The sequence below is a fragment of the Sceloporus occidentalis genome, unplaced genomic scaffold (assembly GCF_023333645.1).
Source record: "Sceloporus occidentalis isolate IW3139 unplaced genomic scaffold, rSceOcc1.0.p SCAF_4, whole genome shotgun sequence".
NCBI classification, from domain to species: domain Eukaryota; kingdom Metazoa; phylum Chordata; class Lepidosauria; order Squamata; family Phrynosomatidae; genus Sceloporus; species Sceloporus occidentalis.
In genome coordinates, this window is record NW_028316984.1 from 117,466,982 (window position 1) to 117,611,160 (window position 144,179).

At 40.1% G+C, this 144,179-nt stretch overlaps 2 protein-coding genes across 7 annotated transcripts; both read right to left on the reverse strand.

Annotated features, from left to right (window-relative positions):
- Window positions 1-13,239: 13,239 nt before the first annotated feature.
- On the reverse strand, window positions 13,240-15,055 carry LOC149314539 (P2Y purinoceptor 3-like). The gene is made up of 2 exons (XM_089523110.1): window positions 15,035-15,055; window positions 13,240-14,220 (listed from the first exon to the last, which is right to left on the reverse strand). The coding sequence occupies exons 1-2, from the start codon at window positions 15,053-15,055 to the stop codon at window positions 13,240-13,242; spliced, it is 1,002 nt and encodes a 333-aa protein (XP_089379236.1).
- Window positions 15,056-30,917: 15,862 nt separating this feature from the next.
- Window positions 30,918-119,321, reverse strand: ANO5 (anoctamin 5). Of its 6 annotated transcripts, XM_089521349.1 has the most exons (23): window positions 119,181-119,321; window positions 91,705-91,775; window positions 85,477-85,524; window positions 78,423-78,467; window positions 75,796-75,909; window positions 68,615-68,683; window positions 64,763-65,047; window positions 64,128-64,241; window positions 60,910-61,025; window positions 58,469-58,603; window positions 58,018-58,123; window positions 57,866-57,926; window positions 55,609-55,760; window positions 53,102-53,179; window positions 52,480-52,554; window positions 51,291-51,513; window positions 49,374-49,543; window positions 46,776-46,873; window positions 46,052-46,182; window positions 41,770-41,975; window positions 39,845-40,026; window positions 37,230-37,335; window positions 30,918-35,000 (listed from the first exon to the last, which is right to left on the reverse strand). In XM_089521349.1, the coding sequence occupies exons 1-23, from the start codon at window positions 119,242-119,244 to the stop codon at window positions 34,776-34,778; spliced, it is 2,874 nt and encodes a 957-aa protein (XP_089377475.1). In that variant the 5' UTR covers window positions 119,245-119,321; the 3' UTR covers window positions 30,918-34,775. The 6 variants fall into 6 exon arrangements, with proteins under 6 accessions (XP_089377475.1, XP_089377476.1, XP_089377478.1 ...); XM_089521350.1 differs by lacking the exon at window positions 85,477-85,524; XM_089521352.1 differs by lacking the exon at window positions 53,102-53,179.
- Window positions 119,322-144,179: the final 24,858 nt, after the last annotated feature.

Here is a 144,179-nt window from a genome sequence, read left to right on the forward strand (position 1 = left end):
ATGAAGCAGGAGACCAACTGACTGATTTTTGCAAGGTCAATAGTTTGTTCATCGTAAATCCATTCTTCAAGCCACCCAAGAAACAACTGTATGCGTGGACATCATCTGATAGCCAATAAAGAAATTGAATAGGCTACATCACTAGAAGCAGAAGATAGAGAAGCTCCATTCTCTCAGCAAAAACAAAAACAAAAATAAATAAAATAAAACTTTTATTTATATCCTGCTTTTCTGTGACAAGACAATCAAAGTGACTTTCAATACGTTAAAATCCACATTTACAAATTTATGTCCCAAATCCCCCCCCTTAAAACAGGATTAAACAAGTTACAATTAAAACATCTATTAAAAACATAATAAAAATACAGCGAGGACAGAGCGATGGGCTGATACATGATGTGAGGGGCAGTCATTCTGTGGCCAGGCACTTTTATTCAGGAAAGGCCTGCCGGAAGAGATCCGTCTTGACAGCTTTTTAAAAGCTGTCTAAGCTGGTAATTTGACGGATCTCGTCTGGCAGGCCGTTCCATAGTTTGGGAGTAATTGCAGAGAAGGCCCTCTGGGAGGTAGCAGTTAGTCTGGTTTTTAAAGGCTGCAATAGATTCCAGGAGGAGGATTCCAGGAGAAAACCAGGAGGAGATTCTGATAAAGAGCATGAACTACTTATATAAAAATTAGAATAAAGGAAAAGAAGAACTTTAAACCTGCCATTGTGCCAAAATACACAATATCCCAATAGAAGGATATCCCCATAAAATTTAAAGGTGATGTGAATAATAGATTTGCACTATTAAACCTAATTGACCAAGAGCAAACTCTGAACTGAAGCCATAGACATTGTCAGGAAGGAATTAAAAAAGACACTATCTGGTCCTTCAAAAAGAACCCACTTTTTGTGGGTTCTTTTTGATGTGTGAGGAAGCCGTGCAGTTTGTCCGCTGCAGCTTCCTTGCGCAGCAAAACAAGGCATGGGCAGACTGCCCTTTTGGGGTGGTTTGTACTGAGCTAGAGACTGCAGTTAAAAAAAAAATCAGAAGAAGAAGACTAGGTGTTGGAAGGGCAGCTATGAAGGAACTAGGCAAGATTCTGAAGTATCATAATATAAAACTGAATACTAAAGTTAGGATTGTCAGTACCATCATATTTCCCATTTTTTTAATAGCTGTGAAAGCTGGACAATGAAAAAAGTTGAAAGGAAGAAAATAAATTGATTTGAAATGTGATACTGGAGAAGTGTGTTATGGATATTCTGAACTGTTAAAAAGACAAATTAATGGATCCTATAGAAAATCAAGCCTGAACTCTCTCTAGAAACCAAGATGACTATACTGAGACTGGCATACTTTGGCCATATCATGAGAAGACATGACTCCATAGAAAAGATAATAAGCCAGTAAGAAAAGGGTATGATCACAATCCAGATGTATAGATTCACCCAAGGACGTCATGGCCCTGAGTTTGCAAGATCTGAACAAGGCTGTGAATGATAGGGTGACCTGGAAATCTTTCATTCAACAGATATATATATCACTTCATAACTTTTTTATTTTCATTGCACATGGAAATTATTAAGGGATATCCAAATTATTAGGTGATGTTCAAACTTCAAATATTTCTGGATTCTGGAGTTTAATGCAAAAGCATTATTGATTATGAGGAATCACCACTGATCTTTTTAATAAATAAAAAATTAAAAGCACTTCTTGATTCTGTTCTTCCTCTTTCATCTTAGTTTGCAACCCCACACACTGACATATGAGGAATCCTGTACGCATTTATATATGTGGAAGAAACTCTCATGGAAATCAGTGAGAGTTACTTCTGAGTATGTTGGATCAGATTGTTTTGTTAATGTGAGGCCAAGCTGATTTTAAAAATTCTTCATCTCCAATAGTAGTCAGGCTTGGGGAGTGAGGGGTTAGTTGTCCAGATGTTTTGGTCTTTAGCTACTAAAAGCCCCAGCCATCATGACCAATATTCAATAAGATTATGGAAATTGTAGTCAAGAACATTAGAGAACCTAGGGTTCCACATGCCTGCCCTGTATTGTGGAAAGTGTTCTTTTGCCAGTTTTATTTCTTGGGGGAGACTTAAATGCTAGCACACTTTCTCCTCTAAAGAGTGGCATTCATATATTTGTAGAAACACTCATGAACCAACATTATTTCTTTTTCAGAAGATATAAATTAACAAGTTGTAATGGTCTTAAAAGGCTTGGACAGAGGGTGTGCCACACAACTTTGTTATAGCTGCCAAGAGCATTTCGTTTCTCTCCCTGAGGAAAACATTTGAACAGCCCATTGTTAAATGTGGATTCAGGAAACCCATTCCTTTGTGTTAGGCCACCACTAATGAGCTCAACAGTGCCATGTATAAAAGTAGAAGACATCAGGGTGTCAGGCTTTTGCTCACCCTAGACTGAGGAACAGAAAGCATCTGTCTTTGAAATAGCTATGATTCAAGGCTGTGATTCCCCTTGCAGTTGGAATACTTCAGCCCCACCCCCACCCCGAGGCTATTGTTTTTCTTGCCACAGTGGGTGGAATCATCTATCTCATAGTGGAAATAAAATTGTATCAGATTTCATTTACAACTGAAGTATAATTCTACACTTCCTATATTTTGTTTCACAGTAGTATACTACTGTCACGAAATGGAAGAAAATAGCTTTGTGTCTATTAGCTTATTTAAATGGAGTTGCAGCGGTAGGATTGTTCACTGAGATGGTGAGTTGCTGGCCATTCTTTGTATGACCATCTTATATCTTGTTGTTGAAAACATTGTGTTGTGGCTTTACTTTTTCTTTTCTTTTTCAAGGAGGGAAATTAACACTGAGCAGAAAGTGAATATGTCATCTGAAATTTGTCCTATAAGATAAGCATTATCATGAGTTTGTAGTGGAAAAAATAATGTAGCATGGAAGTAAGTGATTAGCTTGGATCCAGTACTGGCTTGGCATAATTTGGATCCTCCCCATTGACTTGGATCCAGTGCTATCATTCTGATGATGATGATCTCTTTCACACTTCACAGTATTTTCTTAACTGTATAACTGTCAGTGTTCCTTCCTATGGAACTGTGGTATTTGTATTTGCTACAGAGCTCAAGTATCTCACCAAATAACAAATCCAAGGATTCTATAGAATGCAGTCATGCCAGTTAACGTAATATCAAAGTGCTACAGTCATGTTATGCGAAAGAGACCAACACGTTTTCAATCAAGAGAATACAAAGGAGGTAATTTTGAGCCAGTACAGATGGCTCCAAAGGGGTGGCTTGACATCACCCCTTTGAACACCGGATGAGGGCCATGGTAACCACACACCTCAGCCCTGATGTGGCATTTTTGTGACCCAAAAAGAAGTGGCAAAATATCACTCCTTTTTGTAGTGAAAAAATGCAGTCCTTTCTGCTGCAGTAGCAGCTCATCTGCACCTGCTGCATGAGGCATCTGAACACCATGCTGCCAAAGCACTGTAATGCTCCCTGGGCATGCAGGTGGGTGGCATGATTTCAGCTTGGGGGCAGCCTCAGGGCATGCGACATCTAAACATCACACCCACACACCACCCTTAAACTGGTGCTTACTGCTGGTCGGTTAAGGCCCTTAGACTCTCCATACAGCTCAGGAAGGCTGCGGAATCCTCTGCTGCAGATTTTTTTGGGGGGAGGGGGGAAGGAACAGAGATAGTTGCAAGTTGCTTGCATCAATAGTAGTTGCTTGTCCAAAGGAAGATAATCAAATGTAGCCAAATATATTACATTTGAAAGTGGTTTGGGAGTGGAAGTATTCTATAAAACATTCAAAAATTCAGATAAAATTAAAATAATGCAACAGGCATAAAATAACTTTAATACTGCAATATTTAAACTCCAATCCATGAGTACAGAGCAAAATTAAGATTAAAATAAACAAGCTAATTAATTAATTAAACATCATTAGTCCTCACCTGTCTTTCTCAGGGATTGGAAAAGTTTCCCTTGGAACTAAATTTCATGTCACAAAATTCTTCTGATGGGAAGGACCCCCTCACCAGAGCAGACTATGCCTGGTGTTTGTAAGAAGCTCCATCCTGAAATTCTATGGGGGAGTATAAGTCTTTGGATTTAGCCCCATGGTTCCTGAATGTTGGTCTTTCAGGTGATTTGGACTTCAGATCCCAGCAGCTCCAGCATGAAATTCCATGGGGCAATACATTTGATCAATAGGCAGGAATTCTGGGAGCTAAGATCTGGGATGGATATTGTCATGCCACCTTTCCAGACCCCCAAATTGGAGTACAATACAGACAGTGAGGCAGATAAAGAGAGTGGCAGATTTAACTCTCAGGGCCCAGTGGCAGAGCAGGAGAAAAACAGGGGTACCCCACCCTAGCAGCCTCAAAACACAGATACAAACCAGACAATACCTACTGCAAGTGAACACAGACAAGAAAGTGAGGGTTTACATAGATAGGAGCATATTTATAGAAAACATGCTGAAATCAGCTGTCTAGACAACAGCTGTGGGAATCTACTAGAATATAAATATCCCAGCCTTGCCTCTGCATCTGGAAGGTCTTTGTTGATAACCATTTTTTTCTGGAAGTTTCAACTATTTTACTCTTGACTCCTAGCTGGTGTGATTTCAAGACCTTTAAAGCCTGCTTCATGGACTGACATGATGTCACATGTTCTTCTACCTCAGCTCCATCACAGCATTTTGGCATTTCGCACTTGGTCTTTTTCTCCCTATGATACCCAGATGTCTGTATGAGTCCAAATTTCTGTGACATGTGCTCTTCCATTCTTTAACTGAAATGAATAAATTTGGTATGATTGAGAGGTGATAAACATTTGCCTTATATGTCCTGATTTATTTTGGAATTCTGGCTTCAGCCTAGTTAGGTTTACTCTTGGATTTTAGGTTTTAGTGATCAGGAAGCCCATGCCCAGCTAGAGGCATTTTCTAAGTGATATTTTGGTATGGTTTGACTTGGCAAAAAATGCCATGGGTGACATTCATCCTTGCAATTTACATTTGAGAAACATGCGGCTAGGTTAGTATCTCATTGCCTCAAGGCTTCTGTCTCTGCACCTAAGACAAACCTGCCTCTGGTATGTCTCAGGTTCAAGTTAAATTATTCACTAAGCTTGTAGGGTTTTTAAAATAAATAAATAAATAAATAGACATGGGATTTTGGAGTCAATTTTTGGGCATAAATTTTTAGATATTTAAATGAGTATATAAGGTAATGGTTCAGTAGAAAGTAAACACAAGCTTAATTGTCAAGTTCAAGACATCAAAGACAACAACAGGATTTAATCAGATATAATGTTTTGCAACAATTTTTGTTGTTGTTAACTTCACTCAAGTTGATCTCAACTCATGGCGACCTTGTGGATGAGACATCTCCAAGACTCCCTGTCCTCCACTACTCTGCTTAGTTCCTGTACATTCATATCCATGACCTCCTTAATAGAGTCCATCCATCTAGCATGGTGCCTTCCTCTCTTTCTACTTCACTCCACCTTTCCTAGCATTGTTGTTTTTTCTAATGAGTCATGCCTTCTCATGATGTGTCTGAAGTATGACAGCCTACATTTTGTCATCTTGGCTTTCAGGGAAATTTCTGGCTTGATATGTTCTAGGACTCATTTATTTGTCTTTTTGGCTGTCCATGACATCCTCAGCATTTGTCTCCAGCACCCATTATTATTATTATTATTATTATTATTATTATTATTATTATAGTTTATTTCTAAAGCACTGTAAATGTACACAGCACTGTACATACAAATGATCAAATCAATACAAATCAAAACTTGCCAATGGTGTACAATTTAAAAAATATATGTATAAAACAATAGGTAATAATATAAAATAGAATTGGTTAAAAAAAGCAAGCAACAGTTAAAAACATCAACTATCCAATCAAAAATCAGATAGATAATCACACAGTGCCTGGGAATGCTTTCCTGAACAGGTTAGTCTTCAACTCAGATTTAAAAGTGGTCAAAGAGGCGATGACCCATGTTCATGGGGGAAGAAGCTTCCAGGAGTGAGGGGCAGCAAGTGAGAAAGGACAAATTCGGGATGGGGCAGTGGAGATCCTAGGCTGGGACAGCAGACCTTGACTACTAGAGGATACAAGTGGGAGTGTAAAGAGAAAGAAGTTCAGATAAATAAAGAGGGGCCAGGCCATGCAGGGCTTTAAAGGTCAACAACAGAAGCTTATACTGAATATGGAAAGGGAAGGGGAAGGGGAGCCAGTGAAGAGATGATAATAAAGGAGAAACATGGTGAAAGAACCGAGCAGATGTAATGATGTGGTCCGCTGAATGCTGAACAGAAATTAAAGGACGAAGATGAGAGAGAGGAAGCCCTGCCAGAAGGAGGTTGCAGTAGTCTAGTCGGGAAACCATCAGAGTGTGGCCCAGAGTCTTGGTAGTAGAGGCCGAGAGAAATGGATGGATTCTGGCAATGTTGTAAATAAAGAATCTACAGGCTTTGGCTGTGGCTTGGATGTGGGGATGAAAGACAGAGAGGAATTAAAAGTGAAACCAAGACTGCGGGCTTCCTGGACTGGTCGAATAGAGGTGTTGCCAACAAAAACAGAAAAGGAGTATTGAAGGGAGGACTTAGGTGGAAAGACAAGAAGCTCTGTTTAGGACATGTTGAGCTTCAAACACTGATGACGCATCCACTGAGAGACAGTGGTAAGACAAGATGAAACTTGCTGTTCAAGTTCTGGAGAAAGGTCAGGGGTGGAAAGATACAGCTGAGTGTCATCGGCATACAGATGATAGGAAAAACCAAAGTTGCTGATAAGTTTTCCTAGGGACAACGTGTAGAGAGAGAACAGTAGGGGACCCAAAACAGAGCCCTGAATTGATTTTCTTCTGGTGTTCTTTCTTAACTGTCTAGCTCTCATATCCATACATGGTAATAGGGAATACAATGGTTTGTATGATTCTAACTTTTGTGCTCAGTTGTATATCTTTGCATTTTAGGATGTTTTCTAGTTCTTTCATAGCCACTCTCCCCATTCTTAATCTTTTTCTGATTTCCTGGCTGCAGTATCGATTTCTATCAATGTTTGATCCCAGTATGAGAACTCTTTTACTATTTCTATTTCTTCATTGTCTAGGCTGAATATGTGTAGATTCTCCATTGTCATTATTTGTAATTAGTCTTGCAAATTGAGCAAGATTTTTCAATTACCAGTCACAGAATAAAGCATATCAATTACTAAATACAAGATAAATATATGAGAAACATCACATACAATGATAGCTAGACATCTTTCATGATTTTTGGGAACATGTCTGGATCATAGCACAATAAAAATTGTCTAATATGGCTGATGATGTTTGATTTCATGCTGCCCTTGCCAGTTTGCCTGTATGTGTCAGTATTTCTTGAGACTTATTTTATTTTTAAAGGTATAATTTACCTTTCAATACACTAGTTCTTGCAAGATAGCTTACTGTATAATTGTATTAAAATGGAAAGAAGTTGGCATTTGTACATTTGTAGCATTTGTTAAGGCAGTAAGAATAGGATTTCTTTTATGTTTGCAAAGACATTTAAATTTGTTGAAAATTTCAAGAGCATCTAAATATAGACACAGCTTAAAAAACAATTTAACCATGCACCACCATACTAGCATTTCTCCAGAAAAAGAATGGAAAAGGACAAACCCTAGTAGGTGAGAAAAGGTCATAGAATCTGTTATGGAGGATGTTATTCTGGTTGGCCTAAAAGAAATACCACAAAATATTATGTCTAGACAAGGGAGGAGTTAGTGTTTGTCAAAATTTCTTCAAACCCCTCCATTCCCCAAACATGGTAGTTAGATTTTTGAACAGAATGCAGCTGAATTAGAATTTTTTAGGTAGTAACTGGGGTTTGGAAAAATTATTTTTTGGACTATAACTTTCAGATGCCACATTCCAGTATGACACTGCTGAAGAAGAGCTCTCCCTTCAGTCCATCTGCCTTGGTCCAGGCCTCAGAGGGAGAGAATAACTGCTGGACCTGATCCCCTCCCCCCCACCATTCCCTTCTCCTTTTGTGTCGTCTCTTTTAGATTGTAAGCCTGAGGGCAGGGAACCGTCTATTATCCCCTCTGTTGTAAGCTGCCTGGATTCCCACTGATTGGGCGGCATATAAATAAATCCTATTATTATTATTATTATTATTATTATTATTATTGCCTGGTCTCACTGGGAGATTCTGGGGGTTACAGTCCAAAAAAGTAACTTTCCTAGGTTTTGCTAATAACCATTTCCAGCAAAGCCATCCATTTTGTTTTAAGTGATACTGTGGAAGTATAAAAAGGTACTCAAACAAATCCACTTGTAATAGACTTTGATGTTTTTGCAATTAAATTTTGAATATTTTAAACTCAAGCCTGAGCACAAAAATACTGGATGGCAAAACTCCCTCTGATTACTGCTTCACAATGTGCATTTTCCTTCTTCTTTTTTTGCCTTTTAATTTTCTGTTTTCATCAATCTCAGGAGAGAGACCTTTGACTCATGGCAATGCACAGCTGATTCAAATCCATGTCATATGCTGAAATGTGAGACTGGACAAGTTCTGATTAAATTCACCTACTGGTGCTTAGTTGCTCCTTCTGCTTAACATAAGAAGGTGGCACAAGATGGATTGCATGACTCTTAATGCAACATTATGCCAGAATAGATTTGTTCACATCATAATGTATTCCTCACCTTACTACACCTCTGACTTTTCTAGGGGCATAAAATTTAAAGGAAATTTGATAAAAGCTAGTAGTTAATAAGTCTGAAAATGCAGACAAATCCCTGCCCCACCACCTCTGATTAGTCTCACTCCCAATCAAGGCAAAGAGTACAGGTTGAGTATCATTTATTCAGAATTCCGAAGCACTCCAAAATCCAAAACTTTTAAAACTGCAACAAATAATAATAATAATAATAATAATAATAATAATAATAATAATAATAATATTTTGATGTCATCCCATCAAAAACAGGCCGACCATACAGATCCTGTATTTGAGAACCCTTTACCCACAGGGCTTCCCATCTTATCAGGATTCAGTTTCATCTTAATGGTGTTGATCTGATCCACCATTTTGCATCTGAACAAATATAACAGATGTTGATACAAGAGAGAATTAAACCTTGTTCAGGTACTACGGACACACGAGGGCAAAAGCGGCAGCTGACAATCCCTGGGACTGGTGGACAATGAGAAAGTTGTATACCCTGCAGGTTGGGAGTAGTGTTGATTGTTAGGTGGGCAGCAAGGAAACCCATGAAGGGCTATCATTTCTACTCTGTAATACGTGGAGAAGGCTAGAGCTGAGCACCCTCACCTGGATGTGGTATGTGTAACACAGCATCTAGTTTAATCCATATTAAACATATCATAACAACCTTATTGCATATCACATTTACGCTGTTAGTAATATATAAAATAATCTCACTCCTCCTCTTCTATTTTTCCATCCCCATTTGGGTAATTTACCAAATTGGGGGTGAAAAGAAATTTTATAGATAGGATTAAAACAATATACTCTAAGCAAGAGGCCTGTATTATGATAAATGGGATGAAAACTTCCTTGATAAAAACACAGAAAGTTACTCACCAAGAGTGTCCCCTTTCTCCTCTCCTCTTTTTATTGACAGTGGAAACATTAATTAGGAAAATTCAACTGGAAGAAAATATTAAAGGGATTAAATATAAAGGATTTGAATGCAATTTGGGGGTATTTGCTGATGACATCATTATTTTCATTGAAGATCTGCTAAATAGTATAGATATATTACATGATATTTTAGAAGAATTTGAGAAAATATCCCGATTGAAAGTCAGTACAGATCAGGCGAAGGTTCTAACAAAGAACATGTCAAAAGAGGAGGAGAGGAGACTGAATGAACAATCATGTTAGACTATAAGTAAGAAAGTAAAATACCTTATGATAGAACTAACAAAGAGAAATTCAGACCTTTTTAAAAACAGTTATGTAAAAATCTGGTCAAAAATTTAAAAAAGGACTTAAAAATAGAAAAAATCTAAAATTTTCTTTATTGGGAAGAACTGTGACTATACAAATAACAGTCTTACCAAAGATACTATTCCTTTTTCAAACAATTCCCACAATTGTAAATGAGTTACTATTTTAAAAATGGAATAAATATATTTCTAATTTTATTTGGGCCAGAAAAAACCTAGAGTGAGATTTAAAACTCTCCAAGATTTGAAAGAAGGGGGGGGGGGGGAATAGCACTCCCCAAAGTAAAATTGTACCATGACACTAGTTGTATAAGGTGGACAAAAGATTCAAATAAAAGACTTTTACATTTAGAAGGCTCTAACACAATTTATGGGTGGCATGCCTACCTTTACTATAATAAATATAAAGTGAATCATATATTTCAAAGATCTTTACTAAAAATATGGTTAAAATACAACTATAGATTGAGAGGAAAAAATTCATTGGAAGCATCTCCACATGAGGCTTTCTTTGAAAAACAAATCGGCAATATAAAGAAATCGATAAGGTACAAAGACATGTTGGAGATCCAAGAGAATAAATTTAGATGTAAAACTCAAGAGGAGTTAAATAAGGAAGAAATTATAATTCATTGGTACCTGTACAGACAGCTAAAGGAGAGATTTCTGATAGATAACAAACTGAATAATATAGAAACCAAACAAATAGAATTAGAAAAGATATTACAATTTAAAAACAAAGATTAGTTATCCAAAATCTATAAATTTTTGTTAACAATGGATCAAGAAAAAGAAATTGTAAGGCCCAACATGATAGCTTGGGAAAAAAAAAATGTAGGCCATACAATTGATTTATCTCATTGGGAATTCACTTGGGCAAGGAGACTAAAATATACTAACAGCCAAGATATAAAAGAAAACACCAGAAAAATTATCAAAATTATACAAAGACAGTGGGAACAAATGTTGTTGAAAGTGCCTTCCAGAAAAAGGTACCCTTTTCCACATGTGGTGGAGCTATGAAAAAGCCAAAAAGTTCTGGATAAATATCCACAAAGAAATAGAGAAAATACTCCAGATAAAACTAAAACTAAAACCATATTTTTTTTAAAAAAAATTAAATATAGTTGAGGATAACAATGAGAAAAAGTGTGGAAGGGGCCTTGTCTATCTAATTTCACCTGCAAGAGTGATTTATGCCAAGATTTATGAATTGGATAAATTAATGAGATGGTTATACACGGGAAATGTGAGAAATTTTGAAAAAGACTGGGAAATGATAGAATCATATTTAAAACAAAAATGGGGTACTATCTCACCAGTAGGATTTGAAAATTGACAGATTTATAATTGATGAGAAACAACAATCATCTAAACTGAAAGACAAAGGGTACGATGGCTAACAAAATGATACTTTGCTGCAACAACAAGTAAAAAAAAAGTCTATTTATATATAGATGAATAAGAAAGTTTGAGAAACAACCTATGATAGCAGGAGAAGAAGCTAAGGAATGTATGTGGTAAAACAATATTTACGTAGGAAGGTTAAGAAGGAATGACTGTTATGTGTTTTTGGTTACTAATGAGATGGAAGGACTGGAAGATTGAAGTGAATAGATACCAGAAAGTTTAATATGTTCAGAAGGCAAGAAAAAGTAGTTGAAGGCATATTGTAGGTAGATAAAGAAAAGGAATATAGATAGCAGGAAGCTGCAAGATAGGGGCAAGTGAGAAATGAGAAAGGAATTAGGTGGGTAGGGTATCAGATCTTTTGACAGAAAGGACTAGAATAGAATTATGTTAACAGATATATGTATCGTAATTTAGTAACCACTAATATAGCAAATATATGTTTCAGATATATATTAACTAAAGATTGTTTATATTAATTATTTTTTATTTTTCTTTTCATATTTTCCATCTGCATCTTAACTATATATGAGCATACATAGATGTTGATCTGTATTGTACTTGTATGTCCTTTTTATGTTTAATAAAAAATTAAAAAATTAAAAAAGAAGGATAATAAAGGTGAAACAGACATTTATTATTGGATTGCAGTAGTGTGTCTGCAGTAAACAACCCAATTAACAATTCTTGAGCTGGGAAAGAACAGGAGTATGTTCTAGCCATTCCTACTTCAGCCATATGTGTCTGCTCACCACAGGCAAGGAAAACATTGGTTGCTACCAAAGCTCTTTACAGAGTATGTGTGAAGAAGCAACACAGAGAGACAAGGGGGAAACAGAGAAACCTGTCTCCAAAGTGTTGAAAAGGCATAGATTTACATGTTTGATCATGAAAAATGGAAATCATAAGAAAAATAAAGGTTGCTGAAAGTAAAACTTCATCCCTGAATGCATTTTGGATGAAGCTTTGAAGTAGCTTTTAGAAGGTTCAACATCTTTTTGTTTATTTAGGTAATGTTCACATGGCCTGGCCATTTCATTTCAGATGTGTACATGTGAATAATTCTGAACAAAAACATTTCGTTAAACATGATGAATTGCTCTTCTTTTTTGTGATGCATGGACATATCCCCATTCTTTCCATGTTTATTTCTTCCTCTGGTACCAAATTTTCTTTTAAAGAAGTCTCTCAAGAATACATACACTTTGTTAATATAGGCATATTGGTATTTAAATGTATGTATGTATGCATGTATTGAAAGATGGAATAGCTGTGACGTATTTAGTTCTAGTATTGTTTGTCTTCTCCAAAGCTGTATGTGAAAACATAATGCTACAAAAGGTATTTAAAATCATTTCAAAAGCCAACTTTTAAAACCTAATGAATCAAATGTTCAGGAGCAAAAACAGGCGGCTCCAGCCCACCCTTTTGGGGCAGTCTGTCCAGCCCCAAAACAATTTTGGAAATGGTTGGATTTTCAAATTTCTTTGAGGCTTCAAATTTGGGATGGAGGCTCAAAAAAGAAATTGAAAAAGTCTGTCTGCATGAGCCTCCAGCCCAAATTTGAAGCCTCATGAAGACAGACTTTTTCAGTTTCTTTTTTTAAAATGATTGTCATTTTATCATTATCTGCTAAACATGCACACTGAGTGAAATTCATGTTCTTCCTACATTGTCATTTCATTGTGAGTGAAGAGCCTGGCAAAGTTACTCTTCTGGACTGTGAATCTTAGCACTTTCCTATCTTCACACAGGGATGGCTGAAAAACTCTGGAAGTTGTAGTCAAAAAAGAACTTTCCCTGTTACTGCATTCTTGGAAGATCTTGGTTTGAAGAAGGGTTCAGATGGGGTAAATGCATGCCAGTTGTCGTCGGTCTTTCCATCGCTTGATGAGAGAAAAAGAAGATGCCAGTTTACAAACCTCCTCTCGAAAGTCTCCTCCAGACAAGAAACAGAAGAGTGGATTGATGCAAGTATTAAGGCTGCAGATGGCCATCATCACCAGGAACAAGGTGTCTGCCTGCTGAATGGCCCGAGTGGCAGCAGGCCAAATGGCTCGTAGGAAGATGCAGGTGTTCCTGGAGAGATGATAAGGGAAGTAGAGCAGAGCAAAGGTGATCAAAGCTGAGTACATGAGCTTGGTGACTTTCTCCCTTTTCTGACAGTGCTGGAGACCAGTGTCCTGGAGTTTCCGCACACTGCTGCAGTAACAGTAACAGATGGCTCCAAAAGGCAGCAAACACCCTCCAATAGAGCAGCTCACAGAGAGAGGGAGGGTGATGTAGGTAGAGCTGGAAAATATATAGAGGGAGCAAATGGTTTTGTTGTTTGGACACATCTGGGTGCTGGCAACATAGGTAACAGGCAGGCTGACCAATCCAGTCACTGCCCAAATGCAAGAAGAAATCAACCAGGAGTGTTGTTTGTTTAAGACCCAAAGAGATTTCAGGGGATGGACTATGGCCAAGTAGCGGTCCATGCTCAGACAAGTGACAAAATAGATGCTGGAGTAGTAGAACAGGTGATAGGCTGTCCGTGTTATCTTGCAAAATGAATCCCCAAAGGGCCAGTGCAGGTGGTTGAGGTGATAGTAGATCAGGAAGGGAAGGGTTAAGATCCATGTGATGTCAGCAAACACTAGGTTGCAGAGGAAAACAGTGCTTCTGTTCCAGTGCTTCACACGGAAGGTGAGGATCCAGATGATGGGGATGTTTAGCAACAGTCCCACAAGCAAGATGAAGAGAAAGGTTCCAGGGATGAGAGTCTTTTGGATGACATCCAAGAGAGCATCAGGACTTCCACAAAAATCTGCTTCTGCTTTCTGTACAAGATAGAAATAAAAAAAAGAAGGCACCTGTTTTGCTTTTTTAAAAATCTCCTAGAATTGTATGGAAACAATGGTAACAGCCTTAAAACATAGATACAGGATTTAGGCCTGTCAGTAAACACTGATTTACACATCCATATTCATCTACTGTTGACTGTAGTATGTGTGAATGAGTGCTCAAACTTTGCTGTTATGCAACAACTCAAATGTATTTTTTTTCATGGATCTGGTTTTATACATTCACCTGATAATAATCAAGAATAGAGTAATCAATGATAGGAAAATAAAATTATATACAGTACATGCAACATGAACTATCTGATCCTAAGCAGAATACAATGGGCTAGGCAGTCATAGATGGATTTTTAAAGAAAGATATTTATGATGGTTAGGTGTAGAAGTTAAAGCATGTAGCATATTTTGGGTGAATTAATGGTTCATCTGGAAGATACAGATAATCTAAGATTTAAAATAACTAATACAGGCTCATAGCACAGAAAAGAATACTCAAAATGACAAGAAAATCCTAGACAAGATTACTCAGAAGTAAGACCACTGAATTCAGTGGAGCATTCTCCTAGTAATATGGCTATAATAGGATTGCAGTCAAAGTATTTCAATTTCCTTTCACTAGCATGATTCCATGGGTTAGAATTTACAATCAATCCTAGTTGTAATAAGTAACATTAGTATCAATGATATGTATAGTAGCTAATTTTAGTTTCAAAAACCTCTATGATTATACAAACTGCAAACAGTAAAGCTAGTTTGAATCTATTTTTCAAAAGCAGCCTCCAGATATTCTTACCTGACCTGGTTCATGATCCATATTCCTTACATGTAGTGTGCTGACACAATAGTGCTGTTTGTACCTTTAATTATTCATTTGCCCAAATGATTGGCCAACTTCCTGAAATGACAGATGTGTGAGTAATGTTGCTGCTATTATGGCACTATGCCTGGTTAGGAGCATGTGGGGGAGAAGGGAGGGGGAGTGTTTGATTAGGCTGTGTGCAAATCTGAAGCTGTTTTGGTTTCTCAGAGGTAATAAGCTATTGGAAAATCTGGTTTCTTCTCTAGATTGCTTCAGCCGCTGCTACTTGACTGAGACAACAGAAAATAAGGGAATTAAAAAAAAAAATAGAATGAGAGATGAATAAATTTTAAGTAACATTGGATATGCTTGTTTCACTTTTAAAAACTTGTACTTTACATCCTTTTTTTTTTTTTTAGTCCCAAGATGTTTTGGAAGGCTTCTAGGATGATTTTAGCTCTTCCAATTAAACTGCATTTTTTTCAGTATGAAAATTGATTTTTGGAGATGAGGATGATAAGGAAAAAAAAAGGTGGAAGAAGCTGTGGGAAAACAAGGGAGTTACAATCTGTAATCTGTTCTGAGAGTCTTCATAACTGAAGAGTGGGGTATATATACTCTAGACAAACAAACAAATAAACATGAGGCATTTGTCTGATCCTACTAGTTAGTCCAAACTAGAGTTCAACCCATTGAAATGAAAGCTGAGTCAACATGAAGGTAAATTTTATTGATCCAACTGATCTGGTCTGGTTGGGACGAGGAATAGAATTCAGGTTGTTGACTCAACTACCTTTAAATTCCATTTGTTGTTGTTGCTGCTGCTGTGTTTGTTGTTGTTGTTGCTGCTGTGTGCCTTCAAGTTGACTCCAACTTATGGTAACACTATTCTAGGGTGTTTTTTGGGTGGAAGGGTAAAGTTTATTCAGATGAGTTTTGCTAGTGTCTTCCTCTTAGAGTGAAAGAGTATCACTTGCCAAAGGTCACATAGTGGGTTCCCATAGCTGCCCCTAGTCTCCTGGTACCCTAGGTCGATAAGGAAGGCCAGCTGCATAATAGAAGTCTCATTTAGAAACAGAATTTGATCACTGACTTCAAAAATATGCCTAGGATATGATCTGCCAACCATCTTACAGAAAATACAATGTAGAAACAATTTTAATCATTGATCTATTGCTATTGGAACAATGCCCATTTCATTTGTTACTAGCAGCAGACATGAGGTGAGTGGTGGAATCACCCATCCCCTGATTAGGTTCATTCTGTGACTCTTCAATCTGTCACTTGACATTGGACACCACTGATATGAAAGTCATAGGATATAGATTACTTTTAGTGTGTTGTTCCAAGCTAGAGGTGGAAAGAGTATTTGAAACTATTTGAATTCCCCCCCTCCCCCCCCAAAAAAAAACAGGTTTCTCAAATGCTGGGATACATTCTGAGATACAAGAGAATCATGTCCAACTCTATATTCTCCCATATGAACCTGTCTCTGCTTTGAGATCTTCTGGGGAGGCCCTTCTCTCTATCCTCACAGATACATCTGATGGGAACACAAGATACAGTTTTCATGGTGGGCACTCCCCATGCATTGGAATTTCCTTCACAGAGAGGTTAACTGGTACCCTCCATGGGCAGTTAAATACTTTTAAAAATTGTTTTGGCAGGAGTTGAAAGACTGACTACTCATGCATGCACAATGTGCTGTATTTTCTATAGACTATTTTCTCTTTAATGGTATATGTTCTTAACAGGTTGGATTTTTGATAGCTTAATTACTTTTTAAATGCTTGAATGGCATTAATTTTTAGCAATGTCTGCAGTGAACAACCTTGAGTATAAAACTAGGAAAAAGCCAGGAAACAAACAAATTAATAAATTGCAGTACAGGTCTTATTCTAAACAGAAAACACCATTTTCTGCACAAGGAATATTTCTGCCCAGAAACCCCATGCATGTATCCATGCATGCATACATGCATGCATGCATAAATAAATAAATATTTTATGCCTAGCCTAAGTCCTGGACCACAGATAGTCATTGAAAACTGTGTGTCTATTTGCAACTGTTATGCAGCAAGAAGAAAAATGGTTCAATAATTTGCTTTTGCCTGCAAGAACAAGATTCACATCTCCATTTTTGTTTAGGAATATGCCTCACTGTAGTGCATCAAAGTAGCAATATATATAAAGTAGCAGTGCATACATATATAAATTATTCCATTAATCCTCCTTCTTCTTCTTTTAATTCAAATGGGAAACTTCCATAAAATGGAACACTAAGAGTGACTGTTCTGTTTGGTACGAGTGACAGCCCTTAATTAAGATGTGATGTTGGTAGGCCAGATTGTCCACAAGGGATAACAATCTGCTGTTTTTACCCATGAATGGACAATGACAAAATGTGCTGCTAACAAGAACTATGGAGTAGCAATGAAAAGTACACAGTGTCAGACTGTTTCCATGTTTCATGGAAATATATTACAAGCTGGTATGTGTGTTTTTAAATTCACCAGTAACATATACCCTTTGCTGATAATTACATGGAACATAGTACATTGCATGAACATTGTGTGTGTGTGTGTGGGGGGGGGCGGATTTGCAGGAAGAAGGTGAGCCTTGAAGGTTTGTGAGTAGTTGAATTCTTTCTTCCACAACAACCATATGCTGCTGTTATACCAGCTTATGTCTGCCATTAACAGGATGCTGGCCATATTGAGGGTTTAATTGTCAGGCACTACAAGAGGAGCTGACTGGTTCCAGTCAAAGCCAGAGTTGGCTAGTAGCCTTGAAGTAGAATCTGGTCTTATAGACCCTCAAAACCAGGAGTCAGAGATCCTTCACCTTTCTGAACATTGGAAATTAGAGCATCAGGAATAAAGGACCTGCTTTAAAAGGAAACATCAGCCTAATAAGCCCAGCTATCCTGATTAACAGCTAGGTATAAATTAGCACAGTGAAGACCACTTATTGTTTGAAGACAAAACACACACTATCTCGACTTTGTACTACATTCCCTGCTCTCTTGTAGCCTGACTTCAGCTTGTTCCTTAGACTGTGAAGGCTTGTTCTTCAATGACTCCCTGCTTGTCTTGGGACCTTTCTTAGATTATCTCTTGTGCCAAGACCCTAGATTTCATTGATCATGCTTCTGTTTATACAGACTGCTGTGTTTGACCCTCAACTGGCTTGCATTCACCATTGCTTGCTCTCTTGCATGCTATGTGCACCTCCCTGAATCAGGATATTAATTTTCCTATCCTCATATGTTGTTTGGACTCCTATTAGTGACATAGGTGCATATATTGTTTTGGATGGTGTGCAAAGGATCCTTATGTTGCATCCACCACCATCCAGCAATCAAATGTTAAAAAGTGATTATGGACAGAGAGGGAGGTAAAAAGGGAACTGGCTAATGTGGACTATCTTCTCTCCCTGCTTCAGTATGTTAGCAAGGTTGCCAGGAAAATTAACGGACTAGGCACCTTTTCCTTCCTGTAGAAGAGGAAATTTCAATAGATGTAGCTTGTCACACAAGAACCACCTGCCAAAATCCCTTCTATGCAAACATTGAAGGGACAGAAGCTCTGCTCATTATTTCACCTGGCAACCTTTTTTCTTTTTTTGCTAGAGAAAGAGGTAGAAGAATGATAACTCCATTCTTATTTCTCCCTCCCTGGGTAACCGCAGTGTGGACAGAATGCAATTTGCTGCTCAGGTACTTCTGGAACTCTCCCTCCATGACCATTTAACAGTGAGTATGTGCCAGGATAGGGGAAGAGACATGTGGGACTGTGTGCATGGAGTGTTAAGCCCTACACATATGACAGAGGATCTAAACAATGGTTTCCTCCTCATGTATTAGAAATAGCTGCCAGTTCTTTTCTGAGTGTTATGCTTGGGCCTGGTCATCATCTTTAAAAGTGTAAATGGCTTGAAATGATACTACATGGCGGAAATCTTCTCCTAACTATTAGCACACCCTACATATCCATGCTTTATTTGGAGGCCTCCATATTTTCGTATTTTATATCTGGAGCCAGCATGTTCTCAAGAGATCATGATGGCCTTTAGGAACACTATGCAAGGTTCCCAGGAGACAAGGAGCAAGGACCCAACAGCATGTGGATGATCCAGGTGATAATACAATCAAGGCTAGAGGAGTGTACTAATCACTCCTTACTTCCACCAAGTTCTCTGCATTTCTCCTTGTACCAAGAGTCAAAGGAGGTCTCATTGCAGTAAACTAGTAACCTTGTTCTCTCTGCCTATTCCCTGCTGTGCTACCAGCCAACCTTACTGTCCTCTTGCCCTGGGGTTGTCCTAATCCAATCACTGTTTTTGTTAACCTAAAGTTAAAGCCATTCTAGAATCCAATTAACAATTCCTGAGAAAGAACATCAAGTCTTTGTTACCTTACAAGATAGCACATCCCCAAAGGCTAGTTTTCAGGTATAAATATGGGTACTAACAGACACAGTACTCATACAGTTGTCCCAGACTGCATTCCATGTATGAGCTGCCTCACCCTCTAACTGAGCCACTCCTACTTTTCATGGACAGGTGAATATGATCCTCTTTAAACCCCTCACACTCCACTATGCCATTTCCATATTTCAGTTTCACTTAGCTCTGAATACTGTGTCTGTTTGAATTGCTACCATGTGTGTCTGGTTGCACTCTGCATTTCTCTAAATAAAACCCTCTTAATTCACCCAAACCTGGAATCTTCTTCGGTCATTACTGGTATACACAGGTGCCATTGGTCCTAAAGGTCACCCAGCCTCTTGCAAAGTTAATTCCTCCAACATTTAAAGTAACACTAACATACTTGATGGAAACTCCCCACACTCCCCCATCTTTCTTTGGGTAAAAAACTTTCCTGTTTTTTGAGATCAGCTGTTGCTCCACCTCCTGCATTTCACTGCCTTCAGGGGCATAGTTGGTAGCAACATAAAAGAAAGGCTTTCTTGATGGTGTCAACCCACCTCAGAGCCCTAAGATGTTACTTCCTCTTATTCTTTGTGTTCCATTGTCAATAGAGAATATCTGTTGTTGTTTGAAAACAACAACAACAACAAAAAACAAGCATTTGATTATGTGGTTGCTCTTTTTGATTTATTGTAAATTTGGGCGCTTTATATTTTACTGTTTGCTTGCCATTGGTTCTGCTGCTGTTGCTGCTTTGACATCACTGTAAATGGGGGTTTAAATGACTGATTGATGCTGCTTTTCTGTGTTTTCTTTTCTTTTAAAAATGGAGCTACAATGAGCAACCTTGGTTTGCAAACTAAAATCAGGGAATATTTGTAAGAGAAACAATTTCCTGAGTCTTTCAGAAACTAGCACTGAAGCAAGAACCTTTTTCCAGTTGCTGTGTGGACCAGAAACTCAGAATATAATGGATCTTTCTCTCAGACAGGGATTGCCAAAATATGTTCCTCAGTCCCTCCCACTTTCCCAGACCACTCTAAAGAAAGGATAAGTTTCCACTCTTGTGAATTTTCAGGTGCAATATTCTGCCTTTTAAACAAGAGCATACCTCTCAGAGAGTTCTCTAGAATCAAAAAGATTGATTTTTAGTAAATGGAAGTGGACTGTCTGCTTCTTCTAGTTTGGAATTGTTTTTGGCCATTTTTGGCTATCTTTTCAGTCCCCTCTTGTGAGTCCTGAAGCAGAAGATTGGCCCTTGGACCACAATACTTTCCCACATCTTCTAGGAAGAATAGATGAACTGAATGTACTTTGTCTCCCTGGTTTATTAAGTAGAATTATTTTTTTAAAAAGCAAATCTATAGCTGTCTATTTTTTTCCCCTGTTGTAAACAAAACAGCTTCCTATTTTTATAATCCTGGAAAATTTACACAATACAGGAATATTGTGTTCTTCCTGACATAGTCCCAGAATACATTTTCTATGCTATACTTAGAGAGCCTGCAATGTTGGATAGCAACACTTGAAACCAACACTGGCCTGGCAGGCAAAGCACGATAGTGTTTATTGATCTTTTTCTTAATGGAGCAATATCAAATAAAATGTTTATTCAAGAGACACTGATAAAAGCATAAAACCGTGGAAACACATGACAGGGCTATCATGTACAAGTAAACCTTTTTTGTGTTCTGCTAATGGGAAATAAGTTTAATTCATTTCCAGCAGTCAGTCTGCATTTAAGGGCCTCTTCCCAGTACATTCTCTCATCACAGTGCAGCTCTGAGCAGTGCTGCTGCATCAACACAGGCTAAAGCAATGACAGCCTAGTGGGTAATCAACCAATGGAAAATTGCCCCAAATTTCTGTAGCCCTAAAACCGCATTTGGTTCAACAATGGTTGATTTTTTGGGTACATCAGACACCCTTGTGTCTCTTTAGAAATTGTCTCTTTAAGACAAATGTTGGTGATGTCATACAGATAATGCTTCTTTATGGCATAGGAGTGTTCACTGGGTCCCCCTTTCTGGTTGGATGTATTACAGCATATTAAATTTTTGTTCTAAAAACATTAGATATTTATAGACATTTTTATTCTTTTAAACCATATCCTGTGATATGGAGTTAGAGAGTCATCATGGCTGGATTCTGCATGTTCTTACTGGTGCTGAAAGATTTAACTCCAAGGTTGAAAACATAATCCTTCACCATCTGTCATTCAACAGTCAGAACATCCTACTACTGCTTTAGCTATGCACGAACGTACCATTTTATGAAACTCTACTTAAAAAGATTAAAAAGAAAAAGATCAGCCTGTGTTAAAATATATCACTATTTCACATTCATTAACTATGAAACCCCCATTTTTTCTTTTCTTTGTACTTGTAAAAGCCTTTCAATCAATAATTGTATTATTAATAGCAAAGTATATACATATCAAGTAAATCTTTTCAAGATGGAATGCAGTGGCTCAAGTGGTGAAGACACTGACTCTGTTGATTGCAAGATTGGCAGGTTGGCAGTTCAAGGCCTGGGTGTTGCATGATGGGGTGAGCTCCCATCACTAGTCCCAGCTTCTGCCAACCTAGCAGTTCAAAAGCATGCCACTGCAAGTAGACAGATAGGTACCACTTCTCAGGTAGAGTCATGCTGGCCACATGACCACCTGAGCAGTCCTCGCAGGCTCTTCAGCTTAGCAATGTAGATGAGCACTGCCCCCTACAGTCAGTTACGGCTAGACATTCATGTCAAGGGACTACCTTTATCTTTTTATATAACGCATCTGGACTACATTTCATTTCAAAGGAAGCCATTATGGTAGATATTTGGTAGGCTTGCCTAATATTCAGATATTAAGGCCTGATTGGCTTGATTCTCTGACTTTGGCATAGTCCCAAGATGAGATATAAAGCCACAGCAAACTGAAGCCAAGTTGGAGGTGCTGCTTTTTAAAACTCTCACTGTGGACATGCTGCTCATGAATATCTCATAAATATATCCTGAATCCTTTGTATACTATTGTACTAGGAGGGATCCCATAACTTCCTATGCAACTATCTCAGCCTGGCTGTGAAGGAGAAGTTGGATAGCCGCAGCATGTAGCTGTATGGATGCTGGTTGGCTGGAGAGCAGTGGAAAAGCTCTATCCATGCCAGTTTCCCGCTGGGTCATCTTGTCTTCCCAGGGCTTCACTGTCCTACACCTCCTGCATATGTATGCTGATGGACCTCTATGAGCATTCCAGGATCCTAGCTTGTATGTTGACATGAAGTCTACATGCTATGGTTCCAAACAAATGGAGCTGCCATTTAGCAGGTTGCATTCTGCTAACTACCTACCTAACCAATGCACAGATGAACATTCCATTTTGAAGTATTTACTGATTTATTACTGATGTATGGATGGAGCTCACAGTAGCATGTGTGGTCTGATTTTGTCTTTACAATTCTGTGAATTATGGTAGGCTGTAAATGAGTAATTAGTCCAAATAAATTCCAGAGCTTCCCATGAATTGTATCGGCATGCCAATTAGCTTGTACAGAAATTTTAGAAATGTATTTATGAGCCCGTACACATAGGCCAAAATAAAGCTGTTTCAGGTCACTTTGGAAATATGCTGTTTCAATGATGCATGCGTCCTAAGAGGCCTGAAGCTGCGCCAAAGCCATGCTCCAGTCCTAAGGACTGGAGTGCAGTTTTGGCGCTGCTTCTGGCCTCTTAAGATGCATGTGTCATTTAAACAGCATAACTCCAAAGTGACCCGAAGCAGTTTTATTTTGGCCTGTCTGTACGGGCCCTATGATTAAATTCTATTTTAACCTGGGGCTCCAGGATCAAAGTCCTATGCTTTGCACTGGCTGCTGCATTACAATAAACCCCAAGCCTTTTTGTCTGTTATGCTCTGTCTCTGCACCTGCAGGTCAGATGAACGTATGAGGTGGCACAGCCAGTTGATTGGGGAAAACTCCATTCACCAAATATGTTCTGCTAATGTCTGGATGTACTTTGGCACTGATAAGAAAAACCCTTTTCTGTTGATGACAAATTGGAACTTTGTACATGTTCAGACCTTAACTCAAGCTCTTATAATGAAACACCTCAGAGCAATAAGAACACAGATTGTTTGTAAGTACATTCTCTGATAAAAATGCATTGAATAGAAACATCCACTGATTTTTAACACAGGAAGCTTACTATGCCTGGAATCATGCTGGTGTGCTATGCCAGATGTTGTACTTGTCCCAGGGTCACACAAGCATTCTTGGTAACCCAGGAAAGGCAGATGAAACCTGACAGGTTCAAGTAGTCTATTTTTCCAGTGTCTTACTTCCTTCACAGTTGCTGTGTCCATGGGCTTTTTTCTCCTGCCATCACTGCCTATGCTGTCATAGTTAAGCTCACATAGCACACCAAACAGGATACCAACCTAAATCATCAATATCTAATTCTGCTAGAGACAGTTGCAGTACTACTTCCTGTAATTTTACTCACTGCACCAAGACTGACCAGAAACAAAAACAACCTTCAGGCATGTATGGTTTTTTCTTTTTCTTTTCCAGAATTCTTCCTGTCTCTCTGTTTCTTCCACAAAATGACATATATGTGGAAGGAATAAGGACACTTTAACATCAAGCACATTGAGGGCATAATTCTGGGACGCTGAGGCCAATCAGAGCTGCCTGATGTTAAGATATCTTTGGCATTCAAAACAATAAATGCTAGAAAAACACTTGGTATCTGCTAGGCCCTTGCTGTCTACTGGGGTTTGGTTCCAGGACTCCTGGTGGACACCAAAATTTGTAGGTACTCAAATCCCATTATAGATAATGACATAGTAAAAGGGTGTCTGAAGGGACATAGTAAAAGGGTGTCTGAATATTTGAAGGGATGTCATATTGAGGAGGGAGCAAGCTTGTTTTCTGCTGCTCCAGAGACTAGGATCCGAAGCAATGGATGCAAGCTACAGGAAAACAGATTCCACCTCAACATTAGGAGGAACTTCCTGACAGTAAGGGCTGTTCGACAGTGGAACAAACTCCCTCGGAGTGTAGTGGAGTCTCCTTCCTTGGAGGTCTTCAAGCAGAGGCTGGATGGCCATCTGTCGGGGATGCTTTGACTGGGATTTCCTGCATGGCAGGGGGTTGGACTGGATGGCCCTTGCAGTCTCTTCCAACTCTATGATTCTATGTCAGGAGATGAGAATCAAGAGGCGTGATCTGTCTTCCTGTTACATGGAGCTAGGTTTGTGGGATGGTGCATCTGCCATTCTAAAATGTGAACATTTAGGAAAGAAATGAAAACACAGAATTACTCTATGAAAAATCTTGACTATGAGCAATCTATCTGAAACTTTGCTTGTACGTAGCATAAGATAAAAGGAAATCTAATTACACAGAATATGGTCCCAAAATGGCTTATTAAAATATATGAACAGAATCAACCTTTGTATTGTGATTTTTTGCTGTTGTGTTGTAAATTGGATTTGCCATTCTCATTAAACACAGTGTCCTTAATCTCTTTCTTTAATTAGGGAGGAAAAGATTACTTTAATTTGTAAACTATTACTTTAATTTTCCAAATATTGATTAACCATCTTCTAAAGTGCATCCACTTCACCTAAAGGTCCTGTACGAGTATTTGAATGACAGTAGTATACATTTTTAAAAGTACATACATATTACACAGTTTATCAAGATAATTTCTTCTGTTCCTGGAATCATGGGGAAAATGGATTTTTATTAAGGTTTTTAAGGCAGCTGTATTAAAAATGTATTAAAATCTTCATGACTCAACTAGCATTTCCCCTGTAGATTGTAAATTCAATGCATTATTGATGCCTATTCTTTGTGTTATACATGTACAGAGGAGAAAGCCAGCAGTAACATCCAGGGAGTGATTTTTTTATGGTGACATAAGTAAGAGTGAGGCACTATACTGTTATGAAAATGAGGGACCAAAAACAGTTTATCCTACCTGTGTGACAAGTAGCCCAGAAGTGGAATTCCTGGGTATAATACCTCGTAGAGGGGTATTACACCCAGGAGAGGGAAAGGTGCCACAGGGGTTGTGTACACGCAGCCCTGAAGGGGCAGCCTGGAGCCACACCTGTTACAACCAGATCAGGGCCGTGGCAACTGCACATGGTGGCCTCAATCTGGCCTTGCAAGGCACAAAAAGAAGCCGCAAAAAGCAGCCCTTTTTGTGCCCTGCAAAGGGTGCAATAGCTGTGTTGCCATGGTGCTGTGTCATCTGTACACAGTGCCAGAGGAGCACCACGACACTGTGTGGTGTGGTGTGCGGCGTCATGCTGCCCTGGGGGCAGAGCCAGGGCTTATGTTGTGTAAACGCTATGCTTCAACTCCGCCTCCCAAGCTGGGCCAAACTACTAGTCTGCACAGCCCCTCAGTGCCTATGTGATGCCATCCAAGACTTGGAAAAGTCACCTTTGGAGATTCCAACACTCCAAAGACCATGAAGCTTCTGGGAATTATAATCCAAAACAGTACTTTTTTCAAGGCTTGTTGCCATCAACTATTTTCTAAACTGGGAGATTCCTGCAAATTAAACACTCTCTTCTTTAATTCTTTGATGGCTGGGTCTTTCCCCCAGGGCTGAATGGAAATGCATTCCACACTATGGATGAAGGCTTTGCAGCATCACATGTCATTTCTACCAACTGGCTGTTACTAGAAGGGATCTGTGGGAAAGGTAGTTTAGGTGCACCTTGCCTTTATGTTTAGAAAAGCCAAGATGACAAAGCTATATACAGTTGGCCCTCCATATCCACCGATTCTTTTTGGATTCTATGGATCCATAGATTTTATGGATTCAACCATATGCTTGCAAACTTGTATTCTAAAACACAAACCTTAATTTTGCTATTTTACATGAGGGACACAATTTCACTATGCCACTGCATTTAATGGGATGTGAGCATCCATGGATTTAGGTATCCATGGTGGGTCCTGAACCAAATTGCAGCAGATATCAAGGGCACACTGTATGTAGGCTATAAATGCTGAGTATAAATCAAGCAAATATGCAGCTAAGCTTTTAACCAAATAGCACTAAAGAGCCCCTGTATAATAGTAGGTGGCTGAATTACAAGGGAACTGGGAATGTAAACAAAACTTTAATTTAAAGACAGTCAATATTTCACAGATTCAATTGAATACACTTGCCATAAACAAAGTATTACAAAATAAACACCAATTTATTGTCTGGCACATTCTGAATCCCATTATTAGTTAGTTGACTTCACAATTTTTTTAAAAAGTCTAAATATTGAAGTATTAGTGGGTTGCACACATAAGCATGACAACCAATAGTCTATCTTGCCAGTATCTTTATGAGAGAAGTTGAACAGGCTAAGATATAAAGAAGTTCCATTAGAAGAACAATTTAAAAACCAGGTACAAAAATGTTACATTTACTCCATGTTCATTTAGTTGACACTAAGATACTTCTCTGCAGTAAAAGGGACAATATCCTAATCAAAGTCACACTTAAAACCAAATGTTGGTTCACCTTGTACATGTTTGTATTGGAAAGGAATATTTTCTAATAACAGTGAAATAATTTTGTACTTTTAATTCTATTCAATTCCAATTTGTGCTAGGATAGATAGGCTGATCCGTAGCATTTTTAAATAGTAATATCTGTATCACACAAGCAATAGATTGATGGGCCAGAAAATGAAGCTAAACCTCTGTTGTGCTATAGGATGACAAAAGGTTGACATGTATTGTAATACAGTCGGCCCTTCTTATACACAGATTTTTTATACACGGATTTAAGCATACATGGTTTGAAAATGTTCCAAAAAAGTATAAATTTACCTTGATTTTCCATTTTTTATAAGGGACACCATTTTGCTATGTCATTATATGTAATGGGACTTGAGCATACACGGATTTTGTTATACACGGGGAATCTTGGAACCAAACTATTCAGATCAAGCACATACTGTTAGGCTAGAACTTACTGAGTGTATGTGTTTCTCTTGCTTGAGCTCCAACTCTATACCAATAGCAACAGCAACAGCATTTACATTTCTATATCACTTAATAGTGAACTCAGCAAACTCTAGGCAGTTTACAATCTGCAAGTCAATTGCCCCCAACAAGCTGGGTACTCATTTTACCGACCTACAAAAGGATGGAAGACTGAGTCAATGTTGGAGCCCTGGGATCGAATTCACAATCTTGTGGCTGCAGTACTGGCATTTAACCACAGCGTCACCAGGGCTCCAGTGCTAGCTGCCAAAATGGTACTGAATATCACATACAACCCTAAATATTTTTGTTAGTCCTGACTATAGGAAAGCTACTGAATCAACCAAACTTACCCATGTGTTAACTCACTATTCAACAATTTATTAAATGGGGCTACTCTAATTGGGACTAACAAAATTCCAGACACAGTGTCAGACAGGCATTAGGGACTGTAAATTCCAACCACCAGTTTAGGAATGTAGGAAGAATGAACCCTGCTTCTTTCCTCTTTCCAACCTCCTACTGCTTTCATTTTAAAAACAAATCCTAAAGCTTATAGTCCTCAAGATATTCCAGATGTCAACTTCAACATGACTGTAACATGCAATAGTGAATATCTCAGAGGGGATCTGACCCCAAGACACAAAATTTACCGTACTTGCAAAATAAGGTGTGTTCACTTTACATTCAAAAGCACGAGGGTAGGAATTGGTTCTGAAAACCAAAATCCACCAAACACTGTTCAAGCTATGGGAATGAGAATGATTTACAAGTATTCACATAAAGAGTGTCAGGCAGACAGAAAAAGATACAGAAAGATCCAAGAATGACTAAATGGGGATACAAATATAGGGGAGACTATAAACACAAAAACAGAAGGAGTGATAGGTATGTACTGGGCCTGTGAAATTATACAGCTCAGTAACAAACTAGCATATATAGGCGCGTTACAGACCGCCCCTTTGGGGCGGCCTGTAGGCGCTGCTTTCCCCGGTGTATCAGGGCCTCAGCTGCCACAACGGCAGCCTCTGAGGCCCCGATCCGCCGCTTTCCAGACCGTGAGAAAGTTGCAAAAGGCCGCTTCCCCGCGGCCTGTAAAGGGGTGTCCTCGGGGCTTCAAGCCCCGAGGACACCCGATGGCGGTGGGGAGGAGGAGAAAGGGGCCGCTCGGCCCCTTTCTCCTCTGCGTCGCTTGGTGCAGCCATCTAAAGGCTGCACCCAGCTACGCAAAGCTAGAAGGAGCTCTGAAACAGAGCTCCTTCCGGGGCCACGGTAAGGGCGAACTAGGTGCCCTCGTGCAGCCCCACTATGTCACAACCGTGCCGCCCCGTTTAGAGGCGGCGTGGTTGTGACATAGTCATGGCGGCAGCTGTGTGGAACGGCCGCCGCCATTTTGTGCACGCTCCGCGCGTGCTAGGGTTGGGGTGTGGAGAAGCGCCACCGCTTCCTAACCCTAGCATGCGCGGAGCACACACTTTTAGGCCTGTCTATAACAGGCCATAGGCAAGGCCATATAATGCAACTCATGGCAAGAGTTGTTACTTTTCAAAATGAGCTTCTGGGTGTTACAAGCCAACAAAGTGCTGGATATACTCCAGCAAAACTAACTGAAAGTAAAACAACACAGCTGTACTGAGTGACTTTAGAGGGCTAGTAGAGGGTTGCTTACTAGGTTACTAGTAATCAAAAAACCTGCCATCTGGACTGGTCTTCTGATCACGGCTGCAGTAGGCAGCTTTAATAATAATAATAATAATAATAATAATAATAATAATAGTTTTATTTATATCTTCCCACCTCTCCCAATGGAATGAGGTGGGATCACAACAGAGTTAAAAAAGTTACAGTATTCCAACATTAGACTGTGATTTCAGTGAAACATGAGTTTTATAAGCTATGATTTAAAAATTTAAATGGGCATTTACAGTTGCAATCCTATGCAAACATAGTCCAGTGTAAAGTGGGCCAAGACAATCTATTTATCCATTTTAATTTGATCTGCAGGTTATAAAGCAGAAGTCTAAAATGCAACAGGTCTTCTCTCACAATACTACAAAATTAAATAATGACTCAAAAGGAAATTGCATAGAAATATAGAACAAGGGACAATCCCAGTGTTGTGTGGTTGTACAAACTCAGGTATCACTGAAAATCAAAATCTAATGTAAAGCTCTGTCGAACTGCTGCTCAGTGGCCCAAGAGTGCTTCCTGTTACTTCCTGTTACTTCCCATCTAGCAGTGCAAAACAGGACTGATTAAAGGCCAAACTATATGGCTGATGGTCTATGCTGGCTTTCTGCCTTAGAAGGTGAGGTTCCCGCATACACTCAGAATTTGTCGCAGTTCTCTACAAAGAACAGGGTGTGAACTGAGGAAGTAAACATGTCATATCTTTAATACTCCACCCTCTTCATTACTTTGGCTTCAAAGAATATTGACAGAGATCATAACAACAGCAGCTCTAGGAAAGGTTACTTTTGGGGGCTACAACTGTGGATAGGGATTCTGGGAATTGTAGTCTAAAAAGTAACTGTACCAAATTCTGAATAACAGTGAATACTTTCTGTGCAAATTTCATTTTGCTTAGATTTATGGAAACAGCAACATAATTACAATTCCTTCCATCGGTATCTTTCTGTTTTTGAAATGAATCTCTGCAACTGAAAATGTGTGGCAGACTAAAAGCCAACCAACCAACCAACCATCCAGTGTTTATATGGCTTTAAACATGTTATTAGTCCCAACTAGAGTGTAGCCACTGTTTCACTTATCTATGTGCCAGTATGGGGTAGTGATTTGAGCACTAGACTCTGGAGGCCATGATTCAAATCCCTACTCAGCCATGGAAACTCAGTGGGTGACCTTGAGCAAATGTCACTCTATCAGCATAAAGATGATGACAAAGGTAACAAGGTGATGAACAAATCATGCCAAGAAAACCCACAATAGGTTCATCATAAATCAGAAATGACTTGAAGACATACACAATAACAACATGTGTTGACTCCAATCAACAACAGAATAAATTAGTCTGTTCTAGTTGGAATTATGCAACAATTTTTTGCTTGTTAGTGAACAATCTTACTTAACTTTGGCACGTTATAGAGCGCCGAAAAGCGGCGCTCTGCCTGCGCCGTCATTAGCTGCGCTGAGAAGCCCCAGCGGCCAAACCGTGAGGCTTCCTGGCACAGCTAAAAAGAAGCACCAAAATGGCACTTATTGTGTCGCGGAAATGATGCGACGAGGCACCAATGGCGCACTTGATGCATCATTTTCGCGATGCTAAGCATCCGGCACGTAAAAATGGCCGTGCCCATGTGTATAGGGTGTGGCCATTTTTACACCCCCGTCACGTGCTAGGGGTGAGGCCGGTATGGACGCTAGGTCCTTGGCCAACCCCTAGCACGTGACGGGGGTGCCGCAAAGGCCCGTGCGGAACGGGCCTTTGTCGCACTAGGTATTTTTGCGTCAAGTACTATTAAAGATATTAATATGTAAGTGTTAAGTTGTTGCCTCATGCTATTCAGTTTTGCAAACATTACAGTTGGTTACAAAGTCTTTTAACAATAATTCAAATAAAACTAGAGTAAAAATACTTCACATTCTGTATTTAGAACTGTAAGAGCATTGTAAAACAGCAGTGGTGTGTTTAATATTCAGTTCTAAGGAGGCTTTTTTGGTTATACATGTACATTTTTGGTGATTGCAAAGTGTCTTTGGCATAATAAATATACAGTATATGATATTTCTACATTATCTGTACATGCACTTCAGCAATAAAATAATGGTGTTCTAGTACACTAAATGACAATGTCATCACAAAGAGTAAGCAAAAGTCAGGCTGACTTAAAATGCAAAAACGGTGTTGACTCAGAATGTGAGAATCTGAAAAAGAAAATAATACTTCATCCTCAGTGTGTTCCAGAACAGAAAACTAACACTGCTTTCCTGATTTTATGCCTAAACCCATGGAGTTATTTTTTTCATGAATCTTCATAATTACATACATCCAAAATGGACCATGGATGCTAAAGGTAAAGAGAACAAAAACATAATTGCAGATATCGGGCAACTGGTTATCCTATTCAACAGTGCAAAGCAGAGTTTACACACGCATTCAAATAAGCCTCTAACTTGATATGTTGAACTGAAATTCAACATATCAAGCCCACCTCATACATAACTGGCACCTGTTTTTCTCAAATGGTACGTTCTCTCTGATACTAAGCTAATATGCCTACCCCAAAACACAACATAAGTTTCACTTCATGTAGAGCTTGGCAAAACAAACCAGGCTATTTGGACAGCATCCTTGGTGTCTGGATATACAGTCGCCCCTCTGTTCTTGCAGATTTGGAGTCTACTTCCCTTGTGGCAAATGAAGGGGGACAAATAGTTACAGGAAAAGAGATTCCACCTCAACATTAGGAGGAACTTCCTGACAGTAAGGGCTGTTCGACAATGGAACAAACTCCCTCGGAGTGTAGTGAAAGTCTCCTTCCTTGGAGGTCTTTAAGCAGAGGCTGGATGGCCATCTGTCAGGTATGCCTTGATTGAGAGTTCCTGCATGGCAGGGGGATTGAATGGATGGCCCTTGTGGTCCCTTCCAACTCTATGATTCTATGTTTCTATGAAAATGGGGTGGGCACGCATTGCCATTCAAGCCAATGGGGCTTGAATATTGGTGATTTTCCATTTTCACGGGGTGCAGAACAGATCCCCCACAAAAATGGAGGGGTGACTGTACTTTGCAGACCCCTCTCTGTTGGAACAATGTATGATCTACATAATTTTTGGTTCCTATGATAAGCATTTTCATTTCTAGATGAAATTGTGTCATTTTACCCACGGGTTTAGGACTTGCATGTTCACCAGTGACCCCTGTTCCTCTGAAAAAACTGAGTCTTGAAAATATTTTCCAAAGTGGGCAATTTGCTGTTATGGTATCAGAAATGGAACACAAAGGAGTATATACTGTTGCTCACATGCAAAACACAGGCAAGGATATTTGTTTCAATGCTTAACAGTTGAGCACAACTTTCAAAGTGCAAATATACTGAAAACATGTTATTATGATAATGTCTAAACTGTTTGCTTTTTGATAGACAGAATCCAGCAAACACTTGGTGTCTGTCAGTTAACATCCTTCTGGTGTGCACAGAACTAATCCAGCTAGAAAGTTTGCAAAACTTGTCCTTGTTGTGACCAGCTACTGCTGCACATGATTGTGTGAGGAAGTTTGATACTTCTATGAAAGTTGTGAATTCACTTGTAAGATACAACAGCCTACGTATATAAGACAGTGAGTATTTTCACATACCTTTTCTTCCTCAAGTGCAAACAAGCAGTGTTAGGTAGACATGGCTATTAGAAATGTAGCAAAATCTCAAAAATAATTGTAGATTCTTGAAATTCTATAACAAACCAAATGTACGGCTTGCAAAAGGTTTCTGGCTAGGTTTGCATGCCCATCCTATGCTGAGACTGTATATGACTGCAAAATTGTCTCAAGATTGTTCCTCCCCCAATTGTTTCTTTTCTTGGCATTTTTTTTTTAAAAAATCACAACAATAATAATAACAATATTTCTTGGAATTGGACATCTGACTATATCAAGGTATACAACATTTCATTAATAAAATATCAAGAATACATGTTCTGTACAAACATAAACAGGTTTACTACTAAGGTGGGTTAGTAACACAGCTTTGTTTACATTTTATAGCTCTGTGGATGCCTTCTTGAGGGGTTCTGAAACTGTTACAATAAAATCAGAGGTAAGGAATTAAGACAAATAATATAGAAGTCAATAACCAAATTAAAGGACCCTTCAGTGGTTCTTGCCTTTACGAAATATGTTATCAATTAAATGTCATATTGATTTAAAAATAATCTTTCTTTCTGTAGGGTAAATTAAGTCATTTATCCCACAGTACACATATAAGAGTTTAATTCTTTTAAAAAATGGTGAATGCTAAATTAAAACAGCAAAGCATCTCTATGGCAATGAAATAAGATGTTTGCATAAATTTTACTCATATATTTACTGTGGAGAAAAGTTACCTGAGGAAATTACTTGGCATAAAACTAAATTATGAAAAAGCATTTCAACATTTTTATTTTTGTTGGGTATAGATTAGGAGTGGACAAAGTATGCTCATCCAGATGTTGTTGGACTACAACTCCCAGCATTCTTCACCATTGCCAACTGTACACTGGCAACATCTGGAGGGCAGCAACTTGTCCACCACATTTTAGACTATGAAGCAATCATATACAGCATTTCTGCTACTTAGGTGTATCTGAGCCTTAAAAACAGCCCACAAAATCAGTCTGTCAGAAGGCATTTGAAGGTGCAGATTTGTGCAGCAGAAGTGCACACTTGTGATATGTGTAAGACTTTCCAAGTAAAGTTCCAAATATCATTATGCTCAAATTTATCACAGCTAGAAAACTGCAAGCTATTGAACAGTCACTATGAACAGAGAATTGCAGACTAGTTGTTCTTTAACACTGAGCAATGCCTCTGTTTTTCTAAAAATAGGCACAATTTGTGTGTTGATAGTACCATTTGGCAAAAATGTCTCAAACATTCCTGTACTTGCTTACTAAGCCCTTTTTGCCTTATCCAGGTTAACTAAAAGTAGTAGATGGGGACTTCAGTTCCCAGTGTCCCTGAATTTGGTAACAGGCACACATGAATGGGACAGAGCCATCAGAGTCTGTGGCACAATTTAAAGTCCAAATAAGAGAATGATAAAAGGATACAAATTCTCTTTATCAACAAATGAAGGACTACATTTCAGACTCTTGGCCTTATCAACTCATATATACTAATTCATACATATAAACATGAGGCCATAGTTTATTTCCTTCTTTGCAACACCCTGACCTCACTGGGGAGCATCTTCTCACATTTGCACAGCATGGCATGGCCACCACTGAAAATACAGTACTCTGAGGGCTACACATCAGAAACACAATTAAGACATTCATAGTTCCAAAAAAAGCCTAAACAATCTTAGAAAGGCAAGGCAATGAAAGAGATGCTGCAACTCCACAAACGGAAGCTTGTTTTTCAAGGTTACACAGCAGCAAAAGTACAGAACTGAAAAGGCTTGGTAGACTATCTTCAATCCATGCCATCAATCCATGCTGTCTCTTTCCAATTGTTTTAGGAATAGTTTCAAGTCCAGAAAGAAACTGATGAAAAAGACTGGACAGCTTTCACGACATGCTGAGCTGCAAGCTCATCACAGATCCTGAATCATCAAAATTTCACAGGTTGGAATTCCAGGCAGACAGCTAGGGCTACATGAGCTCTGATAATTCTACCTTCCCTTCAGTCGCCAAGACTGCTTTTTCCATGCTGGCATCTGTCCTTCCTTCACACAGCTTTTGCTTAAGCTTATATAGTTCATACTCATGTAGTATTTTTTGTGTCAAGTACTTTTCACGCTTTATTTTGGCTTTCACTTCAGCTGGGACATCAGGAATCATCCAGGCCACAAAGAATTTGACAATGAAGACAACGTGCTGAAAGGCAGGAGAACAGCACAAACAAAAGATGCAAGTAAATAACACTGAAGAATGAACAACAGGCCTTAAGTCTGACTTTTAATGCTCACTGTTGAAGGCCAAATAGATGTGAGATTAATTGTGTGAATGCAGTTAACAAGCATTTTTGTTTATATAAACAAAAGAAACCAAGATGGGTGGGAAGGGAAAGTTAACTCTTTTTCTACCATCATCCAGGTAAAAATTCCCTTAATAGGAGTAATGAATACTCCTATTTGGAGTATTTGGAGATTTGGAGGAGGGGATTTTTCTTGAGAAAGAAAAGATAGACATAAACATCCTATACTCAGTTCAAAAGCTTGCCATTTATGTAACCAAAAATGTTAACATTAACTGCATTCACATAATTAACCTAATATCTATTTTGGGTGTAAAACAATAGTGAAATTGGGATGTATTGCACCATCATAGAAATGCCTATACATTGCCATTCCTAGAAGAAAAAGCCCTGATATCAAATAAACAAACCCTTTCAGCACTTTTCTTGATTCAAAAAGAGGAAGATCATAGATACTGGTTAAACAGATGACATAGATAATTCTTAAATGGAAGACAGATCATAAAATCATCATCATCATCATAATCAAACTGGAAGAACATAGAATAGTTGTGGCTATTTGTAAAATGTATCCAGGCTGCATTCACAATGTTAGCTTCTATGGTTGCAGTAGCTGTTCCTAATCCAGGCAACATTTGGGAGCTGAAAAGTATAAAGATAACCAGAGGCCTGTAACCTCACTGGGATGGAAATGTACTGGATTGCAAAAGTGGGGTCCCTGTTGAGATGCCACCTTGAGTCCCTGTGTGGGCGGGGCCTGTGCTCCCACCTGCATTCTGGCTGGGTGTCCTCTAACCCACGCCAGGTGAGAAACAAACTCATGAACTCCGGATGTGTATGCAGTCAAACTTTTCTTAGTTATTAATGTGAACAGAACAAACTTCTCCCCCCCCCCCCCCCCGCAACATCCCAACACCAACAAAGCTCTAACCGCTGTGCCCTTCTTCAGGGTGTGTCCTCAGCTTGGCTGACCCTAGGAGCAAAGCACTTTTCCTGGGGTTCTCTTTTGGACTTATCCCACTCAGTGGGGACCGGGGCTTGCTCCCATCACTCTCCTTTCGGGTACCACCATTCTTTCTTCAAGGTGCTGCCTTCCTTCTCCCTCCACTCGCCCTCTTGAAGATGCCTGAAATCTCCCTCCTCCTTGGGGTCTCGTAGCTACACCTCTACGTGAAGACCTATCCGCAACAACCCATGTTGGCTCTGCAATGAGACGGGCCGCCCTTCTCTCCTGGGACTTATGGTCACCTGTCCTCTCCCTCTTCCGACTGCCTCGCCACTTCCAATTATTCCGTGTCTCCCCTTCCACCATGTGCTCAACGTTCCCTCACCTTTTATATCCGCCCCTTGGGCCCTTAACTCCGCCTCTCTCTCCTCCCCTGGGTCTTCCTCCTCCTCATCTCGCTGCGACCAACCCTTTCCTCATCCTCCCCCACCTCACTACACCCTGTACTGTAAGGAAGGCATGATATAAATAAACATAATAATAATAAACATAATAATAAACATAACAATGGAGTTTACATTTCCTGGACTTTGAAAATTTCATTATTGCCAGAAGGCCAGAAGGAAGAGGAGCCTGCCTGCAAAATATATCCTCCCCAGTATACATCCTTACTAAGGACAGAAACAACATGCAGGCTTCTGAGCAACATCTCCAATTGTTGTTTTTTACCCTCCTGTTTGGTTTGTGACATCTTTCCTGATGAAGAAGCCCATGGAGCTTCGAAAGCTTGCAACAAGTATATTGTGCATTTCGGTTGGCCAATAAAGGTATCACTGATGGATTTTTGTTTGCATTTGTTAAATAGCCAACACAGCTACCCCTCCATGTTTTCTGTATTCAGAGGATGTGCAGTTAGGTTTGTGAAATCCTATTGCATCTTTATAACATTTGTGGGAACAAACAATATCTGATTATGGACTCATGTGCAACTTGAGTTCGTTGAGTGTTTCCCTTCAATTCTAGTAACTTAACTGCACTTTCTTTCTTTCTTTTTTAAAAAAACTTTCTTCTATTATGTGCTAAAAAGCATTTTTTAACATCAGTAGTGTCACTTGTATTCATTAAAGCCATACTAACTCTTTGCTCTAGCTTACTGATTTCAGGAGTTGAGGAGAAGATTTACCTCCATAATAATGATAAAAGCCATTTTGGCGGCCAGGATGTGCCAGAACTGCATTGTGTGCGTGTACTGCTTCTCATGGTCTGGTGGATATCGATAGTCCCTATACCTGTTGAATACAAACATGTCAAGGTGAAGGGTCATATTCAAACACAGACAGTTGACAAGTTCTGTGGCACTTACATTCAAGTACAGCTGTCATTTAAGAAGACTTTTTATCCTGATCTTAATGTTTTTATTTATTTATTTATTTTAAAAGCAAGGCTCTTGTAACTGGCTCATGTCTCTCATTTGCTCATTCGTTGCAAAAACAGATTGTGAAGAATTGCTAGTGGAGCTATGTACACAGGGCATGCAGCTGTCATAAGGTGATGCTTGGATAGTATTTGTATATCAGAGTGGATCAAGGGGCAGAATAAATCAGGCAGGAGAATCATATCACAGCATGGAAAGTATGATATTTATTCAGAACAAACCACCAATGCTTAAATGGTGCAAAGGGAAACCTTGAAATTCATTTCAATAAACTATATACTTTTAGAGTGGATTTTCAAGGCAAGATTTTTCCATCAGCACACAATGCTGGAATAATGTATACAGAATTATGGGAAAACGCTGGAGTGAAAACCCATGTGAAATCTTGCAAGCTGGTAGCCCCACACTACTACATGTATCCAACAGGGCAAAGGACTCACAGGCTCGTTCGAGAGAGAAGAATGGAGAGAACAAGAAGATGAATCTAATCCTAAGGCCCTATATCCATGGTCCCAATAAAATGGCCTCTACCTGTCTTCTCAGTGGGGACACTGGATGATGCATGGTCCAAACGCTGGTTCTGGTGTGATCAGACTGGACAACGTCTGGCCCATTCAACACCAGACCCAGGGTATACCCCTCTTAACTTAGAGTCCAAACAGACAGGCCAAAATAAAGCTGCTTCTGGTCACTTTGGAGGTATGATGTCTAAATAACACACACATCTTAGAAAGCCAGAGGCTGTGCCAAAGCTGTGCTCCAGTCCTTAGGACTGGAGTGTGGCTTTGAAATGGCTTCCAGCTTCTTAGGACACATACATCATTTAAACAGCATCCCTCCAAAGTGACCCAAAGCAGCTTTATTTTGGTCTGTCTGTTTTGGCTCTAAATTACCTGCTTGCTCTGGATCTTCCCAGAAGATCTGGATCCCTCCCTCCTGACACCAGGTGGCTGTTTAAAACATGTTCTCCTGAGCTTTCCTGTACCATCACTAGCCACTGTCAGAAAAAGGAGTCTAACCATGTGATCATTGATGTACTCCTCATACTGTCCTCAGAGTGAAGTTATCCAGGGTGGCAGCAGTTGCACTGGGTGACTCAGTGGCATGCGTGTGTGAACAGCTGCCCAGTATCAGAATGGAGGACCCTCATAACTGGGGGAGGGTTGGTGCAACTCCAGGGCCAAGATACTCTGGGCTGCCCCTGGAGTAGCCTGGCCAGTGCAGGCAGAGCTAAGAATAGGTTACGTAAGTAACCTCTTTATAAGGGCACTGAAAAAATTAATCATGTGATACAAAATAGTAGTTGTGTACTATTACAAAATAATATTTGTAACAGTATACAAATAGCATTTGCTTTTAGGCTAGATATAGGTGAGGAAATAATAGGGTTCCACTGAAAAATGTAAATCCATGTCAGTGCCTTCTTTTTTCATGTGCCCTTCCTGACTACAGTTATAGCACTATGATTCCTCATTATCTGTCACATCAATGTCCTATGGAATTCTGGGGTTAGAACTTTAGCAAGGGGTATTTAGACTTATCAGAGAGCCCCAGCAACTCATCAAGTGACAAGTCTCAGCATTCCATATGAAGCAACCATACCAGTTAATGGAATCATAGCATCATACTTGTGTAGAGTGAAAGGCCACCAACTGATATGTAGTAAAAGAGTAATACCATCTTGCACTCCTCCCCAGACATTGGCCATTCATTACTACTATAAGAGCTGTTCAACAGTGGTGGGCTCCTCACCTTGGATGTCTTTAAGCAAATATTGGATGGATATCTTTCAGGAGTAGTTTAGTTGTGCATTACTGAATGTCATTTGTTGGAGTAGATGGCCCTTGTGGTTTCTTCCAGCTCTAACATTATATGATTCTATGTAATGATCTTATGTCACATGTTTATTTTACCCTACATGAAAGTGTGTGTGTGTGTGTGGGGGGGGGGGATAAACATGAGGTTGCAGTTTTCAGTGGCAACCACAAGATTAGCACTACATTAGCACTACATACACCACTTCTAGGCTGACTTATTGTAAATGTATGTGAGAAGGCAAAATTGAAAGGCTAAAATCACTAGACTTTCATAATTTTGCCTCCTCTTGTATTTTTCTTCTATCATATGAGTTGATCAATATATTTATACATTGTCTGCAAGAAGACAAATATGTCCCTTGCAGTTCATGTAATAAAACAAAACCCATATTCTGATGGTTAAAGAGGCCCATCTTTTATCTTACAAAATGAAGCATAATGTGGGTTAAGGTGTGAATTTTATGCTTAAGACTAATACAGTTGTGAAATCATTTATTATAGAAACATACATACATACATACAAACGCAAACATGATTAGCACTTACCTGCAATTTGTAAAGTTTCCTGGGTTTGCATCAGGTCTGTTTTTCTCTCGAAAATCTGATATTCTAAATATGGAGAGGCTGTCATTAATATATCCACTCATAGGTGAATCAGGATCAGTAGAATAGGCATAATAATACACCAGCCGAGGGATCATATCAGATGTAAAGGCTACAATGAATGCCTACAGAAAAGAAATTGTGCTCTGTTACATAAATTCATTCTCCTTACACTAAATGAAGTATCCATTATGCTAAGGATGAGAAAAAACTGATTTGATTTAGAACTGGACATGCTGCATTTTACCTGCAAGTAAGTGCACAAAGCATACTAGCCTGCTAACAGTTGAACTGACTTGATTTCCCAAATACACTCGTGATAGCCACAAGTGATCATAAAAAAAAAGAAAGAAAAGAAATCCCTAAACTTTTGTAACACATACCTATTTTGTTACTAGGAATAAATTCTTATTTTTTTCCAAATATTGTATTGTTCTTTTAAACTGTGAGCTGCTTTGGGTCCCAATTTTGTAGTAAAGAAGGATATAAAATATGACTATATATAATAGGCTGACTGAAAGTCAAAATGATACAACAGAGATTAATGGTATGATTATGAAACCATGGGTACAGAACCACACTCAGACAAGAAGGTTATGGGTGACCATTCCTCTTTCTATCCCATCACACCCAAAGCAATGAGAGGCGCTGCTGCTGCTGCTACTACTACAGTTATCATCAAACTCCCAGAAGCAGTGCTTGAAAAAGTTACTGACTTTTGAACTTTACCTCATAGTATCCCTCAGCTAGCATGGCCACTGGCATTTAATTATCTTAGGCTGCATTCACATTACAGAAATAATCCAGTTTGACACCACTTTAATTGTCATGGTTCAACAGTATGGAATTCTGGGGATTGTAATTTTGTGAGATATTTGGCCTTCTCCGTCAGAGAGCACTGATGCCACAACAAATTACAATTCCCAGAATTCCATAACATTGAGCCCTGGCAGTTAAAGTGGTGTCAAACTGAATTATTTCTTCAATGCATATACAGCATTAAATATTTAGCAGAAGAAATTAGTGATAAAAGGAACATGGAGAAGGTATTTGTTTGGACTACAATATCTACAGCTACATCATCCAGAACCCCCCCAGACATTTTGTAAAATAAAGCTTTGCTCATAATTCAGCAATTAAACACAACCAATATAAACAATCAACTATTGTAGTTTAAATCCCAACATAGAAATACAAGGTTGGGCTGCTATTAATTAGCAATAAATGTTTTCCAGAAGAGTCACATCTTCAATCAGAATGAAAGGCTCTAGGAGTATATCCAGTTTTGATCCACAATTCAGGAAGCACCAGAGAGGGCATGGCACTAATTTTTCACCATCTGCAAATGGCAGTACAAGAAGCACAACTATATATGGAGAGATTGGATATATCTTGTTATTCAGTCCAATATGGGGACTAACAATTTCCAAGAAAGTAAGGAGAAAGTTCCTTCCCTTAATTTGGATGTCCCATGTGTACTTCTCAGCCTGCTAGTTAAATCTAACCTCAGATTTAAAGCATAAGCAGCTTTGTTAATGCTACGTCTTTATTATTGTTTGTATCACAGAAATGTGATTTTCTTGAAGTGCATCACTTATCCCAGCATTATGCAACCTGTAGTTTCTTGATGAAGATCCACCTGTCAGATCCATCTGTCCCAGGCACTATGTCCAAATTTTCAGAATAATAGTAATTGCAGCTCATCATTATCTGGAGATTGCCCATCCTTAGATTAGCATCACAGAATTACAATTAGCACTGACCCCTGAGGAAATGTTGATACTACCAAATTTTGTAGTGTGATCAATGTATAAGACAGATGCCTTGCTTGTTAGTATTTTTATTATTAAAAAAACAACATAACTTACATTTGTGACAACGGACAAGATTGCTAACCCATTCAGAATTTCCTGCCAAATACCAATACTGTGTGCTTTAGCTGCCACCGGTCTTTTATACTGGGTTGTTAGTTTCCAAGAATCAACTCGAATCTCCAAGATATTGTTCATCAGAGCAAGGAGTGGGGCCAAGGGAAAAGAGGCCACAAACAGAGTAATAAATCCAAATTGAATGACTGTATGAAAAAGGGGGGAAAAAAGGTAAATATTTTAAGGTAATCTAAAATCATACTCACTGACACAAACAATTTACTAATTGGAGGCATAAGCATATGGCAGAAAGCAATACAATTTATGCAAGTATTCTGGAGAAAAGAGGGCATATGTTTCTGTGATAAAATGGAAGAGTTCAGCTTTAAAAGTAGTTGTAGGGGCTGTGCAGATCAGCCATTAAGGTTGGCCTGGGGGCAGAGTTGGGGTGTGGTGTCTATACGACGCATGCCCTGACTCCATCCCCATGGCAGCATGACGCTGTGCACCATTCCACATGTTTACATGACACAGCACCAAAGGAGTGCCTTAAAGCCGTGGTGCCCCAGCTATTGTGTCCTTTCTAGGAAAGGCCAGATTGGGGCCGTGATATGCGGTTGCTGCAGCCCTGATCTGGCACAACTGGAGGTGGCTGCAGGCCGCTCCTTAAGGGTGGTCTGCACAGCCTCATGGTTATTTATTTAGAATGTGAACACAGATTGAGTTTGCAAGATGATTTTCAGCATAAAAATACAGTGCGGCCTCCTATTACGCTGGAGTGAAAACCCATGTGAAATCTTGCAAGCTGGTAGCCCCTGTGTAAGGGAAATTCTGGGTGTGCTGGGGCCCCATTAGAAGTAATGGGGCTTGTGACTGTGTGGCAGTATCTGCATGGCAGCGCACGTGCCCCATGAGCGCATGCCCCATTACTTCTTCCAGGGCGTGCAAGGGGCTTTCCAGCACAGCTTTCAGCATATGCTGAAAGCTGCGTATACCGTGCCCGCGAAAAACACAGCCACACTGTAGAAACTTGTTCTCTGAAAAAAGTTTAACAGAAAAAACTGTAAACTATAAAAGAAACTCACTGATTCTATAAAGCATTTACCTCTACCTTTCTCATCTCTAATGAAAGTGCTGCAGATGTGCTAGACAAGAGAAATCTTATTCACCAGCCAGCACGATGCCTGAGAATGATGAGGGTTGTAGTCCAATATCTGAACTACATCTACTGGCTTTTGGCAAGCTCTTGTGCTGCAATCATGCTTCAAAAGCAGCTCTAAGAAGGTTTTACCAAAATAACTGTACATTATTTCCTCCTTAATCAACCTCCTCCATTTTCTTTTTATCCATCTGTCATCTGTCCTTCTGAGCATTCGTGGAAAAGTAGGCAAGTACTTCCACACCAGGTTAGAATATTTTAAAATAGAAATCAGGAGGTATACAGGTTTTTAGGAAATAATGGAAGATCAATTCTGTGGTGGCCAGACAGAAGAGGGAATAACAGATATAAAAACACAAAGAACAATGCAATATTCTTTTTTATTCTATAGTAATCTCTTCTGTCCTTGAATTTTAAATTTTCATGGGCACAGTTCAGTTACACTACTCTTATACATTTCACCATCTTCAAGGTTTCTAGGTGTTTTTCACTGATCAGATATACTCACAAATTTATTTATTTACTTATTGGATTTATATCTTACCTTTCTCTCAACTGGGATTCAAAGTGTCTAACAATAAATTAAAAACAACAACATTTGGACAACAATTGCGTCTATAAAATATTATAATAAAAAGTTGGAAGTTGGCCTATTATCCCAGTATTTTGATTCATTAGCACAGGGAATAAAAGTTCAAACAGCATATATTTAAATGCAAACCAGCTAGCATGTACTAACTACATGCATCATGAATGCAGGCAAAATGTTTATCTTAGCCTTGCTTGAATTGCTGCTATTGTTTCTGAGACTTTGATTACTGCTTCTCGCTTCTTGCCAGCCAGCAAAACAAGCATAAAGCAACAGGCATTCCAGCATTATTTCAAAAACAATGTTCTTCTTAGCTGCTATGTGCCATCTGTTGGCTACTATGTAAAACTGCAATGTAACAGCCTCCCACCATCTACTTCTCACACACAGTCCAGATAAGTTATGTCTATAAAGGGTCAGACTGAATTCTCCTGTGAACAGATAAAATGGGATTTATTACACATTAAGTCTGTGTTAAAGGTTAATTAAAAGTAATCTTATTCCTGTTTTGAGATTACAGATATGAAAATGGTGATAATTACACATCAAAAATGTGTAGGTGGGTGGATGGGGAGGTGGAATGTCTTCTACTGTTATTATGTAACTACACTGTGTTTTGTGCCAAAGAAGTCAACTTTTTCTTAATGGTTAATGACATACAAAACCACGAAGCTACAATGCATACAGAACCCTTTATAAACATGATGCTTTGAACAGTCCAAGAAGGTTATCGCATCAGTGCCTGAAACGTTTCTATTCTGTTCCGAAAACGTTTCAAGATGTAACGTTATGGGAACGGATATTATCGCATTCGAAAATGTAAAGCGTTCCAAGAACGTAACGGGAACACAATTTACCGCATTTGTCCTTATAGGAAGCGTGATAAGTATGAGAACGTTTCAATATTTGCACATGCGTATTTGTAACTGTGTATTCTTGTTCATGAGTACCACATACACAGAACAAAAGGCTTTTACAGGGAGATATTTGTGCAAACACAACCTAATCTTTTTATATACAAGATACATATAGACACACACACACACACACACACACACACACATGTATACACACATATAGTCCGCAATCTATATATACAAAATTTTATATATATATATATATATATATATATATATATATGCATATATATGTATATATTGTGTGTAATATATTTATATTATATATAATATATATTTTGTATATATTACATATATAAAATATGTATATTGTATATATATTGTATGTATACTTTTAGACACACACACACACACACACACACACACACATATATATATATATATATATATAATGTTATACATATACATAAACATAGGGTTGCCATCCCTGGGGACCTCCAAACTAGGAAAAATGTAGGACTTTTAAAAAAAAATTTCCTGGTCAGGAAATTTTAAAAAGAAGGTCCTACATTTTTAAACCTTGTCCAGGGCCAGGCTAGAGCTGGGGAGACAGCCTCTCTCAAGCTCCAGCCAGGCTTTGGAGGACTCTGCAGTCGAGGAGCCCCATCCAGGGCCAGGCTAGAGCTGGGAAGACAGCCTCTCTCAAGCTCCAGCCAAGCTTTGGAGGACTCTGCAGTCGAGGAGCCCCATCCAGGGCCAGGCTAGAGCTGGGAAGACAGCCTCTCTCAAGCTCCAGCCAAGCTTTGGAGGACTCTGCAGTCGAGGAGCCCCATCCAGGGCCAGGCTAGAGCTGGGGAGACAGCCTCTCTCAAGCTCCAGCCAAGCTTTGGAGGACTCTGCAGTCGAGGAGCCCCATCCAGGGCCAGGCTAGAGCTGGGGAGACAGCCTCTCTCAAGCTCCAGCCAAGCTTTGGAGGACTCTGCAGTCGAGGAGCCCCATCCAGGGCCAGGCTAGAGCTGGGGAGACAGCCTCTCTCAAGTCCCAGCCAGGCTTTGGAGGACTCTGCAGTCGAAGAGCCCCATCCAGGGCCAGGCTAGAGCTGGGGAGACAGCCTCTCTCAAGCTCCAGCCAAGCTTTGGAGGACTCTGCAGTCGAAGAGCCCCATCCAGGGCCAGGCTAGAGCTTGGGAAACAGAATGCAGGGAGGGAAGTCCTTTCAGCCAATCACAACAAGGCAGAACATGGGAACGGAAGTAAGAACGGATTACATTACCGCTCTGACATTTCTTGGACCGTTTTAAAAACGTTTCCACAAGCTTGGATCACTTTCTAATCCGTTCCCTCCGAGGAACACATATGGAACACTTTGAGGGGTATGTAGAACCCGATGGGAACCCGATGGGGACAAAACCGTGCGGTAAAGTTGAAAGTGTTCCGTTCCAATCGGGTTCCAAAAATGTTCTCGGAACGCGATGCGATAAACTCCCAAGTTTAGCAAGTTCTATTCCAAAGAGGTGAATTCTTACAGTTACATGGGTATCTGAATTATTTGTTGCTCATGTTAAACTTGTTGGTTCAACATGAGTACTGGGCCAAAAAAATGTGAGTTTACAAGCCTCATGTTGGCAGGAACTCTAACAGCAGTGCTTTCCCCATCATAGGCACCCTTTGTATTTACCCATTTCTAAGTATTCATAGAATAGGCCCAAAGCTCCAAAGGTCTGCAGGTCATGGTCCTGCTCCCATCGACTGTATAAATTCTCTGGATTGCTCCTGGCTTTTCGACGGCCCCACCAATTCCATATCCACCTGTGGTTTGGGAAGACAGAAATACAAGATAGGGCAAATTCCAGATTAAACCCAAAACAAGAGGAGAGAGTATTGTATCAAAACACCTGGTGTATGACAAAACACCTGTGTGTTTTCAAAGCATTTGTTCTAAAACAGACAATGACAAGGCATGAAAAGCCCATATTACAGAATCATCGTTTTCAGGATATCAAACTGCACAATTACAATCAGATAAAACAAAAGAACAGGGTTATGTCAATTGGCTCAACCCTGTCCCTGCCACCATGTGCCCCATCAGATCCATCCCTCCACTGCATGTGAGTTCAACGAAAGACTAAAGGGGAGAGATTACAAGTCAGCATTCCTTATGACGGGCTGGATGGCCATCTGTCAGGGATGATTTGATTTGGATTTCCTGCATGGCAGGGGGTTGGACTGGATGGCCCTTGTGGTCTCTTCCAACTCTGTTATTCTATGATTCTATGATACCTGACACTTATGGTTCATATGGTTGCACTATACCTTTACTCTGAACTAAGTGCACACAATGGAACATTAATTTTTGCTCTGTTTTAAAAAGGTAGTTTACTTGGCATTAGTGCATAACTTACGGTACAAAGGCTTCTTGGATATTGCCCCAAATTTGTTTGCCGGCCATGATAATAGTAAGCTGTGTTGTTAGTTCTATCAAACATCCTGCAGGATCACACTAATGAAAGAAAAGTAACAAAACATACAACTGGTCTGTCATTTGAAAAACATAGTTTTTTAAAGTGATAACTATATATATATATATATATATATATATATATATATATATTCTTTATTGAGATTTATTTCCATTTGTACATATATTAACTTAATATTGAACACAAATAATAAATAAAAGAAGTAACATCAGCTAAATTCTTGCGGAGATAACAAAACAAGGTGATACATAATACATTGGCTTATTGATTCCCTCTTATTACGTTCAATTCCTTGCCTAATTTTCATATATCCAAAGTCAAAAATTATAACATTTTGTGGAGTATCAAATATGTCCAGAATAACCTTGATAATTTACCTATCTATCTTTATGTTAGTTTCTGCCATTTCGTTTCTTGTCTTTGTCTTTTCTTCTAGGTATCCTAACTACCCAAAGTCCTTTATATTCTTTATCTATTCTAACTTTCAAGTAATATTGCTTCTTATAACAATTCTTCATTTACATTACATTTCTTAAACCAGTATTTTTTTATTGGGTCCCAATCCTTTAATTTCTTTTCCTTATTTTTTGTTATTAATCAACATTGTTAATTTGTCTAACTCTTTCATTTCCATCACTTTCTGAAACCAATAGTCTATCGTGGGTATAGTTAAAGTGATAACTTTTATGCAGTATTATTTTCTTATTTTTCAGTTTCTTAAGGAAGGGAGATCTGACCTTACTCATAGTTTATGTTGAGTATTTCTTTTCTTTTAGGACCTACCTTCCTAAAAGAGATTAAGAATTAAGAAAATAATAACATATACTTATGTCTCTGGAACTGCTGAGAGAGTAACCTCATAACTGATGCCAAACTGACAAAATATTTGGGGATTGCATTAAAAGGAAAAAACTCAGACTTATTTAAAAATAATTATGAGAAAATTGGAGAAAAATTAAAATGGATTTAATGAAATGGAAAGATTTAAAATTATCACTAAACGGAAAAATTGTATCTATAAAAATGAATGTACTTCCCAAACTACTATACTTATTGGCAAAAGGAAATTTCAAGATACATTTGGGCTGGAAGAAAACCAAGAATCAAAAATATTACAGGATATTAAAGAAGAAGGAGGACGAGGACTACCAAATTTAAAATTGTATTATAGAGCGGCCTGTTTAGTTTGGATCCAAGATGGGATCATGTTAAAAAATACAAATTTGTTAAATTTGGAAAAGGGTGGGTTACAGTTTGGCTGGCATGCCTATTTATGGTTCGGAAAAGAAAGTGTAAATAAAGACTTTAATAATCATTTTATTAGAATATCTCTATTAAAGGTGTGGAAGATATATAAGGAAAGATGTTCACCCAAAACACCAACTTGGATCTCATCACATGAGGCTATGTACAATAAATAAAATTTTATGGAAAACACATGGATAAAATTTGGTGATTTAATGAAATACCAGGAAGATCAAATTGAAATTCTAACACAAGAGGAATTGGAAGACAAGGGTTTTAAGGGCCACTGGTTATTATTTAGACAATTAAGAGAAAAATTAAAAATAGAAATTAAAAAAAAAATGGAAAGCAGAGGAATTTAACTGAATTAGAAAAAAAATTAATAAAGGAAAAACATTAAACCCTTTCTAAAATTTTTTAAATATTATTAAAATGGGATACAGAAGATGAATTTATCAAGGAGTCGATGATTCAATGGGCAAAAAACATTGGTCATAATACTGACACAGACGAATGGGAGAAAGTTTGGAAAACAACAAGCAAGATCACATTAACGCAAAATATAAGAGAAAATATTTTAAAAATGCATTATAGATGGCTCCTGTCTCTGGCTAAATTATCAAAAATGTATAAAAAAAATGATTCCAAATTGCTGGAAAGGCCAGAATGAAATTGGTTCTTTCTATCACCAATGGTGGACTTGTAAAAAAGCTAAAACATTTTGGAGATCAATTCATATAGAAATTGAAAAATTTTTGAATGTGAAATTAAATATGAGCCCAGAATTGTACTTATTGACTATGATAGAAAAGGATACGAATATGAACAAATCAAAAGAAAGACCATTATTTTATATGATAATAGCTGCAAGGTTAGAGTATGCCAGCATGTGGAAAAATTCCTCTGCTCCAACACTGCAAGATTGGCTAATAAAACTATTAGATTTGGCTAATTTAGATAAATTGACATGTCTTTTAATGTGAAGTTGAAGGCTTTCATGGCCTGCATCCATAGTTTTTTGTAGGTTTTTCGGGCTGTGGCCATGTTCTATAAGAGTTTATTCCTGACGTTTTGCCAGCATCTGTGGCTGGCATCCTCTGAAGAGGCCAGCCACAGATGCTGGCAAAACGTCAGGAATAAACTCTTATGGAACATGGCCACATAGCCCGAAAACCCACAAAAAACTGAAGTGCATTTTGATAACATGATGTTGGATTTCTGTACTATAATGATGAAATTCTGGATGATTGCTTCAGTTGAAAAATGATTACACACCTCTTCGTTTCTCCACTGGTTAAACATATATGTGTAAAGACCAGGATACCCCACAAACTTCCCTTTGAAGAAAGCCACATAGAAACATGAAGAGTAATAGTTGACAAACTGAAACAAGAACATCTTCATAGTGAGTCTGTTCTCATATTCAAGGTGAGTTCTTGGGATTTCTGCAAATTCAAAAACAAACAAACAGAGATTTCATACATTTTGCACCACTGACAAGCTCAGCAAGCCACCAGTGAGGTTTTTTAAAACATAAAAAAATAATAGTAGTCTTGTGAGAGAAAGCTATTTCTGTAGAACACTGTGAGACTGTGAATGACATTCTTACCAGCAGAGGGTACCAAGTAACACATCTAAAACAGAATGCAATTGCCAGCAGCTTATTTTTATAAAATGAAAGCAAAATATAATTTTGCTGATTTTAACTGGAGATCATCTTATAGTAGAAAAGATTTATTTCAGAATTATTCTGAAGGTTTTCATTATCTTAGGATCTTGTCTAGTTTTTACAAAACTGCCCTTCCCATTTCTAGGCCCCCCCCCCCCCCATCTCTTGACTTCAGTTACTTGTTCTGATCAATTTTTGATTCAAGGTAGGGGAACTCTTTTACTGTTTGATTTTTTCATTGTCTAGGTTGAATTTATGTAGATCCTATGTGGTCATTATTTTTGTTTCCTTTTTGTTCACCAGTGAGCCTATCCTTCCATGTTCTTCTTGGACCTTCATTAATAACTGTTCCAAGTCTGTGATGTTTTCTGCTATTAGTATGGTGTCATCCACATATCTTAGATTGCTGATATTCCTTCCTTCTATCTTCACTCTTTCTGCTTAATCTAAGCCTGCTCTTTGTATGATATTTTCTGCATAGAAATTGAGTAAGTAGGGTGATACAATGCAACCTTGCCTGATCCCCTTTGTCAATTGGGAACCAGTTTGTTTCTCCATGTTCTGTTCAGTATTCTCTTGTCCTAAGTAGACATTTCTCGTCAAGACTATCATATGTAGTGGCACTCCCATTACTTTAAGAGCCTTCCATAGTTTTTCATGATCTATGCATTCAAACGCTTTACTATAGTTTATACATGCTGAGTTTTTCTGGAATTCTTTGGTATACTCCTTTGGCCATTGTATGTTAGCACTGTGATCTGTAGTGCCTCTTCCTTTCCTAAATTCTGTTTGCAAATCTAGAATTTCTCTGTCCATGTATGATTGGAATCTATGTTGCACAATTTTGAGCATAATTTTGGTTGAGTGGGAGATTAATGCTATGATTCTACATAGTCTCCTTTTTTGTGGATGGGGATGTATATTGTTCCTGTTACTTGCAGATAAAGGATATGCATGAAAAATAACTCCCTCTCTCAAGAAAGTATATTATAATACAGTGTAGAATGTCATTTTATAATTTACAAGATTAACAGAGCTTTAGTAAATTCTTACAGAGGTGGTTGACACATGTCCACAATGTTACATCTGGAAAGGAAACTCATGAAAGACCTATTCTCTGTTTGTCTACCTGTCTCACATTTCTCTCTCTCTCTCTGTCACAATTAGACTAAAAATGGTAAATTATGGATTCTGTAATCAGTGGATGAGAAGAAATGGATCTTGTTTGAGTTCTCTCTTCATTTTCTCCTGTGATAAAACTGGTAAAATGGTATAAGCACAGTTAATCCACTGCAATAATGTATGCCCAAACTCTTATTTTAAGATTATAGAGTTGGAATGGAAGCTGTGGACAATTTAGGACCAAAGCCACATGATATAGAGGAAGACCTCCAAAGCCCTTTCTCAGGGATGCTAGCTACCAACCTACACCTGATTCTGTTTCCAGGTGCCAAATGAGTCACCATTAGTGTGTGTGTGTGGAGTATATATCTGTCCTTTTAGACTTCATGCAACATACCTACCCATATCTGTGATCCAGATGGCTATCCTCTCATATATGAAATTCAGAATCATAATGATGACAAAATTCAGTAATGATGCAGTGACTGAAGTGGCTAGCTGTGGTGTCAATAAACCTCGGATGGGTTGCAGAGTTTGAGTGTTCTCCATTATGCTAGCAAAAGCAGCATAAACAGCAAGGCGGTAGACTATCACAGCGATCATACTTGCTATGATCAAAGAGATCTGAGAGAAACCACAGAGATGTAAGAACACTGATATCATATCATTCAACCACTGGTAATTCATAGGACACTGATATCATATCATTTTACTCCTTTGGAGTAGGCAAGACCCAAAGATGCAAACTACATATCATTAATAATAGTGTAATATGATCCCATCAGTGATGGTATCACTTCAGACTGTAAGCAGGAGAAGAACTGTATATTTAAATGCTCCTCTATTGCACATATCCTTCTTTCCAATAGAACAATAGCAAATCAGTCAGAACACTAAGTTAGGTTCTTTCCCACAATGTTCTACTTTTCTGAAATAACTGAACTTCTTTTTTTGCACCCACTTTCATGTCTAAAGTGATAGTTTCAACAGAGCTGTAACTCCGATTTATTCTGAATGTTTAGAATGACTACAAGTACACCATGCAAATTCATGCAAGCCACACAAGAGGAATGAAATCTCAAAATGCATCAGTAGTCTGTTACAACTGGAGGAGCTGGACATTCCTTATGTAGATTATAAACACTGTTCTGTCTCAATTTTCCAAATGCTAGAGCACTTTCCTTTCCTTGTCTTGAAATTGAAGATGTACATGGGTACAACTACATATTGGAAAGTTGAACTGTCTATACTGAATTGATAAAATCCATGATTCAATTCTTCCAGACTGTAAAGGTAAAGAGATTTGGTCTCAAGTTAAATGACAAATGCTTATGATAGTAAATTTTATAATAGTGCTTTCAGGCGTTCTGGGAAATTTAGCCTCCAGTTTACAATTTCTGAAGAATTATCTCCTAAACTATATGACTCAATGTGTGCCTTGCGTGATAGCAGGAGAACAGTTTAAAAAAAAAAAAAATTAAGTCCACAGCCCTTATAGCAAGCAACACACCCAAAAAAAGAGGTGCAAAGCAAAGTCAAGCTTAAAATGGTTAAGTATGTGCTAAAGTGATGATTCAAAAGGATGCTCACCCAGAACAACACTGTAGTTCCTGAGATGCAGAACCGCACAGCCTGACTAGTTAGGGGCAAATAAGGCTCCAGCTCCTGAAACAGTCAAGCAAGCATAGCACATGTAACCACCCATCTTATACTGAGCACTGCAGAAAGCAACCTTAACCATTGTGAGAAAGCAAACACACCCCAAGAAATCCACTCTGATACCCTTTAAAGAGGGTATTTGCAGCACATTTCCTCTTATGGGGGAAAGATAGGAATGGATGTCTCAATGAACAATATTGTTGTTGTTAGCTGCCCTCAAGTAGACTCTGACTCATGACAACCCTGTGGACAATATACATGGATAGAAAGGTGAAAATCAAGAACATCTGCCCATTGAAAAGGAAGATAAATAGGGCTAATTTGTTTTCTTCCTTTCCAGTTTTGCAAAGTGAAGGGAGATGCTGGAATTGAATGCAGCTTTTTTCTTTTTCAGTTTTCCTAACTTCTAATCAAACACACTTTTTTCATTCACTATTATCTTCCATGTTATCAATTTTTTTTTAAAAAATGTTTTTTGCTTTCCCACTTGAAGAAATGTCTCAGTTCATTAGTTGCCACTCAAAGCTGCAGAGATCTTGTAGACCTGTCTTACCCAAAATAATACTCCAAAATACAACAAGCTTAGTTTCCCATAGTCATGTAAGCTCTTCCTTTTAACCAGTTCTAGTTCCTAAAATGGTAGACCAGATAGTTTAAAAAGAAAAAATTAAAGAAATGCAAAATGTTTCATTAACAATCACCCAACATAAGTGCTACATTGGACTTGTGAAAACCAAAGATATGCATAATTGTTTTGGATAGATACATTTCTTCTTTGCTCCTCCTTTCACAGTGCACATATACAAATCAAGAAGACTCCAATTGACTGTAATACAGTCTCCTGTTCAAACCAGAAACTATAATTCTAGCTATGGAGCAACCTAAGAACCTAAACTAATTTAAAACTCAGTCGCTATTGCCAAATAAAACTGGATATTTCAGTTAACTAGAGATTTCTAAATTTTATTTCTGCATATGCTGTGGGGGATGGAAGGAAGAGTTGTATGTGCAAATAAAAGATGCGTAAATATTCTAAAGGTACCAGATCCCATCTGATTTTGCAAGCTAAGCAGGGTCAGCCCTGCTTAGTACTTGGATGGGAGACCACCAATGAATTCCAGTTGCTATAGGCTATACAGTTCTCCCTTCATATTTGGGGTGGGGTGGGGTTAGGGGAATGAGACCACTGTGAATATGGAAAAATCATGAATAACTCCATCCTCCACTCAGAAGCCAGTTAAAGGAAAGGGTGAGTGGGGGAAGAGGAGTAGGGGTGTGCTCCTTTCCCCCCCCCCACCCTCCTGTCCCTTTAATTGGCTCCCTGCCCCTTCTCCTACCCAATCCTCTCCATGGGCACTCAAGGAGAGGATGGGGAAGACAAGGCAAGAGGTGTCTTCACCCCTCTGAGACCCTTCTCCTCCCCGATCTGGTCATTCCAAGGAAAGGATCAGGGAAGAGAAGGCAAAAGGTGCTTTGGCCCCTCCAAGACCCTTCTCCTCCCTGATCCTGTCCTTGGGTTACCTAAGGAGAGGATTGGGGAGGAGAAGGGTCTTTGGGGAGCCAAGACACCTCCTGCCTTCACCTCCCTGATCTCTTCCTGGCTGCCCAAGGAGAGGTCAGGCAGGGAAAGGGAGGAAGAATGCCTGCATTATCAGCCTTGATCTCACAAATAATTGAAACTGTGAGTCTCAAGGCCATGAATATGGAGGGCTGACTGTATTCCATAAGAAGAAACTGGCAAAATCACCTCTGAGCATTCGTTTCTAAGAAAATCCTCTAAAATTCATGTAGTCACCATAAGTCAAAAGGCCAATTGAATGCTTACGTGTGTGCACGCACACACACACACAAATATATTGGCTTATCTAAATGTGGCCTTTGCTTTGCCTTATTGCCCAATCTCATTGAGGGTTGCCCAGAATTGGACACAGTAGTCCAGGTGAGTTCTGAATAACCAAGTAGAATGGCACTATTACTTCCCTTGATCAAGACACATTTATTGATGCAGCCTAGAATTGCATTGACCTTTTTAGCTGCTACATCACACTTTTGACTCATGTTCAACTTGTAATCTATTAGGACTCCTAGATCCCTTTCACAGGGAGTCTTGTTAAGCCAGGTGTCCTCCTATCCTATATCTATGCATTTCATTTTTTTTCTGCCTAAAATATATTTCTTCCTGTTGAAGTTCATTTTGTTAGTTTTGGCCCAGCATTTAATCTATTAAAGGCGGGGTACAGACTGCCCAAAAAAGGCAGCCTGCTGGCGCCTGGTTTTCCACCGGAGAGAAGCCTCAGCTGCCAAACAGCGAGGCTTCCTGCTGGCAGAAAAAGAACCTGCAAAAAGCGGGTTCTTTCTACACTGCGGTGGCGGCACTGTGTGGATGCTGCGCGGCACTTGTGTAACAATAGTGGTGCCTGTGTATACAAGGTGCCACCATTTTGATGCCCTCGTCACATGCTAGGGTTGCGGGGTGTCTGGAAATGGTGCCCCGAGGCAACCCTAGCATGTCATCAGGACATGCCAAAGGGCCTGTCTGTTCCAGGCCAAAGTCATTTTGAATTCTGGGCAGGTATCTTACAGACAAATCCTCAAAGACAACCAGATTTTTCATTTGGATGCCTACCTTTCATCAATGGAATACAATATTTGACTACAGATGTACAGTAATTGGAATCCTATATGTTAGTCCTAGGTATTAATGCCTGAATTGCAGAAATTATTTTTCTGGATGGTTAACTCTCAGAATCCCCCAGGTAGTATAGCCATGGTGAATAGGGAAATTCTGGGTGTTGCTGCCCAAAAAAGTAATCTTTCAAACTTTGTAGAGTTGTATCTCACTCTTGAACATTTGCACAGCTGTATCGTCTAATGACACAGGTGAATCAAGACAGTCGGTAATGTTTTGGCACAATTCCATCCTAAAGAGTAAAGAGCTGTCATACTAAGATGCAGGACCAACTGTTAAAAATTTTCTAATGTGTAGCTGAATTTAATGTATCCCTCAACCTCTAACAGGTGTTTGTATTTCAATATTCCAATAATTCCTGACCCAATTACCTGAGTTACTGGATTCTTTCTCTTCTGGGTACATTTTGCTTCATACTCTGGCCTTAATTGTAGCTGCTGCTGTTCTTCCTCAAAATCAACTAAATCCCATTCATATTCAAGTCGAGCTTGACGCCGCTTCCAGAACTCCAAAAAAAGGGTAACTGCAATTAGAGAGTATTAAATAAAATGAGAACTAACAAGGGTAAGTACAAAACATACACACTACTAAATATACCGTACTTTCTTTGTGATCAACTAGGTATTTATACAGTGTGTATCAATTAGGTATTTATACAGTTTTAAAATAAAATACTAAAGTGGATCTCAGTTCCTTCTGAAGAGGCCATTATTAATTTCCTCACGCAGAATTGAAGTGTGGAATTTATCTGCAATTTTGGGACATGAGACAGATCTTTGTTCAGATTCACATGTTTGCTTATTTTTCAACACTGAGGATTGTACCTTGGGATCACCTATGCTTAATAATAAGGTGACTAGGAAGGTAAAGGATACATTACATACAATGGTCTACTTCAGGGGTAGGCAACCTGCGGCCCACGGGCCGGATGCGGCCCGGCAAGGACTTGGGACCGGCCCCAGCCCAGTCCTGCCGCCGATTGCCTTTGGCCTATCAGGAGGAGGCGGGCAAGGGGGGGCAAGTGGCAGGCAAGGGGGGCAATTATCTATAGAAGCCTCCGAAACATGCATTTATATTAATAGTTTTTTAAAAATCAGCAATTTTTTTAGCATGTCCTCCATATTTTTTTTAAAAAAAGTGTCCTCCATTTGAAAATTTTGCCCTACATTTGTCCTGGTTTATTTATTTATTTAATTTTTTTAAAAAAATATTTAATTATTTATTTTTTGGCTTCGGCCCCCCCAGTTGTCTGAGGGACAGCAATTTGGCCCCCGGCTCAAAAAGGTTGCCTACCCCTGGTCTACTTACTATGATTTTTTTTCTTTTTTGATAATCTTTTTTAATTTGGTGGCAAAACCTTTTTTGAACAAAATTTGAGAAAACACACTGGCTGAGATCCTGCATTGGACACATAGGGATGGCTGGAGGCGCCCAGTTTCCCTCCAGAGAGACGCCGCAGCAGCCAAACTGTGCGGGGTCCCTCTGGACCAAAACAAACCCAGAAAAAAATGGGTGCTTTTTGGCACGCGGGGACGATGTCATCGGTGCACCACTGGCACACTGTGATGTGACCATGATGCAAGCATGGTGCCTGGAGGTGTAAATGTGGCACCACGCTTGTGTTGTACATAATAATAATAATTAATAATAATTTGTTTTATTTATATACCGCTATTCCAAAGATCATAGCGGTGAACAGCAAGTAAGCTAATTAGCAGATGCTGCATGCTCCAGAACCCTAAAACTGGCCCGAGGATGGCGCGTCTTGGGCCATAGTTACAATGTGGTGGCTATGCTCTGTTTCCCAATTCAAATCACCAAAATCCACTGTAAATCCAGGCAGCAATACCGAGGGACTGAATTTGTGGCCCTGGCAAGTAGGATACTGAAGGATGATGTGTCTAGACCTTTCCTGACAACTAGCCCAGATTTCTAGTGAGATGGGCTGGATGCATGATATTTCAGTGACCCACTTGCCAGCATCCCTTAGTATGGCTGCCTAGAGTTTAACATGGATAGGTTTGTGTGTCATAAGCAGACATAGCAATGGTGCCATGGCCATAGCAAAGTTATGAGTTTGTAAGCCTAACTTACACTTTTATAACATCTTAACAAGATACCAGCCATTGTTTTCTGTGTAAAAATAGTTCAAAAATCATGAATATCTTCAAAGATAATTGCTGCACCACTAGAGTGCCGCAATGCTGCCCACTGTGTGGTTGGGCGGCGGGCATGACACCAGCTTGAAAGTGGCATCAGGGCATGCATCATCAAAATGCCATGCCACCATACACCAAGTCGGCATATTATGCCAGTCTGTGTTGCCCCTAAGTTAATCATTACTAAATGGCTTCATTGTTGCCAGCAACGCTAAAACTTGACAAACTTCCTTTAGATCTAACCTCTGAATTGTTGTGTAGATATATATTTGGCCAGAATGTGACTATAGACAAGGCTTGCATCACCTATAAATCATGTGGAGGTTCTCTGCATATTGTTGTTAACTGATTTTTGTGAGCAAGTGAATAGGTCTTATTTGTTAATGACTGACTACAAAGGTTTGGATTCAGAGTTGCTCTTCTTCAAATGCAAAGGTCTTTTGTTCAGCAGAAAGACAAATATACTTACCCCAGATACCCATAAAAATTGCAAAAAAGAGGGTTGCCACATTGTCAAACAAATGGGAGTACTGAAAAAGAAAAACAAACAATTGTTTGAAAAAAGCAATACTAGAATGAGTATCTTTTTTAAAAAGCTTTACCATTTAATAAAGTACTGACCTCTGAAGACTCACATGTGGAATTAAGCCTCCAGTAGTCACATTTTTTATCACATAATGGGCACATGATAATTTCTCCTCCAATACTGGAGTCACAGATTTCTTGGCTGTAAAGGACAAAAATTAAATCTTACATTTAATTAGACAGGATTGCAGATGAAAAGTGCTTTCATACAAATACAGGAATATGAAATGAACCACTCCTCTTTCTATGAAGAATTATAAGCAGTGTTATGCTCAAGATATAATAAATAGTTCAGCAACTGTATTATATGTTTGACTAACATGTTTCCAAAGCAGCTCACAGAATCAGGCAGTAACGTCACAGTGTGAAAAGCTACTGGAAAAATAGTTGGAAAAAATGAAAACAGACCCCAAAGAGCAAACAATGGAGAGGAGAGGGCAGCTTTCATTAGATGCTAATCATAAATTGACTTGTCAGTTACGCTTACCTGCTCATATTTTCATTCATTGTAAAGGCACCATAGAGAAAACAAATTAAACCCACAACAGCTGCAAAGAAGAGCATTTCAGTGTAGAAACCCAGCCAAGCAAAATAGATTCCGATTCTCTCTCCATAATACTTCCTGCAGGACAATCAAGTAGTGAGATAAGGAAACACAAGAGGTAGTGAGCATTCTCTAAAAAGAATGTGGAAAGGATAACTGTAAATAAAGATAAGTGGTAATATTTACATTTGAAGTTACCAGGCAAACATTAAGGGAATGCTAGTATGTTTACAGTAATAAAATCCTAATTGCAGGCAAAGCTTCATTAACAAGGACTCTGACAAAGAAGTTCTGTTTTACAAAAACTTTTTATAGGAATTCGGGCTCCCCCTTTTTTTTCTTGTCTTCTATCTAGCTGGGAGAAAGGCAGCATAAAAATGAAATCAATCAATCAATAAATGGTCTCTAGAAGGTTCAAAATGTTTTTGTTTTCTAATGCGAGTAATACCTGACCTGGTTGCTTCATTTCACATGTGCATACATGTCAGCTTTGAATAAAAGGTTTGTTGAAATATGTTGAAGTGCTTTTCATTTTTGTGATGTAGGAACCCATCACTATTATTTCTATGTTATTTCTACCTCTAGTACCAAAGTATTTATTAAAGACGGAATACATCTAGTTTGTTAACTAAGGGGCTCGACAGACCACCCCAAAAGGGTGGGCTGGAGGCACCCATTTTTACTCCTGAGGGAGGCTGCAGCAGCCAAACCATGCAGCCTCCCCCACACCAAAAAGAAACCACTAAAAGCAGGTTCTTTTTGGTGCATGTGGCAGATACCATGAATGCGCCATTGGTGCACTGTCGCATATCGATGACACAAACGCAGTGCCATGATGTGCGAACGCCGTGCCATGCTTGCATCATGATGGCAGCCCCCATGTGGACAGGAGGCTGCCATGATGGCGTTGTCGTTATGTACTAGGATTTGGAAGTGTGCAGTCACTCTGCTCTTCCAAACCCTAGTTTTGGCCCCAGGGTGTCACAAAGTGCTTGTTTGTACTGGGCCTACGTGTGCATCTGCACTGTAGAAATAATGAAGTTTGATACTACTTTAAGTGCTGTATCTCCATCCTATGGAATTCTATGGATTTGTAGTTTTATAAGGTATTTAGCCTTCTCTGTCAATGACTGATGATGCCTCAAGAAACTATAAATCCCAGGTTTCTGTAGATAGAGCCATGACAGTTAAAATGGTTTTAAACATTATTATTATTATTATTATTATTATTATTATTATTTTGACGTACTCTGAGGTATAGCTGTATAACTAGGGAACCAACATTACAAAGTGACTGAAGCAAATATTTGTTGTATAATTACTTTAAGAGCATATCTAGTTTCCATACACAAGGCTCCCAGTCATATAAGATTCTCCTTCTCCATCACTCAACCCATTTTCTTCTCTCCCCACCGGAATTACAGTCAAGCAATGGCAAAATTACACCATCTTTAGTGAAAGAATGACCTCAGAATGAGCTGAACAATACTGAGACTGTATGGCATTAAACAATGGTCCAAAACACACTGCAGAATTAATCCAGTTTGAGACTATGTTAACTGCCCTGGTTCAGCACTAGGGAATCCTGTGAACAGTAGTATGTTGTGGCATCAGAGCTCTCTGGCAGAGAAGGCTAGCTGCCTCATAAAACTACAGTTTCCAAAATTCCCTAGCATTGAGCCAGGGCAGTTAAAGTGAACTCAAACTGGATTATTTCTGAAGTGTGTTTCAGTCCAAAATCAAACAAGCAGTTGTCACAGCTAAACACCATATAAAAGGGACACAGTAAATCAAAGCAGTTTTATACCTTGTTGTTTAATAAATGCTGCTGATGAAGATGAAGCAGTATTTTGGATTACTTGTGAAGTAAATCTGGCTCTAACATGACTGTATAATACTGTATGTGCAAAACAGAGACAGCATAAATGCTTGTCCTATGGTGGAATCAAAGGCTGAGATCTAGCAGAGACATGAATGTTTTGTTATTTCTAAATAACAAAATTACTGTCTCCCTCAACAGTCCTCAAAATTTGCTCTCAATTGCTGGAAAATATCACAACCAGATTCTTTGGGTGGTACAGAGGGCTATGGGGAAGGTAAGAGGAAGAGATTCTGGTTGCACTGGTGGAGATACATCACTCACTAGTTTATCATGACTAGTGCAATAATGGATTTAGCACCTTATCTCTTGGCAATATTTTTCATAAAACTCTACCTTTTGCTTGAAGAGCGGGGACCAGTGCTGGTCCAACATATCTACCTCTGTTTTATTAAGACTTCTATGCACTTTTTTGCATAGATCATTTTTAAAATGCATGTTAGACATATAGTGCAGTGGAAACCCTTCCAATCTCCATAACCATCAAAATGCCAACAGTCCTCACCTGATAAGATCCAATGGCTGTTCTTTGAAAAAGCGAGGAAACCTTGCCCACTCCCTGTAAAGTGTGTATCTCTCATTTTCACACTTTGGATCATTTGCCTTCCTCCAGTACTGACACTGTATGAGTGAACAAATAAATAAAAGGAGAAACAAGCAGAAGAGTAAATGGCAATATACATTCTGCAATATCAGTTTGCTCCAAATACCTGGAAGAAGGAGATGACAGCAGGCAGGCAGAGGGAGAGAGGGAGGGAGAATGAGAGAAGAAAATAACAGAATAATTTCAGTATGTTTCTTTGTATCAAACAGGTTGTACAGAGGGGGGAAGGTAACATTCATCTGTACATTCACAGTACTACATGTAGTTTTAAAAAAAAAGAATTGTGTGTCAGATTTGAGATGTGAAGATCTAAGGGGAAATGGATAAAAATTGTTGAGGAAAATTACAGTTTTTTGTTATTTTTTATTTTTTTTCCTGACAAAAACAGAGCTGGCAGCAAAAGAGAAGTGGATTATGGAATACAGTGGGCCCTTGGTATTCGCAGGGGTTTGGTTTCACGAACCCCCATGGATAACAAAATCTGTGGATGCTCAAGTCCCATTAAACACAATGGCTTATATAAAATGGGAAAATCAAAGTTTGCTTTTTGGAATTTATACATTTTTAAAAATATTTTCAAACTGCAGATGCTTGAATCCATGGACATACAATCGTTGAATACAGAGGGCTGACTGTATTTTCTTTTAGAATGATCAAGAAAATGTTTAACACAAACTGTTCACATATGTACTACTCCAAAATCATCTCTAAAATTATGAAACATGAAGACTGTTATGTAAGACTATGTTCAATATCAGATCACTACAAATTCTGGTCTTTCTTTCCTTTTCTCAGTTCATTTTATGGAAATGAGTGCATTATGTCTACTTGACACTAAAAAGAACTGGTGGAGGCAAAATATTTTTGCCTACTTTATTAATGTTAATGTTACAATCTGTATTCATTACAGTTTAGGACTTTATAGCTCTATTTATACTAAAAGCAAACAAACACAACCTTGTATATATGTTTAAAAGTTCAATTTGTGGTTCTATACTGACTAAATTGTACTTTTACTATATCAAACAGGATAATTATGTCTGATTTATATAAAGTGGCCAGAATTCAATATGGAGTTTATCATACCTGAGCGGAACCGCCATGCTCCCATCGCCCCAGTGTCATCCATCCGCAACGGGATCCTCCTGGTGGGATCGCTCCTGGCACTATTAAAGAGAACGCTTCCATTTTTGTCATGGAAGCTTTCTCATAATTGTTTTAAAAGGGGGGCTTTTTAAATAACGGATTAAATCATTATTTAAAAAGCCCCCTTTTAAAAACAATTACAAGAATGCTTCCATGACAAAAACAGAAGCGTTCCCCTTTAATAGTGCCAGGAGCGATCCCACCAGGAGGCTCCCGTCGTGGATGGATGACACTGGGACGATGGGAGCTTGGCGGTTCCGCTCAGGTATAATAAACTCCTATGGCAGTTACAATTGTATAACTTAAAGAATTATGTGTTCGTGACTGGTTCATATTCACGGCCTCATATTTTCAAGAGATTAGGGGATACATAGGGACCATGACAGTCTCCCAATCCCCATTTACCAGGCAGCAGCCACTGCAACTGATTTTTTTTTTTTGGGGGGGGGAGGGTCTGTTCTCCTGTTGATCAGGAAGCAGATGAATGACAGCACCACCACCATCACCCTGTAAGAATGATCTCCAATGTGACAGGAACCCTGCTTCCACCTATCGCACTGGAGATTGCTCATAAGAGGAATTGGGAATCTAAACCAGCTGCTTTCTGATAAACAAGAGAAATAGATGCCTGTCAAGGTGGGATGGGGTGGGGTTAGGCCAGGAGATGCTATGAAACTAAGTAGCTATGGTAGTTACACATTCATAACTGCCTTAGTGAACTCCAACACAGGAATTTTACATTCTTAAAATAACAAAAATGACTTTCAATCTATAAAAGAGGTTCCTGAGTATCTTTTATTCAGAATTCTGAAATCTGAAGTACTCCAAAATCCAAAACTTTTTGATCTATGACACAAGTAGCATCGTGTATACCAGTATTGTATTTGTGAGACTGGAGAGAAATGTGGCTGGAGAGAGATGAGAGGATCTGTGAAATGGCAGGAATACACACTTCCTGCCATTTCACCATTCCTTGATCTCTCCAGGCTCATTATGTCTTATTATGTATAGTGGTCCCTCCAAATTCTCTGGGGTTAGGGGTGAAGGACCCCCATGAATGTGGAAAAACCACAAATAAAAAAACACTCTTCTTTTTACCTAAGAGAACCCCTTTTTAGTAATCTCCAGGTCCTCTAGTGCAACTCTATGGTCAACATCTGCCACAGGTTGATCATAGAATCATGCTGGATGACCAACAAATAGCTAGAGAAGTGTTTTCTCTAGGAACTTGTAGGTTCTCCAGCACAACTCTATGGTCAACTTCCAGCAGAATTGTAATGGAGGAGCAAGAGTTTTCTAGAGAGAATATATTAATCAAGACCACAAATAATCAAATCTGCAAAAGTCAAAGCTGCAAATGTGGAGGGCCAACTGTAACTGCAAATACAAGTACTCCAAAATCCAAAAAATCTGAAATATGGAACACTTTTGGTGCCAAGCATTTTACATAAAGGATACTTAGTCTGTAATACATTTTTCAATTGTTCCCCAATAATGCTTTTTTTTTCTTGGAAAAAAGAAGAAAAATGTCCCTTCAGCTTCAAAATGTTCAGAAATTTTACATCACTAGTGCTAATACAGAACAACAACAACAACAACAACAATCACCTATACACACACAGGCAAAAGATCCTGCAAAGTGCTTACTGTTTGCCAGCAGAGGGCACTGTGACATTAGCGTTTAATCCAACATTGTTACATTATTACCTCAATATTACAGCACTGTAATATATTTCTCCTCTTCCTGTTTTCACATGTTCAGTCTGCACAAGTACTACCTTAGCTCATCTATGTGCTTTCACATATTTGTGTTATAAGCCTCTTCCACAACAACAGTTACAGTTATAGAGAATTGTGCATGTTATATCTGGTACAAGCATGTCATTAAAAACCAAGATGGTACAGTTTTCTCTGGAAAACCAGAAAGTTTTAGGAAATGAATGATTGACAGAATGGGTGACTAAGTTACCTACATCATGAAGAGGATAAGCAGCAGTGTATGTGCCATTATTTAGCAATCTTTTGATGCCAAATTTTTTCTTGCCTTCTTCAGTTCCATAGGGACATCTTGTTAAAATATAGAAAACCTAAAAGAGGGAAGAAAATTCAAATAGACTATTTAAAACTCATACTTTCCCTGACAACTGAAATATATACTTCACTGCCATGTATGAATATGAAACTCTTTTCTTTCCTTCTCACACTCCAAAAATAGGTCTGTCAGCCAATTTAAGACATTTTGATTGTTAAACATTTTGAAATATTTCTGTATAAAATTGAAGGAAAGGGGAAAATATCTGACTGAAGGCAAGCACTTTGCATTATGAAAACATATATGTTGTGCTATGTCTTTCTGTGCATGTCTTGACCAATAAAAGCCACCTTCCACTTATTTTATAAAATGCCGGGTGTAGGTTCTACTCCTTCAAAATACACACACACACACACACACACACACACACACACACACTTTTACTTTGGCCCAATGGTCCAATGGGGCAGACACAGCAGATAAATCAAATTGGTTCAATGAATCTAACCTACCCAAGGCTAACCACACAATTTAGGTCTATGTGTGTTAGAAGTAGCAGAAAAGAAAAGTACTCACAATTCTGTTCCTGACAGATGGGGAGAAAAATGTATTCTCATCATCAATGAGGTAGAGTTCCTGCCTTTCTTTGCTGAATGGGGCTGTAAAGTAGTCTGGTTCTGGATGCATAACAATCTCAGGTAGCCTAAATGGCCAAAATAACCAGTCAAAGGGGTTTTCTACAGCACAAGGGATATCACTTTCCTTGATGGGCATTTTGATGTTCAGCACTTCAGCATATGTGGTCAGAACTTCCCAAGGTGCATGTATCTTCACAAAGTATGTTTTCCCATTGTCAGATTCCTGCAAATGAAAAAGTAATGTTTGATTTTAAATAGCTCTACATCTGTTTCATCAACTACAAAATACATCATGTAGGAGAGTTATAATCAGTCCCTGCTCCACAGCATATGCGCACAGTGTTCTATTCACTCTGTACCGCATCTATATTCACTGTTCACTTTGTATTCATTCTTTAGTACATCTGAAGTAGATTGACATCCACAAAAGCTTATGCAAAAATATAAATCAGTTAATCTTATAGTTTTCCCCCTTTCTCCCTCCATTTTTAAAGAGTTCAGCTTAGTGGCAATTGGTGGCTTCAGTGTCAACTGGGAGGTGAATCCATAACAAGTTTTAATTCAGACTTTAGAGGAGTTTTAATTCAGACTTTAAAGGAGCTGTCCAAGTTTCTGAATCCCAAAATAAATTCACCATCTGGTTTCATTCAAAATAATTAACAATTAATTATTTTCCTCACCGATGGTTCTATGTTAAGGAAGATGATTGATGGTTGGGGGGGGGGGGGTGCTGTGGCTGGAGCTGGCAAAGGCTTCTCTTGGAGCATCAAGTCTGGTGTAAGCACACTGATTCCAGCAACAGAAGAGGTTCCTTCATATCTCTGAAGCTGCAGCTGCCCCAGGGTCCAAGGCAGATCACCCTCGCAAACTGTGTCTCAATAGTCCCACACCTTTAGCCACTGGTGGCAGCAGCAGAGTGGTCAGAGTGCAGCTTGGCACCTCCTAGTTCCTCACAACACTAGGTGGGTCAAGTACATACACACATTCACTTCAAGAATAGGAATTGAGAGAGAGAAAGGATGTGTGTGGTTCATGATTTAGTAGGGTGGGGCTGGAGCAGTAATTGTTTCCATTACAATGATTACTTTCGAATAATCACAAAACCTTCAATGAATTGTGTTTATGACTCCTATAATAATTTATTATTATTTTCATTTCACCTATGCTGTAAAACATTTAGCAAGTCTGCAATAATTTAAGTGTGGTGTTTTGTTTTCTATCCCCACAACAAATGGTTTGATATTATATTTGGCCCATGCAGACCAGGTCTTAGACCACATCAGAATCAACAAGATTTAAACTGATCATTAGTAATATCTCTTATTACGTACGTATTGATTATCATGTTACTATTACGTAAGACATTTCTGTTCTACACTTCATAAACACACAAAGCAGTATACAAAAATACCCCATAAAAATAAATAAGAATATGATGAAAAAATATTAAAATAATAAAATTCTGATACATCATGCTAAATTCTATTTAGCAATCACAAGCAAAAACCTGGGTACACAAATAAGTAAGTTTTTAACTGATTCTGAAAGATTCTGGTGCCTCTATGTGTTCAAGAGGAAAATCATTCCACAGGAATGCCACCACACAATACTAAGGGCCTAAAGAGACCAGAGAGAAATGCTGGCATCAGGGCAGAGTGGGGGCATGGTGACTGCATGCCGTGTGCCCCAACTCTCCCCCAATGCTAGCATGAAGCCGCATGCCCTGCCCCATGGCAGGAGGCATCATGCCACATTTTTGGTGCAGCCTTTACATGCACTGTGCCAAAGACCCACAGAAGAGCTGTGGTGGCGGCAGCTAGTGCACCCTTTCCATGGTACAAAAAGGAGCCACTGCAGAACTCCCAGAACTGCCAGGTTGCGGGTGCCACATCCCCAACCCAACACTTCCAGGGATGGAAAGAAGACACCTCTTAGGGGTAGTTTGTTCACCCCCTATGTTACAACCAGAAGGACGTGGCTTTAATGTATTTAATTATGACAATTTTTTCATTCCAATTATGAAGGAAAAAATGAGACCAAGAAAATCTACAGTGTAATTCAGAAAAATGAAAAAGAAGGCTAAGGCAATGAGTGTTTTCTAGCCATCCTACAGATTATGGGGAATATTTTCCTAGAGAGTGAAAAACGTTAACTTGGAACTATTTCCTTTTGATTGTATCTGTAGTTTGTAAAGGAGTTTACAATCAGTCATTTTAAAACCTCTTCCTTATCACTGGAGACCAAATGCCAACCTCTTCCCCTTGTAGTTTTAAAACATTGTTCTTTCACTTGGCATCAAAATGCTGGGATCCAGACCCTGCTAACAATGAAAAGTTATGGTTTTATTATTTTAAGCCCCAATTTAATACCAGCCGGCATTTGAAGCAACAGGCAGAAAATGTCAGAAATTGAGAATTTTACAAAATGCCACAGTTTATAAAGTATTTTTTAGACATCTCTTATCATTTTTTTCATTCTTTCACCCACATCTTTGTTGTGTCTAGTTAACATTCCTCTCTCCTTTCTATTCTTGTGGTGTAGCAAAACATCTACCAAGGATTACAAAATATGGCCATGATACACAAGAGAGCTCTTTTGCAATTGGGCATTACTTTTCATATCCTCACACACTCTATGGACACAAGCACAAGTAAAATAAATTGAGCCCCAGCAATCCATGGGCCCTAGGCATGAAGTAAAAGCTTTCAGGCTTTAAGCCTACTTCACTGTGATTTCAAAGCAGCATTGCTGAGTTAGGCTGTGTGTATCTCCCCAATCCCACATATATTCAGAGTCTACCAGGACAGGGCTGGGTAGGGCATGGTGGGGATAAGTTGATAGAACCTCAAAATACCTTAAGGTGCAGCTGAATTGTGGATTGCCTGTATATAGACTGCATGCTCTATCTTACTATATAGTATTATTTTCTGATCAGCATACAGCACAAGGATGGGCAACTACCTGAACTCCAAACACTGCCCACCAGGCCTCAGAGTGGTGCACTACCACTCGCTTAAATAAATATATATTTAAAAAATGCCTCCCATGGCTTCCAGATATTGCAGGAGGTTAGTTCACAACATTTTGCCCATCTGGGCTGTTTTAGGTCTAGGAAAATTTTTAAAATCTGGAAGTAAACTTGAAGTGAACTTCAAATTTACTTTCTGCTTTAATAACATGACACAATTCCCCTCACACCCTCTCAGAGAACATGCAAGACATTTTATTATTTTAAAAGTTTCAATTGTTTTCAAAAATTTATGAGGACGTAGTCTCCTGTGGGAGCTATGAGGCTACATGAAACCCACAGGATGCACTCTCTTCACTCTTACTGTAACATGTTGTTCACAACCAATAAATGCTAAACCCTGGTGGCGCAGTGGTTAAATGCCTGTACTGCAGCCATTCACTCAAAACCACAAGGTTGCGAGTTCAAGACCAGCAAAAGGGCCCATGCTCGACTCAGGCTTGCATCCTTCCGAGGTCGCTAAAATGAGTACCCAGACTGTTGGGGGCAAATTAGCTTACTTGCTAATTAGCTTACTTGCTGTTCACCGCTATGATCTTTGGAATAGCGGTATATAAATAAAAAAAAAAAAAAAAGGAAAATATGAGCACTTGACATCAAACATATGTTAAACAGTGTAGCAAACATTAAACATAATAACCACAGCAAAGATTGTACGGCATTAAAGATATGACAGTATCTTCCATTGTCTAGAAATTTCCAAGTTGAGAATTTCATCCCTATCTTGTATGTATATTTTAAAATATAAAGATTTTTTTTCACCTTCTTGTCTTCAGTTTCTAGCTCCAGACCTGCCTTTGCTAGATTGTTCTCAAATTCTCGCCTCCGTTCCTAAAGAAAAAGAAGAAAACAAACAGTACTTCACTTTCCCAGCCAAATAATAGCAGCATACAATACAGATATACACTTCTAACATTCAAGAAAACTTGACATACTGTCTTAAGTCTTGTTTGTGAAATATGCCCAGACAATATCAAATTATATATGCATATGGTCATTTATGGTAATTGACAACAGAGATACACAGCACCTCTGTCCACAATGACCCCGTGCCTGTCCATCCTTTCTATCTGGGTTTCCACCAGATATTTATTGGCCCCCAGGAGGTCCAGGAGAATGATGTCATATTTGTCTACTGGTAGGTCTGGGATATTTATTTCTCCATGAGGCATGTAGGTAATTTCAGATCATGGTTCCTTGTACATGATCTCTCCACTTTTTTCAGAGAAAGAGGCACAGTTCCATTATTCCTATATCCAGACATAGATCTTCCTTCCTCCATCCTCACTGCCACCACCCTGGATGTAGAGGGAGAACAGAAGAAGCAGGGACAGCTCCATTATCCCTGGGCCCAGAAGGAGAGGAAAGGTTTTCCCTCCATCCCAACTGCCATTGCCCTTGCCTCAGACAGAAAGAAGAAGAGACAGTATCTGTTGGGCTTAATCCTCTGCCACTGACATCCCATTTTCCTTTTGTGTCATGTCTTAATTAGATTGTAAACCTGAGCGTAGGGAACTGTTTTGTTGTTCTTTTACAGGTACTTGTAAAGCCCCATGTACAGTGATGGTCCTATATAAATAAATGATGATCATGATGATGATCATGATGACAACTACAATAACAACTCAGAACAGTTGAAAGACAAATAGAGAATGACAGTGTCTGAGTTTAAGGGGAAGACAACCAGGTAAAGTGGATAAGGAGGACTGTAAACAGGAGGAAAGTCTGAAGGAATGCCTGGTGAAGGGGTGGGGGGAAATCTCAGTAACATTAAAAAATAGTAGTAGAAGGAGAGAAAAAAAATAGTAGAGCTAAAGAGAAACTAACTTCCCCCATCTGCCTTGATATTCTAACATCTACAAAGCTAGTGACTAATGGTTGTACACAAAATATTTCCAAATATTAGGGAAGGGTGCAAAATATAAAACTGCAAGTAAACAAGAAAAAATATCCCCCACCCCATACCATTTCAAATCTAAATACAAAAGAAGGCATAAATAACACTCATGTGGTTCTGATGTGCATTAAAGCTTTATTATCATGTATACAGAATGACCTGCACAGCTGGTTGGCTTCCTCTTTTTATGCAGACTTAATTCCAATTCCACTCTCAAGATAATACTGGAAAGCAGTTCAACAGTGCAGTTTATAAAGATAATAAAAAAGTGCCAACGTTCTAAAGTTCTCATGAAAGTTTAATAAATTAGTAATATATGTTATCTCAAAGTCATGTTAGCAATGACAAATTCCCTTTCAGATAGCAATGCTGTCTATTGCTAAAATTTCAGAAATAAAAAAGAGATAGCAGTTTTATAGCATGTTTATTATACGTCATGTTTCTCATGCAAGATGTTTATTTTTATATGCCTGTTATATCTTAAATATCTCACCCCTTCATTTCACAGATGAATGCCTAACTACAAAGAACAGTTTATTTGTGATAATTTTAAAACTATTATAAGAAAGCTTTTCTTCTTTACAGGAAAATTTTCACACCCTTCCCATGAATTTAAAGATGTTCCTATCACTATTGGAATACTAATATTTCAAAAATGCACAGAATTAGCCCTAAATTCTTAGGAAATGAATGAGTGAAATTTGCATTCTACTAAATATTCTTAGGACTAGAGGATTGGAAAGGCAGACTGAAGTAGCTCTTTGTGTTAATTTCAAACTATGTTGCTCATCAAACAATAAAGAAGTAAACTTTTGGATAGCATTTCAGTTCCCCACTGACTTTTTTTTTTAATGTTGAAAGTGGAAGAGTGACAAATATGTTTTTCAGCTGTGCTTCTTTGTATAAAAATTGAAGTGGCCTATTAGCATATGCATAGAAAACAAAGCAAGCCCACAGACTTCCAAATTATGCAGCTGTCAGATGCTTTCCCAAGAATGCTTCTATTCTTAGACCACAGAACTTTGCCAAGTCACTGTGTTACAGAAAGATTACTGTACAGGATTACACTGTATGTGCATTTTCTCACCAAATCAGTAAACTAAATCAGTTAATTCATGGTTAATTTATGGTTAATTTCAAGACTGATTTTACTGTTAATAGAGTACTGTTTCATCCTAAAGGTTTAAATGAAAGTAAATGCTAAATATACACTTCTAATTGCATGACGAAAACCTACCGTATTTTCCGGCATACAAGACGACTGGGTGTATAAGACGGCCTCCAACTTTAGAAATGAAAGACGACCCCCTCTTCATTTAAATACCAGCTACGTGCTCTGGTTCCCCAGGCCCATGCTGAGGCCTGCAAAGCCTGTCTCGCATGCAGGCAGTGCCCTGCATGCGAGCTGGCAGCAGGCTGGGCGCACATGGGCCAGCTTCCATGGGCCTCCATGGGCCTCCGGAGGCCTGGAAGCCAGCAGCAGGCCCTGTTATGGCATAGCAATAGCATTTATATTTCTATATGCTTAATAATGAACTCAGCACTCTCTAAGTGGTTTCACAATCTGTAAGTCAATAGACCCCAACAGGCTGGGTACTGATTTTACTAACCTATGAAAGGATGGAAGGCTGAATTAATCCTGGTATCAAACTCACACCATTGTGGCTGCAATACTAGCATTTAACTACTGCACCACCAGGGCTCCTTATGCAAGGCTCTTTACGGGGCTTTTGTGGCAAGATTTGTTCAGAGGAGTTTGTCGTTGCCCTCCGGGTTCCCATGGCTGAACAGGGATTTGAACCCTGATTTCTAGAGTCTCAAGTCACAGTCCAACACTCAAAGCACTACACCATGCTGGCTCTCACCCAGGAGTGCTAGTACTTCCAAATATAAATTCTGCCACTACCCATGAAAATTTCTTTCAGTGTCCACATTTTTAACACTACAGAGAGTAAGACACTGAAAACTGTTCACATTTAAAATTCTTACATTCACTATATTTTCATTCCCTTGGCAACTTTCACTGTCCCTTTTCTTATTATATAAGGTGTAGAGAAAGTGGATATGGATGTTTTACTCCCTCTCTTTTGATGCTAGAACCTGAGGTTGAATGAGGAATAAAAGGGTGTGCTTCTTCACACAGTATACAGCAAAACTACCACAAGAAGTAGTGATAGCCATCCACCTTTAAAATAATGTTAGAGCTGTGGAAGACAGGGCTGTCTAGTTGCTAGGAATGAAAGTTACATATAAAATCTTCAGCATCAAGAGGCAGTATGTCTATGAATATTAGGGGAGCAGGAGGGTATAGTTTCACTCATATCCTGCTTCTTGGCATCCCTTGGGTGACTAGTTGGGCCCAGAATGCTGGACTAGGCAGATATTTGATCTGCTCCAGTATGGTTCTTGATGTTCAAAGTATTTTTCTAGCACAAAACATAATCTGCACAACAGGTAATTGTAAAATTAAAATGGTTATGTGAAAAAAGCATTCTTGCACTTTTGAATAGAAGTGCATATTAGAAGGCAACAGGAAGCTTTGAAAATACACTTCAGGAAATGACCAAAACAATTCAGTGGAATTACTCAGCATCTTCCGGCTGCCTCTTATGCAGCACTAAGACTGAGCCAGTATATTTCTATGGGGTTGTTCTCACTAGGTGAAACCCCGCGTTCTGAATCGAATCCAAGGAGTGGCGTTCCTATTAGGATCCGATTTAAACCTAGAACGGTTCTAGAGCAACCCGCAATCGTCCCCACTACAAATCGAATTGTAGAGCGGAATAAAATTTTGAATCGAGTTTTCCTCATTTAACGCGTGTTAAAAAAACACTAGGGTCCGACCTACGTTTTTCCATTGATTCGATTTAGGAACTGGAGCATTTAAATAGGAACGACAGCCTTTGAAATTGCGTTAGATGAATGGGAGGAGCGGACTGCGATGGGGCTGGCCTTGGGGGAGTTGCCCTTTCTGTCCCCATCCGTCTGGCTGTCGCCATTTTTGCTTCCCTCACCCCTTTGTCTGCTGTGGTCTTTCAATAAGAGATAAGGATTATTTTTATTTTTTATTTTAATGGTTTACAGGCGCTTAATCTCTTCAGCGCTTTAAACACCTGAAGTCCCGGCTGCTCAAGGCTTCCCCCGGTGGATTGCAACCTCCCCTCTGTGTGGGGAGAGCCCATTTCTAATGGAAGAGAGGCAGGGAAGGGATGGCTCCTCGCGAGGAGACATCTGATCTCGCCCAGGCAGGGAAGGGCTCTAATCAATGGGGGGGGGGGGGATAGAGCCTTTCTCTCTCCCTTTCTCAAATGGAATCTGCCTTCTCCTCCAACCCTGGAAAGAGAATCTTTGGGAAGAGTGCTCCCTCCCTGCTTTTCCAGCAGCCTCCTTCATTGATCTCTGGGCTCTCTGAAGGGATTCTCCCTGGCTGTCTTTTGGGAGACATGAAGAGGGGATGCTGTCATGCAAAACCTATCCCATAGTTCCTCTGGAAAGAGCTTGGGTTTCCTAAATTCGCGTTCATAAATTCGCTAAATTCACAAACAGTCAATGAAATGGAAACGATGCCAAAAGATAAATCGCTTCCAAATATTCCGGATTAACGTTACGTCATTCTGACGTACTATTGATTGACAGCTCCAAATAAGGTATGGAGGAGAAGAATTTAAACACCGATTTCATGCCAAGTAGGAACGCTTGCAGGTAAAAACTTCGATTTAAATAACCAGATGGGAACGATGAACAAAGCGATTCAGATAGCGGGATAAGAACAGTGTTATTTTGAATCGATTTTATTAAAAACGTTGTATTTTCAATCGTTTCAAATCTTAAGTGAGAACAACCCCTATGATGTGCAATCATTCACATACTGGGTTCACATGTTATTTACCTAATTTTACATACCCAGTCTCCCAGAGACAAGAATATCATTATCACAATTCTGTTAGAGTAAGCACTATGAAGTGGGAAGGAATTAAATATGCTTATGTTTATGCAGGAACATGCTGTGAATGAGCATCAGCTGAAATATCTCATTTTGCATGTCTCTTCACTCTAGCAATTTCAATGATATCAAACAATATGCAAAGTGTTACAACATACTTCCATAAAGCCCCTTTGTGATACAGTGATAGAAGTATGAATGTTAACATTCTTCTTTCTGATAAGCTAAGAGTGGGAAAGCGCAGCCCTCCAGATGTTGTTGGATTGCAACTCCCAGCAGTCCTGGCCACTGGCTATGCTAACTAGAGTTTCTGACATTTTCAGCAACTTCTGCAGGGCTGCACTTTGCCAGTTTAGGAGGTACGGATATTTGTACTATAGTATACTTATGCCTTCCTGGATAAAGAAATCCAAGTTATTCACAGTCAGGTCCTCAAATTACACAAACAGCAATAAATTCTACTGAAATTAAAGTCATTCGTTATAAATGTTATAAAATGTGGGACAAAAAAAAAATCCTAAGAGAAATATACATACACACAAACTATCAGCAAGTTTTAAAGGTCTTCAGGAACAGAGGATTTTGTCAGTCCTTCCAAATCCATCATGGAAGAGACAAGCATGTGTGTTATAACTAAAAGTAACTTCTGATTCCACAAATGGGGTGTCTGGTGAATTCAGGGAGCTGGATATTGTCATCAAAACAATAAACAAAACAAAACAACCCCCTGCCCTCACAATCCAACAGTAACAACTGTTCTCCATGGCTTATCCATTTGTGTTTGGTACAGTATGTAAGTGCATATGTTGTTTCATATCTTTTTTTACAACCTGATTAGTCACAGGGTTGGTTTTTTTTACATGTAATTTGTGAAATCTGAGTGCCATTGTCTCTGTTTTAGTATAGATTAGCTATATTGATGCTAATCTAGAGACAAAGTTCATACAGATATCAGCTTCTTTATCTAGTTGGAATAGAGTTCAATGTGTTACTTTCTACTTGTTTGTCTAAAGACTATAAAGGTTACTTTTTAGACCACAGCTGATCAGAAGCATTTTAGCTCATGAAAGCTTATACCACAACAAATGTGCTGATTTTTAAGTGGTCATAGTACTTTCTTGTTTTTGCCACAACAAATTCACAGAATAAATAACTATATAAAACTTTACTTTCTTAACATTTCACTTGCCTGTGCTACATAGTTTCATATCACTTTTTCAAGTGGCTGCCCCCCCCCCCCTCTGTGTATATATATATTCTCTTGTTTATGGACTGTTACTGCTGTTTAACAGTCAACATATTTTAACTTTCAAAGCTATATGATTTGTATTTGGTGTGTGCAGATATACACATGCGCACACACACACACACACACACACACACACACACACAGCATGCAAACTGAAATGATCAGAAAAGCAATAATATTAAATATGCAATACAATTTTAATCATTGTCAGTGAAAAATGCAACAACTAATATCTAGCAAATTCTAGTCCACATCAGATAACAACTTAAAACATTTTTAAAAGGGGGAGGGGGATGTCTATATCAGAGTTGGGAAATCTCTGGTTTGTAGAGGACACTCAACCCTCTGGTGTTCACTTTCATGCCCCACCCTTTTCCTAGTATCAGAGTTCTTTGATAATTGAAGAGGAGACACAATTCCTGGTCTCTCTCCAACATTAGCTTTTATTAATCTTTTGGGAAGAATTTGTGCTTTTTTCTCCCGTCTGTGATTTCATCACCCAGAAAAACTGCTTCTAACAGCCTTTCTATAAAGGAATCCCTGCTCCTACCTCCAATCAGTCATAAAAAATAACTGGGAAATCTAAATACTTGAGAAAAAAAGTCTTTCACTAGTGCTGTGAGAGGAATCCCCTTGCTTATCATGGAGAGTTGACCCCATACAAGACTGAAGATATCTCTCCCATCATTAGAGGAAAGGCTACCTTCCACTAGTGGTGAAAGAGATGTTTCTCATACATAGAGAAGCATGATCACACTGTGTCTCTTTCTGTACAGAGAGGGGTGGTAGAGAGTCAGGGCATGGCAAGAAGATAGTGAGGCCCTTCCTCTGATGCTCTTCTCTTCCAAACTTACCATCTTCTTTTCACCTTCTATTTTAGGATCGTCCACATAAGCCAGTACAAAATCTATTCGGCGATTACCATCCCTGAAGAAAACAGAGTCTTTGCTTTGATGTCGTCCATCAATCTATAGAAAATATAATGAAGATTTTAAATATCTGCTGCTGTTTATAAACTTGGTAGAAAATAGTATGCCTTTCAGTTCGGTCCAAACTTTAAGTCCTCTAGTTCCAGAAACATAATAAAGTTTTCTTTTAAACTATAAGGCGGAATGCACTTTCATTCATGGATTTTTTTTAATGTAATACAAAATATATTTATTTCCTTCTTCCTTATTCTACCCCTTACTCACACCCATCTATTACTAGTCTTGCAGTTTGCCAGACCATCACTCCCATGACCACACTCAACATAGAGGCACACACCAATCATAAGTCATTTTCTCATATGAACACACACACATACACACACACACTATATAGCTGGATATAAGTGTATCTGACACATCCATCATACTTCAGACAAATAAAAAAGCATATATTACTATATCAATGACCCCCCTGTCCACTATCTTTAAACAATGTTTTCCCCATTTTCAAGTTTAAGCTTTTGAAAATATCGTGATACCAAAAATCTTAGTACCAATCTAATTTTATATTGTACAACAATAATTTTCTATTGTAAAAAAAATGACACAGTTGCAATACACGGAAGCAGGAAGCACAGCATAGACACAGAAAGTAAAGGAAATCTTTCTTCTTTCACATTTAGGTTATGAAAGCAACAGATGCCTAGTAGTGAAATCTAGCTGACAAGATTATGTGACAACACAAATGGGAACAACTTTTGTACAGTATGTAATTTTACACAGATTTGGGAATGGTTTTTTCAGCTCTTTAGTTCATATATTTAAAATGAGATGACATTTCATTACTGACTCAGTCCTCCCAAGCTTGCCCAGTGCTTTCTCATACATTTTCCAAGATAACCTGGAAAAACTAGAAACATCCGCTCCAAGGATCTCCTGTTGCCAGTCCTTGATCAATGCTAGTCTACCCCCTCTTCCAAAAGTTACATTGTGAGTCAGCTTCTTCTCTATAAACCTGTTTAACAAACATTGTTTATTTATGTTTTTAGCTAAATGCCATTCTCTCAACTTTTAAACTGATTTCCCAGCAGACAATGAGCACTAATCAAGCAGACACTAATCCTCTTTTGCATACCCTCCCAGCCTGAGGCCTGCCATTAGCAACAGAACAATACACATGCAAATCACTCCTGCTTTCCCAGGTCACGGGCTGTGAAAGTAGGGCTGGGAGCATGTGGACGCTCAGCTCTACCAAGCCTTACGTTCAGCCTCAGGCCGGCACAAAGTGCTGGTATGTTTAGGGCCAAAATCAATTAGAAATAAATTAATATCTAGATATGTTATCCCAACCATTTCAACAGCTGTTCAGCATGGGTCACTATCAAATGAGTTTTGCCCCACCCTGTATATTTATCAAATAAACCTGCTGAGTTTGCCACACACACACACACACACACACACTCTGTTGGTTGAGAGGAGGTGATTTACATGTTAATCTGTGTATTGTTCTGGTGTTGAATGACAAGGCCTACAGAGTGTACATTTTCTTAACGATTCATTGTCTGCTGGGAAACCCCCCTGACCCTAGGTGGTTTTCATTTGTATAAGCCAGGCCTTCATTTTGGTGGTTTCCAGGACTGGTAGCCAAAACTCTCTTTACTTTCAGGGATTTTTCTTTCCTGTTGAAACCGTACAGTACACAAAGCCACAACGTTACCAGTTCAGACAATTTTCATGATATATTTATGTGTGAGATAATACGAACACTGCAGTAGTGATTGCTCTGCCGAATCTTTTGTGTAGCATCTGCTGGTTGAACACTGGAAAAAGTTCATGTAGGGGACTGAATCCAATAGATCAATTGAAATTACTCATTCTGGCCATAAATAAAAATAAAATATGTACAGGACTATCTAGCATAACTGAATCTAGCCTATCTGAATACTTAGTATCTGAATTACTATGTTTTAAAAATGTCCAGGAAATTTCTCTAAAATGTTTTTAACTAGCATCCTATGTAGTGTCTGTCTTCATATGTACACTTTCAGAACACATTTGTCAAAAAGTAGATGACAGTAGGACTTAGCTACCATACAATTTGGTACGATCTGCAGATATTTAGGCAAACTGTAGATCTGATCATCACATTCAACATAAAATTGTTTTAGGACAACCTTTCCTGACAGTGCTTTCTAGGTATATTGGACTACAGCTCCTATCATCCTCAGCAAAATGACCAATCTGGAGGATAATAGGTGGGGATCTTTATTTTGGGGCATGGGAAGAAACATGATATTTTCTTTTAAAGGAGCAGCCCCCCCCCCCAAAAAAAAAAACCCCACCACAGATCCTATTGGATTCTAGTTAAAAATTCCTATTTAAAATGATCTTCTTGTTTGTAAACTATCATAATAGCACCAAAGATAAGATACTACAGGGATATTTATCAGGTTGCAAATCTTGTTCCCAGTTAATAAAAGACACCACAAAGTGAAGCATGTTATCATTGCAGCCATCCAAGCTGTAAGCTGTATCATTTAACAATCCTTTACCCTGAGACGTTGCTTCAGGAACAGTTTGAATCTCCTTCCAGTCTTCTAGAACAACCAATAGGGAGTTAATATGTGATCATACTATCCAAAAATCCTAAATCTGCAATTGCACAATATGAGGGGACAAAAAAATTTTTTTCCTGGATCTGAAGGCAATGTGGCAGACAATTTAAGATAGATATATCTGTTGGACAGGATATGCCTATATCAGATCTTCTCAAGATTTGATTCAGATATTTAAAACATTGTTCATAATATCTACCTTCACTGTTTCTACAGTATGTTCACGCAGAAAAATATCACAATTCAAGAGACATTTGTGAATGGGTACAGTTTTATTCATTTGGATTTAACTGCTGTAATGGATCACTTTGACTGAACAATGTAGATCTGCCATAATAGAAGTTGCTTCCTGGAAGCTTCAGAAGACATGCTAAGCCACAAGTTATGTCTCCACAGGGAAACATACTGTATCTAGTGGAAGTTGGGCTGTGTAAAATATGGGAAATAATTTGAATATTTAAACCTGTCCATAGACAAAAATATGGTTATCAAATCCATATGGCCAGTAACAACAGTTTTCAGAACTGTATTGTCAGTTTCTGTGAAATTAGTTCTATCAAAAGGCGACTAAAACAAGATTCTCCTTATTCATATTTTCAGCATAAAACACAAACCAACTGTCTTCCTAATGTTAAGCAGGTTGTTTACAAGCTTTCAGCACCTCATTACCAGAAGAGAGCTAGTGGATTCCCTAATTCCAAAACAAACAGGGGGTTAGCCACCAATAACATAGCAGAGGAAAGTAAATTCTGGGTACAGTTTCCATCACTGAATTATGTTAAGAGATAGCACGATATTTAAAATAAATAAATGAGCAGACTTAATTTATCATACATTTTTTGCATCTATAACAAATTCATTGCATAAAAATAATATTGAAAAGTTCCTTCAAAAAGGAAACGATGTTCCATAAGTGCTGTCTTCTAAGACAGTTAAAGTGCTATTACAGCTCACATGTGGATGTGAGTGACGAAGGCCAAAGCAGCATATCTAAGGGAGTAACAGAAAGTCTTGGAAGTAGCAAGCAAGTACAAACTCAGAAATACACAAAATAATTACAAAATAAGAAGATATAGCAAGAGAGTAATTCATTTAAGCATGTGAACACTGCAATTCTGCATGTGTGCTCAAAAGTAAGTCCCAAAAGCACTGTCATGGTTTTGAATGATTCACCATTTTACAAGTGTACAAAAACATATTGCAAAAATCAATATTTTGGTAACTGCTTCTGGTTATTGGTAAATCTTATTTAAGGCCTAATTTAAGGCCTTCAGACTGAGTATGAATACAGGGCTTAATTATACAGATAATTGCTAATGAAATCTCAGTACCGTGCAGAATTCTTTGTCCATCTAACACTTCACAGTAATAAAACATACAGCAATTTGCTCAATATCATATTTACTAACACAAAAGTTTGAGTATTCTGAGCAATTACATCTACAGTTGGCCAATGATATCCACTGGAGTTTGGTTGCAAGACCTCCTATGGATGGCACAGTAAAATGGCATCCCTTATATAAAAATGGCAAAAACAGAGTTTACTTTCTGGAATTTTTATTTTAATATTTTCAAACCAGGAATGGTTGAACCCGTGGTTTCAGAATATGTGGATACGGAGGAAAGACTGCATTATTATCCTATCCTTCACCTCCAACATGGAAGACAAATGTCCTGGCTATGCTTTTGTAACTACTGTGGTTGTTGAAACCCCCACTTTCCTGTTGTTGTTTATTTTACAATTTACCAATTTATAGCTTATTTATTTTATTGTATTTGTTTGCTGCCTCTCTTCCAGAATGGGCTCTAAGGCAGCTCCTAGAAAGAGTCAATTAAAAACATTCATAGTAATTTTTTACAAAAAATTAAAATCCTCACATACAACTGTATAACGTAAAATCATTAAAAAGACATATAAAGATTTAAAACAATAAATAAAATCCCAACAAGAAGCGCCCCTACTCACACATTAAATGCATGTTTAAACAAAAAAGTATTTCTTTTCTGGCAAAAAGAAAAAAGAAAAAACGCAGGGAAAGGGCTAGCATAGCCTCCTGTGGAAGGGATTTCCATAGTTAAAAATATTAAATATTAAAACACTAAAATTCATTAAATGACTACAGTATATACAAACTTCAAAAACCCATACCAGTCAGTTTCTTAAAAAGCCTAATAACATAAATATGTAAGCTTCAGCCTAAAAAGTTTTTGGTATGAATGAGGGATCTATAAAATATTCAACTTGTGAACAGTTTGTGAAAGTGTCTAAAAGTGATATTCATGGAAAGGAGCAGAAGGCGCTAATTCAAATGCAGTAGGAGAAACATAATAAATGAATATGATAGTTCCTAACTTCCTTGTCTTTATCATATTGTAATATCACTTTGCACCACACCTGTTCTAAAACACTGTGCGCTAATATACAATATACTACAGCTGCTGCCAGAATGTATTCATTTTATCATAATGCCTCCATTTTGCCTGTCTGTAACTGTTACACTGCCATGAACTGGAAGCTTAAGGCAGTGGAACCTAGTTGTCAGTACTAAGGAGTTTATTGCATGCAAAAATAAAGCGACTTGCCCCTGCCAGGATACAGTCACTTACATGATGCCATTGGAAATGATCACATGGCAAATACCACTGATACTGCTGGGCAACTGCATCCCGGCTGCATCCAGGCTCCCAGCTGCACTCAGCCGGCCACTTCCCATGTTTGCAAACTGGCCAGCTGAGCGTAGCTAGGAGCCTGGATGCAGCCGGGATGTAGTTGCCCAGCAGCATTTTTCATGCAATAATTCCCAATTGCATTTCACAAGCGACTATATCCCAGCAAGGGTAAGTCACTTTATTTTTGCATGTTATAAGGTCCTAAGACATACATGAAAGATTCCTTAACTGAAATGTCAACTGACTTAGCGACCAGGGGTGGTTAGTGGGTTTGACTCCACTATGGTAGCCAATCCACTTTTTATTTTACTGCCATTCCTCCTGCAACTGTTCTGAGTTGAAAGACACTCCACCAGTGCTAGACCTTCAAAGGTTTGGCACTGGCAGAGCTCCCCTTTAGGTCAGAGAAGCTGTGGGAATAGCAGCAGTAAGAAGAATAGATTCACCACCATGCAGTGGCAAACAAATTCAACGCTCTTGTTAACAAGTGAATGCTATGGGAAATGAATCTCCAAGATGTACTCAGACATTCTCCTCCACTCTTCAAATACAATAAAGGCAACACAATGTCATTCATTAACTGGTAATCTTGGGACCACTATGTATTTTCATGACCATTTAGTTGAGTACATGCTTAACTATAAAAGGTCTATGGGCTGGAACAGACAGCCCAGGTGTCTTGGAAGCAGTGTTTACATGCAGCACATTCCCAAGCTGTCCAGAAGCCACCTGGAAGTCAGCAGGTTGCCCAGATGTGGGTGGCTTCAAGATGCTCTGGTGGCATGGACTTTAAACAGAGGCTGGATGGTTATCTGTCAGGGATGTTGTGATTGTGAGTTCCTGCATGGTGGGGAGTTGGACTGGATGGCTCTTGTAGTCTCTTCCAGCTTCTAATGCATTCTTACAATGGAGTTTCTGGACGATGTCTGCAATCTTATCCATGCTTATCTGGGAATAAGCTTCAATGAACCCAGTATTATTTATTTGATTTATATCTCACTTTTGTCCTGAAGTAGTGATTATATCCAATGGCTTAAATCTAGCTTTGCATTTTTTTTTTAAAAAAAAGATAAAATCAGCTAGCCAAAATGCAACTATTTAGCATATAATTTAAAAAGTAATCCACATTTGCAAATAAATGCATTTGAACAGTTGGTAGTATGAATCCCATCAAAGGAAGGGCTAGGAACATTTACTATGCTATAGGCTCATCTGTCCAACAATAAAGACTCCTTAGCAGCTCACCAACTTGCCAGATCAAGGAGAGCCTTTCAGTTACCCTGGCATTTCAACAAACTACTCACTGCAAGTCCTCCTTCCCTTACACTATTGATTAAGGACTCCTATGGGATGAAATGGTCACTCAATGGTCCCTGAAATATAGGCGGGATACATACCGCCATATAGTACGTATTGTATACGTACTAGGGTTAGGAAGGGGCGGTGCTTCCGCACCCCCCTAACCCTAGTACGTATACAATACGTACAAGATGGCGGAGCCCCTTCCACATGGGCGCCGCCATCTTTACGTACTGGACGCATAGCGTCCAGATGTGTCACGGCGCCTATGACGTCGCGAGTCCGCGCCAGGCGCCTCGCGACGTCATAGAGGCGCCACAAGAAGAAGCTCCGAAATGGAGCTTCTTTTTTGCTCCGCGCGGGAGCTGCGCGGTTTGACTGCTGCAGCTCCCGCGCGGAGCAAACGGCGGCGGCGGGGAAGCGCCGCAAAGCGGCGGTTTGTATCCCGCCATAGAGTCCTCTTTTCTTATCTATCACCATTAGAAAGGTATTTTTGTTAGTGTTATCTATAGTGTTTATCAGATTGTTTCCATATCAAAATGCTTCCAAAATTATAGCCCTTCAAGTAGGGTTGCCATTCATCAGGACCTCCAAACCGGGACAAATGTAGGACAAAATTTTCAAATGTAGGACACATTTTTTGTGTCCTACATTTGAATAGGAGCCTCTGAGGCTTTCCCTCTGGGCCTGGGCCCCGCCCTCGGCGGGGAGGGACTCCTCCCCTTCAGGGAGGCTTTCCCTCTGGGCCTGGGCCCCGCCCTCGGCAGGGGCGGAGCCCAAGCAGGGAGGGATTCCTCCCCTTCAGGGAGGCTTTCCCTGCAGGCCTTGGCCCAAGCTGCGAGGGAAAGCCTCCCTTAGCTTGCTATATCTCGCCCAGGGGCGGGGCCAAACCAGGGCGGGACCGTGCGGACCCGCCCCAAACCGGGAAAGTCCCGCCCCCAGGCAGGATATGGCAAGCCTACCTTCAAGTAAATATCAGTACATTCTAAATAATATGTGCCTTACTATTGTGAAACAAAGACATGGTATTAGTTTTGATGATGTAGATACAGATAGACTCTTGTACAAACCTTAATGAAAGCATGCATAGCACCATTTCTCATATGGCACAATCACAAAGGTCAATGCTGGATTTTCACGTTAGAGTCATTTCATAGTCTTCCTGGGCCTACCAAGACCCTGGGCCTACCGAGACTTCAGTCTGACAATGTTTGTGATATTTTCAAAAATCTGCTCTGTTATTTCATCATGAGTGTGAAATAAATAAAGAAACTGAAATATTCATGAAAACAGAAAAGTATACTAGCCAAACCAATACTCAATGTATGTAAGAATTCTGTGGTTACCTCCTGTGGTTACCTCAGAGCTGCACTAAGTTCCTTGGGCATAAACTGAGTTGCAATCTGATTTAAGGGCATTTCTAGAATTCACCTGACACGACAGTGGAAGAGAATATAATTGGAGGAAGTTTTATTCCCTTTTAACTAATTAAACATTATTATGATGCCAAATTAAAATAAGATGTATCACTTTTTTGCATTCTGTTTTCAGATTATGCCATTAACGATGCCCCTCACCCAACATTTAGGCTTGTTCCTTCAGTACAGCATACAAAGAGAGGCCTACTAACAGTCCATATATTAGAGAGTAGCATGCAGACTCTCAGTTGAGTTAGAGATAAGCATCATGGTCAAAATGAACAAAAAGGTTAGTTACAGACAACATATTAGGCCCAAATAAATAATATAAAGTCATTCCACAGCAAACCCAACAACTGAAAAAATCCTTTCCAGTTTTCAACATTATATGGAATTTATAAAGAATTTAAACTTTTTGTACTTTTTATTATAATCCATTTTAGGTAGGGTTGCCATAAGTCAGGACCTCCAAACTGGGACAAATGTAGGACAAATGTAGGACAAAATTTTCAAATGGAGGACACATTTTGAAAAATGGACGACGCTCAAAAATTGATGTTTTTTTTAAAAAAAATTCATATAAATGCATGTTTCTTAGGCATGATAAAAATGGAGGACATTTGGCATTATTCCTAGACAGATGGCAGAAATGTGCTGCCCTTTCTGGCCAAAAACCAGAAGAGGAGGAAGAGTGGAAGAAGCAGAGGAGGAGGAAGCAGAGAAGGAGGAAGAAAAAGGGGAGGAGGGGTAAAGGAGGAGGAGGAAGAAGAGGAAGTAGAGGAAGAAAAAGGGGAGGAAGAGGGGAAGGATGAGGTGGAGAAGAAGAGGTGGAGAAGAGGAGGAGGGGGAAGAAGAGGAAAAAGAGGAGGAGGAGAGGAAACAGAAGAAGAGGAGGAGGAGAAAGAAGAAGAAAGGCTCTTTCCCCTGCCTTGAAGCCTCCCTGGCCAGCGGAGGAAGCTTCAAGGCAGAGAGGAAAGGGTCTCCCCTCACGGAGAGACCCTTCCTCCCTGCCTTGAAGCCTCCCTGGCCGGCGGAGGAGGCCAAGCAGGGAACGAGCCTTGCTGAGGCGAGGCTCTTTTCCCTGCCTGGCGTCGGTGGTGGTGGTGGGGGTCCCGGGGGCGGGGCCAAACCGGGGCGGGACCGTGTGGCCACGCCCCAAACCGGGAAAGTCCCGCCCCCAGGCGGGATATGGCAACCCTAATTTTAGTGAGGTTATGGAACATCAGTTAACTGAACATTTTATAGAATTAAAGTTTACCAAAGCAGTGTTTAAGAAAAGAAATCTTATTTAAAGGCTCACACCGGATATCTCTTAGTGTGAAATGCCAACACAGCAAGTCAAAGGCTTAAATCCAACTGTTACTTCTACCTAGACCATATTCAATTAATATAAACTGTTAAGTCAACCCTTACATAAGTTTCGTTGATTCAGTGCATCTACACTTGACACATCTACTCTTGATGCACTATTAGATTCAAACCAAAACATCTTACGAAAACTGGAAAACACTTTTTAAAACAAACAAACCCTGCCTTTTGGCATATAGTAAGAGATAACACCATTCATGCAAGGATGCATAACTACTGCCACTTTTGCTGCTTACCCCTTGAAGATCAGAGATGAGTAATGTAGTCTCTGTGGTACTTAGGCCCTGATAGTAGCACCATGGGAAAGATACAATGCTGTTAGTGTTGATGCAAAAGCAGGAGGATGCTTTTCATTAAAAAAAAAATCTGTAGCAACCATGAAGTTTTGTGTGTTTTGTTTTCAGATAATTTACAAGGAAACAATAAATCAATGAAGCCACCTGTATTTTTTTAAAGATAGGCAGATAATTTAGATCACAGTAATTTATGTTTTGCATACTTATAACCTCCACATTTCCAAAATTATGTAAGTAAATTTTTAATGGCTGCTATATAATAAATGTTCAGTTTCACAGCTATTAAAATAGCAAAAAGTATGACAATGTATATTTTGTTTTATGATAATAGATTTGTGGCATTTCTTGAAGAGATGAGTAAAGGTAGCTTCCCTCAAATTGTGATAGCATTTTTTAAAATTTCATCACAATAGGTTTTCTAAAAGTTTAATGATCTAAAAGATTTATAAGTACAATCTGTCCTATAAAGTAAATCAGAAATCAGGTATGTGTTTCAGGAAAAAGGTAAATTTGGTATCAAAATGATCTAACATTAAATGTACTAGAAGACAGACATGTAGGATGAGGTGGCCTATGGTAGTGAAACATCACAAAACATGGTTTTGAACTGACATCCTCATTAGTGTACAATGGTGCCATGTGAAGAAACACAAGGAGAAACGCTTTCTGTATGGTTAGGTGATATATACTAAGGTGCATAATTTGTTTCCATTAATTTCATAAAGCTTGCATAGAATGCACAATTAAAACTACAATACTAGACAAGAAAACCCTCATAAAGGTCTTGGTACATAATTAAACTACATTAACTATTATTGGTTTGCAATAAGTTCTAATACAAACATTCAAATAATGGTTGCCTTCTTACATAAATGCATTACATTAAGGCAAAGATGTATAATGTAATTAATACATTACAAAAAAGCAAACAGTAACAAGCAAAGGGCATGAGCTGTGATGTGAAAGAATGGCAGTGAAGCAGTACTAGTATTTGGCAAAGCATGCTACTTATGTCATAATAAATGCTACTTGAAATGTGCATTTGAGTAAGGGCTTATCAATTATTCACCTGGAATAGAATGCAACCTGTTCTCAATATATGCTCATCCCTCCATATTTGGGACTTTGACGTTTGCGGATTTGATTAGTCACAGATTTTATTAATTTGTTATTTCTAGGAATACCTAGGTCCCCCAGTACAACTCTGTGGTCAACTTTAACCAAAAATTGCACTCAAGGACCTAGAGATTCCTAGAGAGAACACTTCACTAGGCATTTCTAGTTCTTCCAGCGCAATTCTATGGTCAATGTCTGGCAGATGTTGACCACACAGTTGCACTGGAAGACCTAGAGATTTCTAGAGAGGTGTTATCTCAGGCAAAAACATGGTGTTTTTGTTATTTGCAGTTTTTCCACATTCACAGGGGTCCTGTGCCCCTAACCCTAGTGAATGTGGAGGGACAAGAATAATGGAATTTAACACTTAATAGAAATTGAGAAGGTCTTCATTTTTAATTATTGTTACTAATTTTATTATAAATATGTCTGTCTTTTTACCATTACTAAAGTTCACGTTGTTTGTTATTTTAAAAAAAGGATTTTGACTTTTAAATTAATAATAATAATAATAATAATAATAATAATAATAAATCCTCTCCCTTTTGAGGATTTAGGTGGGTAACAGCAAAGGTTAATATAAATACAAAAAATAATAACAAGAAAAAACAATAACCCAGACCCCTCAACCCTTCAACCCTCCCTCCCTTGCATATAAAATTAAAACAATAAAACCATATAACTACATAACAACAATTAAAACAGTTCACAAAAGTGGTGATACCAAGGGGCTTGATAAGATGAGCAATTAGTTCTGTTTTGGGCAGAGGTCAGTCTGGGAAGGCCTGCCGGAAGAGGGCCATTTTTATCGCCTTCTTAAAAGCTGCAATGGAAGTAATCTGGCGAGTTTCCTCCCGCTGGTCATTCCAAATTTTTGGAGCAGCAGCTGAAAAGGTCCTCTGGGAAATCACAATCAGTCTAGTTTTTCTAGACTACAGTAAATTATTCCCAGAGGACCTGAGTTTGCGGGAAGGATTGTATGGGAGAAGGCGTTCCTTCAAGTAACCTGGATTAGACATCAGAGAACTCAGTAAAGTCTCTGAGGTTGGTTTGCTTGTTTTTTGTAACTGCCCTTGAGTCAGGATTGTGGTGACCCTGTAGATGGAACATCTCTAAGACCTACAGTCCTCCATTGTTCTGCTCAGGTCCTGTAGACTCAGGCCTATGTGCTCCCTGATTGAGTCTATCCATCTAACGTGTGGTCTTCCTCTCTTTCTACTGCCTTCTATATTTCCTAGCATTATTGTCTTTTCTAGTGAGTCATGCTTTCCCATGATGTGGCAAAAGTAAGATAGCCCCACTTTCATCATCTTGGCTTCCAGGGAGAGTTGAAGCTTAATCTGTTCAAAGATCGATCCATTTGTTTATCTTTTTGGCTGTCCACAGAATCCGCAGTACTCTTCTACAGCACCACATCTCAAGTGAGGGACAAAACAGACCACCTCAAAGGGGCAGCATGACCCCACCCCGAAAGAGCCAGGTGGGCACAGTGGGAACTGCATGCCACATCACCACTCCGCAAAAAAGAAGTGGCATCTTATTTTGGCCTTACAACAAGTAGCAGCATCTGTGCCGGGCAGCCAATGCCCTCCATGCAGAGAGCCAGAGCACCATGGAAATGAAGCATTTTGGCACAACAGGTAAGTTTTTAAAATGCATTTTAACCTTGTTCTGCTGTTGGACATGCCAGATGCTGTCCAGACTACCTACACCAGAACTAATGCTGGTTGTGCCATGTGTCATCCAAACAGAAAGATGCCAGAACAAGGAGCAAACAGGCCTTTTGGCCTGTGCAAACAAGGCTACAGACCATCTTGCAGAAATCTGAATCTGCTGTGTATCCAAATGGGCACTGAATTAGGAGTATAATGTTTCTCAACTGCCATGTCTGTCTTTTGCAGACTGTCAGTGCTCTGTATCCCACTTCTCCTGTCTTCTGGTTTTCTTCAAGAATTTTATAATTGATTTCAGAGTTCTTTCCATTCTGGCTTTCTTTTTCTTTTGCCTTTTTGGATGCTAGCCACAAACATAACTGATGGTGCATATGAAAACCACTTTTGTTTTGAGGTAATGGAAAGTACAGCTGTTATTTTAAGCTCCTGTATTCTTATTGAAATGTCCATGCTGAGAAATGCATATAAGGCCGTGTGCCTGAGGAACATTGTAATTAATGCCAGAAAAGCGGCTTTCCCATAATTTCATTCTCCCCTCCCTCTCTCCCTCTCTCTCTCATATATATATATATATATATATATATATATTCCACATCTGGGTATGCAGTTAAATTTGCACAAAGAAATTGTCCAAGGCAGGTGCTACTATGTGCCAAAGACTTTCTACTCCCACCTTTTAAATCATGTGCACACATTGCCATTCCATGGAGATTTAATTTAATGTAAGGTAACACAGGGGCTGTGGAAACAGTCCCAAAGGGGCGTCATGCAGCCAACCGTTTCAGCCATATCAGGGCCATGGCAACTGCACACCATGGCCCCAATCTGGCCTTTCCAGCATGGCACGATTGCTGTGGTTATACGGTGCTCCTTTGGTGCTTCTCGTGCAGATGCAGTGCCAGAGGAGTGCCACGACGCCACATGCCATGTAGTGCGGGCTGGCACATGGTCTCACTGCACTCTGGGGGTGGAGCTGGGTCATACATCATGTAGACGCTATGCTCCGACTCTGCTCTCAGACCGATCCAAAGTGCTGGTCTGCACATAGGGTTGCCATAATGGAGGACCTCCAAACCGGGACAAATGTAGGACAAGGTCTGAAAATGTAGGACATTTTTTAAAAAAATTTCCTGGCTAGGAAATTTAAAAAAAAAAGTCCTAGATTTTTAAACCTTGTCCTCCTCCTCCTCCCAGCCTGGGAGGAAGCCTAGGCCGGCTCCCAGGCCGGGAAAGGGGGGGGGAGCTTGGCATCGTGGCGATTGCTGCGGTGCCAGGCTTCCTCCTCCTCCTCCCGGCCTGGGAGGAAGCCTAGGCCGGCTCCTAGGCCGGGAAGGGCGGGGGGAAGCTTGGCATCGCGGCGATCACCGCGGTGCCAGGCTTCCTTCTCCTCCTCCCAGCCTGGGAGGAAGCCTATGCCTGCTCCCAGGCCGGGAAAGAGGTGGAGGCTGCTCCTCATCGCGGCGATCGCCGCGGTGGGAAGCGGCCTCCTCCTCCTCCCGGTCTGGGAGGAAGCCTCAGCAGGCCCCCAGGCCGGGAAAGAGGCAGGGGCCGCTCCTCATCGCGGCGATCGCCGCGGTGGGAAGCGGCCTCCTCCTCCTCCCTGGCCTCGCGCAGGCCTTGGAGGACCCCACGGCTGGAGCTCCGACCGCGGAGCCGCCTCGAAGGCCTCGCTGGGGCCCGGGAGGGAGCGTCTCCGCGGCTGGAGCTCCAACCGCGGAGAGCCTTCCCAGGCCTCAGCAAGGCCTTGGAGCCGCCGCGGGGGCTGAGGTGGCCGCGGTGGGTGGGGCCATCCCGGTTTGGGTGCCAAACCGGACCGGGATGGCACCGCCCAAACCGGGATTGTCCCGCCCCCCGGCGGGATATAGCAACCCTATCTGCACAGGGCCATAATGTAGTTAATACATGCCTTCAGTTTCATCCTTGTAGTTTAAAATTCAGTTAAATAAAGGCTGATTAGTACAGCAAACCTAATTACCTTCCCTACAGTGCTGATGACAAAAGTGTGTTAGTGTTTACCTGCAAGAGGACTGTCACCAGAGCAGATGAGTGTATGGTCTGTCAAGGGGGAGACCACTACTTATGCCTGCACAAGTCGAAAAATAATATAGCAATTTTGCCATCAGTGGCAGCAGAGATACCCCTCCTCAAAAGGGCATTCCATTGGCAGGTCAGAATCAGCTTTGGATCTGGGATTTGCAAAGTGACACCATTCCCCATGAGAGAACCCCGTATAAGCCCTTCACATATGCTGGCCTGGCATAGGAAATCTTTTTCCCCCTGTGACTAACAAGATTATACTTTTTTTGTCTGTTTGTTTATAAAACCCCATAAAATCATGAAAAAAGATGCATGATAAAAGCTGCCATTCTAAATCCTTTTCCATCCTGACTGGCACAGGCCAGCAGGGTTGTTGATGGGAGCAGAGATCTGCCTCATTACTCACCTCCATCAACCCAATTTAAGACTGTTCTGTAAATATCAGTGATAGTAGGGGATCTTAAATGTACCCCTGTGCTTTCAGCTTATCAGGCAAGAAAAAAAATTAATCCAAAACACAGAAGTGAAAACCATCACATGTACAGCAGCTCTTACAAAGTCAATCAATATAAAGTGAAAAAATGGCAAATAACTGATTTATAAATGTTGCTCTATGACAAGACAGCCAACATGGTATACTGGCTTGAGTGTTGGACTAGGACTCTGGGAGACCAGGGCTTAAATCCCCAGTTAGTAATGAAAACTCATCGGATGATCTTGTGCAAGTTACATATCTCAGCTTGAGAGGGAGGCAGTGGTAAATGCCACAGGCTAAGCCAAATATTACCAAGAAACCCTGCAATAAGTGCACCTTAGGGTCTCCATAAATTGGAAACAACTTGAAGACCCATAGCAATGACAATGACAGGTAAATCAGAATTCCAAAGTCTTGAGTAAAACTGGAAGGAGGTTAAACACCCCTAAATAGAATGCATACATGCATTTGCTGAAGCTGTCTAGTCATCACTTATTGTTTTGAGATCCATATCCAAAGGCATCGCCATACTGACAAAAAAGTTATAAGGTATATTCTTTTAAAGTGTGACAAACATTGGATTGCAAAATGCTAAACATTCTTTTACTCACAAGGCAAAAAAGTCACTGTTGATTTTGGTCACATCAAATACAAGAAAGGGTACTACTTTTACTCAGAAACTCATATTCTAACTGTACTTTTTCATATCAAAACAATTATTATTTTTTGTGAGGATAAACAATTAATCTAATTTATAAATTTTAAGGTGTATGCCTCTTCTGAGACATCTGTAACCCTTTCCACAGTGTTACTTCAATACTAAAATCACATTTTTGAAAGGAAATTATAGTCACAGCAAGTTCTTACCTCAGAGTTGCCAGGAAGTTCTGAATCTGTGCTTGATATATTTTCAAATAATGGTCCATTCGTTTCTTCTCCTGAATAGTATAGGAGGGGAAAAACTATGTCAACCTCTAGTGTATATTCATTATTTTTAAAATACTTTTATTCAGTCAGAAACAAACAAATAAAAAAATAATCTTGTGGCACCTTAAAGACTAACAAATTTCAGTTATGGGCTTAGGATGCATCCACACTGCAGACATGACTTTAACTGTGACTATCCTACAGAATCCTGGGATTTGTAGTTTGGTGAGACACCAGACTTCTCTGTTAAACCAGGCACAATACCTCACGAAACTACAAATTCCCAGATTCCACAGGATAGAGCCATGGCAGTTATTTCTGGTTTATTTCTGCAGTGTAGAAGAGCTGTTTGTCCATGAAAGCCAATATCAAATAAAATGTGCAAGTTTTAAGGTACCACAGGACATCGTTGTCATTTTTGTACACTTTCTCTCTGTAAGCTTCTATTTATTTTAAGGCTCGAACAAATGGGCCAAATGAAGTGGCTTCTGGTCACTTTGGAGGTGTGTTGACTAAATGATGATAGCTCCAAAGCAGCTGGAAGCTGCACCGAAGCCATGCTCCAGTTTTTAGGGCTGTATCAAAAAGGAGCTGGGATAGTCCAACTCCTGGGGGCTCTGGTCAGTCCCTGCATCCACAGCCCACCTTGGTAGTGGGCCGTACTGACAGCCAGAGTGGACTCAGGCTGCTCTTTCGTGCCAATCTGTTCCACTCCTTTCTTTATTTATTACATTTATATAACCCATAATATACTGGGCAGCTCAGAAAGATAATAATTAAAAAACAAACAAATATAATATCCACCCACGTGATTTTATAGCCTCACACAAATAATGAATGACAAATAAAGCTGTGGATTAAAAATCTGTCTTCAGATCAGAACATTACATGGCTTAGATGAATGAGAAGGTTGTCACCAGTTACAGAAACAATCACAAAGAATGTGTTGGAAATCTTCTTGGAAAAACATTTCTCAATGGAAGTGCCACCACAAAGAAAGTCCACTCCCAAGTTTCTACCAACTTTATTTACCTCATCCTCAAAAATCACACACCAATACAGACATCATTAGCAGTTTTGCTTGAAGTCCTGGTAAATTGTTCACAGATTTTAGCAGCTACCACCTAAGTAGCCATGAAAATCGACAAGAAGCAATTTGTAAATGTGCAGAAGTACATTAGAAAAAGCAATGTGCATCAAACACAATAGATGGAGGACAAGATGTCTGCCATCACAGGAAGCTGCCTCATACTGAGTCAGACCACTGGTCCAAATAGCTCAATATCATGTATAGTGATTTGTGATGGCTTTATGAGGATTAAGATCTTTTTCAGCCCTAGCTGTGAGGGTGTGAAGCTAAATGCAGAGTATTTGTTCTAACACTGAACTATGTTCCTTAAATTTCTGAAAAGGAATTGCTCTGGTCTGCATAGGAGCCTATCCTTAAAATGCATCCAGTTTATTGATAAGAATCCAATGGATCATACTTCCCTGTTCTCCTTAGGGCAATAGAGTTGTGTTAACTACATTATAAAAGGTAGAACCCTATAAAAAGGTAAAGGTAAAGGTAGTCCCTTGACATGAATGTCTAATTGTAACTGACAGTAGGGGGCTGTGCTAATCTCCATTACTAAACCGAAGAGCCAGTGTTGTCCGAAAACTAATCTGGTGGTCATGTGGTCAGCATGGTTGCACCGAACACTGTAATAAGCAAAGATTATATTGTACTTTTGGCATTATGGGACTGTGGTGTAATATCCACCTGCAAATCTCATTAAAATGAAGAAAATACAAAACAATGACACACGTTTAAACAAGAGTAGTAGAGAAATTTGTATCAAGAAATTGATGGTAACATCCTTTTTCTTTTCTGCCCTTTGTCCTGAACTCATAGTGTGCTAATGATTTTATCTACCAGACATATGAGTCACAAATTGTTCTATAATGCTAGTCATGGCCTGATAGCAGAAGAATAACTTTATTTTCTTTATGAGATAACTTATCTTTCAAAATGATAAAAATCATGGGGATATTTTTATACATCATCTGACTATTTGTTTTAACTGCCTGCTAACTTATCTTTCAAACATGATAAAATCCATGTTATTAACTTGCCAGTGGACCCTTACCTTACGTGGGGGATCCATTCCAGACACACACCCCCACGTGTAAGGCAAAAAATGCGTATGCTTGAGCCCCAGTGAATATAATGGGGCTCGGGCTCGGGCACGGCAACATGGAAGCGCACATGCACCATTCACTGTATTGCAATGCAGCTTCAGCATAAGCTGAAAGCAGTGTATAGTGTGCTCGCATATATAGGGGGGAAAAAACTATAAGGCTTTGGGACTTGTACCATATGACACCTCCTTCTATGACTTTCATGACAGTTGTTTCATATCTACTGGACTCTAGCTTGTGACAAACTAAGGAGCAACAGGACACTGTCCTTTCCTAGCTGGATCGGGGCCACAGCAACCTCACACTTTGGCCCCAATCCAGCCTTTCGAGGGCACAAAAAGAAGCCACAAAAAGCGGCTACATTTTGCGCCCTTGAAAGGGCACCATTGTTGCGTTGCTGCAGTTATATGGTGCTCCTTTGGCACTGTGTCATATGGGCACAGCACTGGAGGCACATCATGACCATGTGCGCCATGTGGAGCAGCGTGCAGTGTCAGGGCACCCTGAGAGTGGAGTCGAACAGGCGTTGTGAAGACACTACACCCCGACTCTGCTCCCATGCTGGCCTTTCCCGCCAGTCTGCACAGTTCCTTAATGGATCTCATGAGGCTGCATCCGCACTGCAGAAATAACCCAGGTTGACACCACTTTAACTGCCATAGCCCATTACTATGGAATTCTGACATTTTGCCTTCTGTGTCCATAAGTTCTGGTGCCACAACAAACTACAATTCCCGTAACTCCATAGTATAATAATAATAATAATAATAATAATAATAATAATAATAATTTTTTATTTATATACCGCTGTTCCTGTGCAGATCACAGCGGTTCCCAACATGAAAAAGTATAACAAAAACAGTAAACAATAACATATATCCCCAGCAATGTGCGAACCAACCACCCATCCCATACATCATCTAAAACCAATTATCTTACAAAACAATTAAAAACATTAAAAACCATAACAAATAGCTGGATTGAACAGTATGCATCATCAAGGGGAGATAAAAATAAAGTTAATGCTCATGGGGAAAAGCCTGGCAAAATAGGAAGGTCTTCAAATTCCTCTTGAATACATCTAGGGAGGTGACAGTGCGGAGCTCATCGGGCAAGGAGTTCCAAAGCTGAGGGGCTGAGATGGAAAATGCCCTTCGAGATGAAATGTATCTTGCTTTAGGAACTCATAGCAAGTGTTTTCCGCCCGATCTGAGAGTGCGGGGCGGACTGTATGGGGAGAGGCGGTCCTCCAAGTACCCTGGGCCCAAGCCATTTAGGGCTTTATAGGTTATAACCAACACCTTGTATTGCGCCCGGAAGCAAACAGGCAGCCAATGTAGATCTTGCAAAACTGGTGTTATATGGCTGGTCCTGGAGCATCCAGTAACCAACCTTGCTGCCATATTCTGTACTAATTGAAGCTTCTGGGTTTGGTACAAGGGTTGCCCCATGTAGAGCGCATTGCAGAAATCTAACCGAGAGGTTACGAGAGCGTGTACCAGCGTTTCAAGGTCCCCCCAGCCCAGGTAGTGTCGCAGCTGGCGTATCAGCCGAAGCTGGTAACAAGTGCTCCTGACCGTCGCATCCACCTGAGATGTCAGGTGGAGCGATGAGTCCAGAAGCACCGCCAGACTGCGAACTGAGTCCTTCACGGGAAGCGTGACCCCATTCAGGACAGGTGGAAAATTTTCCTTCCCCAGGCCAGGAGAGCCTATCACAAGTACTTCCGTTTTCTCTGGATTCAGGCTGAGTCTGTTTTCCCTCATCAGCCCATTACCGACTCCAGACAGGCATTTAGAAGAGAGATGCCATGTCAATTAAATCAGTGTCAATCAACCTAGATTATTTCTGTACTGTGGATGCAGCCACAGCTTGTGACAAACTCAAATAATGGGGGAAATTACTTCAATAGTCTTAAGTTTCATTCTGCACTGCAGAAATAGTGCAGTTTGACACAACTTTAACTGTTATGGCTCAATGCTATGGAATTCTGGAATATATAGTTTCTTGGGACACCAGAGCTCTCTGTCAGAGTAGGCTATATATCTCACAAGAGATATGAACTATAAATCCCATGATTCCATAGCACTGATCCATAGCAGTTAAAGTGAGTGTCAAACTGTATTATTTCTGCAGTGTACATGAGGCCTTATTCTGCACTTACATATAGTTCTCATTAAATCTACAGGAAAAACCAATTTAAATTCATTTATACATCCAGTGGGATGTACACACTAGAGAGCTGAACCATTTTCACTGGTCTTCAGGCTGGCTATCACAGAAGCTACACTCTGACATAGGTTCACTTGAAGACACTTCGTGTCAAAAGTATTTGAGTGTACATTACAAAGTAGGCTCACAGTGTTGTAGAACAAATCCTTAAAGAAATGATTTATGTTTCTAAAGGAAAGTGAGATCTATCTTGAGCAAACAAATTAAAATTGTCCTATGAATCTGATTCAAACTAGCTTTACCAAGGAATGTGTTCCCTTCAGTACCACTAAACAAGTTGTTCTGTGCTTACATTCATCTTTCTTCTTGAAGTGTAGCAAACACTCGGCTGCTGTGGATGTAACACTAAATCATCATGTATGTAACATTAGGAGGAGAAATTGCAATAATATTTCTCCTCACTCAGCCAAAATAGCTGAAAGGGACAAGTTTGGAACTTTTTATTTCCAGTTTAAACTACAACTAGTTACCGTATGTCATGTGTTACAAACATACTTTGGTTGTTCCTACCTATGGTACGTTGAAATAAGGTAACTTCACACTTTACTTTGAGGAACTGATTTGGTTTCACTAACAACTGTTGCTGTTCTATATGTACCTTCAAGCCAACTAATGGGAAAGCTATCATAGGATTTTCTTGGCAAGATTTATGGCAAAAGGAATGCTTACTAATGCCTTCCTCTAAGGATGTGAGAATGTGCCTTTCCCAAGGTCACCTGGTAGGTTTCCATGGGAGATTTGAATCTGTGTTTCCAACATGCAAACCACTGTATCATATTGGCTCACTGACAACTAACCATACTTAAAATTAACAATAACTTTAGGTTTCAATGTTTTGTTGAGCTGGAGTAAAACTAAAGCGTAACATTTCAATATGTTTCCAAAATTCAAATTCTACACTAAGTGAGAAGAGAGTACACAAGCCTAAAGTTCATGGTCGTAACACTAGTAGAGCAGATATAGGTTAAAAACAGATCTCTCTATATATATATACATAGGAGGGGGAGCCCTGGAGTATCTGGCCAATGCAGACAAGTCCTGAAACTCCTTTGAACAAAACCAAAACAAAAGGCAGTGAAAATGATTTAGTGTGCAATTAATTACTCCCATTTCTAAAAATGCAATTAGATTAACAAATGAGTCAAGCAGCTTTCAAGCAGTACTGCTCCAGCAGCAGTCCTTCCACATGGATGTGGTTTCAACAGGTTGCAGCACTGCAATATTTCCTAACTTCTGACTTAGTTTCTCTGATTTCTTTTCTTTGATCTTTGTTCAAGTTCCTCATTTGGTCCTAACTTTTCTTACTCAAGCAAATCCCTTAACTTCCTCACCATTTAACTCAGCTGAGTTACAAAACTACAAAACACATTAAATTGCAACTGCTTATGTTTTTTTAAAATAACCACATATTACACATATACACACACAGAGCCTGGCTCACTCCAGCATTTTCTTCAATCAGGTTCATTCACTCCTAGCATGCAGCTTAAAGTAGTGAATTAATTAAAGGCAGTGGCATTATTAGGGGGGTGCAGGCCACACCCAATGATACCCCAAAGGGGGGGGTGTCACAAGGTGGGGTGGGACACGGGAGTGGGGCACTGCCTTCTGAGTCCAGCAGACTCAGAAAGCTTGGGGCAGGGCTTAGCTGCCTTCCTAATCCTCCCCCCCTGGGAGGGGTTGCAGTGGTCTGAGTTCAAAGGAGTTACCCTCACACATATACACACTAGGTGACACCAACCCTAGTGACATCACTGATTAAAGGAGAATTATATTAGATTTCTGATACTTTTTTTTTGTTTGGCCACAAACTTGTCATCACTGATTAGTGCTGCTCACCCCAAAACAAAACAAAACAAAACAACCCCCCCAAAACACCACCCTACAATTCTTTACAGCCTTGTCTGCACTGACCAGGATACTCCAGGGGCAACCTGGAGTATTTTGCTCCCACAGCTCCCCAAACTGCCCCCGTTACCTTGACCCCCATTGTTATGTGACAGTGGTAGCTGTCTGTGCAGATGTCCTGCTGGGTTGTCCAGTGCATCCACTGTTCCCATGGGTCTCTTGCTTCTGAGGTCAGAACAAAGCACCCAGTGATGACTGCATGCTGGGTGCCTCATTCTGACCTCAGATACAGTGACCCATATTGGTGGCAGACATGCCAGGCAGCCATGCAGGATGCCCATGCAGACAGCCACCATGACTGGGCTCCAGATTCAAGGCTTGGTTTAGTAATGTTTAATAATAATAATAATAATAATAATAATAATAATAATATTTTTGATGCGATTTGATTCCCTGCCTTACCCTGCTGTATGTTGTCCATAGAGTTTGTAGAATTTTATATTGGAGTTTATTTATTCTGTTTTTATGAGATTGTGTAATGGTTTTTAATTAGTCTGTAACCCCGCTTCGATCCTATGGGAGAGGTGGGGAAACACAAATAAAATTTATTATTATTATTATTATTAGAAGATCCAGAGCAACAGGTAACTTTTAAAAATGCAGTTTAGGAGTGTTATTCCGCAGTTCGGGTGTGGAATGTGCTGGATGTTGTCTAGACTGCTTGCACTAGAACAGGGTGTTGGGCTGTGTATTGTCTGAACAGGACAAACCAGAATCAGGGAGGGGGGGTGAATGGGCCTTTTGGCCCATGCAGACAAGGCCTACATTTTTTTTTCTTTTAACAAAACTCCTAACAATAAAGCTACTTTAAAAAGTGACATTAACTTGGAAATAATTCCATTCATACCTTAGATAATCTGGAAAATGACCAATCAACAGGGAAAAAATAAAGAACAGGTCATTGCATCAAATGTGAGAATAGTTTTAGAATGTATCCCTCTGTAGTCTATTAAATCATCCATCAACTATAACAAAGTCAATAATAGCTGCTAATTTTGATGTGGCATTGTGGTTCTTTTTTTCTGCATATCCATGTTTAGTTTGTAGTTGCCGGCATGATACATGTCCAGCTTGTTCCAAATTTTGCTAACTTTAGTCCTTCAGATCTCCTAATTGATACTTAAGAAAATCTGTTTGAATAACATACCACAGATCACTGTGTAATTTCAGACTATGGAAAAATTAAAAGCCACAGAAGTTAAATTTAGCTGTTCTGCTTTTCAATATACACCCCAACCATTTTCATGCCACGGAGGCTTCTGCCTTCTTGCCACTTTCTTGGTATTTCTGAAATTTCCTAGCACAACAGCATGTTGAGAAAAGTCATATCTTAATTCATCCTATCCTGCTGTAGACCTGGACCATACCTAAAGATATGATGGCTTCTCAATAATGTATTCTTTGGAACTCTTATCAGGAATAGATACCAATGCTATCAAGTTCAGATAAGAATGTAAATCGTGTGCTTTGGCATGCTTCTTTTAAAGTATCTATTTTTAAATTGCTCATTGTTCCTTCATCAGCTCTTCAATGGCAAGTATTCAATCTGATATTGCCAAACAATCAGCTGTTCAACGGATACTGAGAACTGATTTTTAACTGCATCTGTTTTCATCTAGTAACTCAGAATTTGTCACTGTGATAACTGAAAAACCTCAGAAGGTAACATTTCAAATGTTGCAAATATAAAGGAATAGAACTGCATTCTGCCTTCCTGATTCCAATAGCTGCTTATGCCTTCCAGGCCAACAAGAAGGTTACATTTCCTCTTATAATTTTGCTCTTGTGATTGTTATTTTGCATTTGTGCTGGCCAAATGGCCGTAATAAAGTTATTATTATTATTTTGCATTCACAATACATCCTGGCCTGCTAACCTTTGGATACCCAACTCCCACCTACCCACTGAAAACTGTGCAGGATTAATTTCAAGGATTAGAGTACGGTAGTTTACAAGCCAAAACTGGTCTCAGAACAGAATGACTTTGAACTCCAAGTATCCAAAACAACTCTTTCATTATCTCTGTTCACTATTTTCTGTTCACTTCTGCTAGCCAAAGAACAAATGGCAGAACTTTTCACATATCTGAACATAGCAGGGATCTTCCCCATATTAAATCTATTTCCCAAGAAGCATTGCTTTTGAGCCACCAATATGACATCCCAACTGGTTTTGGCCATTAGGAATGCATTATAAGCTGCAAACTAGTTCAAATCTCCCCTTAGTCATGACCTCACTAGATTTATATCCTGGCTTGAGTCCCAAACTGAATTAAAGGCAAGATATTAAATAAATAAATAAATAAATAAATAAATAAATAAATAAATAAATAAATAAATAAATAAATAAATGGTTTAAAGAAAGTTGTTGCTCAGCTTTGCTCTACCATCTCTAATGTGAGAACAATAACACTGACCTACACTTCAGGAAAGTTTTAAGGTCTACAAAGACAATGTATCTAAAGTGCTATAATTATGCTTATGCAGTGCATAATAACTTATTATTATTATATCCAATACTCTTTGCTCCAGGGCATAACTGGATATGTTATATGCATTTGCTGTTGACATCTGTTGTCAGCAGGGGGACATTTTTCTGCTACACATCTGGCAATGTCTATCACAAATGTTTAACCAACTGTTTTATCTTGCAAACAAAATATTTACAGACACTGTCCACTACTGAAAGTGAAACGAACTTTAAAAATCTAATTCACTCATTTTGTTTCAAACTTGCACAGTAATATCCTTGTTTCAATTAAGAGTTTTAACCCCATTTGTTGTTTCGTAGGAAAAGACAACTGTATCCTCTACAAAGCATTTCTGTAATTGCAACCAATCATGAAAGGAAAAATTCTTTTATTCCTTTTTTGTGCAGCTTAACAATGTTACAAGAATGGGCAATGTTTATTCAGTTCACTAATGAATATCTGATCATTTATTTAACTCATTTGTGGGTAGTGATAGTTTTGTTATTAAGCAGCAATAACATCCTCCCTATTCACCACTGTCAACATGTAGATGTGCAGATTGCTGCTATGAGCCTGAATCATTATAAGCATACAAAACAAGGCCATCTTTGCTTAGTCATCATCCCAAGAGAAGGTTAATTATTTCAGGAGAGATGTTCAACAAACTGAAAATGCACTTTCCTAAGTACTAATCTGGGAATAAGCATCTCACCTTATCACACTGTCATTAGAAGAGTTGTTATCTACACACTGCATGCTAACACCACCACCAACTCCTCATGCCATATCAAGCCCCACTATATGATTTCTCCTTTATATATAGCTTGAATAACATATGAATATTGTGCTAGAAATAAGGACCTTGCAACTACAGCCCTTACACTTAAGAAATGATTTGTTCATTTTTTTAAATGTTTATAAAGGCAGCTGGTTTGCATGCAAATAAACAAAGCAAGATGCTTCCTTGCAAATGATCTGGCCTGTGAAGACTGGGGTCAAGCTGCAACCTGAAAACAATAAGGGAGTTTTGATCAGGAATCCAGACTAAACTTAGATGTAGATCTGACCTGAAATGTCAACAGAGGATTATACTTCAGGGCTGAATGAATAATACTCTCTTTCACCATAATCCCCCAATTTATAACAGGATATAATAGTAAACCAATCTGTTCACCGGACAGGATCGGACTCGAATGGGGAGAAACGTGTTTTTACTGCACACAAAATTGTTGCTGCGCTGCTGTCTGACCAAGATCCATCCCCAAGCAGTGCTGTGGAGGCTGACTTTGCTAAGACAGAAAGCTTCTGCAGTACCAAAATCGGCCACCATAGCACTGCTAGGGGTTGAATCTTGGTCAGATGGCAGCGCAGCAGCAATTTTGTGTGCAGTAAAACCCTTATCTCCCCATTCCAACCTGATCCCGTCAAAGTTTACTTGAGGGCAGTTAACAACAACAACAACAACAACAACACAGCCCTAAATAGCAGTATTCAGTGTGAATGAGAACTGCAAGGTGACACCAATATGGAAACAATGAAACAATGAACACATATCTTCCCACCCACCCCCTTTGCTGATACCTCCCTTGTGGTGCCATTTTGGTTATACAGTCAGCCCTTGGTATCTGTCGACTTGCCATCCTTGGATTTGTGCATCCGCAGATGGCAAGCCTGTGTTTCTCCCAATGGCAGTGTGTGCACGTAGCTATGCCACTATTAGGGACAATGGGATAGATGTCCTCCCTCTCCCTTCCCCCCTCCCTCCCCCTTCAAGGCTTCTGCCCTGGACTTGGCTTTGTAGGTGGAGGCTGGAGCCCTGTCAGCCAGAGGGAGCTGAGGCCAGATCTTGGGTGTTGGAGCCTGGAGGTTCCATCCCATGTGTTGGGCCTGGGGGTGGGGGACTTTGAGACCCAAGACCTGGCTCCAGTGTTGGCTGGAGCCATCAGTGCCCCAGCCTCTGCCTCTGAAGCCATGCTTGGGTCAGAAGGTGGGAGGGAGTGAGGGAGGGAGTGAGGGAGGAGACTTCAGTCCCATTGTCGCTAATGGTGATGCGGCTGCATTAAGGACAATGGGACTTGAGCATCTGTGGATTTTGGTATCCATGGGGGGGGGGGGTCTGGAATGGATCCCCCTCGGATAACGAGAGAAAGGGAATATATGCCTTCACTGCTACACAAATGGAAATTCACACATATACTGTGAGAACAATTTTTTTTATCAGTCTAGAAGAGGTCTGAGCTGTGCATGGGACAGGGGAGTCAGTCAAAATAAATGTTTTTAATTTAAACTGAAATTTTTTATCATGGACATGTTTCTGGTTCATCTGCAGGAGCATTAGTAAGCAGGAAACATGGGGTTCATAAAAAGTATAAAGCACAAAGCTAAACTACAGGCTTCCCTACACATGATCATGGGAGATTTATGTTCTCACCTTTGCACTTGGCAAAATGAAGGCATCATATTAAATACTACAATACTAATTTTCTGTGGGTTTTCTGGGCTATATGGCAGAGTTCTGGAAGAATTTATTCTGGATGTTTCACCTGCATCTGTGGCTGGCATTTTCAGAGCTACAATAATACATCACAATAAACAATATTAACAAGTTCCCACTGATCGTCATGTGGGGAAGGGGAAGAGAACAGGAGAATGGCAGCAGGTGCCTGGCATTCTACTCCTCTCTGGAATGCTTCCCATGAGAGAAAGCAAAGAGACTGCCCAGCTAGAGCAGTCCCTGAGTTCTCATTCTCCTGAAATCATATGAATGGAAGAATTGCCAACTGCAATTTTTTCTCTCCAGTTACTCTACAACAGAGCTTCTTTTTCTCCTATTAGGGAGCAGACATAATTAACATACAGCAAGCCAACATAATAGCTTATCATTGCCAAATATAAGATCTAGTTGTCTACATTATACTATATGCGATATGAAATTTCAATTATTCCGTTTTGAATATTTCAACAATCTGTTTCATGATGCACCTAGTCTCACTAATGTCTTACAGCTTCTCTAGGCTGCTTCAGCTCACATATTCCCCTAGCCCCTTCCTCCTCTGGTGTGGTCCCTAAAAGGAGTACGGAAGTTTAAGATACTGACACAGCTTGCCAAGTCTTCTAAATTCAGACAAACTGCTGAACTATAGTAAATTTTAAAAAGGACAAACAAAGTAAGTCAACTTCAGTCAGTAGTTTAACACATTTGGGTGTTTCAACATCCCACAGTTAAGACTATCCAAAGTTCCATAATACTTTATCTGGGTTTTATCTAGAAACAAAACAGAAGTTTCCAATCTCTTCCTGGATGCTGGAGAAATACACAAATTATTACAATAGCTTTGATACATTCTCCCTGGCACACTAACATTTTGTTCCACTGAAGGGAGCAATTACAGTAAATGCTCTCTTGCATAGATCAGAAGGCACTGGGCATAATTATGTCAGTTTAGAGCCAAATCCTTAGCCCTCACTGTTTTTGTTTTGCTTTGTTTTGCAGCTGACTTACCCCTTTAGTGACTTCCAAAGCAAAATAAAGCAGGACATATATGGGAAAGTTTTAAAATCAATACTGGACTGTGGATCAATATCTACATTGCTCATAAGATCATTGTGTACTAGCAACTCATGAAATCAATTTAATTCATTTATTACAATTAATATCTTTCCTGAAAATGGGGAAAAGTTAAAGTAGGTACATTATTTTTCATCATTCTGCAAGGCAGTGTGCATCAGACTTATATGTGATGTCACTCAGCACCACAAGATGGCTATATTTGGTCAGGATTAGTAGTAAAGGTTTTTTTTCTTTCTCTTTTTCCTGTAGGAAGTTGCCACTTGTGTTTAGCAGACAGAAGGGTTGTTTTTTTTAGCATTGCCTCCATTAACTCTAATTATCACAGAGTTCACATTCAGATTGATCTAAGATGGGTTTTCAGCTCAAAAACTCAGCAATTTTTGATTTGGCATAATACAGGACCAATTTTCACAATGATAGAAACATTTGGTCTCAGTATGTTACTTCCCTGAAATGCTCAATGAATGCTGAACTCATGACAGTATGTAGGTGTCAGAGGGTGGAGGAGGGGGAGCAATCGGGTTGGGGTCCCGCCCTGAAGGAAGACGCCCTGGAGGACCCAGAGGGAGCCTTGGACAAGGAAGGAGCACCGGCTGGGAGCGAAGCAGCTGGGTCTTGGGCAGGGGCGGAGGGAGGGGCGGAGCCCCAGGATAGAAAAGGGGAAGTGGCCCCAAAGGAAGGGGAGGAGGGAGAGGAGGAGCAAGGAGCATCGGGGATTTTGTGGCGGCCGGGAAATACAGGCTACGAGGGAGAGATAGAGGCTAGGGTAAGCGACGCCTTTGCCGCAGAGATCAACTGACTCCACTTCCGAGGTCCGAGGCTTGGTCCGGGTCGGAGGTCCGAGGGTTGCTGCCCACCAGAGAAGTGGTGGCCTGTGCACCCCACGGGAACCGACCCCGAACCCTACCAGGCTCGGCCGGTGCTCCATCCAGGGCCGCGGTTACTGTGGGACATTCGGGGAAGGTGCTGGCCTGTAGAGAGGGGAGCTCCTTCCAACCCACGACAAGGCACCTGGGACGACTACGAGGATGGAGAGTCCGAAGAGGCCTAGGCCACGTGACCTTAACCCGGACCCTAAGTTTGTTTGGAGGACTTTCAGTTGCAAGTTTGTAAGGCGTGGTGAAGGGAACCAGCCAATTATTTACTGTTCATTGTTTCGTTGTGGTTATTAAAGTTACCTGCAGCATACCCCTGTTTCTGGCTCTGGAATATGGAACCCATGGGGCCACCTCCTCCTCCCCCAGAAGGGACTCGGGGCCCGGCAACAGTAGGATTCTGACCTGTTGAAGTCTAACAGTCTGATACATTTCTCCTCAAAGTCCTATTGACTTCAGTAGGATTAACTTCCATGTGAGTGTGTACAGAATTGCAGCCTACGGCGTGCAAAAACCGGCCCTCAATTTTTGTCACAAAAGCACTGAGACTATATAATCAGCCCGTCTGACCCAACAAAGCTGTACAGCTAATTTGCACACTGGAAAAATCCTATGCCTTCTTTCTATAATCAGTAACTACTTGGCTATGCGTCTGGCTCCAACTAATCAGCTTGAGCTTTGACATAAGATGAAATCTTTATCAAAGGATTCTGGTGTATATAAAATAATAAAAATCATTGTACAGAGAGACAAACAAGCAAAAATGAGGAACTGATGAAAGCAAAACATACGTTTTTTAAAAAAAAAATCTTATTAAATAATGTATCAGGGAAAAGTACTATTGACAGGAGGATGCATGATATAATACACTATAAAGGGTGAAGATGCACATGGATGTTATTCAGTAAAATACACCCTCTTAGCTGTCTCCTCTGTGTAAGCTTCTGATACTTCAATGTACAAAAAAAGGAACAATGTTAACTTGGCACAAAGAAATGACTGGAAGCCACCAAAACTACGCTGAAATTTATAACTAATAATGTACAGTCGCAGCCATTGTACATTACTTTGATAGTTTAGTCTGTCTCTACTGTTTTGTAGTTTTTGTTTACAAGAAGCACCAAACAGCATAGTACAATTATGGAAGATGTAATACAACCATATTTGGAGGGCCAAGGTTTCCTCATCCTTTGCTGTACAGAATTATTTTTTCTCTTGTGTAGCACAGTGGTTTTAGTGTCAAACTATGAATCTGGATATCACAGTTTGATTTCAAGCTCTATTGTGGAAACCCACTGGGTGGCCTTGGATGAGTCTCACACTCTCAGCCTTACAGTCACCATAGGTCAGAAATGCCTTGAAGGCACACAACAACAACAAACAACAATGTTCTTTCCCCTCACTAGTACCCAAGGGAATGTAGAAAGAAGCAACATTTAACATTAAAGGGAATTTCAGAGCTTTCTACCCACATGCATCTTTCCAACTGGTTGAAGGCAAAACCTTGCAAACACCTATTTGTCTGCTCATATGTGGAAAGATGAAGTCACCTCTGTATGCCACACTGAAAGGGAAAATATCTCATGCCAACCGCTACAGAACTTTTCCAGTGCAGAAAAAAATCAGGGAGGTGCTTTCATACAGATGGCTGCTAGCTGTATGGTCTATGGTCTGAGCAGAGAAGGGTCCTCATCCCAGAATGGCAGAGCGATCCCCTCTCACCTTATTTGAATTATGCAGCACCAATACTTCCCACAACTATTACATTTATTTAAAATTAAAACTAGCAGCACACTCAGTCCTGATAGCAACACAATGGCCTTTCCACAGGAGGAAGAACTGCCAGATCGATTTTGTGACTGTTTATTCTGCCCCCTCTATAGTCTCTTAATTTTGTTCAGCTATATTTCCCAGCCTTAAGGCTACAGATAACTGTGCATCCTTCTCTCCTCGACTTAAAAAGATATGTGGATCAGGCATAACAACATTCCAGAGCTCCCCTGAAAGTCAAGAGGAGAGATAGTGGATGGAACATGTTGAGAAGGACAGCAAGAAAGGAAAGGAATAGATGAGCCAGAAAGGAAAGGAATAGATGAGCTAAGGCAAAATAAGCAATGTCTACTGGCTTCGTAGAAAGGCTTCTTAAAATCCTTTTTCAGATTGCTTTCAGTGACATCCTAGCTTCTTCTCAAAAGATTACACCAATAAGAAATTGATATTTTGAATGTGGTTCAGGTCTGTCTTGGAAGACATATCCCAGAGAGGGAGCATGATTTCTGTTTCTAGGAAAAGCAAAGCAGCTTCATACTCCTCTCCTTCATTTTGTTATTATCTAATAAAGGAGAGCTTAAATGTTGGTACTATTATATCAATGAGGGAACATAATTGTATGTGTATGTGGCTGTGGGTGGATGTACCAAACATTGTGTGCCTCTGGGTATGTGTGTGTTCATGAGCACAACACAGAAGAATCACAAAAAATGTATGGCACACTGGCTTTAAAAAAAATTGGAACGTCGGTGTCCAATCCACTGTAGTTATGTAGTATTTCTAAAATGTATAAAATGTACAGAATCACAAAGAACTTTGACTTCCATTAATTCAGATATGATACCTCCCAGTCACTGGTTGACATTTAGGATGTCATGAAATGATTTTTTTTAAAAAAAGAAGAGTAATATCTCAGGTCAAAGTGCGAAAGGTTGAATTACAAATGGGAAGAAGAAACTTAGAATCAAGAGATCACAATGGCCATCCAGTCCAACTCCCTGCCATGCAGGAAATCACAAAGCATCCCCAACAGATGGCCATCCAGCCTCTGTTTAAAGACATTTAAGGAAGGAGACTCCACTACACTCCAATTATAAAGATTAACCCCAAATTTGGAAAGTGAAATGAAAGCTGCACTCAAAGCAACTGGGAAGAATAAATAATCAGGAACAGACAATATACCAATAGAGCTGATCCAATCCACAGAGGCCCCGAATAGATAGCCAGGAAGGAGCGGCCTCTGCTGCTCCAGCCACAATCAGGTTGGGACCAATTATTATTATTACAGCACAGCCTGCTCCTAAAGCGGGCTGCGGCTGCAGTCCCAACCAGTTCCCCCCAGGAGTCAAATTTAATCTGCTCCTTTTTGATCAAGTCCAAAGGATTGGATCACAGCACTGGAGCATCTTTGGGCTGCTTTGAAGGCATGCATCATTTGAATGCCATGCTCTCAAAGTGGGCAGAAGCCACCCATGCATTTCAGAACACAGGCAGATTCAAGTATAGTTCTAATTAAATCTGCCAACAAATATGGAAAACAAAGCAATGGCCCACAAATCGGAAGAGATCAGCATATATTCACATCCACACAAAAAAGGAGACACAAAAATTGCAGTAATTACAGAACCAATGTACTGTAGTATTATCCCATGCAAACAAAATCATGTTCAAATTTCTCCTACCATATATGGAGCAAGCAGTGGTGTCCCTACGGTTGGCGGCATCCGGTCATGCACACCCCATTTACCTCCTCCTCCCATTTCACACCATGCAGAATTCTTAGTCATGCTTTTTTGCACTAATGTTACTTGTCAGTTGTAATTTCCATATGCCACTGAATGTTATGTTTAATAGTTGTGACATAAACAACTTGCAAAATTAAAATTATACCTTCAAATTACAAGATCATATGCACAACTAAACGTATTGACATAGTAACGATTGGGTTAAAAATTGGATGTTTTATAGAAAATGTTAAAAGTGATGCCACTGAGAGCAAGAAACCCCAGAGGTGCAAGCTAGATTCAGGAAAGGAAGAATCACTAGGGATCATGTTACAAACATACAATGGATAATGGAGCACACCAGGGAATTCCAGAAGAAAAATATGCATGTGCTTTATTGACTACAGCAAAGCCTTTGACTACATAGATCACAAAAAGCTATAGCTTGCTCTTACAGGAATGGGAGTGTCATGACATCTAATTGTCCTGATGCATTACTTGTACACAGCACAAGAGGCTGCTGTTAGAACAGAAGGGGAGAAACAGAGTGGTTCCCAGTTGGCAAAGGGACCAGGCAAAGCTACATAGTATCACTCTATTTCTTCAATTTGTATGCAGAAAACATCATATGCACAGCAGGATTAGATTCAGAGGCAGGAAGAGTAAAGATCAGGCAGAAGGAACATTATCAAACTAAGATATACAGATGACACAGTATTACTAGCAGAAACCAACAAGGACCTGGAGCAATTACTGAGAAGGGTTAAGGAGGAAAGCGTCAAGATAGGCATAATTCTGGACAGCAAGAAAACAAAAATAATGACCATGGAAGATCTGCAAGAATTCATCCCAGAGAATGAAAAAATTGAAATAGTCAAGGAGTTTCCATATCTTGGATTAAATATTGATCAGAACAGAGCCTGCAGTCAAGAAATCACAAGACAAGGACTGGGGAAAAGGATAGCTATGAAAGAACTGGACAAGATCCTAATGTGCAAAGACACTAAAGTTAGAATAGTCCAAGCCACTGTAGGATGAAGAATGTAGCATGTATGGATGAAGAAAGTGGATAAGAAGAAAATTAACTCATTTAAGATATGGTGCTGGAAGGGAATGCTGAGAATACTGTGGACAGCCAAAAACCCAAATGTGTCCTTGACAGATCAAGCCTGAACTTCCCCTAGAAGCCAGGATGGTGAAATTGAGACTGTCATACTTTAGCCACATCATAAGAAGCCATTATTTATTAGAAAAGACAATGATGTTGGGAAAGGTAGAGGTCAGTAGAAGGAGAGGAAGAACACATACCAGATGGTTAGATCAGATAGGCCATGGGCCTGAGCAGAGCTATTTAGGAAAGCTAATCTTGGAGATGGCTCATCCATAGGGGTCATGAGAGTCAAAGTGAACTCAAGGGCCATTAACAACAGCAATATTTCTTAGAGCAAAAGGCACAGAGACAGAAAGATTAGTGTCTGGTTGGCAGAAAATGGATCTTCCTTACTGAAAGGATATTTAAAAAAAAAATTAAAGAGGTGTAAGCCAAAATTGAGTGTAATATTTTCCTTTCTTTTCCAGAAATGGCTGAGTAACTACTTTAGGAATGACATCAACTATGCACTTTGTAAATATTAACCTTTCCCTGAGTCATGCTAATAATTTTATCTGAGATTCTGATGGGAGCAACACTGTTATTTGAAAGATGTTATGAAAGTACTTCATAGGTCGATTTTAGGCAGTATTTCAAAAAGTAGATGCTTCTCAGGAGGGTTCACGATCAATGCACCATAATGGTGATAACACACTCTGGCTCTCATGTTACATTGCTTATCTTGCTCCAACTTAAAGTGAACTCGGTTTTTAAGTTGACTAGTGGCATAAACCAAAAACACAGAAGTTTACACACAAAACCACTATTCATTCCTCTACCACCAGAACAGTTTCCATAGCTACTTCCAAACAACAACAGAGCCACCACACTTCCCTCACGCAGTTTCTCTCTTTCCACACCCAGCTCTCTCTAATTTACACTTCTTGAGAAAAGCAGAGCTTTCCCTCTGCATACTCATGTCTCCTTAAAAGTTCCAGAGTAGTAGCATCTTATTTGATTTTTGAACATTTTTCTGTTTTGTGCACTTATGGATACAGTGCCAGGATCATAGTTTGAAGTGATTAAACAGGGTCTGATTTTAGCATTCAGCGACCCAGAACAAGAAAGCAGCATATATGGGATGTTTAGTGCTAAGTGATGCAGATTTCATTTTATTTACACATTATTTTAAATAGAGACGAAATACTCTAATGACACCAAACCCCGTCTAATCAAGATTAGCACAGTCAGACCTGGTTAGTATTTGGATGGGAGAGCACCTATGAATATCAGGTGTTGTAGGCTATATTTCAGAGGAAGGAGTAGCAAAACCACCTCTAAGTATTTCTTGCCAAGGAAAACTTTATGGAATTCATGGGGTCACCATAAGTTGACAGGTGATTTAAAGCATATGCACACACACTATTTTAAATATTTATAACCTGTCATTTCCCCATATTGTTCAATGCAACTCACAAACAAAATATAAATAGCAGTACAATGAATGTACAAACAAATGAAAGGCAGCAATAAAGTAATAAATCAACCACACCAAGTAATAGGGATATTAGATTTTACCTTGACTAATCCATGGGTCATATCAAAATCCATAATTTTGGCCCCAAAACCTTCCCTTGACTTATACATGAGTTCAACTTATAGTTGAGCATATGTGATAACCTTTTGTCAGAAACACGGTATTTGGCACTGCAGTCTAAGCTGGGCAAAAGTATCTGTGACCACAGGTATCAGGAATGTTATCAAAGTGAGGTCCAGAACAACCCCACAAATTATGAGACTCTGCTTTTAGGGTTGAATGCAGAGGTTGTTCCAACATTTTCTTGATTAGCTGTGGGACTGATCAAGAACACCTCAATCTTGACTGGATAACATTTGATTTTGCTAGATCTTATCCAGCCCACAGTTTACTCCATATACAGTGGGCCCTGGGTATCCGCTGGGGTTGGGTTCCAGGATCCCCCATGGATACCAAAATCTGTGGATGCTCAAGTCCCATTATATACAATGGCAGAGTAAAATGGTATCTTTACATAAAATGGCAAAATCAAGGTTTGCCTATTGAAATTCATAATATATTAAATATTTTCAAGCCATGAATGCTTGAATCCATGGATAAAAAATCCGCAGATAAGGAGGGCTGACTGTACTAATCCAAAAGATGCAGCTTCCTTGGAGTATACTGGAAATCTAAATATTGCTGGCACAAAACTCTCAATCTCCAGGTGAATTTTCCCAACAGCTGGTTCAAGCAATCACTTATTTTCCTACACTGTAATACTTCTTGGCTATACCTATCCCCATAATTGCCTGAGCAAATATTAATACGAACATGGGTGGATAAAAATTCAAACAACATAACTTTCCATAGTCGCATCAGTATTTTTCCTAATGGAGTGAATGCAGAAATTTCTGGAGCAGCCCATAGTATACTAACATTCACCACCCAAATAGTATGTTAACAAACAGCTTGTGAATACACTCTTACCTCGGGTTACGAATTTAATCCGTTCCGGCGCCATTTTCGTAACCCGGAAGTCTTCGTAAGCCGAGAAAGCCATAGGCGCTAATGGAGGGAAGCCGCGATTTGGTGCGAAATAGCGCCGAAAAGCACCAAAAGGTTATTCGTAACCCGGAATAACCTTCGTAACCCGGAAATATTTTTTATTTTTTTTTTTCTTCGTAACCCGGAAATTTCGTATCCCGGCGCATTCGTATCCCGAGGTAAGAGTGTATTTGAATTTAAGGCAGAGACTCTGTGAACCAAACTCTCATCTCCTGAGATTTTCTCACATCAAACTACTTTATCAGACAGACTGGTACTGCATCTGAACTGCAGAAATAATCCAGTTTGACACCACTTTAACAGCCATGGCTAAATACTATGGAATTCTGGGAATTGTAGTTTGTTGTGGCACCAGAGCCCTCTAACAGAGAAGGCTAAATATCTCACAAAACTAGTTTCCAAAATTCCATAGCACTGAGTCATGGCAGTTAAAGTGGTGTCAAACTGGATTATTTTTGTAGTGTGGATGCAGCCTAGAAGCCCAAATGCCATTACTTTCAAAGAAGCTGAGACTACCCATATTAGGAAGATTTTGTTGAGGGAGTATTTCTATTTTAGACTTGGTCAAAACTGTAACAATAAACTTCAAGAAACATGGATGCAAGCTACAGGAAAAGAGATTCCACCTCAAGATTAGGAGTAATTTCCTGGCAGTGAGAGCTGTTCAACAGTGGAACACACTCCTTCCTTGGAGTGTAGTGGAGTCTTCTTCCTTAGAGGTCTTTAAGCAGAGGCTGGATGGCCATCTGTTGGGGATGCTTTGAGATTTCCTGTATGGCATGGGGTTGGACTGGATGGCCCTTGTGGTCTCTTCTGACTCTGTGATTCTCTGTGTAAAACAACTGCATATTTATTCTCTCTTATATTTATGTTATGACAAATTTGTGCTATTTCTTCCAGTCAGTCACAGTGGAATTGTACTTAGCCATCCACACTTATCACATTGGATGAAAAAAATAATTTTGTTCTAGGACTTCTATAGGTGCAGCTATATTCTGCAGCAGAAGGAGCAACAATCTTTTTGCACCATAAATACTAACATCATACGGTATAGGCTTTCATGGATTATATCACTAAGGCTAGTTATAGGATGCACACAAATATGTTGCAACAACTCCACGCGCTACCATGTTGTCTTAAAGAGTATATTCTCTCATATGAGCCTGCTCAAATATTCAGTGTCATGGAAAGTTTTTCTCTTGGTTGCACCACCATCACAAGTAGATCTGGTGGCTGTTCTCAGGCTCTGAAACTTCCTTCCTAGAGACACTAGACTGTTCCCATCCATGGTGTACTTCCAACGGCAGCTGAAGACTTCTTTGTTATGACTGGTCTTTGGGAACTGATTCCGTAAGTGTTTTTATTTATGAGCCACCTTGGGTCCCTTTGAGGAAGAAAGATGGCATAAAAATGAATTAAAATAAATAAATAAGTTAAAAGGACTTTTAATAATGTGCTCTATGGTTTTTTAATTTGTGGCTTTTTAATTGATATGGTTTTACATTGCTTGTAATTTTACTGAAAATTTGATTATATTGTAGTGCTTGCATGTTTTTATTGATACAGACTATTATCTGTTTCTGTTTTAATTTCTTTAAACTATGTTGTACCCAGGTCTGGGGAAAATCAGGCCATAAACAAACAAACAAACAAACAAACAGAGCTCATTCTCCATTGTGTGTCTGCCTTGACATTAAAATCCAGCAAAGACACCCTCTTGATGTTACCAGGGATCTATATGCAACCCAAGTCAGATTGTTCTTGAAAAGGTACCTTCAGTTATAACTTGTGTTAAGCCAATAGAAGACACAGGCTTCTGACTGAATGTGTATACATTTTGCCATTTCACATTTTACTGCTAATAATAATAATAATAATAATAGTTTTGTGTTTTACTGACATTGTACCATTTACTGCATCAGTCCTCATTTGGAATTATTGTATTGTGAAAAGAGCTGTTATTTTTGTTTTTGATGCTAAATCTATAATATTTTATATACACAGTCATAGATTATTTTTTAATATTACATTGCTATTTAAGTCTGGCTTCTACATTTCTCCATTCCATGGACCCATATGCATGCCTGCCATCTAAGGATTACATTTCATGCCTCTTTTGAAGTAGATTTCAGTCCTTGAAAGCTTATCCCATAACAAATGTGTTACAAAGTGCAACAATACTCTTTGCTATTTTTTAGTGTTATGAATGAAACAGGCATGAACATCTCTTCCACAATATGGTCTTTTTTTCCTTTTTTAAATTTTTTTTGAATTTCCCATATCTTTAATGCAAATATAAATCTCACTTGGGTCATTGTCTACATCCTGTTTTTCATTTAGAACACTTCATAGAATCATAGAATCATAGAATCGTAGAGTTGGAAGAGACCACTAGGGCCATCCAGTCCAACCCCCTGCCATGCAGGAAATCCAATTCAAAGCATCCCTGACAGATGGCCATCCAGCCTCTGTTTAAAGACCTCCAAGGAAGGAGACTCTATCACCTTCCGAGGGAGTGCATTCCACTGTCGAACAGCCCTTACTGTCAGGAAGTTCCTCCTAATGTTGAGGTGGAATCTCTTTTCCTGTAGCTTGCATCCATTGTTCCGGGTCCTGTTCTCTGGAGCAGCAGAAAACAAGCTTGCTCCCTCTTCAATATGACATCCTTTCAAATATTTAAACAGGGCTATCATATCACCTCTTAACCTTCTTTTCTCCAGGCTAAACATCCCCAGCTCCCTAAGTCGTTCCTCACTTGTAGTGAAAAATCTTAAACTGCTAGTCTTTGCCCAGATCCTGCTGCCTAAAGCAAGATGCAAACGCAGCCCCTTTCATCACTGCCACATTCAGATCCCACCCTACTGCCTTCATCTGTGTGTGCATAGGTGCCTTCCAGCAACATACGGTGATCCCATGAATTTCAGGTGTTCTTAGACAAGGAATTTCTCAGAGGTGGTTTTACCTGTTCTTTCATCAGGAATGTAGCCTAAAGCACTTGGAATTTGTTGGTGGTCTCCCATCCAAATACTAACCAGGTCTTACCCTACTTATCTTCTAAAATCAGAGGGAATTTGGTGCCTTTAAGGTAATTATGTACTACTGCCTTCTTCTATGCCTCCTTCATTAAATTTACTGCACCCCACCGGACAGGTCACTCAAAGCTGTTTTTTCATGCCGTGTGTGAAAATGTCCTTTATCTCCAGACATCTATTTAATCTCTTATGTTTTATGCAAGTTCACTCTTTGCAGGTCACTGTAACAAAAGTGACTATATGTGAACCAAATTATGTTTTGAAGAACCCTTTGGTCTTTATTCTTTCTGTTAATCAATGTAGATGCATAGTTTTGAAGTGCTCCAAGCATTTCTGGAAAAGAGTGCTCTTGGGGAAACAAGCAAACATTCTAATATTGACATAAAATAACTGAAAGGCTAGAGATTATAGTCTGGGCTGGATAGCTGGACCAAAGAGAGAAATTGCACATGGCTTTAGCCAAGCAGATGGGTGAGGCCTCATTGTGTTACTTGCCCATCTGATTCAATCAGAAGAAAGGATCACTAGTAACAGTTCTGGGCAGGCAGGACAGTCTAATTAGTCAGGTGGAAGATATCTTGCTATCATTCAACCAGTCCCTCTGATACAATAACACATCCCTTTTTTAAGAGCTGAGGCCTAGCATGTAAACATTACTAAACCAAGCCTTGAAACAAAGCAGGACACCTCTTTTTAATCTTGAAACTCTTCCAACAATTCTGCACATTCCTGATGGATTCATTTTCCATTTTCCATGGAAATCTGTATGAGTCTTCGTTGATATACAGTTGTCCCTCCATATTCGCTAGGGTTAGGGGAACAAGCCCCCCATGAATATGGAAAAACTGCAAATAACAAAAACACTGTTTTTACCTGAGAGGACACCTCTCTGGGAATCTCTAGGTCCTCCAGTGCAACTCTGTGGTCAATGTCCAACATACACTGACCATAGAATGACACTGGAGTAGCTACAAATGGTCTTTCAGTGCAACTTTTAAAGTTGACCACAGAGTTGCACTGGAGGACCTACACAGTCCTAGAGAGAACATATTAATGAAATCCGTGAATAATCAAATCTGCAAATATCAAAGCCGCAAATATGGAGGGATGACTGTACTTAGATCACCTTCAAAAGCATTTCCATTTCCATGTAGGTTCCTCTCATGGCTTCTTCACTATGCGCTATCTCTGATAAAGGGATGAAAGGCACTTTTTTGAAAAATGAACATATGATACAAGCATAAACTAAATTGTCCTAAAGGTTCACATGTGGTTACTGCCACACATGCTTGTATTTTGTTCTGTTAGGGTTTATCTGCACTATTTCACTCACAATGCCAGCTTTCCCACAGACATTTGATTAGATCTGCACTGGTTTTTCTTTCTTTTCTATTCTTTTTTAAAGAGAAGTTCCATAAAAAGTTTTTTGTTTCATGGAAATCTTTCATTGTCTAAAAGAGATGCAAACAGAAAAAGGTATCATTTTTGTAACTTTGGGCTCAAACAGACAGGCCAAAATAAAGCTGTGTTGGGTCACTTTGGCACGTTACAGACCGCCTGAAAGTGGCGGTCTGCTGCCACCACCATTAGCGCCGCCGAGGAGCCCCAGTGGTCAAACCGCAAGGCTCCCTGGCACCGCAAAAAAGAAGCGCCAAAATGGTGCTTCTTTTTGCACCCCAGAAGTGGCACCATGAGTCTCTAGTTACGCACTCGCGGTGTCACTTCTGCCACATGGCGTGTGGATGCTGAGTCCGCAACGTCAAGATGGCGGCGCCCGTGTAGAACAGGCGCCGCCATTTTGTACATCCTCAGGATGTACTAGGGTTAGGGGCATGTGTAAAGCACACCCTTTCCTAACCCTAGTACGTCCTGAGGACGTACTTTACGCCCAGTTTTAACGGGCCTTTGGAGATATGCTGTTTAAATGATGCATGCGTCCTAAGAGTCTGGAAGCCATGCCAAAGCCATGCTTCAGTTCCAAGGACTGGAGAACAGCTTTGGCACAGCTTCTGGACCCTCAAGATGTGTGTGTCATTTGAAAAGCATACCTCCAAAGTGATCTGAAGCAGCTTTATTTTGGCCTGTCTGTTTGGGACCATAGATATAGCACATGTAACATGGTAACTATATTATTACCTTATTTTTAGTAACTAATTTTAGTAAATTTTGTAACTTTGCGGCAACTAAATTTGAAAAATAGTCACCCGATGAAGTAATGTGTCAAAGTAATGTGACACATTATGAATGAAGTAATGTGTCAAAGTAATGAGTCATCTCCAAAGATTCATACACTGCATCAAAGACAATGAAAGCTGGATAGTGAAGAAAGCAGATGAAGAGAATAAACTCCTTTGAGATGGGGCACTGGAGAAGAGTTCTTTGGATATTATGGACTGCTAAAAAGACCAATAAATGGGTCTTTTTGGAGCTAATCAAGCCTGAAGTCTCCCTAGAAGCAAATATGACTCAACTGAAACTGTTGCGCTTTAGCCATATCATGAGAAGACATGAGTCACTAGAAAAGGCAATAATGCTTTGTCAGGTAGAAGGCAGTAAGAAAAAGAGGAAGACCGCATTCCAGATGGATAGAGTCAGGGAAGCCACAGCCCTGAGTCTGCGTGGCCAGAGAAGAGCTGTTGAAGATAAGAGGACTTGGAGGTCCCTCATTCACAGGGTTCCCACAAGTGGGCTGTGAATAACAAAAACAAAATGAAAAGATTATGAGGCCTTGGTTCAGACTGCACAACTGAGAACCTGGTTTCAGTTGGGCCCTCGTCCTCCTGTTTTCTTTTGGGTTTTATAGCCATGTTTCTCTGCATTTCTATGGACCTGAATAATCAGAGCCTCCCAGGTTTTCCAGCAGCCAGCCATCTCTAGGAGAAGAAACACCCGCAGCCTGAGAAACCGATAAAAACGGAGAGCCACTTCCAAAGTGCTATCTTTCACCCTGTATTTTCGGTGCTCAGAATGCTGCTTCCTGCACAGAAAAGGCCGTTTTCTGTGCAAAACAACCAAGTTTCCATTTTTGTCTGGAATGAGTCTCAAATTGTGAACGCTGCTAAAAGGAATCATTGCTTTGAAAAGGAAATTAGTTAAGAATTATGGATCTGGTTACAAGTAGAAGGTAAATGGACGCAGCAACAAAAATAGAAGCAACAAAAGGGAAAGATACAGAAAGGTTCGAATAGCACCTTGAAGACTAAGGTCCAAGGCTGCGTCCATACTGGAGAAATAACCTGGTTTGGCACCACTTTAACTCTTTCTGTCTCAAGGCTATGGGATTCTGGGAGTTGGAGTATGCAACTCCCAGAATTCCATAGCCTTGAGACAGACAAAGTGGTGCCAAACCTGATTATTTCTCCAGTGTGGATGCAGCCCTAAACACACTGCAGACATAATCCAGTTTGAGACCGTTTTGACTGCCCAGGCTCAGTGCTAGGGAATCCTGGGAGTTGTAGTTTACTGTGACCCCAGAGCTCTTTGACAGAGAAGGCCAAATGTCTCCCAAAAATAATATAGTGCTGAAGCTTCCTTAGCCAGGGCAGTTAAAGCAGTCCGTCTGAAAGTGGGTTATTTCTGCAGACAGTGTGTCGGGAGCGAGGGGAGAGCGAAGGGGCCTTGCAGCTCATGGAGGGCCAAGGCCTGGGGCTGACTCCGCCTGGGGAAAAAAGGGAGCCTGAGGGGACCCTTTCCGGCCCAGAGACTGGAGGGCGGGACTCCCGGGCACCCATCATCAGGCCGGCCTCCTGCGCCACTTCCCGGCCCCACCTTCCTAGCTGGCCCGCCGGACGGTCCCGTTAGCAGAAGGTCCGGCCCAGTCGGCGGCCTTGTCAGCACTGGTCTGCCCCCCTCGCCCCCGTTGGTACTCCTGCTGAGAATGGAGGGCATCTGGGAATCCTCCCTCCAGGGGTGGGATAAAGGAGGACGCGTCCTGGAAGAGAAGGGCGTCCGGGGGGGGGGGGCTTCCCGCCTGACTCACCCTCGTTGGAGAGCCCCATCTCGATGAGGGTCTCCTCGTTCTCCTTCTTCCCCACTCGGTTCATAGCTTGGGAGGGAAGGAGGGAGGCCGGCAGCTGCCCAGCGCAGGAGGCCAGGGCCAGACTCAGGGCAGGGAAGGAGAAAGCGGAGACGGAGAAGAAGAAGAAGCCAAAGAAGGGGCGAAGGCGGGCCTCCTCCTCCTGCTGCTGCCTCCCTCCCTCCCTCCCCGCCCTTCCAAGGCCCAGCCCTCCGCCTCCAGACCCTCCGCTCCCTCCCCAGGAATCCCTCCCGGGAAGGAAGAGGCACTCATGATGACTCAGGGGAGAAGGAGAGCAAGGCCTGGAGGCGTCCTCCTTTTCCAGGACCCGTCCTCCAATTCGACCTCCTCTCCAGGGGAAAGCCCAGAAGCTCCTCCATTTGGAGCAGGAATGGGAGTGTTTTAAAGCTTTTGTTTAATGCAAAGCCCCTTGATTTTCTGGAATGTCCTCCATTTTGAGGCGCCTTCTCCTCCTTGTCCTGCCGCCTCCTCCCAGCCATGAAGGCGGGGGGGGGAGGGGGTGTTATCGTCTTCTTTTGGTGGGTTTTGGGGGCTCTGTGGCCCTCTTCTGGAAGAGTTTCTTCCTCACGTTTCACCAGCATCTGTGGCTGGCATCTTCAGAGAATACTGCCATGGAAGACAGTTGGATATATGTGTGTGTGTATATATATATATGTGTGTGTGTGTGTGCCCCTTGTTGTCGTTATTGTGGGCCTTCAAGTCCTTTCCGGCTTATAGCGACCCTAAGGCCGTGACCCTCTCCGAGGGCTTTCTTGGCAAGTTTCCTCAGAGGGAGGGAGGCAGGGCAGATCTGCCATGGCCATCCTCTCAGGCTGAGAGAGTGGGGCAGACTGGCCCAGAGTCCCCAGCTGAGAATGGCACCCTGCTTTCCAGAGCCCAGCACTCCAGCCACTGCTCCAGGCGGGCGGCCAAGTGGGCGAGGCAGGGCCTGGGCGCTCTGGCAAGGCTTGGGCTCTGGTTACTTGGAAGGGGGAGGGCAGGAAAGCCTCTCTTTCCCTTTCCCCGCCCTTTTCCTGCCGAGGCTTTTGGGGCTGAAGAGGTTGGCTCGCAGGGTGGGTCCTTCGCTGAGGCTGGCACACACCCAGCACCCCCGCCCCCATCCCCTCTTCCATCCTCTCCAAAGAGAAAAAGCACCATGTTTGCAAATGAGAACCCACCCAGGGTCAGGGGGTTTCCCAGCAGAAAACAGTGATCATTCTCATTCTCTTTGCAGATCCTGCAGTGCCTCCTGCTCTGCTTAATCCCTGCAACCCATCCCTGTGGCCTCCTTAATAGAGCCCATCCATCTGGCATGTGGCCTTCCTTTCTTTCTACTTCCTCCTCCTTTCCCAGCATTATTGTCTTTTCCAATGAGTCCTCCTTTCTCATGATGTGTCCAAAGTATGACAGCCTCAGTTTGGTCATTTTGGCTTCGAGGAAAGTTTCCAGCTTGATCTGCTCTAGGACCCATTTGTTTGTCCTTTTGGCTGTCCATGGGATCCTGAGCACTCTTTTCCAGCACCACATCTCAAATGAATGGACTTTCTTCCTGTCTTCTTTCTTAACTGTCCAGCTGCCACATCCATGCATGGTAACAGGGAATACAATGGCTTGTATGATTCTAACTTTTGTGCTCAGCTGTATAGGTTTGCATTTTAGGATCTTTTCTAGTTCTTTAATAGCTGCCCTCCCCATTCTTAATCTTCTGATTTCCTGACTGCAGTCCCCATTTCTATCAATGTTTGATCTCAGGTATGGGAATTCTTTTACTATTTCTATTTCTTCATTTTCTAGATTGAACTTATGAAGGTCCTCAGTTAGGCTTCCCATATCCCGCCTGGGGGCGGGACTTTTCCGATTTGGGGCAGGTCCGCACGGTCCCGCCCCGATTTGGCCCCGCCCCTGGGACTCCCCCCCCCCCAGCGAGTCCTGCAGGCTTGGCTGGGGCTTGGAGGACGTCTGTCTTCCAAGCCCCAGCCATGCCCTGGGGGCTCCTCCGCGATCGTGGAGTCCTCCAGGCTTGGCTGGGGCTTGGAGGACGGCTGAAGCCAAGCCCCAAACCTCTGCCTGGGTGCCTCCGTCTCTGGGGGGGGGGGGAAATCCCGGGGGTGGGGGCAAAACGGCAACGGAGGCAGCCAGGCAGGGGTTTGGGGCTTGGCTTCAGCGAGGCCCCATTCCCTTGCCTGGCTTCCTCCATTGGCAACGGAGGCAGCCAGGCAGGGGAAAGAGCCTTTCTTCTTTCTCCTCCTCCTCTTCTTCTGCCTCCTTTTCTTCCTCCCCTTCTTCCTCCTCCTCTTCTTCTTCTTTCTCCTCCTCTTCCTCCCCTTCTTCTTCATCTTTTTCTTCCTCTTCTTCTTCCTCCTCTCCTCCTCCTCCTCCTCTTCTTCCTCCCCTTCTTCCTCTTCCTTCTTCCTCCCTTTCCTCCTCTTCTTCATCTTCTTCCTCCTCCTCTTCTTCTCCATCTCTTCTTCTCCTCCTCCTCTTCCTCCCCTTCTTCCTCCCCTTCTTCCTCTTCCTTCTTCCTCCCTTTCCTCCTCTTCTTCATCTTCTTTCTCCTCCTCTTCTTCTCCATCTCTTCTTCTCCTCCTCCCCTTCTTCCTCTTCCTTCTTCCTCCTTTTCCTGCTCTTCTTCATCTTCTTCCTCCTCCTCTTCTTCTCCATCTCTTCTTCTACTCCTCCTCTTCCTCCCCTTCTTCCTCCCCTTCTTCCTCTTCCTTCTTCCTCCTTTTCCTCCTCTTCTTCATCTTTTTTCTCCTCTTCTTCTCCTCCTCCTCTTCCTCCCCTTCTTCCTCCTCCTCTTCTTCTTCTCCTCTTCCTCCTCCTCTGCCTTTTCCACTCTTCGTCCTCTTCAATGCCCAAATATGCTGTTTGGAATGGGGGGGGGAGGTTAGCCAGAAAGGGAAGTACATTTCTGCCATCTGTCTAGGAACAATGCCAAAATGTCCTCCATTTTGATCATGCCTAAGAAACATGCATTTATATTAACATTTTTTAAAAAATCATCAATTTTTTTGCGTGTCCTCCATTTTTTAAAAAAAAAATGTGTCCTACATTTGAAAATTTTGTCCTACTTTTGTCCCAGTTTGGAGGTCCAGAATTATGGCAACCCTATCCTCAGTGGTCATTATTTTTGTTTTCTTTATGTTCAACATTAAGCCTGCCTTGGCAGGCTTATATGGGCTCTATGAATGTAATAAAATAACTAAATAGAAGCTTCCAGAGAGACGCTGTGCAAAAACCGCAAAGATGTCTATGCTACCCTAAAGATTTGTACATTTTATTTGACTGAAGGCACACAACAACAACAACAACAACAAAAGCGCTGGAAGAAACCATAAATACCATCCAGTCCAACCGCTTGCCATGCAGGAAGATAAAGTCACGGAGGAAGACACTGGCAAACTCCTTCGGAACAAAAACTTCACACCAGGAAAAAAAAGTGACAGATTTGCCCATAAATTGCAAATGACTGGAATCTTATAGCTCCTTTGAGACTACAAGATCCTTTTGCATACAGATTAGGCAAGTCACAATCTCTCAGCTTCAGAGGATGGCAATGGGAAACCCCCTCTGAAGTATCTTGCCAAGAAAACCCTGTGATAGTTTTGCTTAGGGTTACTATAAGTCAGAAACAACTTGAAGGCCAAGTTGGCAGATGCTGATCATAAAGTTGTGCTGGAGAACCAAGAGATTCCCAGAGAAATGTTCTCTTGGGTAAAAAAAATGTGATTTTTTTTTTATTTGCAGTTTTTCCAATGGGGATCCTGTGCCCTTTCCCCTGATGAATATCGAGGGCCCACTGTACAAGAAGACTGTCCCCTACCTCCTGATAGTTTTTCTACTCTCAAGGGCTCCATCTTCAAACTGTGTTTCTGCCCATTCCCAGGAGCACTGGTTGCACACTTTTACAAGCACAGAGGAGGTAGGGAATGTTACTTTGCAAAACAAATGGCAAGCTGTTGTAAAACAGTTTGTGTATGTTTCCATGTTTTGCAAGAGGCAGAATTGTGTGTGAATAATCTCCATAGATTTTATCTAATGAAGAATAGGGGAGGGGGTGAGAAGAAGTGCTATCTCAACCAGTTCTTAAACAGATAGAGCTCCAGTGAGGGCTGCTTCACAAGTTAGTGAATAGGAGTGGATATATATCTGTGTCATGCAGAGCCTTGCTGTTACGTATACATTCACAGCAGTAGACATACATATAGAATTATCTTCCCTTCTACACAAGTAGACTGATGTATAATACTCAAATAAATACATTGGTCCTGCCATATTTCCTGGTGCTAGGAATGAAAGGCCACCCCCCTCCCCCGTGAAAAACTGTAAATAAAAAAACACTATTCTTTTTACTTTAAGGGAAAGCTCTCTAGGAATCTGCAGGTCCTCCAGTGCAACTCTGTGGTCACCATGTGCCAGAAGTTGATAATAAAATCATGCTGGAGGACCTACAAATGCCTATGGAAGTTTATCTCTAGGTAGTTCTAGGTTCTCTAGCGCAACTCTATGTTCAACTTCTGGCAGCATTGCTCTGGAGGACCTAGAGATTGCTAGAGAGAACATACTAATCAAACCCACAAATAAAGCCACAAAAGTCAAAGCCACATATGCGAAGGGGCAACTGTAGTGGTGTTAGGGGGCTTGACAGACTGCCCCTTTTAGCACCAGATCAGGGCCATGGCAACTACATGAGCACTATGGCCCGTTGGAGTATCCAGGATCCAGATTCTATTATTTAATTTACTTCCTACTTACACTGGATGACTCCAAGCTAATAATGTTGCTATAACAGCTTATATTCTTTTTCGACTGAGGAAGACATTTGTCGAAACACATATGGTTTTATTTGGATTTATTGTTTGTGTACTTTTACTTCTAATAGATGTCCTTAGGAAGTGCATACATTTATGGTATTATATGCATTAAGATTGTTGGACATTTTTATTTGTATGGGATTCATAATTTCCAGCATCTTATATTTACTGGCAAAACTGATATTTCTTACTTTGTATACATTCAGACATTGTATACTATCTGAGGCCTTTATCCTCAGGCAAAGCACACAGTTTTGAACATATGGGCTGCCTGAATGACATGGTATTATAGTCAATATATTATTATTTTACCATCACATTGGATAATAAAGGTTTTTTTATAATTTTTTCTACAACTACTTTTCCCTAGACTTTTTTGTTTTGCTATTTTGTTCTTTTGGTTTAGAGAAATACCTTTGTGTGTTCAGCAGCCCCGATCTCACATTTGTGCTGCAAAAAGGGCACCATAGCCACTGGCATGTGGTTTTTCCATGCTGCGTTGATGCGGCACCAGAGGAGCACCATGACACTGCATGCTCCTGGATCCAGTCAAAGCCGTGCTGCAGCCACCTAAGGTGGCCCAAACCTGGCCACAAAAGTAGTGCCAAAAAGTGCTCCTTGCCAGCAGTCTATTGTGGACCACGGTGGTGGCTGGCCTCAGGACTATGGCATCTGGTCACTGCAGTCCCATGCCAAACTGGGAGCTACTAAGGCCACTGCAATCTGCCAATCAGCGTGACTCATTAGTATCTCAGCCCTAGAGGAAGCCTCTGACAAACCCTCTCTGAATAATCTTCCCAAGAAAACCCATGATAGGATTGTCCTGGGGTTGCCATAAGTCAGAAATGAGTTGAAGACACACAACAAAGAAACATAAATAAAGAAGGAAAAAAGCTCTTTGCCCTGAAGATGCTTACTTATTTATGTACTTATTTTATGGTGCACATATGCATTTTGTAAGGGGCCAGTTAATAAATAGATTTAGAATTAATCTAGTGGAACATGGGTGCAAAACACACTGCAGCAATAATCCAGTTTGAGACTGCTTTAACTGCCCTAGCTCAATGCTATGGAATTCTGGGAACTGTAATTTTGTGAGACATTTAGCCGCCTCTGTCAGAAAGAGCTCTAGTGCCACAATAAATTACAATTCACAGGATTCCCTAGCCAGGGCAGTTAAAGCGGTCTCAAACTGGTTTATTTCGGCAGTGTGTTTTGGACCATAGTTCCTTTTCCCACTGTCACAATGATGGTGTTTCTAAGCTATTCATAGCTGACTTGGCTCAGCCTTGGGATAATGCTCAGGAACATAAACCTGAACTTTGACCTAATTGTGTCCAAAGAGCAGATTTTCCCTTAGGTCATTATCAAACGACTGAAATTGGAAGTATAATCCAGTGTCATCTCGAATGCAATCATGTATATTCACGTTATTGCACGAAAGGTTATTAAACACATTTGCTGGAATTCCAAACACACTCAAAACGCAATCATTCATCAATCCACACTTAAGTAAATTCGTTGAACTAGAGAATTCACAAACCCTATTCCCAGGCTACTTCACATTCGATGCTATGTCATTTGGTGTGATATGCATGTCTGCTGTGGCCCTGGCATTCCCCCCGCGTCAATTCCCATGATCCTCCATTTTTGTTTTGGCTTCTAGGGCTCCTAGGTCTTCCTCGGCAGCCAGGAAGAAAAGCAGCTGTTTTTGACAGGAAAGAGTGGCTCTCTATGAGGCGTCCTGCAAGCTCTCTCTCTTCCCAAAATGGTTGGCTTGGGGCTGGCCCTGCTCCTGGCCCCTTGTGCCCCTCAGGGACCTTTTTGCCTCCCTCCCTCCCTCCCTTCAAAAAGAGAGAAAAATCCCCCCCCCCTTTTTTTTATTAGCCCCAAAGAGTTGTTCTTCTTCCTTCATTCCTCCTCCTTTGGGGGATGATGGAATGGGGCAGCCTAAGGAATGGGCGTCTGTTTTCCTCTGCTCAGGGGCATCACTCTGGGCTCACAAGAAACTCCAACTTCAAGAATTCCATAGCCTTGAACAACAAAGAGTTAAAGCGGTGCCAAACTGGGTTATTTCTCCAGTGCGGATGTAGCCTTAGTCGCTCTGGTTCCTGCACAGCTTCCCCTCCCCTTTCCGCCTAACGTGAATTGCCTAAATCAGGGGTAGGCAATCTTTTTGAGCCTGGGGCCGGGTTGCTGTCCCTCAGACAACTGGGGGGCCAAAGCCAAAAAATAAATAATTAAATAATTAAAAAAATTAAATAAATAAACAAACCAGGACGAATCTAGGACAAAATTTTCAAATGGAGGACACTTTTTTTTATAAAAAATGGAGGACATGCGAAAAAATTTGTTGATTTTTTAAAAAATGTTAATATAAATGCATGTTTCTGAGGCTTCTACAGACAATTTCCCCCCTTGCCTGCCGCTTGCCCCCCCCTTGCCCACCTCCTCCTGATAGGCCAAAGGCCTCACGCACGAGGCCAAAGGCTCTGGCGGCAATTGCCTACCCCTGGCCTAAATGATGTGAAATAAGGAGTAATGAATGAACAAGTAATGTGAATTGCATAAGAACATGAAATAAAGGGTAATGAATGAACAAATAACGTGAAACAAGGCAAAACCATGGGAACCGGAGGCAAGTCCCGCCGGAAGTGTAAAAAGGTCATGATCCGATTCTGCCCTCACTGTGCATGTGCAGGGATGCTAATTTGAACTCTAGATTAACAAGGGTACGTATTGATATGATAACTTCTTTTGCATTCACACTACTTTGGCTTTGGGGTGGGCGTTGTGTTCTTCTGTGCATTTGACAGTCATTTGCGTAATAGCGTACATTTTTGAATTGGCCCTACTTTCTTTTTTTCCGAAATTGGGAGACATTCCTCCCATGTGATATTGTCCATAGGAACAACAAGCATATGCAACATGTTTATAGTCAAATCTGTACTGCATTTGAATGCTCTGACCTCTGGGGGAAAAAGCAGCAGCCAGGAACAGCACCATCATGCCTTGATTCCAATCACTGATGAAAAGCCCACCATCTGAAATGCCACTGCCATGGCCTCTGAGGGAGAGAAGAGGAGCCAACATCTTCTGGACTTAATCCCTTTCTCCACTACAATTCCCTTCTCTGTGTATGTCATCTCTTACTTAGATTGGGAGCCTGAGGGAAGGAAACTGTCAAATCAACAATTTATTCAGCAATAAATATGGATCTCAACTTACTTGATACTTTTCTTGGCAAGCAAGGTGGCTGGGAGACTCTACAACAGATGGTAAGCCAGGCATTGTGACAGGCCTTCCTAGAGACCAATACCAGATGTAGCTTCTTGAACCAAGAGAAAAGTGGGTCAACAGAAAGCTTATCAGCTTCAGTTGAAAGGAGCTGAAACAGCATTATTATAAGAGCTTGGCAAAAATGAGGAGCACCGTTTCAAGAACTACCCCCAGGTTAACATAGACACTGGTTAGGAATTCTGGAGGCTATCGCCCACATAGTAACTTTTCAAGGCTCAAGAGTTTTTGTGAGTGTTGTAGAAGCTGCAAAGAACACTGGTAACATTTTAAATGAATGCTGTATGAGAGTTGCATAACATTATTCACAATGCTGGTTTCAACTGAGTGAATATATACGTATGGTACTTATGAGACCAGATCAGAACAAGTCTAAGCAAAGCAAAGTGAAGATAAAAATCAAATCACGTGGAAGATCTTCAGAGACCAAACAGTTCCCACACAGTGCATGATCATTTCTTCTAAGAATGATTCCACCTCAGTATATGATGATATCAGCTATTGTAGGTAATATCTGTCATCCCCCATTACTTTTCTTGTTATTGTTGTGCATCTTCAAGATCTTTTCCAATTTATGGCAACCCTAAGGCAACACTATCATAGGGTTTTCTTGGCAAATTTTGTTCAAGGGGGGGCTTGTCATTGCCATACTCTGAGGCTGAGAGAGTGTGACTTGCTCAGGGTCACCCAGCAGGTTTACATGGCTGAGCTGGGGTTCAAACTCTGTTTTTCAGTCATAGTCCCAAGGCTCAAACCACTACACCACCCTGGCTCTCATTCTTTTTCTAATCCCCTTTAAAACCAACTAAACTTGATCATCATGTCATTGTGTGATTATAGCATGTGTTATGTTCTCAAGTACTCAAAATTAATTGATAATGTTTATGTAAAGTGAGTGCATCAAAATCTCTCTGTTGTCACCAGTTATAATGTCATTAGAAAGTTAAAATGTTTTAGAATTATAATACAAATGAAGGCCCACATCCTCTGTAAAACATTGTCTCTTTCACACTACACAGTATGATTTAGTTTAACAGCCATGCCTGCATCTTAAGGAAATCTGGGTTAGTAGTTTGGTGCTGCACTAAGGGAGCCATCTGGGTGAAAATTCTAAAGACTCATCCCTATATTGCATATCCCAAGATGTCATATGTTGTCACAATGGCAGTCGAAGTGGAATCATAGTGATTGCAGTGGCCAGGAGTACTTTTCCCACCTTTGGTTGGTGTGCCAGCTTTCCTGGAGAGGGTAGATCTTGCCACAGTAGTCTATGTTTTAATTACCTCCTGATTAGACAACTGTAATGTGTTGTATATGGGGCTGCCCTTGAAGGTTTTTGAAAGCTGAAGCTAGTGCAAACTTCAGTATCTAGTGTGTTGTCAGGTATGTGTATTATAGACCATATAATACCACACTTACAATAACTGAACTGGCTTCCAGTTTGTATCTTGGCTCAATTCAAGGTTCTATTTTTGAGTACAAAGCCCTAGAAGTGTTGTGGCCAGGATATCTGGAAAACTGCCTCTTCCTAAATGAGCCTACCTAAAATTTGAGATCCTCAGCAGAGGCTAGGGCTTTCTCTCTAGCAGTACCCTGACTACAGAACTCCTTCAAAAGGAAAAGAGGCTGGCTTCATCTCTTCAGAGTCTCTGGAAGGCAACCAAGATAGTGCTGTTCAACATGGTGTTTGGTGTTTGTATCCTCCCCCCCCCCCCCACCAGTGTTAACTGTCTGGTTTTCAGTTATTTTGAAGGAATGTTTTTAATTTGTTTTAAAAGTGTGCATCTATGTATTTAATGTCTTTATCTGTTGTACATCATTTGAGAGGTGAGGCATAAATATGTTAAATAAAACAAATATTGTGAAAAGGAACCAGAAGTATTCATGGCATCTTTGACTAAGCCTTTTGTTCTGCTCTGCTGGTCAATTTTGAGTTAGAATCTCTGATCTAGATGTAATAAGTATTTGGATATACAAATCATATCCTAGTGTAGAGCTCATAGAATGAAATTGGAAAATAGTACTACTCTCTGCACCACCGTTTTGATTCTGGTTTTAATGATAAGCTGCTGTGTTGCACTGTTTCTGGTGCTGGACCTGGGATTCTAATAATGAGTGAAATTAGACCCCACACACTTAAAGTGTGCCAGCTGATACTGTCTACTACAGGGGTAGGCAACCTACGGCCCACGGGCTGGATGCGGCCCAGCAAGGCCTTGGGACCGGCCCCAGCCCGGTCCTGCCGCCGATTGCCGCCGGAGCCTTTGGCCTCTCGCGTGAGGGAGTGGGGCCTTTAGCCTATCAGGAGGAGGTGGGCAAGGGGGGCAATTGTCTATAGAAGCCTCAGAAACATGCATTTATATTAACATTTTTAAAAAAATCAGCCATTTTTTTCACGCGTCCTCCATTTGAAAATTTTGTCCTACATTTGTCCCGGTTTATTTATTTATTTATTTATTTAATTTTTAAAAAAAATCATTTAATTATTTATTTTTTGGCTTCGGCCCCCCAGTTGACTGAGGGACAGCAACCCGGCCCCTGGCTCAAAAAGGTTGCCTACCCCTGGTCTACTAAGTTAATGTGCTTTTTTTAACTGCTTATATATTTTAAAACTGATTGACTTCACAGGGCCAGACATTCATTGGTAATTATATTTTTCTTTCAAAGAAGGACACTGCCATATACGTTCATCTTCTCAGAGGATTCTTTGAAGTCAACACAAAATAGAGAAATTAGGTAGTATAAAGGAAAACTATTTGCAGTTGTATAAATCAGACTCTGCAAGATGTAATTGATTTAAAATCCATTCCAAATGTTCAGTATTTCACTACCCATTTGTTGTTTTTCTAGGGCGTGCCTAATTAGAATGCTGAGTCCCCAAAAAAAGCAGGCCAAGAATGTCAGTAGCTGTGTCTGGTTTGCCAGGTAATTACAGATTGTTTACTATTTCACTTTTACTTCACCCTGTAAATTCAGGAAGGGAGCTGAACCACTATATTGGAGAAACAGTTTATCTAGAATTCCAAGGATACTTGTTATCACCAGGCAAGCAATGTACATATATGATTAGATGGTCCAGAATGAAGCTTCCCCATTCCCAGTAGAGGAGAAGTTACAGAATCATCTTTTAGAATGCCTCAGTGCTTCTGATCAATCAGAAGGCAGAACAGGGAATAGGGATTCTATCTGTACTGGATGGGGTTGCACTCTCCTTAAATCTCAGGTTTGTAGCTTGGTTGCACTTTTGCATTCCACCTTGAACTTGGAAACACAGGTTTCCTTGGTGGCCAGGATTGTATTTGCACATTAAAATTAATGCACCAGCAATATACGTATGTTCCTTGAGATGTCAGAGCTGGCTACTGTAGCACATGTTTTGATTAGATCCTATTTGGACTACTGTAATGCACTACATAGGGCTGCTTTGGAATTTCTTCAGAAACGTTAGCAAGTCCAAAACACTGCAGTTAGACTGGCTACTAGTCCATTTCCAGGCAGAATTCAAAGTGCAGGTTATGACCTATAAAGTATTATATGGCTTTGGTTCATCACATCTGAAAGAATTTATGTCTTTAAATGACCCTTCTGAATGTTAAGATCTTTGAGGGAGGTATTTCTTTCAGTCCCAGCATGATCACAGGTACAGCTAATGAGAATCTGGGAGAAAGCCTTCTCAGTGGCTACTGGCTTTGGAACTGTCTGCAAAGGGAGGCTCAATTGGCTCCATTCCTGATCCCTTTTCTCTGGTAAGCAAATAACTTTTTATTTAAAGTGTTTTTAACTGATTGGGATAGTGCAACAAGTGTGCTGGTTTGCACACTTGTACAGATGTAAATGTCTTTAAAAATATTTCAAATATTTTAAGTGGATTGTGGTTTGTTTTTTTAAAGCTGTATTTCAGACTGTTTTAGTTATATTGTTTTTTATGTATGATATAAACTGACTTAAGCCCAGAACAGACAGGCAGAAAAATGTGTCTTGAACCTGCATTTTACAGAAGTGGGTCAAAACCCCATTGTCCGCACCAACCACTCTCAAAGCTGGACTGCACAGCACTGCATGAAGCCACACAGTTGGGTAATTTTTTTTTGTCACTGCCCCACCATGCATGTGAAAGAAAGTCCATTCATTTGAGATGTGGTGCTGGAAAAGAGTGCTCAGGATCCCATGGACAGCCAAAAGGACAAACAAATGGGTCCTAGAGCAGATCAAGCTGGAAACTTTCCTCGAAGCCAAAATGACCAAACTGAGGCTGTCATACTTTGGACACATCATGAGAAAGGAGGACTCATTGGAAAAGACAATAATGCTGGGAAAGGAGGAGGAAGTAGAAAGAAAGGAAGGCCACATGCCAGATGGATGGGCTCTATTAAGGAGGCCACAGGGATGGGTTGCAGGGATTAAGCAGAGCAGGAGGCACTGCAGGATCTGCAAAGAGAATGAGAATGATCACTGTTTTCTGCTGGGAAACCCCCTGACCCTGGGTGGGTTCTCATTTGCAAACATGGTGCTTTTTCTCTTTGGAAAGGATGGAAGAGGGGATGGGGGCGGGGGTGGTGGGTTATATTATTATTATTATTATTATTATTATTATTTATATAGTGCTGTAGATTTGCACAGCGCTGTACATACAAACAATAAATAGATAACAGTAAACATGCCTATGGTGTACAATCTAGGAAATAATAGGATAATACATATAAAATACACACACTGGATGTTACATCCCTTTATACCAACATACCACATCCTGAAGTGATTCAAGCTTTAAACAAAATACTTAATACTAGGAGCTCTAATGATCCTCCAACAGAAGTTATCACTGCTTTAGCAAGGCTAGTGCTCACTTGCAATAACTTCACATTCAGTGAACATCATTACTTACAACTACAGGGTACAGCTATGGATACATACATAGTTCTTTCTTATACAATTCTGTTTATGGACAGACTCAAAAATAACATCCATAATGAGGCAAATTACAAACCCCTCATGTGGTGGTGATACACTGACGACATCTTTAATATCTGGACTAAGGGAAAGAAATGCTTCAAAAATCATATTATACATCAACACTATCCATCCTACAATAAAATTTAGATCTAGTAACACAACTAAACATCCATGTATCCCTTTGCTTGATATCTTCCTTGTCATAGAGAATAACAAAATGATCACACATCTCCACAATAAGCTCATTGATGCTCATGCTTAACTGGATTAGAGTTCCTCTCACTGCAAGCACATTAAAAGCAATATTATCTACTGCTTGGCTGTTAAGAATCAGATGCATCTATATCAATGAAGAAAACTACTGGGAAAGGACCAACAAACTCAAGCAATATGTTTTTCAAAGGGGATATCCTCCTCTTATAATTGATGACTACATCAGGAGAGTAAACATCATTTTGAGAGAAAATCTTCTCCAGGAAATACATGTGAAGAAACAACCAACAGTACATTTGTGGTTGATTTTCATCCAGCATCTCTTAAGGGTTGTCCTCATCACTGCATGCCTTCATGTCATTTCCAGCTTATGGCAACCCTAAGACAAAAGTATCATGGGGTTTTCTGGGGCTGAGAGTGCGTGACCCAGCTAAGGTCAACCAATGGGTTTCCATGGCCAAATGGGAAATCAAACCCTGATCTTCAGAGTCACTGTCCAAGATACTGTAAGCTATATTGCAGAGGAAGGAATCACAAAACTGCCTCTATTACCTGCCTAAGAAAACTCTATGAAATTCATGGGATCACCACAAGGTGACATGCAGCTTGAAGGCCCATACAATCACAGTCACACATCCATTGCTCACAAATCCAAGGAGATTGCTGGTAAACACTGTCCTGAAAACACCAGGTGATGATCTGAAGCTTTGCATCACCTTGTAAATACCTTAAGCATATTGTCACTTTTAGGAGAACAGTGAGTTACAGGACCTGCTATATTAAACAGTGTATCACCTGACACTACTGAAACAAGTTGTACACTGTATCAAATTTGAATAACTTCTTGCAAGAAAGATACTGTATTCAACCTTGCTTGTAAATAAAACTTGCACCTTTGTTTCAACAAGTAGTTGCCTGAGGTGTGCATACAGATAACATCATCCACACTACCAAACACAAGAAAAACACTACGAAAAGCTATTTAGGACACTTCAGATAGTGGTGAGATAGTTGCCAGGCCATCACATATTGGTGGCAGTGGTGGGATCATATAAGGAAGGAATCACCATAGGGTCCTATGAAAGTCTCACCGCTGCCATGTCACATATTGGTGGCAACATCACATATTGGTGCTATGTGGTGGGATTTAAAAGACCCATTGTGCTGGGATCTGAGAAAAGTAGTGAGGTGGGGTGTGCTTTGTTACAGTGGGTAAAACTACCACAGACCTGTGTAAACAGTTCAGGAACCACAAGTCTGCTATTCTAACCAGGAAGCTAGAGCACCAGTGGACAGGCATTTCAACTTGGAACATCACAGCTTCTCCAATTGATCACTGACTAGCACTGAAGCAGCATCTCCTTCAGACAGCTTGGACAAAAGGGAGACATTTTGGATTTTTCAACTAAAATTCTAACACCACATGCCCCCAATTTAGAAGATAATAAATCATCCTCTAAGAATGCTGATAACATAATGTTTTTAACTGTCACCTTCTATACAGCTCAGTTTTATTTCTGGCAACAGAAGAAAGTGGAAGCCAATATGTTTTGCTCATGGTGTATATGTTTACGTTCTGTTTGTTATATATACGAGAGAGAGAGAATGAATGAGATTGATTGGCCATATAGGGCTGTCCGACAATGGAACACACTCCCTCGATGTGTAGTGGAGTCTCCTTCCTTAGAGGTCTTTAAACAGAGGCTGGGTGCTTTGATTTGGATTTTCTGCATGGCAGGGGGTTGGACTGGATGGCCCTTGCGGTCTCTTCCAACTCTAGGATTCTATGATTCTATGATTCTAAAATTTCAGACAGGGACCAAAAGCTTACCAGTAGGATATGGAGACAGGGAAACTACAACCAGTAACCCAATAAACTTAACTGGGAATCTAAGAAGAGAAAATGCAGAGTATGAGAGAATCTAGAAGCTCATTTCATACATTCAAAAAAGTAACCAGATTTGGGCTGTAAAACTCAAATGCTTTCATAATTCATTAAAATTATTTATCCATGAAAAGGATAAGCATAACATGATATGGCTGTTTATGTGTTCCATGGAGTCACTTCAGCAGTTCCTTTTGAAAATGAAACAAAGACAACAAAGAAAAATAAATTACTGAAAAAGCAAAAGGAAATTAGAGAACATATTTTTCAGCTTTATCTAAATAGTTGTCATTTTTCATACAATAATTAACCAATGACAGTGTTTGATTTCACACTAAATTATCCTTTGATCACTGTTGGAACTCCCCTCACCCCCCCCCCCCCAATGCAGATGTTTCTTTCATCCAGTAGCTAGACAAGATAGTACTTAAACATTCTGAGGCTACTAAAGTTTACTCTTTGCTTTGTTGTTGTTATTTGCCATCAAACCTACTTCAGTATGTTGATCTTATGCATGAGAGGCCTCCAAGAACCTTGGTCATCATCTGCTCTGCTAAAGTCTTGCAAACTGAGAGTTGCAGCTTTCTTGATTGATGTAATCCACCTGTAATCCAATCTTTTGCTTTTCCTACGTCCTTCCACCTTACCAAGAATTATAATCTTTTTTAGCGTGTCATATTGTTGCATGGTATGCCCAAAATACAACAGCTCCAGTTTAATCATCTTTGCTTCAAGTAAGAGTTCAGCCCATACTGGAGTAAGAACTCATTGGTCTTTTGGTATCCATGAAATCTGCAATTCACATGCATTGATTTTTATCTTGTCATCTTTCCTCACTGTCCCTCTTTCACATCTGTAAATAGAAATCCTGTTTGCTGTTCCAACATAAATGATTTCCTATTGATCATTCATGTGGTAGCAATAAAAATCATCTGATAATTGCATTCTTGAATAGCCCCTTTGAATGGTCCCAGTGTCATTTTCTACTTTTCTAGAATAAAATAACTCCAGCTTTGCTAAGAACCCAATAAATAAAGTCCCCCGTAAGCAATGAAAAGGATGGCAAGTACCTGCGTTTTGAAAAATTGTATATTTATAGAAATCCTACAAATATGTTAACAGTGGCTGATGCATTAGAAGCACAGCTGCTCCTCAGAGGCAACAGAAATTCCTGGTTTTCAGTACAGAGAACTGAAACCCTGTGGATGGAATAATTCCCTATGTTGTACTGCAGAAATTCCTTCCAAGGAAGAATAGTGCTCATATTATATCAGACACCAAAAACAATTTTAAAAGAGTTCTATGACAAAATTAGTTTTCAGTACCTTTGCATTCACTTCCTTTTTTTGGTTGCATTGATGCCACCTTCTGTCCTACTCTCTTTGACAGTAAAGAAGCTGTTCATTCACTTTCAAGAGCAAGTGAAAAGGGTTGGGGAAAGAAACAGAATATGCAAGCAAGAAAGGTTTAATTAACATTATAGATGCATTTTGGGCAAGGCAAGAGTACTGCTGGATAATACAGTGCTATTTTATCTGCTGTGTGGAATCTCTGTTTCAACACCTTCTAATTAATTAGAAAAAAATAAATACTTTGACAGCATTAAAGAGCTGTAGTGTGAAAACATATTTGAATATGTTTATTAATAAAGAATCTCTGCTGCTTCTCCAGTTTTCATCTTTACTTCTCTCTTTACTGAACAATTAAAGGCTTTGTTTCTCCTTTTCTCTCATAAGGTGGACTCCATGAGTCTAATATTAGATTGTTAAATAAAGTGATGGTCTCTATTATGCTATTTTCTGTCATACTGGCTTGGTGTAGTGGTTGGAGCACTTGACAGGCACTTGGGAGAACTAGGTTCAGAAGTCTGTGGCAACTTATGGGGTGACCTTGAGCTAGTCACTTTCTCCCATCTTGATCCACTCCACAGGCTTGTTGTGTGGATAAAGTGTTGATGAAGAAAGCCATGCACAGGATCTTGAGCTCGTCCAAGTAAAAGTAAGATATAAGTATAACATACCCAAGAATGTGAAATATGTTCTCAGAGCAAATTCACTTGAGAAGATGAGGATTAACTGGTTATTTTGCTATATCTATGTGTCATCTTTCCATTAAAAAATTCCAAGATGGCTAACAATAAAATCAGGTTAGAAACAAACTTGATCACTATATTTGGTTATCACAGTTTTGGTTATCACAGTTAAAAACATATAAAAATCAGCATCAGGTGAGTGCAGATAACACGGGTTTCTTAAACCAATTTGCTCAAACATTAATTTACAAGTCATAATAAACTAGAAGGAAAAATTACAGCCAGATTATATTTAACTAATTACTTAAGTAAGGGGCAAAATAGATGGCTTGCCTGCAGCTTGGGGGCATGTCATTTAGATGACACATGCCCCTAAATCAGAAGAAAGGTGCCATGAAGCTATCCACCTGACCACACGGCAGGCAGCTTTGCAGTACTCCAGCAGTGTGGATTTTATATGATGACACCTCTTCTGCGCTGCGCCATTTGGGCAATGTTCCAGATGTGTATCATCATGGCACAAGCCATCTAGAAGGGTGCGCTCCAAAATGGTGCACAGGTGGTGCTGTGAGGGCTTGGAGTGTGCAGATGCTCAGCCTTCAGCCCGTGCACAGGCCGGCACAAAGTATTGGTCTGTATAGCACCTTAGGTCCCAAATTAAGCCTAACTCCTGGATAGTCAGTATGCCTTGGAGTAGCATACTATCTCATACTATCTTGGGCTGGTTACATCAGCTGTATTCTTTATTTCGACACCTGTGCCTGGCTTTAGTAATTCATGATTTGTCCACTTCCTGGTTAATTTACTTTAATGCCATCTGTGTTGTGTGGTGTTTCAAAACCATTTGGAAACCTCAGTTGGCCCACAATGTAGTTGCTAGAATGCTTATTGGTTCTGGCAAAAATTAGAGTACATCAACCCAGCATTATATCATCTACATGGTAACCAAGATCAGTTCAGAGTGTTGATCTTGGTGCTTTCCAGACCAGCGCTTTACACCGGCCTGGATATGTGCTAGGGTTGCCTCGAGGCATCCTTTACAGATGCCCCATAACCATAGCACATACCTGCAGTGTGATAATGGCGGCACCCTGGATACATGGGCGCCACCATTATGATGTCATGGCCACACTGCAGCCAAATGGCATGGTGTGGGTGTGACATGCTCGTGCCACTGCATGGTGCTTGTGGCGCCCTTTCAGCGATGCTGGAAGGAGCTCTGAAACAGAGCTCCCTTTTGCTGCGCGTACCGCTGGCGTAGCCTTTACATGGCTGTGCCAGCAATACGGAAGATAAAGGGGCCAAGTGGCCCCTTTCTCTCTTTCCCCACAGCTGTTGGGGTGTCCTTGGGGCATGAAGCCCCAAGGACACCCCTTTCCAGGCCACAGGGAAGTGGCATTTTGCCGCTTCCCAGAGGCCTGGAGAAGTGGCGGATTAGAGCCTCTGGGGCTGCCGCTGTGGATACCCAGGCCCCGATCTGGAAGGGAAAGGGGCGGTCTGTATCCCGCCATTGACTTTTAAAGCTCAGGTCAGAGTCCTTTAAGAATTATTTGTATCTATTATTATTATTATTAAATTTTATTTATAAAGCGCTGTAGATTTACAGCGGACCTGCCTGATTTTTGGCATAATATGTTAAAGAATTTCTTGATCATTCCCAGTCGTGAGGCACAGAAGATGTCCACAAGACACAGTGCATTTTCTGTGGCGGCACCAAGCAAGCGGAACAAACTTTGGCAATACTTTTCTTTCCCAGTTTGTTGTGTTGGTTGTGTGCCTAGGGTTGCCATAACTCTGACATGGCAACCCTTGTATAGGGTTGTTGTTTTTGTTTTTAGCCAGATTGATTGAAAGGAGTTGTCATTGCCTTCCTCTTAGGCAAAAAAAGAGTTACTTGCCCAAGGTTACCCACTGGGTTTCCATGGCTGAGTGAGGAGCTGAACCTGGTCCCTTGGGGTCCTGGTACAATACTCAAACCACTACACCACACAGCCCCAATAGGCATTCCTTTCCAAAAAGTAGTGTCTATTTGTGACATTCTGACCTGAAGTTTGTAACCTTTGGGAGGATTCTATTCCTCTCAATATTGATAGTTGATTTTTTAAATTTTAATGAATTTGAAGTAAGGGGGTTGCTTTTGTTTTAAGGCAGGATATACATTTTGAATATATATATATATATATATATATATATATATATATATATATTCCCTGGTGTCCCCTTCCCATTGGATGTAAAGATCAGCATAGGAAGACACTTATGGAGTGTTACCTAGTCACATCTTAATTGCATAGAATCCTATGGTGGGGTACAGCAACCAAACTGTGCGGTGCCGCTATGTGGAAAACAAAGGAATGCTGAAAAGTGGCTCCTTTTAGCGCCACTGCAAACTGCCTGCGGTGGTGTGAGCACGTCGCTGCTGCGCGCGCTCATCTGGATGGCATGCAGCAGTGATGTCATCGCTACGCACGCCGTGTATATGACGCCACGCAGTGATGACATCCTAGGGTTGCGGGGCGTCTGGAAAAGGTGCCCTGAGGCAACCCTAGCACATCACCAGGACGTGCTAAAGGGCCCATCTGTCCAGGGCCATAGTTATAGTTAGGAGATCAATTGGGCTTAATGAAATAAAAATAAACTCATTTTCTTAGTAGCCCAACAATAAGCTAAGCATGTATAACAATACAGAATTACACATACACATACACTGACTGTTCATTTGGGAGAGGAACATTTTCCAGAACAGAGATGGACTGCAATGCACTGAGAATGGTTTAACAAATCAAATCTGAGAGCAAACCCCAGATAGCTGGGGCCAGGGCCTGAAATCTCTGTGCTAGAGGAATGTTTTCAATATTATATTCTTCCAAATACATTCTCAGATCAGAATTTGCTGGAGGTTTTTTGATATATGGTGCCCTCTGCTGGGCAAAATGCATTTATGTTTTATATTGCTTTGCCACAGATGAATTCTCTTTTGGGTGACACAAAACTTTTTAAAAAATGGTGAACCATACTAAGAGGGTTTTGAAAAATGTACCATACAAGGATAGATGGGTAAAATATTGGAGGGAACACATAAATATGACATTTATTTAGATTTACTTTTTACTTTCCCTTGCTTCAGAGCACATAACCACCATTCCTTATTTTTTATCACACTGAATGTGGTCACTATTCTTATATTCACATAAAGGACTGACATTAAGTAGCAATTTGTTCAAGGCCAAGAAAGGCTATATAGATGAGCTCATGGATGGGCTGAGATTTTATCACTAACTTCTGGGTTTGCCTCAGACTAGGCATAGGCACTCTTTGGTTATTTAAATATTTGTTTTAAAGATAAAACTTGCAACTGAATAAATAGGGCAGGTGTTTGAAATGCTCTATCTTTAATTAGACTGGGGAATTTGTAGACTTAGTGTGCAATCCAGTCTACCAAAGATGGGTAGCCTCTCAATCTTTTGGGCTGTAACTCCCAGACTCCCTGGCCATTGGTCATGCTGACCAATGGAAACTGTACTTTCTGAAAAACTGCCTGTGGAAACTGTCATTCAAAATAAGTGTTTATAACAGGAGTAGACAATCTGATGCCCATTATTTTGAACAACAGTTTCCATAGGCAGTATTTCAGAAAGTACAGTTTCCATTGGTAGGCATGACCAATGGCCAGGGATTCTGGGAGTTGCAGCCCAAAAGATTGAGAGGTTACCCATTTTTGGTAGGCTGGATTGCAGACTAATTCTACAAATTCACATGCAAATCAAGATATTTACATATGAGGCCAAGGCTCCAAAGAGCCAGTATTTGAGCAATTGGAGAATTCAAGATGTACAAGTTCATCTTTGTCTGATACTTGTTTCCTGGACCAGTTACCACCACAAAATAGCCAAACTGAATTTCAGTTCTAAAACTATCTTGTCTTTTCACTTTGTTGTTGTCTAATGTTCTTCCAACAGATGTGAACTTGGAGCAATTGCTGGAGGTCCTGTGTTCATTTTCCTTTAAAAGAACTTGACCCACATGGGTCCTTTTCTTTCAACACTTAACTTTGAACAACATCTCCATGCTCGATAATGCCCATTGAACTCATTTATGCTAGCAAACATGTATGACACCAAATTACTTGTCATTAAAAACAAAAACCAAGAGAAATGTTGATAGGTTTTATTTTATTTTATTTTATTTGACAGGCATAAAGTAAAAGCCATAATCTTCCCCTGAATTGCTACTGTAATTTGGAAGGAGCAAAAAGTGGCTGTGTGACATAAAATACTTTGTGTCACAAAAGGAAACAGGAGGGTGCCACATGACCCTTAACTATGGTTTGCAGAAAAGATGAAGTAGTTAAGTCCAAAGTTCAATAAATGAATATCCCTGCATCTCAGATACAGCTGAAATAAATGACTTGTTCTTACTTTTAATAAATTTCAGATTTAATTAAATTAATTAATTTAATTTAATTAATCAAATTCTAATTAAAATAATAATATTTTTATGTGTATATTTCTGTAGTACTTTGAGTGTTGGACTAAGATGCTGGGAGACTAGGATTTGCATCCTTTCTCAGCCATGGAAGCCCACTGAGGGAACCTTGGACAAATCACACTCTCTATTTCAGAATATTCTGATGTTCTGAGCAGGAAGAAACTGACTCCCCTGCTGAACTTTCTTCCTGCTGTCTAAGGACACAGTCACTGAATTGTATTATGTATGAAGAAATATTGTGATTAGAGTCTGAGAATGAGTGAGGCAGAGAAAAGGAGCTGAGTAGGAGTTCTCCAAGCATTTTGAAGTGCTGTCTGTCTTTCCCTGGAGATCTGATGTGGCAACAGAGAACTTTTAACAATTTGTTAGAGTGTTTAAATTGTACTCCCTGTGTTCAACTGTATATATAACTTGACTATTTGTTGTGTATATAGCTATAGAATAAATATGTTTATACTTGTGTAGCAGACATACAAATGACAGTAAGTCACCTGATCCTAAATATTGATCTCACATAGAAGCAGAAGTGCAAATGCTGAAATCAGATTATTGGTTCATCTAAAGGTAAAGGTAAAGGTTTCCCCTTTGACAAGGTTATCAAATCATGTCTGACTGTAGGGGCTGGTGCTCATCTTCATTACTAAAAAGCCAGCGTTATCAAAGACAACTCATCTTTTTTTACTACTAAGAATTCCTGTGTTCCCCAGCAAGCAATTGTAGTCTGTTTTGAGAGCTGTAGTCCACAAAGTCACATTTTCAAGCTCTGGTCATCTCACACTTCTGTTACTGAGACTTTAAGACATTAGATGCATAGCCCATACCCAATTCCCAATTACAGGACTGGGTGGAGGATTTAGGGAGTTGCAACACAAAAAAGTAACTTTGCCAAACCCAAGGACAGAACCATGGTTGGGCCCACACTGGCAGTTGGCATTTACTTCCTACAGTCTTTGTTGCCCACAAGGTTTCTGGTTTCAAGTTCAAAGTGAGCATGAGTGAATCCTAGAGACCTAAATTGTTAATTACAACTAGAACAGAACCATTCAGTCAATGGAATTTATGCAAATATTGATTTCCCAAGTTTTTGATTAAATAGCTATGTTCTCACTGGGACTATCAGATTTAAATAAAAAAGACTATGGAGAATGTTACATGGGAGGCTTGCCATGTGTAAATTATCAGGAACTCACCTGAAATTGTGAGAAACTTGTGATTTGCGTTCTCACCCTCACACGCTTCTCCCATGAGTAAATAATCATGGAGGTGACGACGCTTCCTTGTCCCATCAGTAAAGCGTTCTTAGAGCCACCATTTGGCAATAACAGGATTTTCTGTTATTGCCAAATGGCAGCTCCAAGAATGCTTTACTGATGGGCTGAGCGAGCGCCAATGCCTCTACGATGATTTACTCATGGGAGAAGTGTGCAGGGGTGTGAATGCAGATCACAGGTTTCCCATGATTTCTGATGATTTCCTGACAATTTATACATGGTAAGCATCCCATGTGATATTCTCCTAAGATCCTAAATACCTGTTTCACCATCTGTCACTCTTTCTGGCATCATCCTGTTTGGACAATGTCCCAAATCTTAGTTCTAGTGCGATCACATCCCAAATCCTCATTCTGGTAATACACTTAAATCAGTTGTAGAATATTTACCTGTTATTCAGGATCTTCTAGGAAGAGCTGGAGCCCTGTGTTCCTGCACCACAGGAGCTATCTGCATGGGTGTCTTGCTGAGCCACCTGGTGCATTTGCAACCACCACCATCACCAATCACTTGCTCTGAGGTCAGAATGAGATTCCCAGCCATGTGGTCAAGTTGAATGCCATGGCAGCACTAGTTTATGTATTGGGCAGTTCACCAGGATGCCCATGTAGACAGCTGTCATGGCATGAGATTGGAGGGTCAGGTAATGGGGACAGGTTGGGGCACTTGTAGAGCTGCTTCTGGAGTATCCTGGCTAGTGCAGACACAGCCTAGGGTTTGCAAAATTGTGAGGAAAGTGATCATGGTAGCAGCAGAGAACTTATATAGTAGTATGGATTGCTCATCCTTTGTAGCCAAAATTCAAAGCTTACAAAACTATGCATCTTGTGAGAAAGTAGGAAAAGATAAGTATTCTTCCCCGTTTCATAATACAAGAGTCCTTCAGGAAAGATTGAAGAAGTAGTTCTTCACACAGGGTGATTTTCTTGTAAAATAGTGGAATCTCATTAGCCTTGTGCAAACATTTTCCTGTTCTCATGCAGAGCTAAAGTCATATGTCACACTCTGCAACATGTCATAGATGAAAACTGGTATGTGAGTGACCAAGCAACATCAGAGTGTGGTCAAGATGGCAAAAGTAATTAATGTAGAACAACATACAAGCTAGTAAAGGTTGCCAGAGTTGTTTTTAACTGAGTCTACAGAGAAGGGCAAGATTCCACCCCATCATCTCCTCTCCCCTCTGATAAATATGTGTAAACTACTTTTTCACTTTGAAGCTGCAAATGTAGGAGGAAGTGGGAGGAGGAGTGAGAAACTGGGTCATTTTAAATGCATCTGAAAAGGTGGATCAACAAGCAATTAATCAGGATGGTCCCTGCAAAATTGGGACAGTTGGAGGACATGGGAAGAGCTCACGGACAAAAATGCAGGAGCCACACATCAGAATCTCAGCCTTCCTCCTCTTCCATTTTGGACCTTGGCAAATTTATCACAAAGATCTGCAGAGGGTGCTGAAAATATTCAGCTGTATGCACTTCTAGACTTCCCATGATAGGAATGCTTGCTAAAGCCTCCAGTTTGATCCACCAGGTTTTTTCTTGCTGTCTCTTGTTCCTATATCACAGACTTAGGCTTTTATCACATGAATCTTTTAAATCAGAATTAAAGCAGGATAATAGTACTTTTGTTCGAACTTATCAAATGATGTCTCCTCCATACAGTTGCTCCAAAGGAAAGGTTGCTCCCATGTCACCAAAGCATGGTTAGGGCATTCCAGGACATGAACGGGGAATACACAATAAGCTCCCAATCATGCTGCTGTGACATTAGTCCTCTGGTCTAACATATTTATCGAGCTGCAGTTCTGAGATAGGGCAGTCACATAATCTCAGTCTCCCCCTTTGTCCTATTCCCCCTTCCCTCTTGCTATGCCCAGATTGTTTTTCTGCCCCCCCTTTCTTCCCTTTCCTTTTTTTTTGTCTCACTAAATTGCATTGCCATAATTGCTAAATTGTGTTACAACTAAAAATAAAAGTTAATATATTTTTTTTAAAAAAATACACGAAA

What these genes read in the sequence shown, in the direction of transcription:
- LOC149314539 (XM_089523110.1), bottom strand. Translation starts at nt 15,055, where the DNA reads ATGGATCATGAACCAGGTCAG. An exon ending in TGGATCATGAACCAGGTCAG is followed by an intron (nt 14,221 to 15,034) that starts GTAAGAATATCT and finishes TATCTTGTACAG; the next exon opens with AAAGCAGAAGCAGATTTTTG.
- ANO5 (XM_089521349.1), bottom strand. Translation starts at nt 119,244, where the DNA reads ATGAACCGAGTGGGGAAGAAGGAGAACGAGGAGACCCTCATCGAGATG. An exon ending in TAGAAACTGAAGACAAGAAG is followed by an intron (nt 65,048 to 68,614) that starts GTGAAAAAAAAT and finishes TTTCATTTGCAG; the next exon opens with GAATCTGACAATGGGAAAAC. An exon ending in ATTTTGGAGTATTATTTTGG is followed by an intron (nt 52,555 to 53,101) that starts GTAAGACAGGTC and finishes TGACTGTTTCAG; the next exon opens with GAGCTGGAGCCTTATTTGCC.